At 41.0% G+C, this 144179-nt stretch overlaps 2 protein-coding genes across 4 annotated transcripts; one reads left to right on the top strand and one right to left on the bottom strand.

Moving 5' to 3' along the window:
- Positions 1-33129: 33129 nt before the first annotated feature.
- mospd2 (motile sperm domain containing 2) lies at positions 33130-116936 on the bottom strand. 2 transcript variants are annotated; one of them, XM_080204024.1, is made up of 15 exons: positions 116896-116935; positions 116758-116818; positions 103529-103684; positions 97289-97375; positions 92106-92260; positions 90054-90114; positions 85539-85577; positions 85319-85443; positions 75099-75275; positions 68978-69069; positions 67557-67653; positions 65997-66093; positions 51577-51706; positions 44340-44445; positions 33130-35353 (listed from the first exon to the last, which is right to left on the bottom strand). In XM_080204024.1, exons 1-15 carry the CDS (start codon positions 116899-116901, stop codon positions 35201-35203), a joined length of 1542 nt encoding a protein of 513 aa, XP_080060150.1. In that variant the 5' UTR covers positions 116902-116935; the 3' UTR covers positions 33130-35200. The 2 variants fall into 2 exon arrangements, with proteins under 2 accessions (XP_080060150.1, XP_080060152.1); XM_080204026.1 differs by having other exon boundaries at positions 35221-35353; positions 44336-44445; positions 116896-116936.
- A 71-nt stretch (positions 116937-117007) lies between these two features.
- Positions 117008-141712, top strand: fancb (FA complementation group B). 2 transcript variants are annotated; one of them, XM_080204022.1, is made up of 9 exons: positions 117008-117227; positions 119321-120842; positions 123160-123315; positions 125776-125874; positions 128348-128476; positions 129442-129608; positions 133015-133469; positions 136877-137117; positions 138419-141712. In XM_080204022.1, exons 2-9 carry the CDS (start codon positions 119907-119909, stop codon positions 138855-138857), a joined length of 2622 nt encoding a protein of 873 aa, XP_080060148.1. In that variant the 5' UTR covers positions 117008-117227; positions 119321-119906; the 3' UTR covers positions 138858-141712. The 2 variants fall into 2 exon arrangements, with proteins under 2 accessions (XP_080060148.1, XP_080060149.1); XM_080204023.1 differs by lacking the exon at positions 117008-117227 and adding an exon at positions 117459-117531.
- Positions 141713-144179: the final 2467 nt, after the last annotated feature.

Below are 144179 nucleotides of genomic sequence, written 5' to 3'. Positions count from 1 at the left end.
AGTTACATGGCAATCCAAGACCGAGGAATACTGAAAGGAGAGACTGAAATCCTGGAAGTGAATCTATGGCAAAGGCTCCTAAAAGAAAGCATTGCTTGGAAGATGATTCCAAGGTGTATTCTTTCAAGTGTGAAGATTGAAAACCCTCATGTGGAAGCCAGAGTTCCAGTGAGACCAGTTGGCTCACAGTGTAATCAGCATCTGTGGGGTTGTGGTAGGGGGGGTGGGGGGTGCGTGGGGAGGTGGATTTGGTGACGGATCTGTAGAAGTTGCATAGGGTGCCGTCTGCCTACTGGTTTAAGAGTGTAGTGTCTGACCATAGTTGGCCTGTTGGTTTTCAAGGGCTGTATACTTACTTAGAACATCATTGTGCAAGATATATTATGTAAGGCAAGTAGTAGCTTTATGTGGCCAATGAATGGCCATTTAAGGATCTCGATCGGGGAGAGGTTGGGTGAGTCACCCTATGCCTTGCCCACCAGCCATATTTTTGCAGACAGATTGGGGACATGGAGGAAGGTATCTGGAGAAACTACTGGGGGAAGTTTACAGCCCCCTCCCCACCCCACCAAGGCAGATTTGGAGACCTGATATAATGAGATCCAGGTTTCCGCCAGTTCAATAACGGAGCGGTGCATAATGCTCCTCAAAACGTGGTTCAGATGCCTGGACCACTCTGGCGGAGCCCTCCAGTATAGCCTCCTGATATCATCCCACATTGTGGTGGTGTAATGTTCCCTACACAGCTTGGCAGAGCAGCGAGGAGACCTTTTAGAGGAAGAGGAGGAGGAGGAGGACGTGGAGGCTGAGCAGCTGGACGGCATTGGGGAGGAAGCCGCCTTGCAGGAGGAGGAGGAGGACAACACCAATGAGCAACACCACCCAGGCACTGGAGGCAGCAAGGGTCAGACATGCAAGGGAAGGCCACACTTCGTTCACTAGGGGCCTGTCTTACCACTCCATATCCCTGCATCCCCACCTTGGAGTCCTACAATCTCCTGCAACATTGTAATACCAAAGTGGCTGGCCTGGGTACACTTGTTAACGAGTTTCTGTGGCGTGCAGGAGGGTGATAATGATTCGTTATACACGATCGTTAACATACCCTGTTGCAAACTAGTCTGACTCCTACCTGAGCTCCACATGCATGCTGGCACTTGGGCCCACAACTGGTGGATAAGGGGGCACTAAACCCCCATGCAGAGCCCCAGGGCAGGTGGGGCGGAGGGAGTCTCTCTTGGGTTCTGGGTGTGCTATGGCAGATTCTGTAACTTCCCCTTTTTCACACGAGTTGAACACTTGGAAAAAATCTTGTAAAATTCCACCCAATTTGTTTTGTGGAAACTCATCTCTTTAGCACCATATCGCTTCCATTTGAGCATCTAGTTGCATTTCAAACTTTCCCATTAGTTTCTGTTATTGCTTACTGTTCCCCACACCTCAGCCACCATAGACTTTTCTAAATATTGGTAGTTTTTGAACAAAGAAATTTCTCTAAATATCGGTTGCAAAACTACTTTCTCATCATTTAATTCATGTTCTTTGATGTGATGTCCCAAATAAACCTTCTAATTGAATGAAGTTGTCAAACAGTTGGCAGGAATTGAACAAGTGTTGCCATCAATTATATGAATTCCCCTCAATCTGCTTGCAGTGCTAATTAATGAAAAACAGGTCAGTCTTGTCAACAACGCAAGTTACATTAATGAACAAAACTGGGAAAAGTGATCAGTTATAAATGAAATTGAGTGTAGCATGGATTCTAAAAGCACTACCCTGAGCAGAACATGACAGATTCAAGCTGTTTGCCATTTCCAGGAGGAAAGAGAAACAAAGAACATGCATAAAACTTCTGTAGTGCCTTTCGCATCTTCAAAATGTCCAAAATACATTACAATTAATTAACTATTATGTGGACATTCTAGGCTGGAAATTCAACGATCAGAAACCACACAGTGAAGGTCCTGCATCAAATGGCACAGGTTACGCACTATCAGAGTGGGAGTCAGCGGTAGCATGTGATGTCCGACAGTTGCTCAAAGGACACTCTCGTGCAGAACTGCTGGAGTCTTCCACTCCTTCTCCTGGCCGATCCTCATCCCGCAGGAGCCTGCTTCCAGCAGTCAACTCCCCCTCCCCTTGTGAGTGTTAAGTCCTGGGCCTGCTCTGCTTGCAATTCATCCTCCTGCACTTCCTCCTTCGCTCCAACAGTAACCAAAAGAACACAAGATCAATGGGTTACATTGCAAAAGCCATCTCGCCGACCCGGCGGCAGTGGGGTGGGATGGTCGGAATTTGGGGAAAGGGAGAGACAGGTGGAGAGGTTGAAAAACTCTGCTCGCCCCCATCCCAGCAAGACACACTCCCCATACCCCCCCCCAACAGACCCCCAGACATACACTTGTCATATCCCCCCATAGACCCCAGCAATACACATTCTCCATCACCCCAACAGATCCCAGAATGGCAACACAGCACCCCCTGCCCCATTTCCCCAACAATTCACAAACACGTGCCCAGAACCCATGCTGCTTGACAAGTCCTGAGGCTGCAGCACTGCCACTTTATAGAATTCCTACAGTGCAGAAAGAGTCCTGCACGAACAACATTCCCACCCAGGCCCCAACTCTGTAATCCCACGTATTTACCCAGCTAATCCCTCTAGTCTACACATCCCAGGACACTAAGGAGCAATTTACCATGGCCAATGCACCTAACCTGCACATCTTTGGACTCTGGGAGGAAACCGGAGCACCCGGAGGAAACCCACAGACATGGGAAGAATGTGCAAACACCATACGGACAGTGACCCAAGCCAGGAATCGAATCCAGGTCCCTGGAGCTGTGAGGCTGCAGTGCTAACCACTGTGCCGCCCTGAGTGTTTCAAAGAGTTTTAAACCCACTTCCACCAGTAAAAGTGCTTGTTGCTGCCACCACCAGAGTCAGCATTAAGATCCAAGGTCAATGCTCTGCCCTGAGAGGCCAAAGTCAGACCCTGTGAACAACAGCAGCTTCCCCCCCCACCTCCGCCAACCCCCCCACCCCATTCCCCTGCAGGCTCCCCGATCCAAAACACAACATGGCCATCACAAAACAACCCTCCGAGCAACACGGAACGGTTTGAAAGCAGAGACTTACCTCCTCATTCATCCTCTCTGCTCAAGCACCTAAATGTGACTTATATACTTTGAGGTGTTTTCTTGATTGATCCAGATACAGTGAAGCAGGTGAGCTGGGACAGTTGTGAGTGAAGCTGTTAACTACATTATGATGAATGCAAAAAAAAAGGCGTATGCACGATTTCCATCATTCCATCATAGATAGCTCGTGTCCTTAGCTATCTAGGCCTTAATCTCTGAAATTGCCTCCCTCTCCCTCGTAGCCATTCTGTTAAAACACTCCTTAAAACCCAACTATCAATCACCTGACCTCATAGCTCCTTCCATGACTTGGTGCTAAATTTTGTCCGATTATGCCCCTGTGAACTAGTTCACAATGTTTTATGACATTGACACAATTATATAATTGCGAGTTAATTTTGGTGTTGTTCAGCACAAATGGAATGACCAGTGTTTTTGTCTTTTAGGAGATGTGGAGCCTCCGAAACCACGTGTAAGGTTTCAGTGTTCATAATTTGCACGTGTCTCCAGTTGAAGACACTGAGAAATTCTGGTGTTCTGAATACAGTTTTAATCGATCAGCCTTTTCCAAACAACCAGGTCCCACAAAATTCAAAGACGACAAAGCTGCAAAAAAAGGAATGTAACTGTGAATAGGAATGAGGTGGATGAGCTTTGTGGCCAACTTGTTACGAGTTTAGGCAAAGCATATAGCCCGAAGGCAGCAGGATTGGAAACCCGTGAAATACTTGACAGATTAAATTCAGGATGAAACTCCATTTACTGTGCCCAGACTGTGCAATCTGTACTTCCCACACCAACCTGATGAGTGGCGAGCCAATTTTGTGGGATTTGTTCTCATGAATTGATAACCATTACGAATTGAATTAAGCCAACCAAGTTTACTTTTCTTTAGGCAATTAAACGACTTTACACAGGGATTCTGACTAAATGATTTGATCCAAGTAATGAACATCAAATGCTATGAAGTCACTAAGGATGCATAATTTAGGATTCTATTTGTGGAGGACTCAAGCTACAATCCACAACTAACAAGACAGCTAAAGTTTATGGTCTATGATCTGTTAGATGTGAAATATTATCCCGAAACATTAAGCACTATCTAATCAATTTTGTCCTTAATTAATATTGAATAAAACTTCATGTTATGTTCATAACCATAAAAACATTTATGTTCAAATCCGAGGAAGACCACAACAATCCAAAATCATAGAATCCTACAGTACAGAAGGAGACCATTCAGCCCATCGAGTCTGCACTGACCACCCAGGACCTAACCCACAACCCCATGCACTCACTCTAGCTAGTTCCCCCTAATACTAAGAGACAATTTAACATGACCAATCCACTGCATATCTGTGGGAGAAAACCAGAGGACCCAAAGGAAATCCGGGCAGACAAGGGGGGAACGTGTAAACTCCACACAGACAGTAATCCAAGTCGGGAATTGAACCTGGGTCCCTGGTGCTGTGAGACAGCAGTGCTAACCTCTGTGCCACCATGCCACCCACAATTCAAGAGAGTAAAATACTAACATGCCATTTAGTGCCCTTTTCATTTCTTTAACTCATCTTAAAATTAATTCACACCAGAAAGTATATGTCACCAAGCATCATGTACCTTCTTCTGCTTAAATCTCTGGGGGAAAAAAAATCACTTTGGTCTTGCTCTTGTAGCTATGAGCTCAATATTGTTTCAAGTAAAATTGCAACACTGCCATATCGCTCCATGTAAGCTGTTTATTATCCACCTTCCAGTAGAGCTACTTAAATTGCATAATAGACTGGTGCTTAGCATATCGCTGGTGCAGAACTCCAAGTTTAAGGATGGCTCATGAAGGAGATGAATTCCTTCATCTTACAACTAAACCACTCTGCTACTTCTGTTGCGCTTTGTGAGGATGCATTTATTTACCTCGGTGGATGGTTAATAGCATATTCATCAGAGTAATCTAATTACACAACAACAGAAAGATGAATATGGATCCAAAATTCCACCATACATTTAACTAACAAATTTTCTCAAGCTGTATGTCAATGGAATAACAATTACTTGAGCTTGAATTTAAGTTGGTTAATTGCGCCTCGCATCAATTTGACATCTCATTTACATCAGTCCATCCATTGTTCATAATGATCTTCCAATCTCTCTTGCACATAGCTGGATAGGATTCAAGAAAATGCAATTTTTATTTTGTCGATACTACTATGACCATTGCTGTAGGAAATATACTTTTCTTCAAAGTTCCAAATATGGAACCTGTAATGACTTCAATCAAGCCATTGAGGTTGGCCTATTAGAATATGAACTCCCTGATTAAGGAGTCAATTGATGGGCCAGAGAGTCTTTGCCTTGTATTTAACAAGGAGTTATCAGTTCCTCTGGTCCTCCCAAAGGTAGACTGCTGACTGCTAGTACCTTGTGTACAGCTGTTAAAATTGTAAATAAAGGGATTTTAGTGAAGGGGCTTCTGCTTCCGAAGACTTATTACAGAACCTCCCTCTGCTTTCCCTCTCCGCCATTCTTCTTCCTTGTGATAAAATGAAGATTCATATTATAGCCAAACCTTACATATTCTTTGGCAGGATTGGAAATCTGTGTGCAGAGTTTTCCCATCCCGCCCACGACGGAAATTGTAGGGGTGGGGGGTGGGGTAGCAGACCATGCAAAGGTCAGTTGACCTCAGGTGGGATTTTCCAGTTTTGGGAGCGAGAGCAGCTGGATAATCCAGTCTCATATATCTCCTTACCCCCAGCAATCTTTCCTTCTCACAAAGCTTTGCAACTTTAAAGCCAAGTTGGTCCACACTGTTGTTTATTTCTCTGTTCCTGCTTTTGATTTTGTTATGATGTGGGTATGCCGGCGTTGGACTGGCGTAAACACAGTAAAAAGTCTGACAACACCAGGTTTTAGTCCAACCGATTTATTTGATAATCATTATTATCAAATAAATCGGTTGGACTAAAACCTGGTGTTGTCAGACTTTTTACTTTGATTTTGTTAATCAGAGCATTACAATTTTAAAATTTATTTTTAATAAAATTAGACAACATATTTCATCTTCTATTAATTTTATTACTGATGATGGGGCATAGAATATAAGAGCACGGAGGTTATAATGGAACTGTTTAAAACGCTCGTTAGGCCAGAGCTAGAGTACTGTGTGCAATCCCAGTTGACATATTGTGAGATCTTAAATCTCTGGGGGGAAAAAAAATCACTTTGGTCTTGCTCTTGTGGCTATGAGCTCAATGTTGTTTGATGTAAAATCGCAACAATGCCATATCGCTCCATGTAAGCTGTTTATTATCCACCTTCCAGTAGAGCTACTTAAACTGCATAATAGACTGATGCTTAGCATATCGCTGGTGCAGAACTCCAAGTTTAAGGATGGCTCATGAAGGAGATGAATTCCTTCATCTTACAACTAAACCACTCTGCTACTTCTGTGCACACTGGAGAGTGTGCACAGGAGGTTTACCAGGATGTTACCTGAGATGGAGCGTTTCAGCACTGAAGAGAATTTGGTTGGGCTGGGTTGTTCTCCTGAGACCAGAGGAGGCTGAAGGGGGACATGATAGAGATGTACAAAATTTTGCAGGATGTAGATGAAGTAGATAGGAAGGAACTTTTCCTCTTTGTAGAGGGGTCAATAACCAGCTGCAAGAGATTTAGAGGGGATTTGGGGAAAAATATTTTCACCCAAAGGATGACGGGATCGGGAATTCACTGCCTGAAAGGGTGGTAGATGCAGGAACATTCCACAATTAATAAGCATTTTGATAAGCATTTGGCTGTGGACCAAATGCTGGAAAATGGGATTATGATGGGTGTTTGATGGCCCTGCAGCCATGATGGGCTGAAGGGCCTCTTTTTGTGCTGTGAAACTCTATGAATCTATGATCATAGTTCCTACTGAGTTTCAAACAACTTCAATGTTCTATGTATGCCGGGCAGAAATCCAGTTTCTGCATCCCAGGAAGAGATCAGTCTCACAGCCTACGGGTAAGATTTCAATGGAACTAAAGATTGCCTGGAATCAAAACACACAAAGGAACTCTTGTAATGTGGTGACCAGAACGGGATGAAATACCATATTTGTGGCCTAGCAGCGATTTATAAAGGTTCAGCATAAGTTTCCTTGTTTATCGACTCAATACGAAGACAAATTAAGAGTGTTAGGCTTCAGTGAGAAAGTACATCAGGCAGTGTGTTTAAGGTAATGCCCATTCACTTTCCTTCAGCTTACACTACTGCCCGAGCCCAAGTTCAGCTCTGTTGAAAACAGTGAAGCATCAGAACAGGAGAATGACAGCCACAGTTAAACAAGAAAGAGTTAGAACCTTTTCAAATATTTTCCCCTGAGAAATTGCACAGAGGATGAAAAAAATATGAAGAAACATCAAGGAATTGATGTAATAACACCCACATTCTTATAAAACACTTGATACCATAAGCAGCACCTAATGATATCTACAAGTGAAAAAAACCCAGAGAGTGCTGGAAAACCTTAGCAGGTCTGACAGCATCTATGGACAGAGAATGGAGCCAACATTTCAAGTCAGGGTGACTCTTCTTCAGAGCAGTTTTTGTTTCAGATTCCAGCACCCGCAGTATTTTAGAACAAAGAACAAAAGAACAGTACATCACAAGGACACGCTCTTTGGCCCATCTAGTCTGTGCTGACATAAATGCCTTTCTAATCTAATATTTTCTTGCCTCTATGTGGTTCAGATCCCTCTATTTCCTGCCTATTCAAGTATCTATCCAGATGCCTTGTGAACATTGTTATAGAATCTGCTTCCACCACCTCCTCCAGGTATTCGCCACTCTCTCTGTGAAAAGCTTGTCCCTTACATCTCTTTTAAAAACTTTTCCCCTGTCACTCACAACCTATGGTCTCGAATAATTGACCCTTGGACCGTGAGAAAAAGACTCTCACTATCCACTTTACCCAAGTCTGTCATAACCTTGTAAACCTCTATCAGGCTCCCCCACCCTCATCTTCCGACACTCCAGTGAAAACAATCCAAGTTTATTCAACATTTCTTCATCGTCCATATCCTCTAAAGTAGGCAACATCCTGGGAAATCTTCCGCACCCTTTCCAATGCATCAATATCCTTCCGGTAGTGTGGCGACCAGAATTGTACACAATACTCCAAATGCAGCCTAACTTAAAGTATTATAGAGCTGTAACATATTTTCCAATTCCTATACTCAACACCCTGACTAATGAAGGCCAGCATGCCATACGTCTTCCTGACTAACTTGTCCATCTGAGTTGCCACCTTCAGGGAACTGCATGCCTAAATCCCTCTGTATGCTAATATTTCTATTATTTACTGTATACATTCCTTCTGAAGTAGACCTTTGAGTAGATTTTGCCTTTATCACTCATCAAATATCGAGCTGAATCTTCTGCCAGATTGCCCTCCATTCCTTTTTCCTTACCTTAGCCTAGAGCTGCATGTTTCTCAGCTGGACTCTTGACCTGCACATGTTGGGATATGGAGCATAGCAGCTCCTCAGTGCAGTGTAGGGTTGTCAGGCATGTGAAATGACACCACGCCTCCTTTTTTTTGCAACACTGGTGGCCGAAATGCTCAGTCTACATCTCCCAGCCAATTTGACAGGTGATGAAGTAAGTGTGCAAGGTAAGTGGATAGGATGGGTCACACAGTGGGGGGGAGGGAGGGCATTCAGGGGTCAGATGTTATGGGGAAACAGGGTGGTTAGAGATGCTAGTGGGGTATTCAGGGATTTGGGTGATCAAGGGGGCTTGGGTAGTTGAGCGGTTAGTGATGGGTGTGGGGGATCCGGTATAATATTCTGCCAGAGGCTTCCTAACTCTAAATTATTTTTAAAACTGGAAAAGAAAATGATGACAACTGAGTGAAATGTGTCAAAGAGAAACTGATGAGCAAGATTAGGTTAAAAAAAAGTCAACAAATTAAGTAAGCATGAATATCTTCATCATCTTCACTTCAGCAAACAGGCACCCTTCCATCTCTCTGTTTCCCATTCTATTGATGCAAATAAAATCTTTCTAAACAAAAGAGAGAGAGTGTATTGGCTTTCTGCTAATGATGTAAAGCCCCTGAGATAGGGCTCAAGCCTATATATCTCTCTCATATGTGTTGTGGTCACAAACTATATCGTGCAAATCAAATTGAACCGAAAACTGAAGTCCAACTATTATTAGTTTGGCTGGCTTAAGCTGTTTTTATTATTACCTTGACCAGAAACTGAACTGGACTAGTCATATAAATATAGTGGCTATAAGAATAGGTCAGAAGGTGGGAATCCTGGAAAGAGTAACTCATCTCCTAACTCCCCAAAGTCTGTCCACCATCTACAAGTCAGGACTATATGAAATATTCACCAGTAGCTTGGATGAGCGCAGTTCCAACAACACTCAAGAAGATTGACACCATCTACAACAAAGCAACCTGCTTGATTGCTACTTTATCCATGAACGCTCACTACCTCCACCACTGAGGCACAGTGGCATCAGTGTTTATTATTAAGAAACCAGGCACAAAGCCAATTTTTTGCCTCTCTCACGATCTTATCAGTTTGCCACACTGGTCATCCAATGGGCAAGCCAGTTAGATTACCTCATTATTTGATTTCAGCACATCCTCATGAAGTTTGCCACTATCCTCCTCACCGTTAACAAAATTTCTAATTTTGGCTTCATTGTAAGTTTTGGGGGCTTTACTTAAAATATCTAAGTTCCAAATTCTTCATTCCTAATAATGCAGTCCACACCTGTGCCTGACCTAACAATGTATAAATAACTAGTACTGATACATCAAGTATAACCCTTTGATGCAAGCTATTATATATCCTCAATAAAACTATCACGCAGGTTTCTTATCCCTCTATGCCCAGGGTGCCTTCAGTGCTGCCAGCACAGGTAATTTCTTTCTTCTTCTATTTTTAACCAAGGATGTTACATTGAACGGTGTCTCAGAAGAATCATATCACAGAAGCGACGGAAAAAGTGTGCTAACAAAGACTGATTTTCCAACTTATATCCCAAAGTCTGACTGGCTTTCTTCCTTATTTGGAAATTGTCCAAATTAACCTGTTTCATTGGTTTTGAGGAAAGATCACGTGGTGTCACTTCTCCTCTCAAAAAGTTGTGTGATCTGAAGAAAATGTCCATCATTTATTCCCTGTCCGCTCCCCACAGCCCACAAGCTTCATTCCACTGTGAACAAATGATACATTGTTTTAGATACAGAGTAGCTGTAAAAACAATGTTCCATCCTCTTATCAATAACACAACTCATCATAAACGGTCCACATCAGCATATGATCCAATTTCCACGGATGCCAAGACAATTAAGAACAAATGTAAATAAGAATTTCTCATATCAGGGAAGGAATGTTTTTCTTTTAAAATATAGATGCCCCATCTTATAGCTATGGTTAATTGATTAAGTCATTTAGTGATCCAAAACCAAATAATACATGTTTTTTGAATAAGTTTAAGGGGCAGAACTTGTCAGCCATCCACACTGGTGTTATCTGGTCCCACCAACAGCACAGCCTGCTGCAGGATTCCCAGCAGGAAGGGGTGCATTCAAGGGGAAACCTTGTTGACAACAGAGGGATCAGAAGATCCCACTGCTGACCAATAGTGGGTCATACTGCAAAACATGTGGTGGGCTCTATAGAAAATCCCACCCGAAATGTCATACAAAGTTCACACTGCTGATTTCAAACCTTATGCTTATTTCTTCAAAGTCGACAAAGAAACTATTACTATTTTCATTCTAAGTGCTGAATCTGGGCGAAACGCAGATCCGACTTGGAAATCTGCTTTCAGGTGCCCCCATATGCGCTCAGCCTGAAAAAAAAAAATCACAAGTTCCATTCTCGCTGTGGGCAGGGCTTAGTGCAGCCAGATCGATCGGAGCTCTGAACTGCGCATGTGCAGTTGGAAAAAAATTTGAAAAAGCGTGCCCGTGTCAGATCGCTCCCAGGCCACAGAAAGCGGAGAAAGCAACCCGGGAGATAAAAGCGGGAGTGAAAAGCGGGAGCAATGGTGCACATCACTACCCCCTTATCCACTCCCCCACTACCCACGCACATCACTGTCCCCCTTATCCATTCCCCCACTACCCACGCACATCACTGTCCCCCTTATCCACCCCCCCACTACCCACGCACATCACTGTCCCCCTTATCCACCCACCCCCTCCCACTACCCAGACTGATGGCACCCCAGCCCCCTCCCCCCCACCAATCACCCACAGAGTGGCAGCGGATCCCCCTGCCCACCCCCCACCCCCACTAGAGATCCATTTGTCCCCTCCCCACAACAGTGAGCAATCGCCTCCCCTTCCCTTGCCCCCACCTGAGATACATCTTACCCACCCTTTCCCCCCCACCCCAAGACAACAAAATAGCCTTAGTCACTTTCCCCTTCCCTCCAATCTGGCCTCACTCAACCCCCTCCACCCCTCCTCCAGACAACAAACTGGCCTTGACTCTTCCCACCCCCACCTCCCCAGAGAATGGTCTGGCCTCACTCACCCCCCACCCCTATGCAAGGGAGCATCTGACCTGCCTCCTCCTCCTCCTCAACCAGACAACGCTCTGGCCTCACTCCCCCCCCCTCCCCCCAACCAGAGAATGATCTGACCCACCTCCCTCCTCCCCCACCCCCGCCACCCCTTCAGCAGCTGGAGCGCCCGATCCAGACTTTTATCAGCAGGTCCATTACGGTGCGGTTCTGGATTGGCAAACGCAGTGGTAAAGGGGGAAATGCTGGTAAAGTTGGGTGGGCAGTTCAGTAATTCAATTTAAATGTACGCAAATGCATTTAAATCGCCGTTGCGCCCGTTTTGGGCGCAAATCAGATCGCCGCCATTCCCGGGTTTCGGTAAAGTGGCAATCTGCGCGGTTGTGGGTGCAGATCGCGTTAATGGCCTCACACCCAACTTTACCACGTTTTTACATCCAAAGACAGGCGCGATGCAATGGTAAAATCAGGCCCATAGTGTCATTAAATAGTACAATTAAAACAAATACAATTCCTTGGATCCAGATTTTTTAAGCATCTTTAAAGGCATTTGTGATCATGAAGAATAGTTCCTTATAAGTAACAGCCTCTCTGTTCCCAGCCTGCTTTAACTGTTACTGTCTCATTCACAGAAATTCAAACTGAAGTCTTCAAAAGACGAACAAGGTAAAATCCATAAATGTAATTTCAAACCAATATAGAACACCAAAAATTTACATCTACCTCCTACTCTCCATTATTCTATAATCATGACAGCGGCACAGTGGTTCGTATTGCTGCCTCACAGCACAGCAACCCAGGTTCAATTCCAACCTCTGTGCGGAGTTTGCATGTTCTCCTCCTGTCTGTGTAGGTTTCCTCTGAGTGCTCCGGTTTCCTCTTATACTCCTTGAATGTGCAGTTTAACTGGATTGGCTACGCTAAATTGTCCCTTAGTGTCAGGGGAGCTAGCAGGGTAAATACATGGGGGTTATGGGGGATAGGGCCATGGTGAGATTGTTGCCTACATTCTTACAAACAAGAATATGCTATAGAACATAGAACATTACAGCGCAGAACAGGCCCTTTGGCCCACGATGTTGCGCCGACCAGCTTTTAAAAAAAAAACAACACTAACCCACTAATCTAAACCAATCCCTTTCCATCCATAAACCTATCCACAGATCTCTTAAACGCCCCCAAACTAGGCGCATTTACAACTGCAGCTGGCAGGGCATTCCAGTCCCTCACCACCCTCTGGATAAAGAACCTACCCCTGACATCAGTCCTATAACTACCCCCCCTTAATTTAAAGCCGTGCCCCCTCGTGCTAGCTTTCTCCATCCTAGGAAAAAGGCTATCACTATCCACCCTGTCTAAACCTCTAATCATCTTATATGTTTCAATAAGGTCCCCTCTTAGCCGCCTTCTTTCCAGCGAAAACAACCCCAAATCTCTCAGTCTCTCCTCATAGGATCTCCCCTCCATACCAGGCAACATCCTGGTAAACCTCCTCTGCACCCTCTCCAAAGCCTCTACATCCTTCCTGTAATGTGGGGACCAGAACTGCACACAATACTCCAAGTGCGGCCGCACCAGAGTTGTGTACAGTTGCATCATGACGCTGCGACTCCTAAATTCAATCCCCCTACCAATAAACGCCAAGACACCATATGCCTTCTTAACAACCTTATCTACTTGATTCCCAACTTTCAGGGATCTATGTACACATACACCTAGATCCCTCTGCTCCTAAAGTCCTCCCGTTAGCCCTATACTATAACGCTGATATCCTGGCTATTACTATTGTAAAGTTTATTTAGTAGTCACAAGCAGGCTCAATGGCCTCCTTCTGCACCGTAGGGTTTCTATGCTTGTTCGAGGGGCAATCTCCTTTGTGTTCTTAGCCTGGCACATCACGGCACACCAGGGAACCTAACTCTTCATATGAAGTAATTTTCATGTCCCTTGTAATCCTGTGCTACATTTCATATTGTGAATTGAATTCACTGAAGATAAAATATCTTACTTTATGAAAGAGTCATGTACTTAAATTTGATTCAAATGTTGGTGAATTAATAAGTTGTGTTTACAGCAGCATAAAGTTACAAACAGACCTGAATAGATTACAAATGGTCAACATTTCAACAGATGAGTTTCAAAATGGGAACATGTGAGAGCAACCAAAATGGATCGATCCAAGAGTTTTTTAATTGGTGAAGAGCATGGAACAGTGAAGAGCCACAGAAGTTCAAGGACCCATATGCAACAAGAGACCCAGACAATAAACGAATGATCTTTTGTTACTAAAATCCTGTTTAGACCTCACGTGAGGCATTGTGCTCAGTTCTGAATGCTGCATATTTTGGCCTTGGAAGGAGTACAGTGCCGGAGGCCATTCGGCCCATCAACTCTGCACTGACTACAATCCCACCCAGGCCCTTTCCCCATAACCCCCTTTACCCTAGTTAGTCTCCCTGACACTAAGCAGCAATTTAGCATGGCCAATCCACCTAACAATACACCAAATGTTACTAGGTGTCCAAGGGTTAGATTATAAGGAGAGACGACATAAGCGAGGTTTATTCCCTGGAATACAAATGATTGGATTGAGGCCTTTGGGATTTTGAAAGGAAGTTAGGGAGAGAAAACTTTTCTAACTTTGGCACAGTGATGGCACAGTCCTTAACATTGCTGCCTCACAGCGCAAGAGACCTGGGTTTGACTCCCAGTTTGGGTCACTGTCTGTGTGGAGTTTGCACTTTCTCCCCACGTCTGTGTGAGTTTTCTCTGGGTGCTCCAGTTTCCTCCCATAGGTTAGCAAATGCCTGGGGTTATGGGGAAAGGGTCTGGGTGGGATTGCGTTGGTGCAGACTTGATGGGCTGAATGGCTTCCTACTGCACTGTAGGATTCTATGATTCTACGAGAGGAGTCTGGGACAAGGAATTAGAACCTACTGCGCCACCATGCTGCCCCACTGTTTCAGGCTATGAAATAAGAGATGTACTTCTCAGTATAAATACACTCTGAGAACAAGGTTGGAATGAATTTTGAACTCAGTCTATAAGTGTTCTGTTACAAATTTATTCATAACACTAATAGAGACACACACGAGCTGCAGTTGTGCAACTGCAGCATGGTAGTTAAGTGTAAATGGCTGTTTTTTTCCACGCACCACCAGCCTGTTCAGTGGCTTGCAATAACCAATTAGATGTCACTTTGTTATCAATGTCAAAAATAATGAAAAGGGAGAAGGATTTCCCCACGCAAACATTGCATTAAAGTTGAACTGGAGCATACTCGAATGGGCAGGTTGACTTATATCATTGCATTGTGTGTGTGAATAGACAGTTCAAACATTAAAGACCTCTTGCATCACAAATTCAGCTATGTCTAGGGGCTGTGGTAGGTGACTGTGTAATTCACAAATTTTGGAAGGTCAATAGTTTGGGGAGCCATCTGAAAATAAATCCAGAAATTATATTTGCAATGTCCTTCATCAAATCTTCAGGATTTTGACAACCAATTTTTTGAAAGACAATCACTGTTATTGTGTAGCGGAGTACAACTGCCAATTTATACAGAGCAGACCACTGGACTTAACAAACAGAAAGCAAGGCAGATAAATCAATGCGCTTCTTGAAGGTTTAGGTTAAGAGAGAAATGTTGGACACAGCATCTAGAGAAATCCATGTTCTTTTTCAAGTTTGTAAAGTTTACATTAACTCTGAAATGAAGCCATGTGAAAATCCCCTAGTCGCCACACTCCGGCACCTGTTCAGATACACTGAGAAAGAATTTAGTATGGTCAATGCACATCTTTTCGGACTGTGGGAGGAAACTGGAGCACCCGGAGTAAACACATGCAATCACGGGGGGACATGCAGACTCCGCACAGTGGCCCAAGCTGAGACCCTGGCACTATGAGGCAGCAATGCGAACCACTGTGTCACATAGTGACTTCAAGTGACACCATGGATTATAAAAACCATTTTAGCACAACAACAGTGACATCATTTAGCATTTGATCTGAAAGAAAATGCATCTTGCAATGCTCCAGGCAGACTTAGAAAGAATTTCTTTGCTTGTTTGGAGGAAGAACAGCCACATATTACCACATACAGGGGTATCGCTACAGTGGTGGCCTGGTTGGAGGAACCATTCTTCAATTAAAGTGGTGTCTGTGTTAAAGTGCCTCCTTCTTTATTTATTGGCCATTGTGACCTGCAGCTCTTGAATATAAAAGTAGGGAGGTCTTGCTGCGGCTGTATAGGGCATTGGTGAGGCCGCAGCTGGAGTACTGTGTGCAGTTTTGGGCGCCGTACTTACGCAAGGATATTTTGGCCTTGGAGGGAGTGCAGAGGAGGTTTACTAGGCTGATGCCGGAGTTGAGGGGGTTGAGCTATGAGGAGAGGCTGAATAAACTAGGCTAGTACTCGTTAGAGTTTAGAAGAATGAGGGGAGATCTCATTGAGACGTATAAGATGATGAATGGGATGGATAGGATAGAGGTGGAGAGACTCTTCCTGCTCAGAAAGGACAGTAGGACTAGGGGGCACAGCCTCAAGGTAAAGGGGGGGCGGTTTAGAACGGAGTTGAGGAGGAACTTCTTCACTCAAAGGGTGGTGAATCTCTGGAATTCTCTGCCCGTTGAAGTGGTGGAGGCTGCCTCGCTAAATATTTTTAAGACGCGGGTTGATGGGTTTTTGATAAGCGAGGGGATTAAGGGTTATGGGGAGAGGGCGGGAATGTGGAACTGAGCCACGACAGATCAGCCATGATCTTATTGAATGGCGGGGCAGGCTCGAAGGGCTAGATGGCCTACTCCTGCTCCTATTTCTTATGTTCTTATGTTCAAATGCCAGAAAGCTTCTGATTGACCTTCCAGCTTCGGGTGTCTACCTAACATGCTCAATCGGACAGGGAGCCTGGTCCATGTCAAGTCAAGGAGGCAGCTCTGTGAAAACCCTGATGAGTAACTCTTTCACTCTCGGACAGGGCTCACAACTCACAAACAATTCCTACTTTTGTCTTCCGTGCCCAGAGAGAAAATCCAGCCAGAAGAATTTGAACGTGTTCACAAAGCCAATGCTTGTGTCAACTTTACATTATATCCATATAGTTTTCTGCATTGTTGACTATCCAGTATATTGTTGCAGTCGCTAACAATTATGGTTTCGCCAATAGTGGATGATTTTTTAATCAGGATTGGGGGTGGCGCCTAACATTGTCTATCAGAGTTTAGGAGCTCAGAAACAAGTCAATATCTACAAGGGACATTTACAAGGTTTTAATATTCAGAGTGTGTCAGTATTTGCAAACTTCCGATAGAATATCAGTATTGCCAGGACTCCCATTGAGAATGTTAGTATCTTCAGAGATTTCCAGGAGTTTTTGTAGAGTTGCCCCCCCAACAGAGAAATTTCATCACACCTTTGAACAAGAAAAAAATTGCCACGTACAATAATGAATTTCCTTCACATTCAAATACAATATCCTGTGAAGCAGAATTAGAAGAATCCAAATGTAGAGCTTAAGAACATAAGAACATAAGAAATAGGAGCAGGAGTAGGCCATCTAGCCCTTCGAGCCTGCCCCGCCATTCAATAAGATCATGGCTGATCTGTTGTGTCTCAGTTCCACCTTCCCGCCCTCTCCCCATAACCCTTAATCCCCTTGCCTATCAAAAACCTATCAACCCGCATCTTAAATATATTTAGCGAGGCAGCCTCCACCACTTCAATGGGCAGAGAATTCCAGAGATTCACCACCCTTTGAGTGAAGAAGTTCCTCCTCAGAGCTTGCAGGTTTTTTACACTATCTTTTGAATGAATTGAAAACATTACAATCACTTATTTTTATTTTATTGCATGAATAGGATAGCAACCCTGACAAGCTAACACAATTCTTGTGAGAGATCTCTTAGGTCATTTCAGGAATAGTTATGCATGTTCCCCACCCCTCCCCAGGTTGCCTGTTGCTGCTTCCTAGACCAAGTCTCTCACCTCCATGCCATTCTGAATTAGTCCTCTACGTGACAGTAGTATTTTATTCCTCACTCTGATATTACTGAAGGGGTAATATCAGACCTCTTAGGTTTTCACCGAATGATCAACAGAATAACCCTACCACTACCAAGATCCAGAATGAGAAACACAGTAACTATTGGCTTGTCACATATGATTCAAGAATGTAAATTTACCAAATTCTAATTTACTGTTATGCAACCTTCTAAGTTCTCCTATGATTCTCCTGTGTATCCAGTCGTGTCTCACAGTGAACCTGCAAAGACTGTACAATTAGTGTAATTACCACCCACTACTAAGCAAATGGCCTAACCACAAAACTTCAGCACAACAGCCTGTTCCAACTTTTAAGAGTTGAGAACTACAGGGAAGATCTGAAACTCCACTATTTTCTATGGAAATCACTACCCTACAGAGTATGCAAGACGATTGTACAAGACCTGTAGAACAGATCAACGGAGAAATGACTATTTCTCCATTGTTTTCCATTTGTTTGACAAGGTGATGCACTCTAGGTAGGAATATCCAAGGCATTGAAAGTTTTCTCAGCCCTTGTGTATTATTGCAGAAACGAAGGGATCTCAGTCTCAGTATAAACTGCTTTTGTGTGCCACAGATGCTGCGGTTTTGTTTATCTTGGTCTCGATCAAAAACGTATCTCAACCTAACTGCATTTTATTTGCTTCAACAAACTTCTGTAGCAGGGGTACCCTGAAGAGCACTTGTGGCGTATATTTGGGTTGGTGTTATTGGGCGCTCAATGTCATCTTGAAGCAGGGACGGCATTGAAGCCAAATCTGGGACTTTCTTCCCAAAGAACTGTTGTGGTTTGGGGTTAACAGAAAACTTAAAAAAAAACTGGAATTAACAAACTTGGTTGGCAGGAGGATTAAGCATTGTAGAACCAAGGTAGATAACTAGAGTCAAGGTACAGCTCAGCCATGATCAAATTGAATATTGGAACAGGCTCAGTGGCTTGCTCGTGCCCTTACGTATTATGTTTTAGCTTAAGAACTGTACACATTGCTGTCTAAGATTTAATTGAAACCCCTTTGATTTAAACAAATAAGGCCTCTTTCTGGAGTGCATTCTGTGGAAATGTGAGAAACAAATCTAGAGGAAGCAATGGGAGAAAAAGATGCAGAAAGCCACTAACCCAGTGAGTGAATGGCTACTTTGCAAATTCTGAAACTCCCTGTTGATTATTCTAAGGCAATCTGAATCTGAACACGGACATATGAAGGGAAAAATAATTTCAGCAATCTGTTCGAAATTAAACTTCTCAACAGGCTCTATCAACAAACACAAGGGAAACTGGGGAATTGAACAGAATTAAGTCTAATATAGAGACATAATGAAAGTGTCAAGCATGCAGGATACGGCATGCAATTATGTAGGATTATCAGCTTGTACACAATCTTTGCAACGTTCAAGCTAAAATGACAAGCTGTTTTAAAAAACTTCCGACCCTTTGAAAACTTCCCTATACTCCACCTCATTCTGATCTAGGTATCCAGGGTAAGGATGTTTTGCCAATGATATGGAGAAAAACACAAGCTATCATAACAAGAATTTTTTTTCACCCTATATTTGGCCAAAATAAAGATGTTTTATAAGTCACGATTAATGACATTGTGTTTGCTATTAACATGATATATATCAATCTCCCTTCTTTTACACCATCCCCAGCCATTCCTGAAGGCTCTTAATGAAATGCAGTGTCGTGGTTTCCAGCAGATCTCTGGTGCATATTGAAATTGTGCTATGAGCCTGATCTTCTTTCCATTGATGGTTTATATCTGGAGACCCCCACAAGTCTATCCCTGGCCTCGATCTCATCTTCTTCATTTATAATGATTTGATACAGCTTGATCTGATCTGAGTTTCCAAGCACATGTCCTTTTCATCATCAGGCTATCTAATTCCATCCCTGTAATTTCACGCATCTCCAGCCTTACCTCTGCCTACCTTCTCCTGAAACCCTCCTCGAGTACCTTCTGATTCAAATTTTCTATTGCCCTCAAGGCTGCTCTCCAATATCCCCCTCTCCACAGCCCTCAACGTACCTACACTGTCTGCCCTCTGTCCCATCCATTGATTCTGTCTACAATTCCCACTGCCGAGGAAAAGCAGCCAGCATAATCAAGGTCTTCACACACCCTGGATGTATTCTCTTCCACCTTCTTCTGTCGGCAAAAAGATACAGAAGTCTGAGAATACACACAACTGACTCAAGAACAGCTTCTTCCCTGCTGCCGTCAGACTTTCGAATATTAAGCTGATCTTTCTCTTCACCCTATCTGTAACTGCAACACTACATTCTGCACTCTATCTTTTCCTTCTCCCCTATGTACTCTGTGAATGGTATATTTTGTCTTTATAGCATGCAAGAAAGAATGCTTTTCACTGTAACTCGATAGACGTGGCAATGATGTATCAAACTAAATGTCACAAATCTAATCCTATCATTCACTGACCACCAGGATAGTTGATGACTTAAGTTAACATCTCCATCCTCATGTTCAAATCCCTCCATGGCCTCATTCCTTCCTAAATTTGTAACCTTCCCGAGCCTCACTAACCTTGTTGCTCCACCAATTCTGACCTATTCCATATGAAGGGACACTGAAGTCGCAGATTTCAGGTAGCTAAGCAGTATAAAGGTAATGCTAAGATTGCAGGAGTGGACGTGGAGGGATGTTGATGCCACATTCTGAATTCAGGGATGGGAATGACATACCAGAGGTACAGGGGGCCTGACACAAGTTACAATATTGATCCCAATGATGTCGAGAGGATGTGATCGCCATTTTAACTGGGAGCCCAAGAGAGCCACAATCAAACCCTATTCATATTTAAAGGTGCTTTGTGAGTCAGAAGGAACACTGCTATTCTAACAGGACACCATGGGGACTCCCCCACCTTCTTTCTTGATCGTGGATAATGTTGCTATCTTCCACCCCCTCCGCCCACCACCACCCCCAACCCCCCACCCCCTCAATCCCTAACTTGCCTTGCCACAAGGATCATAGTGGCTGCTTGATTGCACCCCCCCACTACCAGCCCCATACTACATTTCAGCACTCCTCTGCTCCTGGTGATGTTACACACATCAATCTTCGATGGGAGATAGTATGAGAACATATTAATGGAGCCTGAGCATTCAATCTCTTAGGTTTCGTGTTCCGGGCCTCAGTATGATCATTTGTCCTTGCATACCACCTCTCTCCATGCCCTGAGTTAAACTGACTTTCCCATCGAGAATCTAATTAAATTGCCAAACACATTCTGCCTTTACTTCAGTTAAAGTCAATCAGACAATAGGCTCCGAACCCCTGGCTGATGCATCTTCCCATCTTCTCAACGCGGAGGTCGATACCAGCAAACATTGCTGGTTAGGCTAATGTTGACTAACACAGTGCACTGAGACTCTCGGAGTCGGTGGTATTGATTCATTCATTTAACGTCTAATGCTGATCATGCGACACTGCCCCAATTTTCTGATAATTTGAAGCTGGAGATCAAGCTTTCTCTTACAAGCTAAATGCAAGGCAGCAAACCACTATGAGTTGGCAAATCTTCATAGCTAACTTGCTTTCTATAAGAATTTTTTTCTAAGGAACTCATTATACAATGCATTCATAGCAAAGATGCAATCTTTGCAACTCACCAACTCAATTTTGTAATCTAACTGCAATTATGTCAGATCATTCCACACTCAGACTGCTCATCCGAAAGAATATGACAGCAATCAGTGCAAATCCAATTGTAATTTTCAAGTTTAAAATTGGCCTGATTTCAAGTTTCTGATGTTAGAGTAGAACTTACAGTTTATGGGTGGCATGGCAGCACAGTGGTTGGCACTGCTGCTTCACAGCTCCAGGGACCTGGGTTCGATTCCCAGCTTGACTCACTGTCTGTGCAGAGTTTGCACATTCTCCTTGGGTTTGTGTGGGTTTCCTACGCGTACTCCAGTTTCCTCCCACAGTCCAAAGATGTGCCGCTTAGGTTGATTGATCATACTAAAAAATTGCCCCTTAGTGTCCCGAGATGCTTAGGTTAGAGAGATTAGCGGGTAAAATATGTAGGGATATGGGGCGAGGGCCTGAGTGGGATTGTGGTCGGTGCAGACTCGATGGGCCAAATGGCCTCTTTCTGCACTGTAGGGATTCTATGAACGGACTTGGTGGGCGGGATTTTCCAGCCGTTTCTGCCAGCGGGATCCTCCAGTCCTGCTGACAGCGACCCCCGACCACAGGTTTCCTCGCAGCAGAGGGAGCAAACAACAGGAAACCATGTTGACAGTGGCGGGACTGGAAGATCCCACTGTTGGCTAACGGTAGACAGCCTTCGCCACAGCAAAACACTAGTTCATTAACCTCAGGTGGGATTTTACGGTTTTCGGACTAGCGAGGCTATAAAATCCCATCTAATGTTACCATAGAACTGGGTTACATAGAAGGGAGATGGGAAGGACATTTTAATTCAAAGAATGGTAGAAATCTGGAAGTCTCTCTCTGCAAAGGCTGTGATAATGTATTTTAAACATTAGCTTTCTGTTAGATAAACATATCAAGGAATATACAGCTAAGGCAGGTAAATGGAGCTGAACTATAGATCTGTCACAATCTAATTGAAGAGTGAAGCAGGCTCAAGAAGCTGTCTGGTCTACTCCTGATCCTGTATAACTTTGCATCTGTATCTTCCAACAGCCCTTGCCAGCACAATCAGTGGCTTTACTGCTACAGCATGAAAGGTAATACTTTTCTGAATACTGCTTGCAGAAATGGATCTGCGCTGATAGATGGCACAGGCTCGCTTGTTGGAAGAGTCAGCCCTGCCAAATCTTCTGATTATACCTCCCCTCTTAATTTGAATAGGCACCTGCCACATCAAAGAGTTGTCCAGATTGCTTGGCCTGTTGTATATTCGTGTGTGATCACAAAGTCCATCAAAGCAGCAGTTCTGAAAAGGCTGTGGAACAAAACCTTATTTTAACTAATTAGTGACTGCTTTAAATCAGTAGCAAAGCATAGAATTCCTACAGTGCAGAACAAGGCCAATTGGCCCATCAAGCCTGTACCAACAACAATCCCACCCAAAACCCTATATATTTACCCTGCTAATCCCCCTGACACTAATGGTCAATTTTGCATGGCCAATACACCTAACCAGCACGTCTTTTGCATGTGAGGGGAAACTGGAGCACCAGAAGGAAACCCATGCATACACGGGAGAACGTACAAACTCTGCACAGACACTGACCCAAGACGGGTCCCTGGTGCTATGAGACAGCAGTGCTAACCACTGTGCCACCCTAGTATCAGATGTTAAAATCCCAGCCACATTCGGAATGCCTGCTGCCAGCCTAACACAATGCAGACATTGAGAGAAGTTGTTTCTGAAGCAGCAATCAACCAAAAATAAGCAATGTGATTTGTTCAAACTAGTGAGTCAAAGGCTGCTCACGTTGTCAGCTCATCTTATGGATTTGAATAACTAAGTGTTTGAACTTCAGCTATTCAACAATCTTTTCTGAAAACTTTAAAAAAAACCAATCAGCACCCATTGCCTATTGAAAATAAATGTTACTGTCATTGGATTGCATGTTAGTTATTCTCAATAAACGTGTTCAGCAGTTAAATTCTAAAGTGCATCTGTTATTGCGATATATCTTTTGAAGGTATTGCAGAAAAAGACATGCTGTCGAAGCTTTCCATCTTAAACACATCAGAACAGATGTGCAAGAATATTAAATTTCAAAGGCAGCAATAATTTATACCTCATAAGAGATTGCTAATTGGTTGACAAGTGAAATTTGGTTGATTGGGACATCGCCATGGAAAATGCACAAGGGAACAGTTAACTACCAAGCTTTGTTTAAATTCAAACCAGGCATGCCACCTTTGATTGGTCAAGGCATAGCCATGGGGAATAACCCAGGGAATGGCTGTCCCCAAACTTTGGCTTAGTTGAAGAAGCAGCAATGTATAAAAAATGTGATAACCCCATGATCTGCACAGGGAATCACTAATTGACATCCCAGTTGAGCTCATTGAATATGATCTCCCTGGGGACAGGTAATTAGCCAACCAGATGGAGCTTGTATACTGAGTCTTATATAAAGCAAGACTCTGAGAGGGTCCATTTACTTTTTAGTCCCAGTTGAGGCCAATGTTGTCTTCATCACAGACTTGTGATTATTGCTTATTTTCATTTTGTGCAACAAAGCCTGGCACTATGACAGCCTACTCTTGGAGTTTATATAGTGATCTTGCTCAAATACACAAGATGCTGAGGTGGCTTGACAGGGTAGGTGGTAAGATGTTTTCACTAGTGGGAGAATCTCGAAGAAAGGACAGAGCTACAAGATAAAGGGCCAATCATTTGAAACTGAGGTGTATAGAAATTACTTCTTGCAGAGTTGGGAATCTCTCGAATTCTCTGCCCCAAAGGGTGGTGGAGGCTAGATCATTAGAAATATTTGAAGTGAAAGTGGATAAGTGTTTGATAGATAGGAGGTGATGGTGGAATTCTTAGTACGAGGCCCTTCACTTTAGTTTTACTATAGTAAGTAGACTAGATTAATTATAAAGTGTCATACGTACATATACAGAATTGATATAGGTTATGTTTCCTAGGTAATAAGGGAGAAACCTACAGTGGCAATGAGCTAATGACCTCCTATTCCTGTTAACAGGTGGAATGTTATTTGCTAAGATAATAATGTGTAATTTTGTGGTTGGAATCTCCAGTCTGATTAATGAGTCTGGGTGGGATATTTAAATGTTCAGAATAATATAACAATTTTACAATTGCAAGTTTAGCTCAGAGAGGGCATTAGCTACTCATGACTGCATTCCCTCCTGATGCATGCATTAGCAAATAAATTCCTTTTTATTCTTTAACGACATGCTGACTTTGTATCACTTGGGATCAGTCAGTACAAGGTATTCCAGCGGGACACCTCAGAAAATTCCTCTTACAAGAGGGCTGCCATAAGATCATTACTGGTCCATCATGGGCTTAACTTCACTTTCTTACCTGACCCCATAGCCCTTGAATCCCTTTGGGTCAAATGGATTCGATGAATCAATCATAAATATATAACATGGGAATAGATCATTCGGTACAACTAGGCTACGCTGGCATTTATGCTCCACTCGACTCTCCTTCTTCATCTAATTACTTGTATAACCATTTACTTCACTCTCCGGTTTTTTTTAAAAACTTGATTTAGTAGAGTCATGAGTAGGCTTACATTAACACTGCAGTGAAGTTACTGTGAAAATCTTTTAGTCGCCACACTCCAGGCTGTTTGGGTTCAAGTGAGAATTTAGCGTGGCCAATGCACATTCTTTGGAGGAAACCGCAGCACTTGGAGGAAGCCAACGCAGACACCGAGAGAACGTACAGATTCTGCACAGACAGTGACCCAAGCTGGGAATCGAACCCAGTTCCCTGGTGCTGAGAGACAGCAGTGCTAACCACTGTGCCACCATCCATTCCCATCCCTGCGCTGGAGCTTCATTTTCTTACCACTCTCTAGTTAGTGGCTGCTTCTGAATTCCCCCATTTGATTTCCTGGTGATTATCTTTTTTCCAAATAACACATTTGAGTGTTAAAAGGATTCAGCACGGCAGTCCACTCAAATGAGCTGACTTTCTAAGCTCCGTCAGTTGATACTACAGCACAGAACCAGGCCATTAGGTCAATGCTGGTGTTAATGCCACCCATGAGCTTCCTTCCTCTGATATGGTTGGCATTTGGCAGAACATAGCAATAGCTTCAAGTTTGCTGCCTAAAGCTGTGTTTATTTGTCTGCAGAAATAGTAATTATTCATATTATTACAAAATGTAACGCAATGTTTACTAACAACAACTTATAGCACCTTTATCATCATAAAACATTCCAAAGCACTTCACAGGAACATTATTGAACATGACACTGACCCATATGACGAAATATTAGGTCAAAGGGGTAGATTTTAAGGAACATCCAAGTGAAATTAGGAAGGGAAGGGGAGATTATTCTCTCACTTGAGGCCAAGACAACTGTAGGCTTGGGTAGAGCAAATAAACTTGGGAATGTTCAAGTGGCCAGAATTAGAGGAGTGCAGAGAGCTCTGGGGCTGAGGAAATAAGAGAGGTAGGTAGAGGTGAGGCCTTGAAGGGACTTGATTTTTAAAATTTGCATCCTTTTTTTTTAAATCAAGATGTTGCTCAACTGGAAGCCAGTGAAGGTCAGTGAGCATAGGGGTGATAGGGGAATAGGATTTGCCATGGGTTAAAACATGGGCAGAGTTGTGGATTACCTCAAGTTTTAGGTGGGCAGAATACGGAGAGCCAGAATATAATAATTCAGAAGGACTGACTTCCAGTTGCATGGGGAAAATGAAGATACTTGATCTACTTGCGGAAGGGATTATATAGATAATCAGCTTGGGGCTGAGGTAACAGGAGTCCCCTTTACCCATCACTGAGCAAACATTTTCTTTCTCGGGCAATAGAGTTTTATTACCTTCATGCTTCACTTGTGGGAAAGCAAGCGTAAGGAGCTTTTGAGCTTTATTGGCATTTTATAGCAGTCCTTGCGATGAATGGATTTAAACATTTAAAAAATATATCCTTGGTGAAGAAATGCCAGATTTTGATTAAACTTGTGGTTGCGAATCAGCACAATAGAATAGATCTTGTGTTCCTTATCCCCACCACTTCCCTATCCTAAATACTTCAAATGTGAATTAATTTTAATAGATATTAAATCGTGCATGAATTTTTAACTTTAAATTTATGGAAGAGAATTGATATTTTCTGGTGTTATATTTTGACCTTCATAAACATTTTCAGTTTATGTATATCCCTTCAGTTTAATGAAGGTTGTGCTGATCGGGATGAAGAAAGGCATCCAGTTTCAGCATCAGATTGGAGCTCTTTGTTCTGGAAAACTAAAGGGCAAGTGCTGACTTTATATGCGCGTTTAATATCATGAAATGGTATTATAGGATAGACATTGAAAAGATGTCTAAATTTGTGTGTGTGGGGGGAAGGGGTGACCAAAACTTCTGATCACTAAGCAGTCACTAAATAAGAATTTTAAAAGAAACATCTTTACCCAGAGAATTGTAAGATTGCGGCACATTCAATCACAGAGTGAATTGTAGCAAATGGTATAGATGCTTTTAAAAGAAAGCCAGTTAAGCATGCAAGGGAGAAATAGGAAGAAATACTAATAAGGATTTGATGAATTAGGATGTGGATCATAAACCCAGGATAATTATTATTTGTTTTATTAGTGTCACAAGTAGGTTTATATCAACACTGCAATGAAGTTACTGTGAAAATCCTATATTCGCCACACTCTGGCGTCTCTTCGGATACCCTAAGGGAGAATTTAGCATGGCCAATCCACCTAACCGGCACATCTTTCAGACTTGCAAGGAAACTGGAGCCCCTGGAGGAAATGCACCCAGACACAGGGAGAACATGCAGACTCTACATAGCAACCCAAGCCAGGAATTGAACCTGGGTCTCTGGCACTGTGAAGCAGCAGTGGTGACCATTGCTCCATCATGCCACACTAGTTGAGTCAAATGGTTTTTATGCTGTAAATTCTATGTAGTCAAATATACCGACACCACACGTAGCCCAGACAATTTCAGATTTGCTTTACCCTGAGATTTCTTAAATTCATTTAATTTTGGGGCCCTCACATCTAATGGACAATGACAGCAGAGCTGATTCTCCCAGCCAGCTCCACTGACAGAGCAGTGAGGCAGGCTGGGAGACTCAAGCACAGGCCTTGTAATGGGTTTCTCACTGGGCACTATGGCCTCCTCATGTTTCCACGGGAGGCCGTGGAGGGCTCTGCAAGCCAGCGATCGAGGGTTGCAATGCTGGCCAGTGATCAGGAGGCCAGTATTCCACACGTGCCCAGCCCAAGCACCCCGGACCTTGCATCTGGCTCGACTGCTTTGGACCTCAGTGCTAATAGATCTGCGCATGCACAGTGGCTCCACTCAGTGCTATGCTGCAGAACTCTCCAGCAGGAATGCACCCCGCCCCACATTTTTAATGAGATTCATGCTAGGGCACCCTATGATGTACAGAGTGAGGGAGATTCACTTAAAAACAAATAGTGGATTTAGTCCAGTGTTTATATGAATTCAGCATAGAATTTTTTGGGAGAATGCCACCTGACATTGTATCAGCCTGTGCTAGATACAATCAATTCTCGATCTGCAGGAGATATACACGTGTCTAATTTGTTTCGCTATCTGCCCATCATCTCCATCCCCCAACAAAATCTATTTTGTATGTTGCTCTGTATAAAATCAGCTACAACCTGAGACCATCCGGCAATCACCTTCTTTAGATTTGAGCCTATTCATTTCTTTTTGATAGCAAGGCTGAATTTTCCTATTGCCCTTTCCATTTTCACTGCTTCAGAACTGATGCACAAATGTATGGCAGCCAACGCACAGCATTACAAGGATTAGGGTTCCATTAATATCAATGCAAGTCACCATATATTATCTCAATCAGTCTTTGAACACTGCAAATGGCTCAAGAAGTAGGTGCAATCATTCTGCGATTGTGCCAGGAATGAAGCAGAAGTCTGGCAAGGAGTGTTAATGTACTTACCTTGCTCATTATCATCAGTTTATTCAATTTCTTGCAGCAATGAACTGTCACTTGAGGCATGACAGGCGCAATTCAGAGTCACTCGCCTTCAATGGGCTATCACCACAAAGTGAATAGCTCAGCTTTTCCTCCAAACAGGATCGCCTGATCACCCTCAGCCCAGCAATATTGGCAGGCCTTCTGCCCTGTCTCTGAGCTAACCATCTTCTGCAGCTTCCTCCTTAAGTAAACTCGCTACCATTTCTTCCACCAACTCTTCTATCCAGCTCCAGCAGGAGTGCGCCTATCCATGTGTAAATAAAGCAGACCAATATACAAGTGAGCTGATCTCAAGGAAATCAATCGGAGATGGATGGCATATCATCCATTACAGTTCAGTAAATGCAGAGGCTGCCTGGAAAATGAAAGAACGTAGATCCAAACTATAAACATAGCAAATCAATGACCAGGTCAGCTTGATCTCAAAATGTTAAATTTACACAATCAAACATTTATTCAACTCTTATTAATGGAACTGGCTTCAGGAGCCAATTACTTGCACACGTGGAAAAGGCTTTAAAATCTAAATGACTTTAGATTTATAACCTCGGAGCAAAAGCACTATTGAAAATTTAAATTAAAATTAAGTGACTTGCAGAACATTTCAGATTGCTGGCATGAAACTTGATTAGCAGAGAAAGCTTTGGGAAATAGACAGGTGATTTCAACAAATCACTAAAATAGTAATGGATTGCTTCTGCATTCTTAATTTAAAAAAATGCATCGAGTTATCTAATGTGCATGGACAGTTCAATAAAAATCTTTATTCCAAAAGTAAATATGATTTTAATCTTTGCAGGAGGTAGTCAGTTTGCACAGGAAATAATTCAGTCTCGATGAGGACAATTCCTGCTCGATTTCTCATTACATGCAGCATTAGTTGATGGTAGGGATGCTACAATTGGTTTCAGCAATTCTGATTATAGATAATACTCATTGCCCAAAAACTGCTGCAGGTAGTAGATATTGGACACAAATTGGGCCATTCAACAGCATAATTTCCTGAGCTAATTGTCAGATTTAGGAGCTTAAATAAAATTATAGAGGAAAGTTCTACAGTAGCATTTTTTTTTCCCTGCCTGTTTCCCCAACATTTTCCTTGATCTGAAAGAAATTTTGTGGGTGCCAGTAACCCATCAGTATTTGATTTTTTTTAAACCTTGGAATGTAGACATAGGTAGGCAATACCAGCATTTGTTGCCCATCCCTAAATCCCTTGAGATGATGGTTGTGAACTACCTTTTTGAATCATTGCAGACCATATAAATTATTGAACAGTAAAGGAATCAAGGGTTACGGTGAGTGAACGGGTAAGTAGAGCTAAGTCCACAAAAAGATCAGCCATGATCTTATGGAATGGCAGAGCAGGCTCAAGGGTTCAGATGACCTACTCCTGCTCCTAGTTCTTGTTTATGTGGATCAGATGCACTCAGAGACTGCGCTGCTGAGAAGGAAGTTCCACAATTTTGTCAATGAAATAACAATGGCAATCAATTTGAGATTGTATGCAAGTTGGAGGATATTGCAGGATTACTGCAGCGCAACGTTTAGATCATACAACTATGCAGTGGTGGTGGAGGAGGAAATAAATGAGGCAGTGGTTACAATGCTAATCAAGCAGGTCTCATTGGTTGATATTGAGGATCTGGAATCTTGTTGGAGCTACACACATTCAGGAAATTGTTGTACATTCCAGCCCGTGTAGCCTAAGTATTTATGTGGCTAATCCAGTTGTTACGATCAATGCTGACCAATAAATATCAAACAAACGTGATTAAATTTGACCTGTTGAGGACGGTCATTGCACAGCACAGATTTTACTTACCTCTCATCAGCCCAAGCTTGAATATTGTCCAGGTTTACTGCATATGGGCATGGATTGTTTCAACAGCTGAGAAGTTGTGCCTGGGACTAAAACATTTAGTAAGCATCAGCAAATGTCCCCACTTCCGGCTTGATGGAGGAAAGATAAAGGTAAATGAAATTGAAACAGCTCAAGATGGTTGGTCCTAGCATACTGCTATAAATTTGCAGCAGCTTCCAACAATCATTGTTGAGGAACCTCCCAACACCCGTCCCCTCCACCCACCTCTGATTCCCTTGGCATCAATTTTGCCAAGGATTGTTGATGCCACATTCAGAAACACTGCTTTGGTGTCAAGTGGCAGTGGCTTTTCACCTAGCTTCTGGAAGTGAATTATTTTGCCCATTTTTAATTTAAAGCTGTAATGAAGCCTGGAGCTGAATTGTCATGGTGGAACCCAGATTGAGTATCGGTGAACAGGTTGTTACTGAGCAACTAGTGCTTGATACCACTGTTGATGATGATTGAAGATATCATTTTGTACATGAGTGATTGGGTGATAATTGGTCCCAGTTTTATTTTATCCTGCTGTTTGTGGATAGGTCATATCCAAGCAAATTTCTACATTGTTAAAAAAAAACACCAGTGGTGTCGCTGTACTGGGGACATGGCTTGTTCTGGAGCAGGGGTGGGAGAAAAAGACATCCACATGAAGTTCATTATTCATCTGTCATTTCTTCTTGTATTGTAAGGCCAACTTTAGCTGTAAACAAAGGGAACTTCTAGAGCTAGCCTCGAATGTGTTGGACATTTGGTATAACTGTTAGCAAATGTGAGGTTATCCATTTTGGCAGAAATAATAGTAGGAAGGAATATTATTTAAAGGGTGAAAAGTTGCAGCATGCTACAGTGCAGAGGGACCGGGGGTCCTTGTGCACGAATTGCAAAAACTCAGTCTGCAGGTGATCAAGAAGACAAATGGAATGTTGGCCTTTATTGCGAGGGGGATAGAATATAAAAACAGGGAGGTCTTGCTGCAACTGTACAAGGCACTGGTGAGGCTGCAACTGGAGTACTGTGTGCAGTTTTGATCCCCTTATTTGCAAAAGGATATATTGGCCTTGGAGGGAGTACAGTGAAGATTCACCAGGCTAATACCAGAGATGAGGGGATTAGTTTATGAAGAGAGATTAAATAGACTGGGCCTGTGTTCGTTGGAGTTTAGAAGGCTAAGAAGGGATCTTATAGAACATAAGAAATAGGAGCAGGAGTAGGCCATCTCGCCCTTCGAGCCTACCCTGCCATTCAACAAGATCATGGCTTATCTGAAGTGGATCAATTCCACTTTCCCACTTTCTCCCCATAACCCTTAATTCCCTTGTCTGTCAAAAACCTATCTACCCGTGACTTAAATATATTTAGCGAGGTAGCCTCCACCACTTCAACAGGCAGAGAATTCCAGAGATTCACCACCCTTTGAGTGAAGTTCCTCCTCAATTCCGAACTAACTGTCCCCCCGCCCCGCTTATCTTGAGGCTGTGCCCTCTAGTCCTGCTATCCTTCCTAAACGGGAAGAATCTCTCTACCTCTACCCTATCCATCCCCTTCATTATCTTATACGTCTCTATAAGATCCCCCCCTCATCCTTCTAAACTCCAGCGAGTACAGACTCAGTCTATTTAGTCTCTCTTCATAGTCCAACCCCCTCATCTCTGGTATCAGCCTAGTGAACCTCCTCTGCACTCCCTCCAAGGCCAAAATATCCTTGCGCAAGTGTGGCGACCAAAACTGCACACAGTACTCCAGCTGCGTCCTCACCAGTACCCTGTACAGTTGCAGCAAGACCTCCCTGCTTTTATATTGTCCCCCTCGCTATAAAGGCCAACATCCCATTCGCCTTCTTGAGCATCTGCTGCACCTGCAGATGGGGTTTTTGCGACTCATGCACAAGGACCCCAGGTCCCTCTGCACTGTAGCATGCTGCAGCTTTTCACCCTTTAAATAGTAATCCCTCCTATTATTATTTCTGCCAAAGTGGATAACCTCACACTTGCTAACATCATACTCCATCTGCCAGGTCCTCGCCCACTCGCTCAGCCTATCCAGATCCCTCTGTAGACTTCCACACCCTCCGCACAATTTGCTTTTCCACTCATCTTCGTGTCATCAGCAAATTTTGTCACCCTACACTCAGCCCCCTCCTCCAGATCATGTATATAAATGGTAAATAGCTGAAGCCCGCACCGATCCCTGCGGCACTCCACTAGTCACCAACCGCCAATTAGAATAGCACCCATTGATGCCAAGTCTCTGCCTCCTATTAGGCAACCAATCCTCTATCCATGCTAACACCTTACCCCCAACTCCGTGCACCCTAACCTTCTGTAGCAACCTTTTGTGAGGTACCTTATCAAAAGCCTTTTGAAAATCTAGACACACCACATCCACCGGTTCTCCTCTGTCTACCGCAGAGGGGAACCGGTAGAGACTTGCATGATATTGACGGGGCTAGATAGGGTAGAGGTAGAGAGATTCTTTCTGCTTAGAAAGGAAACCAGAACTAGAGGGCACAGCCTCAAAATATTGGGGGGGGGGGGGGGGGGGGGGGGGGGGCACAGTTTAGACAGAGTTGAGGAGAACTCCTTCACTCAAAGGGTGGTGAATCTCTGCCCATTGAAGTGATGGAGGCTACCTCGTTGAATATATTAAGTCACGGGTAGATAGATTTCTGATAGATAAGGGAATTAAGAGTTATGGGGAGAAGGCAGGAAAGTTGAACTGATCCACTTCAGATCAGCCATGATCTTATTGAATGGCAGGGCAGGCTCGAAGGACTAGATAGCCTACTCCTGCTCCTATTTCTTATGTTCTTAACTGATGCAGTTTGTCCAACAACGTTGACTCTACACTTAAAACAGAGAAAAGTTAAACTTTACATGAAGTAGCCTTGTTTGTTCTTGAAACATGATTACTCAATGTTTATTTTAAACCAATATAAAACACAAGCAAATAATCCATTTGCAGTGAGTGTCAAAGGCAATACATCAGCAATTTCATAAAGTGCATTTTAATCTAACTTGCCAGCTTTTTCTATCAATAATCTGTACTCTAATATACCATGAGTTATTACAGTTCTATTGTAAAAGTTTTAAATCTTGTACAGCTTTATAAGCGATTTTTAAAAATTTGTTGGTATTAAACCATGAACCCCAAATAAATAGCTGTTTAATCATGGTGGATTATTTTCAACTCCAATGCTACATGATTATGTTTGTTTTTAAACAAAAAGTCTGGGGAAAAAAAAGGGAATACTGCCACACTGCTGTCACTACAATTGAGTAAGGCTCATGCTTGCTTATTGAAGTGATTAGCTTCACATTTTATACATCGGTTAGCTTCTTATCTCCAATGCATCGTTGCTTGAAATGCACTCTCTTTCAAAAGCTACAATCAGTATATTAACAAAACATTTTCAGCATTGTATTTATAAAGTAAGTAGATGAACCTGGTCCAATGTTTGCAGTGTAGGTTTGACCACATACAAGCATCAGTTTGGAGCACTTGGCACTAAAATGGATCTCAAACAAGTCCTAGTGACAGTCCTACCCTCAGTTTTGTAGCTTTAACATTTTCTATCAAAAAATCTAGCGTCACATTCTAAATTTTACCATTAAATGAAGGGCTGTGGCGCAAACTTCTCAACAGGAGGCGTCTCCACCAGACTGCAAGAGAAGTGACTAGTGGAATTCGGTTTCCTTCGGATCATGAGATACTTTGTTCTCTACAGTGTCACCTTAATCTCTGTGGGCACAGAACTTCATGTCACCAAATGCTCAATCTATGTTTTCATTAAATTGCCTACATCTCTCATTTTTGATGTGAATAGATATTATCAGCATTTTAATTTAATGAGGCAACAGCGACTGGGACTTTTCCCAAAGTCCAGATCAGAAGTCCAATGGGAAAGCAAACTTTCAAGTGCAAATGAGATCGAGTTACCTACTTCAAGGGCAACAACTGCTCTTGTTCACTTGGATCAGTTTGGCCACACCTGGTTCTTCCTATGTGCTTATTCAAGAAGAAAATAAGCTCAAAGTGAACTGTTGCAATCATGTAATTGAGCTCCTTGGCACAGAATCTTGAACGTGGCAAACAGCACTAAACTTAGAACATGATGCAAACTTAGATCATAAAGGAAAATGGAAAGCAAGAGAAAAACGTGATCATTTACAATCATTTATCTAGCATATTATTCCTTCATTATTTTAAACAAATCTAAAATCTATTATTGGTGTACAACCGTATAAGATAAATGCAGCTGGTACATGGTTCAACTGAAACAATCTTAAAGGAAACCTGGGAACCTTCATTTCTTTAACAATTGCATTCACATTAACTAAACACGTCAGGCTGGCAAGCAGTCAATATCAATTGTTTAGCACATCCTTTTTGATTGTAAAAGATGCATTTGATGGTTGTCACTGCATTTAAAAGGATAATGAATGACCAATGTTCTTCCTAGGGCCCAAAATCACTGGATGGTCCAATTTTTTTTTACTTCAACACCTTTCAGATTAAGGAACAATCAGAAACAAAGATTTTTCTTTGTGATCTGTGACAAGTGTTTACAGATACCAAAGTGCATTTTGACATGGAAGCTTTTGTTTATGGAAAAGGCTTCAAAAAGCTATCCAAATATTCCCAGGGAAAACAGTGGATTCACCATTTTGATTCATATCTATTAGTAGCACCAAGATATATTACAGATTGGCTTCAAATTACACACTTATTCCTGATTCATTATTAAGATGGTCAGTGTTAGGCAGGTTTCTTTTCCGGAGGTGAAAATTAGTTTATATACAAACTGTATCAAATTTGTTTTTAAAAAACGGCAGTTATAACAAACAAAAATTGGTCAGTTTGTCAACCTCCAACATGTGAGTTATTGGCAACTTGAAAACAAAACAGAAAAAAAAATAGCAACTTTGGTTTACAAAGGTCTTGTGTGGATCAAGAAGCTTGTTCAGTTACTGCAGGTCCTTGTCTGGGGATTGCTGGTACAAGGACAGACTGACAATGGCCACTAACAACGTAACTAAGCCAGTTAATAACTGCTGGAACCAGACACAACGGTTGATCTGCTCCTCTAGTCGCCTATTAGATGCCATTAATTTGGTTATCTGTTAAAACAAAAATGCAATATTGAAGGCAAAATAATAATAAATCATAATTATGATTTAAATGCAGAAACCACAATGAAATCATACATTGAGGCTATTCATCAACATACAATCTAAAAAAGTCGCAAAACCTCAAATACAATTAACCGATCACAGAACTAATGTGTTGAGATAAAAAACATTTGTAACATCTTGCTTCCATTAGCAAAAGTCCGAACATGTCAACAAGACCACTGCAATAGACCACATTTGATTGTGGTCTGTAGAATGGACTATTGTACACGAGAAACCTTTGAAAATCATAAAACTACGTTGCCATACCCAAACGTAGTTTCTACTGTCCGGAGGATATTGCACCGACTAACCCTATTTTGGTAATTATCGTTGCTTAATTCAGTAGTGTTGCAAAAACTGAAAGTTGATGCTTTCTTGAGGTTGCGATAAAGTACAGCATTGGAGTAGAAAGAAGCTTGCCCCACAGTTGGCGTTGGTGTGTGCCTGAAGGCAACACTAAAAGAAAGGCAAACAAGACCCCTCATTTTCAAGACTATCTAAAACGGTTTGCATTTAAAGGCACCATGTAGATGTAAAGAATAATCTCAATGAATGTTAGAAAAAGGCATAGGGAAAATATACTGAGTTAGAAATGAAATTCAAGATACGTTCTGAGATAATTCTGAAGACTTGGTCAGAGAGGAGTATTGAGCAACACACAAATGGGATAACTTATGATCACTCAGACTTAGAATCTATTTTTCCCTTTTGTGTTTCTACCATGCAAAGAACCTCAGCTTTACTGGCAGAGGGTGGGAAGGGAAAAAGATGCTGGTACTTTTTTGGTATAAAATGAAATAGCTGAAGTAATTCTGAAGACTTGTCAGAGATGAGAACATAATAAGAACATAAGAAACAGGAGCAGGAGTAGGCCATCTAGCCCTTCGAGCCTGCCCCGCCATTCAATAAGATCATGGCTGATCTGTCGTGTCTCAGTTCCACTTTCCCGCCCTCTCCCCATAACCCTTAATCCCCTCGCTTATCAAAAACCCATCAACCCGCGTCTTAAAAATATTTAGCGAGGCAGCCTCCACCACCTCAAGGGGCAGAGAATTCCAGAGATTCACCACCCTTTGAGTGAAGAAGTTCCTCCTCAACTCTGTTCTAAACCACCCCCCCTTTATCTTGAGGCTGTGCCCCCTAGTCCTACTGTTCTTTCTGAGCGGGAAGAGTCTCTCCATCTCTATCCTATCCATCCCATTTATCATCTTATACGTCTCAATGAGCTCTCCCCTCATTCTTCTAAACTCTAACGAGTACAAGCCTAGTTTATTCAGCCTCTCCTCATAGCTCAACCCCCTCAACTCCGGTATCAGCCTAGTAAACCTCCTCTGCACGCCACTCACCATCCTGACTTGGAAATATATCACCGTTCCTTCGCAGTAGCTGGGCCAAAATCTTGGAATTCCCTCCCTAACAGCACTGTGGTCAACCCACAGAACATGGGCTGCAGCGATTCAAGAAGGCAGCTCACCACCGCCTTCTCAAGGGGCAACTAGGGATGGGCAATAAATGCTGGCCAACCAACGACGCCCATGTCCCACAAATGAGTATAAAGAAGTGAAAAGTTTGATTATAACACAACATTCCTTTTCACTTCCACTTATTTTCGACCAAAACTGCACACAGTACTCCAGCTGCGGCCTCACCAACGCCCTATACAGCCGCAGCAAGACCTCCCTACTTTTATATTCAATCCCCCTCGCTATGAAGGCCAGCATCCCATTAGCCTTCCTGGCCACCTGCTGCACCTGCAGGCTGGGTTTTTGCGACTCATGCACAAGGACCCCGAGGTCCCTCTGCACCGTCGCCTGCTGCAGTTTTTCGCCACGTAAGTAATAGTCCTTCCTACCATTATTCCTACCAAAGTGGACCACTTTGCACTTGCCAACATTGAGTATTGAGCAAAGTACATGTATAAATGGGGTAACTTGTGATCATTCAGGCTTAAAAGGGAAAAATATATTTCTACCGTACAGAGAACCTCAGCTTTATTGGCATGGGGAAAAGGAAAAGGATGCGGGTACTTTTTTGGTATAAAATGAGGAAATAGCTGAGCTAAAATACTTCTTTAGCATGTCTAGGCTTCTGAAAACAAATTTACGCTCAACAGAATTGGTACTTAAGTAAATTTAGTATAATACATCTGGTGGTGTTCGTCAGGTATAATAGGCTTGAAAGCAGGATCCAATTCAATCCATCAATTGATATTCAATCCAATACCGATATTTTAATTTACTCACAATAAACAATAGTTTCGCAGCATGGGAGAGCAACTCACTTTAAACGAGTAGAAATAACAAGAACCATCAGGTCAGTGAATTACAGTCAACTGAATTGAATTTTTTTTAAAGAATGTATTATACAAGTACAATAAACAAACATAACAGCACCACATCATTGGAGTTAGCCGATACGGAATTGGGAAGCACACTGCAACAACCATCTTCCAGCCCTTAAAGAAAAGCAGCTCTATGCAAACTGGCATCAAACCTTATCTTCCAAGATTCTTGAATCTGTTGTTATCTTCCAAATACATGCCCATTTTTCCCATAATCCCATGCCTGAATCCCTCAATCAGGTGACAACTTACAGGCATTGAAACAGTTTCCAAAGTCATAAGCTGCATTTTATCAGTGTGCACAGTAAAAAGTCTGACAACACCAGATTTTAGCCCAACCGATTTATTTGATAGTAAACGCACAAGCTTTCGAGGTTTCCCTCTTCGTCAGGTGAATGGAGAGTTCTGGTCTCAGACAGAGCATATAAAGCACAGACAGTTTAGAGATTACTGATTAGAATGCGAATCTTTACACCTAACCTGCTGTTCAAGTCCTAAAGTGGCCGACAATGTGAGTGGAAGGAGCACTGATCACAGGTTAAAGAGATGTGTATTGTCTCCAGACAGCACGGTGAGTGAGGTTTTGCAAACCCAGGCAAGTCACGGGGGTTACAGATAGTGTGACATGAACCCAAGATCCCTGTTGAGACCGTCCTCATGTGTGCGGAACTTGGCTATCAGTCCCTGCTCAGCGACTCTGCGCTGTCGTGTGTCGTGAAGGCCGCCTTGGAGAACGCTTACCCAAAGGTCAGAGGCTGAATGCCCGTGACCACTGAAGTGTTCGCCAACAGGAAGGGAACAGTCTTGCCTGGTGATTGTCGAGCGATGTTCATTCATCCGTTGTCGTAGCGTCTGCATGGTCTCCCCAATGTACCATGCTTCGGGACATCCTTTCTTGCAACGTATCAGGTAGACAATGTTGGCTGAGTTGCAAGAGTATTTACCGTGTACCTGGTGGATGGTATTCTCATGTGTGATGATGGTATCCCTGTCGACGATCCGGCATGTCTTGCAGAGGTTGCTGCGGCAAGGTTGTGTGGTGTTGTGGTCACTGTTCTCCTGAAGACTGGGTAGTTTGCTGCGAACAATGGTCTGTTTGAGGTTCTGTGGTTGTCTGAAGGCAAGAAGTGGGGGCGTGGGGATGGCCCTGGCGAGATGTTCGTCTTCATCAATGATATGTTGAAGACTCCGGAGAAGATGTTGTAGCTTCTCCGCTCCAGGGAAGTACTGGACGACGAAGGGTATGCCCAAACCATCAGGCGGTGCGTTAACACCAGATTCATCAGCCGCACTCACAAGACAGCCCCGAACATCACCCAAACACAACGCAATGCCATCCATGCTCTCAAGACCAACCGCAACATTGTCATCAAACCAGCAGACAGAGGAGGGGCCATCGTCATACTGAACAGGACGGATTACTGTAAAGAAGTGTACCGACAACTAAACAATGAGGAACACTACAGACAGTTACCCACAAATCCAACCAAAGAACACACTCGTCAACTCAACAATCTGATCAAGACCTTTGATCCGGACCTTCAGAGCACCCTCCGTGCTCTCATTCCACGTACTCCCCGCATTGGAGATCTCTACTGCCTCCCAAAGATACACACGGCAAACACACCTGGCCGTCCCATCGTATCGGGCAATGGGACTCTGTGCGAGAACCTCTCCGGCTACGTCGAGGGCATCCTGAAACTCATTGTACAAAGAACCCCCAGCTTTTGTCGTGACACTACGGACTTCCTACAGAAAGTCAGCACACATGGAGCAGTTGAACCAGGGACACTCCTTGTCACAATGGATGTCTCGGCGCTCTACACTAACATCCCCCACAACGATGGCATTGCTGCGACTGCCTCAGTACTCAATGCTGACAACTGCCAGTTTCCAGATGCAATTTTACAACTCATCCGCTTTATCCTGGACCACAATGTCTTCACCTTCAACAACCAGTTTTTCATCCAGACACATGGAACAGCCATGGGGACCAAATTTGCACCTCAATATGCCAACACCTTCATGCACAGGTTGGAACAAGACTTCTTCACTGCACAGAATCTTCAATCGATGCTATACACTAGATACGTCGATGACATTTTCTTCCTTTGGCCTCATGGTGAACAATCACTGAAACAACTATATGATGATATCAACAAATTCCACCCCACCATCAGACTCACCATGGACTATTCCTCAGAATCAGTTGCATTCTTGGACACATGCATCTCTATTAAGGACGGTCACCTCAGCACCTGACTGTACTGCAAGCCCACAGACAATCTCACAATGCTCCACTTTTCCAGCTTCCACCCTAAACATGTTAAAGAAGCCATCCCCTTTGGACAAGCCCTCCGTATACACAGGATTTGCTTAGATGAGGAGGATCGTGACAGACACCTCCAGACGCTGAAAGATACCCTCTTAAGAACAGGATATGGCACTCGACTCATAGATCGACAGTTCCGATGCACCACAGTGAAAAACCGCACCAATCTCCTCAGAAGGCAAACACGGGACACAGTGGACAGAGTGGACAGAGTACCCTTCGTCGTCCAGTACTTCCCTGGAGCGGAGAAGCTACAACATCTTCTCCGGAGTCTTCAACGTATCATTGATGAAGACGAACATCTCGCCACGGCCATCCCCACACCCCCACTTCTTGCCTTCAGACAACCACAGAACCTCAAACAGACCATTGTTCGCAGCAAACTACCCAGTCTTCAGGAGAACAGTGACCGCAACACCACACAACCTTGCCACAGCAACCTCTGCAAGACATGCTGGATCATCGATAGGGATACCATCACACATGAGAATACCATCCACCAGGTACACGGTAAATACTCTTGCAACTCGACCAACATTGTCTACCTGATACGTTGCAAGAAAGGATGTCCCGAAGCATGGTACATTGGGGAGACCATGCAGACGCTACGACAACGGATGAATGAACATCGCTCGACAATCACCAGGCAAGACTGTTCCCTTCCTGTTGGCGAACACTTCAGTGGTCACGGGCATTCAGCCTCTGACCTTCGGGTAAGCATTCTCCAAGGCGGCCTTCACGACACATGACAGCGCAGAGTCGCTGAGCAGAGACTGATAGCCAAGTTCTGCACATGAGGACAGTCTCAACAGGGATCTTGGGTTCATGTCATACTATCTGTAACCCCCGTGACTTGCCTGGGTTTGCAAAACCTCACTCACTGTGCTGTCTGGAGACAATACACATCTCTTTAACCTGTGATCAGTGCTCCTTCCACTCATTGTCAGCCACTTTAGGACTTGAACAGCAGGTTAGGTGTAAAGATTCGCATTCTAATCAGTAATCTCTAAACTGTCTGTGCTTTATATGCTCTGTCTGAGGCCAGAACTCTCCATTCACCTGACGAAGAGGGAAACCTCGAAAGCTTGTGCGTTTACAATCAAATAAATCGGTTGGACTAAAATCTGGTGTTGTCAGACTTTTTACTGTGTTTACCCCAGTCCAACGCCGGCACATCCACATCATGACTTTTATGAGTGTGACCAGGGTAAATTATTCCTCTTCACCCTTCTCAATTCATCCCCAGTCTTTAGCACGGTTGATCACAACAATCTCTTCCAATACCGGCACATTTTACAGCTGGATGGCGCTGCATTTACCTATTCCCAACTATCAATTCATAGCCAGAGAATGACCATCTTCTTCCACAGCATTGGTACAAGTTGGGGCTTTTTCCATTAGAAAGAAAAAATCAAGGAAGTTAGATCATTAAAATTATGAATGGGAATGGAACGGAAAAAGTACTTCCATGTGATTACCAATAAATCTAATAGCGAAATAAGGAAAAGTGTTTGTTCAGAGTGTGGTTACAATTGAGAATCTGCTATCACAGGAAGTGCTGAAACAAATTCCTTTGAGGCTTTCAAAAGGAAACTAGGTGCGTGTGAATGTAAAAGAAAAAGATATACTGAAAGACTGAGGGGTAATGGGAGAGACTGGTGGCGAGCATAAACACCAGCATATGTTAGTTGAGCCAAATGGCCCATTTTTATACTTTATATTTAGTCTAATTTTATATAATTAACTTCACTGAAAATACATTACTGAGCATTCTCATGTTTACTGTTTGTGGGATTTCATTGTGCATCAGAGTTACTTCATCTGTCTGCAATAATGATTAAAATTCAAAATTAACTAGCTGTAAAACACTGATGCCATGAGTACATGAAAGGGATTAAGTGAAATATTTAAACTCATATTTAACAGAGTACCTACTGCTTTCCTTCAACGTACTGTCATCTCCGAATTCACTCCTGTCCAACCAATACTGCCTACATTGCATGCGTGTCACTACTGCTGCTCTGAATTGGTGATAGACATCCTTGTGTTTCCTGGTGCAACAATGCACCCAATTTCACTATGAAGTACTCATAACTCTAATCATGTAAACCGAGCAAGGATCTTGTAGTAGGAGATAATGCCAGAATTTTATTCCTGTATTGGAGTGCTGAAGATATGTCATTTCAAATCTTGTCTCGCACACAGTACACAGCTGGTACCAGCTTTCCCTGGCAGGGTCCCAGATGTTGATCTTCAGATTTTCTACAGCAGCAGCTCCTTATCAGCAGAGCAATAGTGTTGTGCAAATGTAAACATGATGGTAGTTCTCCAGAGAAACAGCAAGAGGTTACATAACAGTCAGTAAAATCTCCTTTAAGATGTGTACATACATCTGTTCTATTTTCCGACTGTTTCACATTTGAAGGACCAGTGCTGCACAGTCTCAGCATTGTTCAAAATATTCATTGTACCAATAGAGCATAAATGTTGTCCAAGGTAACAATATTTACAATGACATTTAAAGCCCATGACGTGTAATCGCCTTGTAGCTTTACTAGAATTAGTTTTGTAATATAAATCTCACTAGCAATATCTTGAAAAATAAAATTGAGTCAATATATTTCATTTATCCCGAGGTGAGGAAGGGTTTATGCGCAAAATATTAATCGTCATTTTTCTTCAGTTGTTGCTCCAAGTCCTACTGTGCACTTTCAACATTTTCTGTTGCAGCACTTATGATTTGCCCAAATGTATATTCAATTAAATGCTTTATAAGAGGACGAGTAGTAAAGACAACCAGAGTCTTTAGCTACATGTGTACACAGCTTGTTCTTCAACCCCACCCCCCCCCGACCCTTACCCACTCCACGGGTGTCTGGGATATTCGAGATAGGATTTTAAAATCCTATATTACATTCACCCACTCTTACACCATGATTAAAATTGAAAAAGGATACAGGATATTACACTCATTAGCCTTGTGCAAATGAGTATGAGTATTGTCATAAATGGAAAGCAGAAAAAAAAACAGATGCCAAATATCTTAAACAAAACTGAAAACGCTAGCAACATTCAGCAACTGTGGACAAAACAGGTAAGTTATGCTTAGGCATAATTCTTCTGGACACATTTGTTAAAGGATTAAACTTAAAATAGGAACTTGCTTGTGCAATTCAGATATCTGCTGAGCCCTTCCAACATTTTCTGCTTTTAACTTAATTCTTATATTACACATGCATTTTAAACGTCAATAATTTGAATATAAACACTTTAATTACAGGAGTACTACAAACGTAGAAAATGTAGAAGGAAAAGATGAAGGTGGATGAGGTGCTCCAGTTTTGAGGGGATGGAAATTATGCTGAACATATCGTCTTGATTTCAACAGAGTAGAGAAACAAGGGGAATAAAGCAGCTTTAATGGTGGAACTGGAGCTCAAATAAACAAAACTAGTTTAAAAAGTACTACCTCCAGAAGTGCAAGATCTGCACTAGAACAGAAGCAAGTATTGACTAAAGTTCAGCTTTACAGAGACTAGAAAAATTTTGGTAACAAAAAGAACATCTCAAGAGGCAGCTGAAGCAAAGACAATCTACTTGTGTTCACAGAACAAACTGACGCCAAGAACGTCTGTGGACAAGATATTGCTTTCTGTGACAAATGATTCCCCAAAAATACTGGTAAAAAATCCAAACAGGTAAAACAGAATTTAACTCATTTGGTTATCATACAAATGTACAGTGTATGTGAATAAAATTAGTCCCCATTTCAAGTACTGCGTGTAGGTCCTGGCATTGGGTTTTAAAATTTAAAATGGACTGTGAAGGGTGATGTTAGGAAATGATCATGGAAATCTGGAACATTCTCCCTCAAAAAGTTGTTGAGACAAGGTCAATTGAAAATTTTTAAAATGGAGAAGATTTTTGTTGACAAAGAAATTGTAGATTTACAGAACAAGGGCGGATAAATTGAGTTAAGATTAGCCATGACCTAACTGAATAGTGGAATAAACATAAGGGGCTAAATGGTTTACTCTTGTTCCTATAGGGCGTAAATGGAAAAGCAAGTGAGAATATCTTAAATCCAGAGATTGAATCTTCACAATTACGGGAGCTGCAGAAGTCAATTGTTATTAAAAAGTAGACAATCAGTGGTGGAAAATGTGACAATCTGTTTGATTAGTCTCCTGTGTGGAGAATGGAGTATAAATCCAACATTTTTTTTGTAGAGGATTAGTTCAAACTGATTGCTTACCTACCTTCGAATGCAAATCTTCTTGGCAGTAACCAACTGCATATCCTTTAAAGGAATTCTCTTTGGCAGCATTAGTAGCCTTATAACTTTCTACAACATGGCACCTTAGTCTGGAAAAGAGAAAATAATTATTCCTTTGGTGTTAGTATCCAAATGGTAAACTCTCAAAATTAAGATCAATTGAGATTCAGATTGTTTCAAGAAATGCACTACTGGAAACTGATGCTCAACAGTATGCTACAATTTACAGAAACCTAAAAATAAAACAAGTGTTAACATTGCTTCTTTCACATTTGGCAAAAGCTAATATTACAAGCTTACAATATTTTCCTTCTCCCAACTCAGCTTTCTAACATTTCAGGATTACAAAAGCAGAATGGGCTACCTGGTTGTTTGGTAGAAATTATACATCTTAATTTGTGGAATTTCAGCTTAAATCCAAACACAGCAGCTGCAGCTGAATATCCATAAGCACACACGCATATATACACAACGAAGGAGTAGGCATGTATGAAAGCGTGGTCATAGATTAAACCAGCAAACTAAAAGTGATCTAACAAATAATCTGGCATGTTAAGATGTGGATGACAAATTGTTTGAATTCAAACATGGCTTATTCTCATCCCTTTAAAAAGGCTTCACTCCTACTTCAAAAAATTAATGATTTTACTTGCTATTTAACTAATTATGCCATGAATACCTCGTGCATGTTGAGAGCAGGCTAATGCTTTGATATTTGATTAGTTGGATGTTCAGTCTACTGCTGCTGCAATCTTAACTAATTATTTTGGCTCAAAAATCTCAGGATTTCCTCATGGTGGAACATCATGTACAACAGACATCTTTATTCTAACAATTTCCTGTTCCACCCATATGTCCCATTTTCTCTTTTTTGTAAATGTCTGCAGTAAAGGGAAGGGAGTACAGCTGTTGTAAGATTTAATCAGGATGCTTAAATGCATTCCCCATAGCCTTTAAATAACAGATTGAATTTAAGGCGACTGGATTATCTTTAAGATGTGAAGTTTTAAACTGCATATTTTTAATTCTCCTTTAATATTTCAAATATATTTGTCGTTTGAAATCAAGAAAATGTAGTGAATAACTTCTGGAAAAATAACATAACGCAGATTAGCTGCTTAAGATACCTGGTTACAGAATGTTAATGCTGAGAGTTTGGATAAACTCAATAGAAACAGTGTGGATCATCTTTACGTTATTTCTTTGGGAGTTTTCCATGTTGGCATAGAAAGTTGAAAGAATGCCTGTGGAAATCCCAGGCCTCTTCCGTTAAGTTAGTCAATATCATGTAATGTAGGCAATTTAGAGGCCAACATAATGCACACATTTTATTAACATTAAAGTAAAATATTGCAAATGTTGGAAGTCTTAATCTAGCAGTTCAGGCAACATCTGTGGAGAGAAACAGCATTCATCAGGATGGTCAACCTGAAACTTTAACTCTGTTTCTCTGCACAGATGCTGCCTGACCTGCTGAGTATTTCTAGCGTTTTCTTTTTATACATTTTATTAATTTTCATCCACAGTATGCAACATGAACACAGTGATGAAAATCTACAGGGACAGAAGTTTCAACTTTTTGAACCATTTATACACACACACACACACACACACACACACACACACACACACGATAAGATTTATGCAAAACCCCAATTGTTCAGAAGTTCGCAAATTGTGTTTGCATTCAGATTAGAACAACATGCATGAAATAGCTTTACAAAACTACAACAGGGAAAGTGTAAAGCCCCAAATAGCTCAATAATGTCCTGATCTTCAAAAACCTTACTCTTCTAAATTCAAAATGGAAATCAAGTGCAACTTCACCAGTGCAAAATTATTTTCAAATATATTAAGCTTCAACAGTCTGGATAGAATAAAAACAACTGAGTTTACTGCAGCTGGCAAATACACAACCTTTTGCACGCTAAGTTGGACATCAACATGTGATACCCTTGAAAGGACATCAGGGACCTGTGGTGAACAGGGAATGTAACTGCATGTCCCCTCAAATAGACTGAACAATTATTTGTGAGCCAAGAGAGTCTAAACCAGGAGGTATAGGTTACAACTTGAATTTCGTGTCAAATGAATCAGTGGGAAAGAAAAATTGGAATGAGGAAGAGAAAAAGGCAGCAACTTTTAACAATAACTATTAAAATCTGAATGATGAGCCTCATTAATTGTAAATGTTAATATTCAGTGCAGAAAGACAACTGATAATTAAGACCAATCGTACCTTTGGTAAGGGTACATAAACTTTCCGCAGCAATTTTAGTTTCTATCTATGATACAAGCGGAGGAATTTCATACCATTCACTATATTTGAATGAGACAACCAGATGATGAGATATCGTTATGTGGAGCTTATAGAGCAGCATTATTCATCCACATCCATTATTCAACACAGGCAGTAACTTCTGGATTTGACTTTAACTACGCATTTGTTTCATGCAACAAATGGCTAGGGTTTGGAGAATGATTCAAAAGTAGTTTTAGACAGAAACTAGCTCAAGGAAAAAAATTGGATAATGTAGATAAACAGGGAGCAGGACTAACTGGATTGCTCCTTTAAAGAGCTGCAGATTCGACTGGCTGAATGACTTCCTTCTGTGCTGTACTATTGTATGACATTTATGAGAACCTGAACTTGCCGACGGAGGAGCACAAGAATAATGGTAAATGGTTTGCCTCACCAATACTTTTACAGTAAATTCAGGTTTATAATTTATCTTAAATTGAGCCCTCTCCAAGTTTAAACTTTGGCCTCATTCCAAGAGATTCAGCATACTCTCATTGCTGTGACATTCCAAGAGTGTTGAATCTCACTATAATTTAAATACAGATTGCCATTTTTAATTACAATCCCCACACTTAAGTGGCTTTTCATCCAAGCATGTTCCTCAAATAATATGCCATTTATTTAAACAGTCACACACACAAACAACAATTTAGTGGAAGTGTCATACTCATTAGAGAGTGTACGTTGATTATAGTGAACGTTCACAAAATAAAATACAGTTTGCTCCTGATAGTTGAATGAGGCTTTTCACATGAAGAATGGAATTATCCAAAAATCTGAATTAGGCAAATTTAAGTAACATAGCCAAAAAAAGTGTTCAAAGCTTGAATGATCAGATCATTAAAAATTAGAGTAGACAAAATTTACTTGATTAACAGAGGAATTATTAACTCCAAACTGCAATGGCAAACATTGCAGTTTGGAGTTAATAGTTAATACAAGTGTTATAGTTAATACAAGTTGATTTTGCCAACAGTTTAAATTTAAAAGAGAACATTTTCACCTGGTAACAAATGTTGCTTTGTTAAGTTCCACTGCCAGACTGTCAGGTTCTGAGTGTAACATGAATTTCTGGCTTTATCGTTATGTAAATACATTGCATTTTGAGGCCTTTTTTAACACTGATGTAACCGGCAACAGACTTATGTAACTCATCGGCCAATCTCCTATACCGGTTCATTTGAGGCTGCACAAGCACTGAGAACCAGGAATAGCTGACAGGTCAATGACAGTCTGAGGCTGCTTTGTGCATCCTACTAAATTAGCAGCAATGCAGCAGTTCCCTTTGAGAAAAAAGTTTCCATCAGTCTGACAATGCATCAAACTGAATGATGACCCATTTCAACCCAGCCAGAAATATCACACCACCGAGCAAGAAATTAAGGGTGCTTTTTGGCCTCTCTGTTATTGCTCTAAGCTACGAGGGGAACATTTTTGACATTGGCAGTCAGAACACAGCAGGATGCTATTACAGAGTGGTAAAGAACAGAGTAACAACAATTCTTAGTTAGGAGTTTACAGCTCAAGACTGTAAATCATTTGCCAGTTTGACAAAGAATCCACAACATTAACAGATTTGGGAAATAGGGAAGTTGTATTATGCTTTCACTGCCTCTTTACTGAGAGCAAAAACAAAACTTACAACTTGAAGCCAGAGATAGCATTTTTGCCAATCCAGATTTGTATTTATGTATTATTGCATTCAGTGTATTTCAATTACAATGGTAGAAACAACAGAGTGCTGATTGGTGCAGAACATTCAGATTCCCAAAACCATTTCCCATTGCTATCAACTGGGAGCTGGAACTCGTTACTGAACATTGGCAAGTACCAAGAGAAGCAACAAAAAACACTTCAGATGATGATGTAAGATGCGATACAGACAAGATTATGGAAGTGATTCTCCCATCTCGCTGTGCTGTATTTTTAATGCAGCAGATCAGGAGACTCTAGCAGTGGCTAATTCATGCTGGATGTCCAGGCCTCAACACATCTCCCAGTGCCGGATTTCTGGCGCTGTCGGCTCCACACCAGAAATCGGTGGAGCTGCATAATACATACAGCACTGTAATATAATTTCAATGCCACTAACGGGCCTGAGACTGAGATTCTAGCCCGCTAACATCTACCACCCCTGCCAGGGGCTGTTCACTCCAGCGGGGTTTACAGTAGCTCTCCCCTTGCAGTGAGGTGGCAGATCTGCCCTACTAGAGTGAAGGGAGTGGGTGGGAGAAATTGAGGCCTCCCAGAGAGTTAGGTCCTCGGGGGGGGGGGGGGGGGGGGGGGGCGTTCCTGCTGCAACTTCGGAGTCAGGGTCAATGAGGGAAGGGAGGGAGGTTAACAATCAGGCTGGCTGAGGCATGGGGTGGGGGGTTGGGTGGTTTGCACAGCCAGTGATGCAGGGGTCACAGGGCTAGCCAGCACTGGGAGGTTGGCAGGCAGGGGCCACTGCGCATGTGACGAGCTTGGCACTGACATCAGCACGAGCATAGTGGCCCACTCAGTGCTACGCTGCTGGCCTCTCCATTGGGAATAGACTCTACCCCCTGATTTTTGGAGTGATTCACACTGGTGCACTCAGCAGTGCACAGTGTAGAAGATTCTTTTTTAAAACTCCCGCTGAAAAACAACTGCATGATTTACTCCAGTTTTCACGAATTCGACACTTCTATGTGTTCATGCATTCAATATTCTGCACAGAAACAAGACTTGCAGTGTTACTTTTCAGATAGGTGTTTCATCACCATTAATGCACTTAGAAAGCAACTGGAAATCATGCATCTTTAATGCAAAATAAATGTATCTTAAATCAAAAGGGGCTCATGCTGTTACTGCCAATTTTGATTAAGTACAGTACTCAAGTAATCTCCTTCAACAGAGAATGTCTATAAGAAGTCAAACCCTAAAGGACTTGGCAAGCCAGCTGGATCTCCTCAGTTCTCACTCAGCTGGAAGCTTATAATCAGGTTGCTCATATGTATATGGTCATAAATGAGCACGACCATACATGGGTAGCTGAATCATGCTTCACTGCTCTTCGAACATTTATTTGGTTTGATGAAATCCTCAAATAACCTCAATGTTGAGCATCTCATTACTTGAAGCAGTCATACTGAAATCATCTTATTAAAAATGGGTTGCTGGCAGGATCTTTGTATCTGCAATTTTAAAAGGATCTACTTATGTTCAAGATCCTCCACAATGCAATACCTCCTAAAAATATCCTCAGAGGTAAAGTAAAGCTATTAATATTGATCTAAACTTTACCTAGTCAAGCATAAACCTTTTCTGAAACTCAAATAAGCAGATACTAGGCCAGAAACTGCTGGAGAGGCACACAGAGCGCGAATTAGATTTTTATCTCACCTTCAGGTTGAATTATTTTTGCACCTCAAATTTTGGAAGATATCAAGTTGTAATGGCATGGTGATGTTAATGGGACATCTGGCACTTCATGAACACAATGTTTCTAACCACCTGAACTAATGAAATTTTGGTGAAAAACAAACTATGGTAGGAAATCAAGTGTCAAATTGGATGCAGAAAAATAATTCATAGTTAAAGTTTAAAAGTTTATTAGTCACAAATAGGCTTACATTAACACTGCAATTAAGTTACTGTGAAAAACTCCCACACTCCGGTACCTGTTTAGGTACACTGAGGGAGAATTCAGCATGACTTAACCAGCACATTTTTCAAATAGGTCAGAGGATGTGGGCACAGCTAAGGTCAGCATTTATTGCCCATCATTAATTGTCCTCAGGAAGGAGGCCTTTTATTAAAAGGGGTAAAAAAAGAGTGTGACGATAGAAAGAATATAAAAAGGAAAAATATTAGAAAAAATTAATACCTCTAGGGACAATTTACCACTTGCAAAAGTATCAGTGTTACCTTTTCCGGTTGAATGACACGGAAGGACTAAGTCTCGTAAGATCCCAGTTACAGACAGGGATTAGTAATCAGTTACAAGATTAATTTGTACCAAATGTGTAAATCTAGCAATTTCATGGCACAAGAGAAGAGAAGCTCACGGCAAACTGGAAATTTTTGTGTGTTTTAGCAAGATTTTCATGGACCAGCTCCAATTGTCCAGAAATTTGTGAATCATACTTCTGTCATAACTGTTCTTTGCTATAAATTGTTCACTTTTTCTTACCCACATTAATAACAACAGATGCTTTTCAGAAATTTCTGGATCATATGGCTGATGGGCAAATATTGCCTAGACCACCAGGAGGAGACTGTTCCATCCAGTCAGGCCAATCCACAGATGTTCAGTTTAACATTCATCTGAAAGACGTAACTTTGAACAGTGCAGCAGTCCTTCAGTACTGCAACAAACGTCAGCTTAAATCACATACTCAAGTCTCTGGAGTACAGCTTGAACCACAATTTGTATGTTATCCTTCAGCCAAGACAGGCAAAATAAATAACGTTGCTTTTTACAGTTACTAAAAAATTGGCTTCTGAGAATGAAGCTACGACCAAGGAATGGGATATTTCCCAATGAAGGGGGTGATTAAAAAAGGTCCAGAGGCCAAATAGATTTGGAAGGCAGGGAACACGGGGAGGAACTGAAGCTCAATGAGGACAAAGTGATAAGACATGTGACAGCACGTGAGATGAAGTCACCGAGTGTTGGGAACAAACAACCATTTTTGAGTGAGTCAGGGATGTTACTGATTTTAACAAACAAGGTGATGAAAATATGGATTATGTCCTGCAGAGATGGAGCTCTGCTGTAAGTATTTAATATGCAAAATGTGCAACTGGCCATGACTAGATTAAACGTGGCTCCAACTGTAACTTATGGTCAGAAATAAATCCAAAATGCACTTCCAGAACCAACCCGAGTGGACAAAAATAATTAAAATGGAAGCTTTTGGGCCAAATTATTTGTAAGTCAATTCCTCACTACCTGTGTTCCATCACTTGGTCTCTAGGAACTTCCTTCCAGAACTGACCCAGATCAGGAGGGCCTCCTCCTGCTGCTTGGTTCATCTCAGCTGCCATCACCAGAAACCTGTCCTGGGGGGAGGCTTCAACACCTTGAAAACACAAAAAACAGTTTTAAATCTTTCATAAATTGAGATTGTCAAAGTAAATCACAACACTGATGAATAGTAAAAAAGCAGCATTACAAAACAAAGTTCTCCAATCTAATCATTACCTAGAAGTTAATGTCAATTGTAATATTTTAAATATTTCAAAAACGACAGATGAAAGAAACTTGGATGACTCAATTATATGTTTGAAGGACAAAAATTAAAGCCTCCAAATGTGACCTTGAATTCTTGACCAAAGCTTGAGCTATTCATTCATATGACAAGTCACTGACATTGTAGCCTACAAATTTAATTAACTTCATTTACAAAATGAACATTTGAGTGAGGGGAAAATACTTCAAATAATTTTTCCTGCTCACCGTATTTATAAATGAAATTCTTATTCATGAGCTCATAGTTAAAAACTGATCAGGTGTTATTACATCTGGTGCTTGACACAAAAACCAAGCAATGCATGTTCCACTTACGTCAATCAGTTTAGACTGCATCAGAAGAGTTTAGAAAGAGTTACAGACTTTACATAAAACACCAAACAAGAGCAGTTTGCATTAAGACAATGTTATCCCACTTTACAAAAAATTCACTATATTTCAGTAATCCTATTAAATGTCAAAGACTGAACCAATTACTAGCAAAAAGTTGAAAGGATAGAACTCAAATGCTGTAATGCTATAAAGGCAGCGGATAGAAAAAAACTTCCAAGGATAAGGATCTGTTGGTTAATGAAAGACAACGCAAGAGGGTATAGATGTTAAAAATAGTGATTTAAAAGCACTTTTAATTTTTGTGTCCAGAACTTAGAGCACTGAGAACTATTCCAAGTCTATGAAGCAACTATTCATGTCTGACTGAGTGAATGAAATAAAAGGATTGACGAAATAAAAAAAGGAAAATTAAACTAGCTGATTTTTTAAAAACTGCACTAAGAAATTCAAGACATGACGGAAAAGTCATCCAAACAGATAGTGCAGCAGCTTCACAACCTCTATAAAATTAGATCAAATGAGCGCAAAAAACTTAATATTCATACTTTATACTATGTAAAGACAAAATATGATCACAGCCAATTGTACGTTTTCATAAAGTTTCCAACTCTCACGTGAATACCTTATGAATCAAACAGAAATTTGAGTGTTCAAATGGGTCTCAAGAGGGTGGGAATTCACCATCATTAATTTTAGGAACACAGTTTCGTGCCTTATCTTATTTTGTATTCTTTTAGTAAACTATGGGTCTAATTTTGAACAAAGTATCAATATTTCTGGTTCACTTCTCAGTCAGCCCAACAGCCCCTTTCCTGCAGCACTTCTCCATACAAGTGCAGGAGATGTAACTCCTTCCTTGCTGGACCTCTAATACTCCTTTCTGGTGAAACAGCAATTTCCTTGTATGTTTTTCAATTTTGTAATACTGTATTTGCTGCTCACAATGTGGTCTTCTCTATAATGGAGAACCAAATGCCAAATCAAGTGACCTCCTACTGGAATGCTTAGAGTCAGTATTTAAAAGCTCGCTCAAGCTGGTCGCAGAGTACGCCACTACAGTAACTGACTTCACTGGCAAGCGTGTAGAAGACTGTGCCAAATTTGCGTGTTTCCCAACTGGAAACCATGGATGAACAGGGATATCCATTGCTTACTGAAATCGAGGTCTGAGGTCTTCAGGTCAAGTGACCCTGACCTATCCAAGAAAGCCAGACATAATAAGGAGATCTTTCAAAGATGCTAAAAGAAACTATCGGACCATTCTAGATCCCAGACTAGCCACCTGTCGATTATGGCTATGTCTACATGACATAACAAGCTACCAGATAAAGGCATGTAAAATCGCCAGCATCAATGCACCCCTCCCTGATGAGTTCAATGCATTCTATGTCTGTTTTGAGCAAGAGGTCGGCAGCAGCACGCCCTCCACCCTGGAACATAAGAAGTAGGAGCAGGAATAGGCCATCTAGCCCTTCGAGCCTGCCCCGCCATTCAATAAGATCATGGCTGATCTGAAGTGGATCAGTTCCACTTTCCCGCTCCCTCCCCATAACCCTCAATTCCCTTGTCTACCAAAATCCTATCTACCCGTGACTTAAACATCTTTAGCGAGGTAGCCTCCACCACTTCAACAGGCAGAGAATTCTAGAGATTCACCACCCTTTGAGAGAAGAAGTTCCTCCTCAACTCCGTTCTAAACTGCCCCCCCTTATCTTGTGGCTGTGTCCTCTAGTCCTGCTATCCTTTCTAAACGGGAAGAATCTCTCTACCTCTACCCTATCCATCCCCTTCATTATCTTATACGTCTCTATAAGATCCCTCCTCATCCTTCTAAACTCCAGCGAGTACAGACTCAGTCTATTTAGTCTCTCTTCATAGTCCAACACCCTCATCTCCGGTATCAGCCTAGTGAACCTCCTCTGCACTCCCTCCAAGGCCAAAATATCCTTGCGCAAGTGCGGCGACCAAAACTGCACACAGTACTCCAGCTGCGGCCTCACCAGTGCCCTGTACCGTTGCAGCAAGACCTCCCTGCTTTTATATTCTATCCCCCTCGCTATAAAGGCCAGCATCCCATTCACCTTCTTGATCACCTACTGCACCTGCAAATGGGGTTTTGCGACTCATGCACAAGGACCCCCAAGTCCCTCTGCACCGTAGCATGCTGCAGCTTTTCGCCCTTTAAATAGTAATCCCGCCTCCTATTATTCCTGCCAAAGTGGATAACCTCACTTGCTATCATTGTACTCCATCTGCCAGGTCCTCGCTCACTTGCTCAGCCTATCTAGATCCCTCTGCAGACTTTCCACACCCTCCGCACAATTTGCTTTTCCACTCATCTGTGTCATCAGCAAATTCCGACACCCTACACTCAGCCCCCTCCTCCAGATCATCTATATAAATGGTAAATAGCTGAGGCCCCAGCACCGATCCCTACGGCACTCCACTAGTCACCAACCGCCAATCAGAATAGCACCCATTGATACCAACTCTCTGCCTCCTATTAGGCAACCAATCCTCTATCCACGCTAACACCTTACCCCCAACTCCCTGCCCCCTAACCTTCTGAAGCAAACTTTTGTGCGGCACCTTATCAAACGCCTTCTGAAAATCAAGAAACGCCACATCCACCGACTCCCCTCTGTCTACCGCGCTAGTCACATCCTCATAGAATTCCAATAAATTTGTCAAACATGACTTCCCCTTAACGAATCCATGCTGCGTCTGCTCTATCAAACAATTCTTCTCTAGGTGCCTCGCTATTTCTTCTTTGATGACGGAGTCCAGCATTTTTCCAACAACAGACGTAAAACTAACCGGCCTATAATTCCCTGCCTTTTGCTTGCTACCTTTTTTAAACAGCGGCGTAACATTAGCCGTTTTCCAATCTTCCGGCACTTCCCTGGAATCCAGCGAAGTTTGGTAAATAATCACTCAGGCATCCACTATCACCTCTGCCATTTCCTTCAGAACCCTCGGATGAACCTGTACCCAAGGTCACCATTGCAGATGTCAGAGCAGCCTTCGTGAAGACCAACCCACAGAAAGTGACTGGTCCGGATGGGGTACCGAGATGAACACCCAGATCCTGCATGGTCCTGCTGGCAGGTGTATTTGCAGACATCTTCAACCTCTCTTTACAACAATGCAACAGCCCTATCCGCTTCAAGACAACTGTCATCCCGGTACCAAAGAAAAACCAAGCAATGTACCTTAATGACTATCGCCTGATGGCTCTGACATTCATCATTATGAAGTGCTTTGAAAGGTTAATCATGGCACCAATCAGTTCCAACTTCCCAGATTGCCAGGGTCCACTATAGTTCGCCTACCATTGCAACAGATCCACGGCACATGCCATTTCCCTGGCCCTGCACTCAACCCTTAAACACCTAGATAACAAAGGCACCGATGTATCGGCTACAGCTCAGCCTTCAACATCATTATTCCTATGAAACTCATCCCCAAACTCCATGCCCAGGAGGCTCAGCTCCTCCATCTGCAACTGGATCCTGAACTTCCTAACCAACAGACTGCAATCAGTAAGAATAGGCAACAAAAACCTCCACCATCATCCTCAACACTGGTGCCCCACAAGGCTTGATCTTCAGCCCCTTACTATACTCCTTACACACCTCTGACTGTACGGCCAAATTCCCCTCTAATTCGATTTTCAAGTTTGCCAAGACACCACTGTTGTGGGTCGGATTTCAAACAATGAGACAGAGTACAGGGAAGAGATAGCGAATCTCGTGAACTGGTGCGACAGCAACAATTTCTCCCTCAATGTCAACAAGATGAAGGAGATAGTCATTGACTTAAGGAAATGTAATAGAGGGCAAGCTCCTGCTTACATCAATGGGGAAGTAGTAGAAGTGGTCGCGAGCTTCACATTTTTACCAGTCCAAATCATCAAAACCTGTTCTGGTCCCAACTTGCCAACACTATAGTTAAGAAATCCCACCAACATGTTACTGAACAGGCACTGGGTTCAGAGTTAATCATATTGATCTAGAAGCCTGGATCAAAAACAGCTAGTGTCAGTCTCCAATGGAAATATGTTGCACCAATGACACGGGGTGCCCTGGTCTCAGCACAGAGCCCACATCAGTCAATGCTTGGCATAGCCTATAAGATGGAAGAATGGAAGTATTTTAATTTACTTTTCAAATGGAAAATGTTCTGTTCAAAATGCAATGTTAACACTAGTGGCAACAATATTCAGGGAAAATATAGCCAATGATGAACCATTTCCTCTAACAAGAGAGTAATTCATACATGAGCAAAAAAGGAGATTCTTGACAGAAATAATCAAATGAGATTGACTATTGAACAAACAAATAGTTACATCCAAAAGAATCTTAAGATTCTTTTTTGCACAGATTATTACAAACCCACAACTTCTACCATCTTGAAATGGACAAAGACAGCAGATGCATGTGAACAACATCAAGTCACCTACCAAGTCACACATCATCACTGCACTAAATGGATTGCAGTTCATAAAAGGGAGTTAATCACGATATGAGGTAATGGGCAATAAATACTTGCCTTATGAGTGACACCCACATCCAATGAACAATATAGAAAAAAGATCCAAAATGTTGATATAAAAATGTTTCAGAGGGTTTACTCTTTGCAATCACACCAGCCTCCTCCACCCCCTTGCCAGTTATGATCTGAGGTGATCAATGAGAATTCAAGTACACAAAAACTTACAAGTTAAATATGTAAGTAAATTGCTCCAGCTTGTAATTAGTTCAATATTGAAGTTCCACTGTTCAAGCATTAGAGAAAAATGAAAGCTCATTACAAAGCATCTCTGTGCATCAAATCATCTATGCAGGTCTCTAATAAAACATATGCATAGATTAAAATATTGTCTCCAATTGCATAGGAGGGAAGGGTTTTGCTCCTGATTATATATCCAAAATTCAACAGTAGCAAAATGATTTCTAACAAAAAAGTTAGTGTAGTGTACTAAATCATCTCATCCTGATATCAATTTTGAAGTTTTAAACAGTACATTAATCCAACACATTTAAACCTTATCTGTATATCCTTAATATAGAAAAATTATATTAGCAAATAAATTTGCACCAAAAACACAGAAGCACAAGTCAATTTTAAAATGATGCATTTTGTCTTATGCTCTTGAACTCTATCATGTACTCTATGGAGTTACGGTAATAAATATTACAAAAAACTGCAGATAAATGAGACACTTCCAGCTTTGTATTTGTGAAACCTGCCGCATGGATAAGTGGATGCGTGAGATGACTAGTCTTAAATTCATCAACAGTTAATTGGTATTCTGTTAGGCACCAGTATTTCTATTAGTGGATCAAAGCACATGTTATTTTACGTGAGGGAAACGTGATAAAGTGGCCAAGCTTTGGAAAAAATGCAAATTCATTTCAATTGATCTCTTCAAAGTCCGGAGTGCTAAAGAAAATTTTCCATGAGCTAAATATCAGTTCGAAAACACTTTACAAGATATGAATGTAAAGTTCAGAAAACTTGATTGGAACAATCCATAGGATCCCCACAGTGCAGAAGGAGGCCATTTGAATCATCTAGTCTGCACCTACTCTCAGACAGTCTAATCTGCCCCCCTCATCCCCATAACATACACTAATCCATCCAACTTGAACATCTTGGGACACTCAGGGGTAATTTAGCATGACCAATCCACTAAACCTGCACATTTTTGGACTGAGGGGAGAAACCAAAACACCCAGAGGTGACAGACACGAAGAGGGTGTGTAAAGTCCACACAGTCATCCAAGGCCGGAATTGACTCCGAGTCCATGGCACTTGGAGGCAAGCGTTAGTTCTTTCCTCCAAGTAATCTTTATAAGCTAGCTACTTATGAAAATATAGACCATATTTGCAAATTGACAACCCTCACGCTGAATTTTCATGACAGTTGAACTCAATGTGGGTGCACTATAGGTGGATAAGAATCTGTTCGAGATTACAGCAGATAAGCAAACAGTTCTAAAACAAAAGGCCGAGCTCAAGATACAGAATTACGAGACCAGATGGCGTTCAAAAAAAAACCAAGCTAGCCGAAACTTCGGCTGCAATTTTTTGCATTTATGCTTGTGGACTGGCATGTAACCAAACTGAACACAACAAGAGAAACGCTGCAGATGCTGGAAATCTGAAAACAAAGCTAGGAAATGTGTAAATGTTCAACCACGTGGGCAGCATCCAAGACAGGACTTTTTCCTTAATAAGGACTATGTTTTGCTCATTCCTATCATGGATAGATATATCTGTGACAGGTAGATTGGTAAGGCAAATATGCTGGTTCTCTCACTACCTGCCACAGGCCATTCTGACAGATATATACTTCAGGACTTGGCAAGCAGCCAGTTCTAATGCCAGTGAGTCACTCTAAGGGATGGGCATTGAAGCCTCCCACCCAACTTTATTCTTACTACTTAGTGCCTTTTCCAATTGGTGTCCAGGGTAGAGGAGGATAGATTCATCAGCTGAAGGAGGATGGTAGGTGGCAATTTTTGCCCACGTTTAACCTGGTGCATGAGGCTTTGTAGGGGCCAGAGACAATGTTAAGCATTCTTAGGGTCACTGCTGCCACTTCTGGTGGATTTGTCAGGCCAGTCGGACAGATGTGCAGGAAACAGTGATGGAGAGTCTGGGACATTGTCTGCAAGATATGCTTTGATGAGTATGATTCTGTAAGGTTATTGCTAGGCTAGTATGTGGGACAACTCTCCCAGTTTTGCCAAAGTTCCCAGCTATTAAAAAGAGGGCATTTCAGGATTGACTGGGCATGGTATTGTTTCTAGTGCCTATGTCAATGCTGGGTAGGTTTTTGTTTTGACATTTCTATAGTGGTTTGGTACAATCGAGTAGTTCACCAGGTCATCTCAGAAGACAGTTAAGAATTAGCTACATTACTGAGAGCCTGGAGTCACATGTAGGCCAGACCAGACAAGGATGGCAGGTTTCCTTATTTAAAAGGCATTAGTGATCTAGTTGAATTTGTATGATAATTCACAATTTCATAGTTATCATTATTGAGACAATATAGAGGCAAGAGAGTAGTTAGAGGGAAAATTGGTCCTCTTAGGGACAAGAGTGGAGAGTTGTGTATTGAGTCGGAGGGAATGGGGGAGCTCCTGAATGAATACTTTGCGTCGGTATTCACGAAGGAGAGGGGTTCGGAATCGTGCGGTCTCTTGGAGGGAGCGGAGGTTCAGTTGCAGGATATAGTTATTACGAGAGAGGAAGTGCTAGGGCTTTTAGGTAGCGTAAGGACGGATAAAGCTCCGGGGCCTGATGGTATTTATCCCAGGCTGCTTAGGGAGGCGAAAGATGAAATTGCTGGGCCTCTGGCGCACATCTTTGTCTCTTCTTTGGACACAGGTGAGGTCCCAGAAGACTGGAGGGTAGCAAATGTGGTCCCGTTGTTCAAAAAAGGTAGTAGGGATAACCCTGGGAATTATAGGCCAGTGAGTTTGACGTCGGTGGTAGGGAAGTTAATGGAAAAAATACTTAGGGGTAGGATGTATGAGCATTTGGAGCGTTGCGATCTGATTAGGGATACGCAACATGGCTTTGTTAGAGGGAGGTCTTGCCTTACGAATCTGGTGGAATTCTTTGAGGAGGTGACAAAAACGGTTGACGATGGGAGAGCCGTTGATGTCATCTACATGGATTTCAGTAAGGCGTTTGACAAAGTCCCTCACGGTAGGCTGGTAGAAAAGGTTAAGGCGCATGGGATACGAGGCCAGGTAGTTAGGTGGATTGAGAACTGGTTGGGAAATAGGAGACAGAGGGTAGTTGTGGAGGGTACCTTGTCGGGCTGGAGGCCAGTGACCAGTGGTGTGCCGCAGGGCTCGGTACTGGGACCTCTCCTCTTTGTAGTCTACATAAATGACTTAGAAGAGGGAGTAGGTGGTGTGATCAGCAAGTTTGCTGATGACACCAAGATGGCAGGGTTGGCGGGTACAGAACTGGATTGTCAGGTGATACAACAGGATATAGATAGGTTGGTGCAGTGGGCAGATAGGTGGCAGATGGCATTTAATCCTGACAAATGCGAGGTGATGCATTTTGGAAGGAATAATGCAGAGAGGAGTTATGTGATAAAAGGTAGGCCGATTAGGAGTATAGATGTACAGAGAGACCTGGGAGTGCAGGTCCACAAATCCATGAAGGTTGTGTCACAAGTGGAGAACGTTGTTAGGAAGGCTTATGGGATGTTAGCCTTTATAGGAAGGGGCTTAGAGTATAAAAGCTGCCGTCTAATGCTTCAGTTATACAGAACGTTGGTTAGACCGCATTTGGAGTACTGCGTCCAGTTCTGGTCACCTTATTACCGGAAGGACGTGGAGTCTCTGGAAAGGGTGCAGAGGAGGTTTACCAGGATGTTGCCTGGCATGGGGGGACTGGGTTACGAGGAGAGACTGAAGAGACTGGGGCTATTCTCCTTGGAAAGAAGGAGATTGAGAGGGGACATGATAGAGGTATATAAGATACTGAAGGGAATAGATAGAGTTAATAGTGAGAGACTGCTCCCTAGACTGGGTACGAACACAAGAGGTCATCAATTAAGGGTGAGGGGGGGGAGGTATAATTTGGAGGTAAGAGGAAGGTTCTTTACACAGAGAGTTGTAGGGGTCTGGAATGCGCTACCGAGTAGGGTGGTGGAGGCAGGCACGTTGGACTCGTTTAAGATGCAGTTAGATAGGCATATGAGTGAAACGGGAATGGAGGGATATGGTAGGGGCTATTAAATAGGGTAAACCTCGGGAGACACCGGAAGGGCAGGCTGTATAACTAATATGTTTTGTCTTTATTCCACAGGTGGAGGTCCACCTCGTGTCAAGCGAGGGGCATGCACACGGCAGGTTGTGCGTGGGCTGCTCTTGGAAGTCCAGGAGTGGCCTAGTACTTCATGTCGGTGTGTGTGCTTGATCCTGGACCGATAGACGGGCACCGCAACAGCTCAGTGACTAGCACTGCTAGCTGTGCAGATACATGGATTTGGGCCTGTGTCTGTGGGAGTTTGCGCATTCTCCCTGTGGTTGCGTGGGTTTCCTCCGGGCGCTCCGGTTTCCTCCCACACCCCAAAGATGTGCTCTTAGGCTAATTGGTTTCCACCAAATTGACACTATTTCTTCCCTGAATCTGACTGAGTAGGGTCCCATTCGTAGACATGCAGGGTAGAATAGGTGTAGGGCGATGCGGCGGCGCGGGCTCGTTGGGCCGAAGGGCCTGTTTCCCGTGCTGGGTTGTTCTTTGTTTCTTTGTTTCTTTGAGACTAGCTTTTACTTCCAGACTTGGTAATTAATTGAACCTAAATTCCATCAATTGCCATAATGAAATTTAAACCCGCATCCCGAATTATTCTGGATCACTAGTCCAAGAACATTACCATTACATAACTAGGATTAATTCTACTCAAGCAGAGAAGATCAAAAGTTGAGCTACAAGTTTTAAAAATGACATAGTCACTCTCTATTCACCCCTTTTCTCTCCCCTCTCTCTGCCCCCAGTAGAGTGTGGCTGTGGTAGAGTCAACTGCATTTTCTTTGGGAAAATTGGATAAATATTTGAAGCAGAGGAAGAGAAAGAGTTATGGCAAAACAGCAAGATTAGATTTGGATTATTCCAGCAAAGAGTCAGCGCAGACGTAATTGGCAAATTATCTCCTTTTGTACTGCAACCTGTAGCTTTCTCTGCACAAGTCTTTTCCTAAAAAGATGCCAACAATACATTGAAAACACATTCAGTTTAATCTACACTGCAGCACAAAATACATTATTAAATTAGTTTCATCATTAAAACACTGAAGGTTTGTTCACAATTGAAATTGTTCCTTTACATTTGAAGTCAAAGGCTGGATTAGTTGTGATTCTATTTTATCTCCTCTCCCTATTAAGATAGAGAATTTTAAATTTAACACATTCTGTGCTTCACAAATAAGAAAAAGGAAAATATGTTTTGAATTCACTGTACCAGCAATTAAGAGCTTGGATATTAAATAAATGAATCTGCTACTTTTCAGGAGGTAATATTGAAAACAGAATTAGTCAATTATGAGCTTGATTTATTTTAGAAGTAGATTTCCGCAACAACTTGTTTCTCTCTTCATTCTTACTCTCAAAACTCCATTTCTTCTTTACTGTCTCTAAATCATCAGCTCTGACAATTCCACACTACAACTTCTGAAAATGGACTTTTCTTCATTTCGTCAAAAATTTCCTAGATTGTCACTGTGGAATTCTTAAACACCTCACTGCTCATAATAAAAGTCATAGGAACAGGAATAGGCTACTCAGCTTCTGGGCAAGGTGCATCATTTATTTTATTCACTGCATTGTAGTTCCCTCTTGCCCTTACCTTTCAACCCAATATATTTTCAGGTAATCTGTACGATTCTACAAAGTTTTCCTGCATTCAACTTCTCTGTGGAATTGGCAGTGATTCATTATTTCATCATTCTCTTTACCTACTCTTGCTCTGAAGCATCCAGAGCAGATACGAGACTTATCTATTTCTCCCTGCCTCATGATGACTGGAGAGCTCAAACATTTTCCTTAACGTGAGCAAATCTCAACTTCCCTGTACATCCTGCAGCCCACTGTTCTGATAACCTGAGAGATTTAAACCTTTAGCCAACTTCATTAGACTAGAAGCATACACGTTTTTATATTAATTCTAACTGATGCACAATAAAGGAATCATGACAGGCAGTCTAACCTATGTTAACTTGTTTCAGGAGGTACAATGAATTCAGTTGTGAATCAAATGATCTTTGATAGGAGAGATTCGAGAAAGCTCACTGCAATAAAGTTGAATAAACAGCTCAATTGTTAGTCCACTTTTATTGCATTTTTCAAATGTGGAAACTCCTTACAAACACTCAATTGCTGTGCTAATTTGTAAAAAAAACAGTGGCAGCTACCCTTAAAGATTGCACGGTGACAGAATCAGCAAACTAGCACGCTCAATAAATGCAAGTGGCTTCCACTTGAAAAATTGTTATTGTACTTGTGATGCATAACAAATAAAATTTCATTGACAAGGGAAGACACTTAATTTGGCTAAACTGTAGTGAACATTTAAGGGTCACATAAATGTTATTATCTTAATCTAGTCAATTGACACAATGTGCACAGACATAATGGTGCAGTTTCAACATAGACTGCTAGAGATATGCACAAGTTCCAATTAGTACCAGTATCTCAAGTTTGTCAGATATTATTCATTATTAATGACAGCCTACTTCATATTACATGAAACTTGGAATTGCTACAAAAGTTTAAATTTTTTAAATACACTTCATAAATCTGCTACATTTTTAGCAATCTTCTCATTCAAACAAGGATTAAGATACATATTATGTAAACCACATCCAATGATAGGATTCATTAAATGTACAAGTACCAAGCCCAAGAGGGTTCATCATCCAAAGTCGTAACAACTAAGATTAGACACATTTATCAAATGCCATAAGAGATTGCATCAATGTCTTACGCATACTACAACTTTTTTATATGCTTTTTTACCTATGTCGATTGCAAATCTGACAGGACACCATGAAAAAGGCATTGAAGTAAACAGAGACATCAGCAGCACAGCATCTTGCAATTATGTTGTGACCGCACCCAGTGTTTAGGGTGGTTATATCTGAGTTAAACCAGACACTAATTTGCTATATAATGCAGTTGAAAATATTACATACATAAATAATATTCATCACCACCTGTAGCTATTGAAATCTGAAACTTTACAGATGTATACGTGCAAGAAATAGAAATCTCAATATATAGACATCCTATAATCTCATCTTAATTGTGTGCCACTTTAGAGGAGCACAGATTTAGAGACAAGATTAATCAAAGTTTAATCAATCATTACCAATTTAACTGACCTATGAACATAGTTGAGGATAAACTTTGATGCTCTTTTCAGCTGAACATCTTGCTAAGATTGACTGATATGATCACATCAAAAATTGCTTTAGTTAATTACTGTCAGCTGACCCAAGGAGCTAACATCTATGCTATAATCAATACTGTTCCTCCAGAGCAGCAGAGGGAGGAACAAGAGTTATGCTTACCTTTAACTTTTGAACAGAGTTTTTAAGGGAATATATTTTACCAAACGTTTGCAGAATGCAACTTTTCTGTTCACTCATGTTTTTCTACCTGCATTAGTCAAAAACAGCCCAAGAACAAATATTTATGCAGCACCTGAAGATGATTTTGTCAAGGAGAAAAACACCCTCAAAGAACAAATTCTGTTTAAAATGTGTCACGACGATTGACCATAACTCAAAACTTTTATTAAGATGTGTGTTTTCAGAAATGGACATATAAACCAAGGATGACAATATAAATTTTGAGACTGCAAAGTAACCATTTGCTAGAATTCTTGTGGATTATACCACGCCCTTAAAGAGACAATGGAATATCACCCCCTTTTCATACAGGGATATTTCAAAGGAAGGGGCAATGTAGAAAATTTGTCATCTCCTGTGGAGATAATGGAAGCCAATTACCATCTCAGCCAAGACGTCTATGAACTTGTAAATTATGTGCCAGACCCATTTGTAGTTTTCCCATTCCAGGGATATATAAAAAAAAAACAGCTGTAGACGTGATCAGGGTGTACTGATGCTGGGGTGTCAGTGTATGAGATCTCTGATTGAAAAAAGCTCAGCAAGCATCCCAAGCTAAAGGAAATAAGACAGCTTTCAAGCTACCCTGTTGTAACAAATGTCTGTTCCTACACGGATGTATTTTTAAAAGTACAAAAAGGAACAAGAGCCAAGAGGCACAAATATATAGACAATGAACAATTAACATTTAGAATCACTTGGCAATTCAGTAAAATGGCCTTCTCAAAGATAAACACGATCTCTGGCCAACTCAAGATGGCCATTTATCCCCTTCATGAATGCATAGAAACTCAATGACAGATTTGCAGGAGGCACCATGCCGGTTGGATTTTATTCAGATTACAACCTCCATACCTCATGGTTGCAGCTCTCAGGCCTCTTCCCTGTGACATGAATGAGTTATGGGGAAGAAGCTCTGGAGTAGGAAATTCATAAATTGTGAGGAGCCCCAGAGCTCCAAAGGTAGGGAATCTACAAATTGTAATCTGGAATAGCAGACAACATCAGTGAATTAGAGGCCACCCCTTAATCCTCATTCCCAATTCCCTGCTCTATTCATCTCCTATGCCCCACCGTCTCAGAGATGGGGAGGTATTTTTAAGCATTGTCCTTAATAGCTGTTTGATAAGCATCCCTGCTCCTGGCCACTACTTACTCCATCGTTCGTAATGACGTCAGAATAAAGCAGTACACTGCATATGCACAGCATAGGCAAATACAGTGCATGCATGGCAAGGACAGCAAACAAAGATAAAATGCTTTCTAAATGAGTTAACTGATTTTACTGTTAGTAAGAGGCCAAAGTCATCAGTATTTCCAACTAACATTGTGGCTGAGAGCAAAGAATTTGACTGTGGATTGGAGCTCCGTTTGAGTCATGTACTAAACATATTTCCAATTACTTGAGCATGATGAGAGTTAAACATCTGAAAAGGTATAAAAGGTGCCCAAGTTTCAGCCAGTTGACTAAAGTGGTCTGCAAAATAGGCTGACCTGATAAAATATCTTAAATTATTTTCAGTTTGTTTTGTTTTGTTTTACAAATACCAAAACACTTGACTGATCACAATTAAATCCATTATTTAGAACTCTATTTAAACAATAAGACTAAGACATGTTATACCTCCATGGAGTGACACCAGAATATCCAGTGAAGTCCCTGGCTCGAAGCTGCCATTGCTTGGCTTCACCCTGTATTTCTCTGGGGCTGTTGTTCTAACCTTGTTCAGAAAAAAAAGACAGACATACCATTACTATGTTATTACCCATTGATCATAGGATTTTTTTTTCCTAAACATGTCATATGGATTTCAGAGAAATAATATCACTTATGGAAGATCCATTTTCAAAAATCATTTTCCAGCACTCTAAAAAGTTGCATAAACATCTCCAAAAAATTTGGAAAAGTGTTCAGAAACTAGAGATTGTTTCTAATTTCTAGAATGATTTATTTACTCAATGTTAAAAGAAAAAGTGCCCAAAATTCTAAATACTCTGCACTTATAGAAATTTTAAGCAGTGTGCAACTGCTCCAAAATAATTCAAATTACACTCCAACTCAATACACTGGAAACTTCCATCTTTGAGGGAAGGAAAACTTTAAATGTATCTGAGGATAATCTTTTGAAGTGCAAACTAATCTTCCCCACTTCAGAGGTTCGAATACTTTATTTAGGCTGATATTTGGGTACAGCACGAGTTGAATGCTACAATGTCAAGTGGTCTCCTGGAGGAAACATTAATCCTGCAAAAAAAGCCAAGGTAGCATTCAAAGAACAGCAAGGTAGTTCTCAGAACACTGGTCAACACATTCCCATTCATCAACATTAAAATAGATTACCTGGACATAATCAAATGGCTTTTGTTAGACATTTCTGCATGCAAACCGGCTTCTGTATTTCGGACATTACAGAAGAGACTGCATTTTTAAAACTAGTTAACTGTCATAAAGCACCACATCCCGTGGTGGAGGAAGATCAAACACAAGACAAATGTTATCTCTAGGACTTGCAGAACTGGATCAATCATGGTATAATTGCTACCAGGTCACAGTCATACACTTATCATTTTGCAATAAATCTCAAGTTTGTATGGCAAGGGCAAAACTATTTTGGAATTTTTACAGGAATTGTTTAAATAACTTCACTTTCACAAAATATAGCCAATATATAAGAAGCAGCAGCAGAAGTTGCCACGTAACCCATGAGGCTACTGCACCATTCTATGACCACTGAATTAACAGCAAAGAGCTGTTATGCAGATTTTCTACCTAAACTCAACTTTCCCACCCTATCACCATTATTCCTCAATTTCCTTAGTGTCCAAAGAAACCAATGGTTCTCAGCTTGGAAATATACTCAATAAGCGTCCACATCTCTCGGGTGGAGAACCTGAATATTCACAATCTTCTGAATAAAGCAGCACCTAATCTTAATCTGGACTCTCCAGCCAGGGGAAAACAGTGAATCATCATCTACCTATCAAAGCCTCTCAGACTTTAAGTTTCAATCAGGTCTCCACTCATTCTTCTAAACGTCAGAGAATATAGGCCCGTTTTACAAAATTCCAGAACTACACTATTAAAAATGTTTTTATTGGTAATCAGATGTAAGCTTCTTAACAGCTTAACACAAAGGAATGATACCAATACCAGGAACACTCATTACTGAGAGAAATAACTCACCTTAAATGCAACAGGGTTTTTTGTCACATTGGTCAGAACTATCAAACATTTTGTTTCTCCACTTTCTTTAGAGCCAAAGTGAATATCTTCAGCAGGGCTTTTTAAAAACAAAGAAAAAGCATAGCTGGTTGAAAAAAATAGATGCTTGATTTGAACGTAAATGATTATACAAGAGTCTGTACTGCAAGAACTCTCTTCATCACAATTTATGTTGTGATTCATTTTCTCTGCATCATGCATGAAGTCTGTGAGCTCAACATATAGATGTACAAAATCTCAAGGCCAAAGCTAAGGTTCAAAAATTACATAGCACTTCAAAACAACCATCAGTGCCATTAATGTACAACTTACTTTTCTCTAATCATTTGCTGAAATAAAAGCAACATTGACTGTGATGTAGGTTACAATGATCTACATGTTCCACAGCACTATTACCAAAACAGTGCAGCATGCATTTCAACCATTCAATTTACTATATAGTAAAAAAGCGACGGAAAGTTCGTCCCTTGCTTCTTAAAAAAAGTATCCACAATATAACGAGCAATAGCTTTGGAGCAACAATCTAATTTTAGACTAGTGGTCTGAAGTTAAGACATCAGAATTATTAAACAATTTTCTCTGTATGTAATTACAACAATTTACAAATACTACAGTACATCTACTTCTAAAGTCAATGTTCCACTTTCCAAAGTCAGATTTCTACAAACTATCTTGATATAGAATTGTACACATCTCCAATGCTAAAAGGTTAAGCCATGAAATTTGATCACTCCAGAAAACAGGTATGAGGATTGTGATATATATTTAAGCTACATCCATGGCCTTTGGGCAACATGTAAAATTCGGACTGCTATTCATGCCAAATGACTGTAACTTGCAGCCAGTTCTAAATGTGCTGTGAAGCAACTGCGAGCTGAGTAAGCAGAGCAAAATGGAGGGGGACTAACAGGAAATTAAGCCTGCTGAACTACTTAAAGTCAGCATGGAAATTTTGGCTGAAGTACTAGAAATCACTGTAAAAGTGAGCTTGACCTGGGAAGGACAGAACATGGAAGAATGCTGGCTCTAAAAGAGTGCAGGAGCTGGAGGGCAGCAGGCACCTTCAGGCTCTGCAGACAAGCGCTGGCGGCAGTGTGAGCATTTAGCCATGGTGGTCATGTCAGGAATCTAGCACCAAGGACTTGGATGCAGTGCAATATAAAGTGCATATAAACCTGACACAAGTAGTCAAGTTGCATTCCACCAATTGTACTAATAACCTTAGTCACCCCTCAATTACCCCCATCACTCAACTACTAACAATGTCTTATAACTAGACTTCATACCCAACATTCATAATTTTGCTCATCTGCACGCACACAATTTTAAACAATACCCTAATACATCAGCTGGAATGCACCATATAAATCTAACCAAAATACCTTATGTGTAGCAATGATCCTTTGAATACTGTTTGCGGTTTCTTCACTGATTTTGTCTTTGAATCTAACCGTTCAGTGTCATCAAAAGAAACCTATATGCAAGGAAAAAATTCACATCTTATTGAAGACAAAGATTGCAAATTTAATCATATTCATCACATCTAATTGCACTCATCTGACAAATAATTTAAGTGTAAATTTAAACAAAGCACAAAAATCAGCAATTGATATACAAAAATATAGCAAGAGAAAACAGAAGGAACCAATTCAACATTTTGTCACAACAATGTAACAAGCTGTTTCCTCAAAGAGCTCAATTTGTGTGTGTGTGAGATCATGCATATGCAGCTCCCATTTAAATTTGAGTAATTCAACTGAAAAAATAACCAAAGTTTTTGTCTTAAACAAGATAAAGGTTCATTTAACAGAACTACTGCTGCAACTTAACCAACTGAATACATAAAAGGTTAAATGCAAATAAGTAAAATTTAAAACAAAATTCAGTTCAGTCCTTTAAGATATAAGAACATAAGAAATAGGAGCAGGAGTCGGCCATCTAGCCCTTCGAGCCTACCCCGCCATTCGATAAGATCATGGCTGATCTGAAGCGGATCAGTTCCACTTTCCCGCTCTCTCCCCATAACCCTTAATTCCCTTGTCTATCAAAAACTTATCTACCCGTGACTTAAATATATTTAGCAAGGTAGCCTCCACCACTTCAACGGGCAGAGAATTCCAGAGATTCACCACCCTTCGAGTGAAGAAGTTCCTCCTCAACTCCGATCTAAACTGCCCTTATCTTGAGGCTGTGCCCTCTAGTCCTGCTATCCTTTCTAAGCGGGAAGAATCTCTCTACCTCTACCCTATCCATCCCCTTCATTATGTTATACATCTCTATAAGATTCCCCCCCCCCGCCATCCCTCTAAACTCCAACACGTACAGACCCAGTCTATTTAGTCTCTCTTCATAGTCCAACCAATATCATTACAGGTGCATAGATTGCAGCTGAAATATTGGTTCCCTGGAACAAAGGGTCGACGTTAAAGCTTGTTGGTCTCAGATATAGAGGATGAGTGAATGAGAGGATAGAGTTTCTTGTTCCTCACTAGTTTGTGGTTATGATACTTGAAGATTGTCTAGATTCTTTTCAGTAGAATAACATTTCTGGATACTTCCTTCTTTGTTCTCCCTTGGCCCAGAACCCCCTCTGATGATGTCTCTCATAGCTCCTCCTGGGGGATCTGCACAAAGTGGCTTTTGCAGCCTGCCCTTATCAAAGCTAAAACAAAATGGCTGCTGTGTTAATTCCAAAAGAGCCATTGTTCTACCAAGCAAATAAGTTAATATTGAGGTGAAGTGCTTTCCTGTCTCCTGTTCTCTCAGAAGCTAAGGAGTCTTCACATCTTCAAAAGATTCAGTGGAAAGCCCTTTGGGGGGTGGGGGGGCGGTGTGTGTGTGTGTGTGTGTGTGTGTGTGTGTGTGTGTGTGGACGGAAGAAGGGAGTCCTGCATTTTAGTGATTCTGTTTAACAGTTTTAGGGATACCATAAGTATTTTCTGCTTCAAAGGAAAACATGCACTCACTGCATCACATGGCATCGCATTTTACAGTCCGACATGGTAGCTAAATATGTAGATATGTTTGAAGGGAGCAGCTAAGAGTGACCACATTGCTGTGAATCTGGCACTTCATATAGTTCAGATCAGCTAAGGATGACAGGTTTCATTTGCAAAAAGAATGTTAGTGAACCAGATGGGTTTTAATGACAATCCAGTAGTTTCATGGTCACCATTATTGAGAAACTTTGTATATTGACTTATTTAATTAACTGAGTTTTGATTGCCCAGCTACCATTTAGGATTTGACTCGTGTCTGCAGATCATTAGTTCAGGCCTTTGAATTACCAGTCCAGTAACAACCATTGTGCCACCATATTCCTACTGTAATGAGATTAAATGGCGCCTTTAAGGTATTGGTCATAAGAATGTGAAAGTGGGCAGAAGAGCACTTAATAAAACAGGATTGAAACAAATCAGCTTTGTTTCAACATATTCCATTATATATAATGGAAGATAATGGAACCAGCCACATTATACAATGGTCCTCTACATATTGGGAGAATCTGGCAGCTTCTGTTCTAGACAAAATAGCTTTCCAAGCTGAAGTGGGGTGGAGGATTCGGAAAACATGAGACACAGTAATTAAATTTGCATCACCCAACAAACTGAAAGGAAAACAAAAAAAATCAAATGGGCCAGACAGTGAAATGATGCAACTTCTAGCAGCTATTTCAATAGCATTTAACGCCTTCCCAGGTGATCCACAGTAATTGATATCATTTTGAAAAGCCAAAAGAATACCTCGGGAAAAAGTGCATAAAAGTGAGTAAAAACAGATACAATAGCCAATAAGCAACATTGCTCCAAATTAGTAGTTTAAAGTATATTAATCTAGAACTGTAAAACACATTATATTACAAAGTCAATACATTAGGACCACTTCAAGAGACCCCCATATGTAGATTTTACAGCATATTACTGCTATAACATTCTTCATCTCCCATGGCAGATGATGAATGTTACAATTCATAGTTATTGGACTATGTTTACACAACAAAATCAAAATAGAAATTGCATTTCTCTTGGAGGTATCCATGGATTGCACCAAAGGCTTCATTTAAAAAAGACGAAATTTCCATGACAGCCAGTAGAGAGATCTGTTTTGTAATGACAAAGATGATAAAATGCAACATAATTACGCAATATATAGGGAGTGGTCACGCCCCAATAATCCTTTCCAATGCACAATTGGGAAGGCTGGAGAAGAACCATCTATGTAAAAGAGCCAAAGTAAAAATATCAACTTGTACTCAAATTCCTTCCCGTGGATAAGTGCCATCAATAGAAACATCCCCAAGTATATTACAAACAGTTTTACTAGTCAAAGGGTATACATGCACACATAATTAGAACATTCTTCATTTTCTATATCTGCATGAGAGAGAATATAAAAATATAGAACTGGAGTTAGTCACTCAGCCTCTCAAGCCTGTTCTATCATTCTATCACAGTTGATCAGTATGTCAACTCTGTTCACCTGACTTTGATCCATACCCTTTAATTCCATCATCTAGCAAAATTCATCAATAACTGTCTTCAAAATTTCAAGTGAATCAGGTCCACATCCTTTTGAGGGAGAAAGTTTCAACATTCCGCTATTATTTGTATGAAAAAATGCTCAAGGCTCCGAATTTCACCATTATCATTGTTCAGGAATCCCCACACCTGAGGAAATAGTTGTTTTATATCTTCTCCATTGAATCTCTTCATTTTGAAACTGCTTAAACTTCTGGAATTAAGGAAATACAAATAAGCTTATGCAACCTAGCCTCCGGTTGTCTCTGGGAATGTGCGCTGTAACTAATCCAGTCAACACATTATTTTCCTCCAAGATGTGGTGTCTAAAACTGAATGCAGTACTTCAGATTTAGTCTTAAGCTTCTGTACAACTGAAGCATAACATCCTCCCTCCAAGATAAGACCACCACTTGCCATTGTATTGCTTTTTGTATCTACGCTTTTATGATGTGCATGTGGTGATCTAAATCCCTTTGCCCCTCCTGATAACACATGTTCTTCATTAAGAAAATAATTTTACAGGTCTTTCTTAAATCTGAAGTTGATGACTTCACGCTGAATTCCATCTGCCATCACTCTCAAAGTTACTCACTACGGCTCCTGTAGCATGCCTAATTCTCAGAAGAATTTTTCCAGATGTTTGTCTAAAAATGATCACAGTAAAAACCCGAGGTCCATAGCCATTAATTTTTGCAATTGTGTATTTTTACATTTTATTTCTACTGGATTGTAAGCCTGTATTGAATATTTAAAGTCACTTTGCAGACCTTGTATAATTGTGCTTTGCAAATAATTAATCAGTAGTGACATTATTCACTGTTTTCCATAGATAGTGTTTTTGGTATTTGGTCTACATTTTTGATTTCCATTTTCAAGCTGGGCTACTAAATTAAAGTTGTGTTTTATTTATCAGAAGTCCTTTTACTTACTCAATCCAACGACCCTTGAACTACAAGCTAGAACAATGAATAGTCTTACAGATGGTTAACTATGGTTTGGAATCAGAAAATTAAGTTTGACTGACGAACATGCAATTTGATCGACAGGAGACACAATCAAAAGATGCATAGACAGCTTGAATATTGCTAAGTCTGCAGTGAGGAGCATCTGATGAGGATGCATATCAGACTCTTGTCTTGAGAGCACCTCAAAGAGTCTGGAAAGGAGCCAGAAATTTAGCTTAACGGGACATTGATTCCATGATTCCCTGCTGCAACTAATGGAATAGTCAATCACACAAGACTACAGGAGGAATGATCAGGAACAAAGTAACTGACTGAAGTGTCTGCTCGTGTAAGGTTATTTGTAGATTTGAAGTATTTGAAGACTTGAAGTACGCTCCAAGGTGAATTTTACCAAATTAGTTGTGAACAGATCAATTTGTGGATGACATTTGTAATACAGTATATATTTGCAATATAGGGGATATTTATTGACTCCTATTTATTGACCACAGCTCAGCCTTCAATATCATTATTCCAACCAAACTGCACGGACTGGGGCTTAGCTCCTCCCTCTGCGACCGGATCCTGAACTTCCTAACCCACATTGGTAAGGATCAGCAACAACACCTTCTCCACGATCCTCCTCAACACCGGTGCCCCACAAGGCTTGCTCTCAGCCCCCTACTATACTCCTTATACTCCTATGACTGTGGGGTCAAATTCCCCTCCAAATCTGATTTTGAAATATGCTGATGATACCACTGTATTGGGTCGGTCTCGAGCAATAACGAGACGGAGTACAGGGAAGATAGAGAATCTGATGAACTGGTGCAACAACAATAATCTCTCCCTCAATTCAACAAAACGAAGGAGATGGTCATTGGTTTTGGGAAGCATAGTAGAAGACATGTCTACATCAATGGGATGAAGTAGAAATGGTCAAGAGCTTGTGTGATACTATCCACATCAACTGTCCTGGTCCCTCCATACCGATGCTATAGTTAAGAAAGCCCATCAATGCCTCTATTTTCTCAGGAGACTAAGGAAATTTGACGTGTTTGTTATAACTCTCACCAACTTTTACAGATGCAATATAGAAAGCATCCTTTCTAGTTGTATCACAGCTTGGAATGGCTCCTGCTCTGTCCAAGTTACAAAGGGTTGTGAACGAAGCCCAGTCCATCACGCAAACTAGCCTCCCGGTCTACACTTCCCACTGTCTCAGAAAAGCAGCCAGCATAATCAAGAACCCCATGTACTCTAAACATACTTTCTTCCAACTTCTTCCTTTTGGAAAAAGATATAAAAGTCTGAGGTCACGTACCAACCGACTCAAAAACAGCTTCTTCCCCATGGCCAGACTTTTAAATGGACCTACCTCATATTAAGTTGATCTTTCTCTACACCCTAACTATGATTGTAACACTACATTCTGCATTCTCCTTCCTTCTCCATGTACGGTACACTTTGTCTATATAGCGCGCAAGGAACAATCTTTTCAATGCATGTGATAATACATCAAATCATATGCAAAGTTGTCTTTTATTAAATTTCTCTTATGTTATCAATTATAATTGTTATATCACTTATTATTCAATAAAAGTGTTATGATATTGCTTGGCATTAAGAGTCATTCCTGTTGCATCCAGAACACAGTTCTGAACTTAAATGAGACTCCATCGAGGATTCCCATGTCCTTACAATGAGCTGCTGCTTTTTTCCCCAGTGGCTAGTGAGGAGTTACACACACTAATGGTTGGATGAGCCTTGATGGCCTTTATCCACCTTTCCTTTTATAGTTGTTATGTTTTTACTGGTAGACACCCTACCTGTCCAGTTGTAAGCTGCAATGTTATAATATGTATTTGAGCCAAAATGTATGTATGGATATGGAATTTTGCAATTAACAAGAACAGGTTAAAGTTTTTTTGGAAAGTGAACAATGAAATGACTGGAATTGCAATCTCAATAATTATTACACGTGCCAAATTATCTGATTTGGCTAGGTTACAATTTTAGTAAATTTTAAAGAGCTCTACCTTTTTTGCTTTCTGCAAGGGTTCTTCATTGTGGTTAGTGTCAACAGTTTCCTTGATATCTCCATCTCCTTTTTCTTTTCCATCCAATTCATCTTCGCCTGGAATTGGACCATTTTCACATATGGGCGTTTGAAAATCATCATCTGGCAATGGCGGGTAGCTATATTTAAAAGGATCCTAAAAGGAGGGATGCTTAGATTAATTTGAAGTTTAAATCAAGAAAAATTCAAAATATACACAAAAAAAATAAGTCTTTCACTGTCAACTAAGTTAATGCAAAATAAATTCTCCTTCATTTCATTTCAAATAGTATAAGCAGTAATAGTTTAAACGCTATAGAATATTTGTGGTTCAGTTTTCAGATAAAATATTTGAATAAAAGCAATAATTTTATGCATCAGCTCAATGCTAAAATTTCAAATATCAAATTCCTCGACGTGTTATCAATCCCTGGCATAGTTAATATTAAAGGTAGAAATATTGGAAAAGGAAACAATTTTTGTTCAGGAAAGCTAGCAACTATTTAGTGAATTAACAGCAGTCTTAGGAAAACTTGAGGAAGGCAACATCTCAAATTACTGGGACATGACCAGGTCAATAAATGCTGCAAATCTAGCTATGGCAGGCTGAGAACATGAGCTGAAAAAAAATTGTGCATAATCTGAAGACAGACCTTGGAAGAGCTGGAAATACATAGCAAAAAGGTGGATGGTTCAGAATCTAGCTCTTATGACAGGATTTAAGTCTAGCCTATATTTCAGGTGCTGGAAGATGCTTGTCATTTTAGAGTTAAACATATACCATGCAGTAGGAAAAGTCTTTATATATTAAATGTTATTGGGACAGAAATTAGAATGTATTTCTTCTGCTCCCTATAAAACAGAATTTTACCTTTGATAGCGTATATCTTTTTTTTAGCTGACAGAGTTAATAACTGTACACTGCAACTAAAGTTCAGAACCTGGAGAACTTTATTAAAGTTCATATTTCTGCAGTAAAGGGGATGGTGGGGAGTAGCAGTGGCAGTGGGGGGGGTGGCGGGAGGGAGAGAGAGAGAGACAGACAGAGAGAGAGAGACAGACAGAGAGAGAGAGACAGACAGACAGACAGAGACAGACAGACAGACAGAGAGAGACAGACAGACAGAGAGAGACAGACAGACAGAGAGAGACAGACAGACAGAGAGAGACAGACAGACAGAGAGAGACAGACAGACAGAGAGAGACAGACAGACAGAGAGAGACAGACAGACAGAGAGAGACAGACAGACAGAGAGAGACAGACAGACAGAGAGAGAGAGACAGACAGAGAGAGAGAGACAGACAGAGAGAGAGAGACAGACAGAGAGAGAGAGACAGACAGAGAGAGACAGACAGAGAGAGACAGACAGAGAGAGACAGACAGAGAGAGACAGACAGAGAGAGACAGACAGAGAGAGACAGACAGAGAGACAGAGACAGACACAGAGACAGAATCATGAATTGTGCTGGGACCAGAGTCGTGGCAACTCGTATAACTAGGGCTGTACATAGGGTTTTAAACTAATTGGGGGGGGGAGAGTGGGGGGGGTGGGGGGAGAGTGGGGGGGGTGGGGGGGGGTGGGGGGGGAGGGTGCAGGGGTATAGGGAACTGCAAAATCAAAAGTAAAAGAGAGGGTACGAGTGCAGGTTGATGTTGAGGACATTCCACTAATTAAAGGAATAGAGGGCATGGGAGATGTTAGTAGCGCTTCTACAAATCGAGTCCAGATAAAGGTTGACATAAAGACACTTTACCTGAATGCACGACGCATTCGAAACAAAGTGAATGAGTTGATGGCATAAATTAGCACAAACGGGTATGATCTAGTGGCCATTACAGAAACGTGGTTGCAGGGTGACCAAGACTGGGAACTGAATATCCAGGGGTATCAGACATTTAGGAAGAATAGACAGGAAGAAAAAAGGTGGTGGGGTAGCTCTGTTAATAAAGGATAATATCAGGGCGGTTGTGAGAGACAATATAGGCTCCAAAGAGCAAAACGTGGAATCGTTGTGGGTGGAGATAAGGAATAGTAAGGGGAGAAAGTCACTGGTGGGTGTGGTCTATAGGCCCCCCAATAATAACTTTGAGGTGGGGCAGGCTATAAACAAGCAAATAATTGATGCGTGCAAAAACAGAACATCGATAATCATGGGGAGTTTTAACCTGCACAATGATTGGCTGACTCAAGTCGGACACGGTAGGCTTGAGGAAGAGTTCTTAGAATGCTGTCGGGACAGCTTCCTTGAACAGTATGTTACAGAACCTACGAGGGAGCGAGTTATCTTAGAGCTGGTACTGTGTAACGAGGCAGGTAGAATTAGGGATCTTCTTGTGAAGGATCCTCTTGGGACGAGTGATCATAGTATGGTTGAATTTCTGATACAGATGAAGGGTGAGAAAGTAGGGTCCCAAACCAGTGTCCTCTGCTTGAACACAGGGGAGTATGATAAGATGAGGGCGGAATTGACTAATATAGATTGGGGGCACAGACTGGTCGGTAGGACAACTGAGGAACAGTGGAGGATTTTTAAGGATATCTTTATCAGTACTCAGCAAAAATATATTCCGATGATAAAGAAAGACCGTAAGAAAAGGGATAACCGGCCGTGGATTTTCAAGGAAATAAAGGAGAGTATTAAATTAAAAACCAATGCATACAGAGCGGCTAAAAATAGTGGGGAATTAGAAGATTGGGAAAGATTTAAAGAAACAAAGAAGGACTTAGAAAGCAATAAAGAAAGGAAAGGTAGAGTCTGAAACTAAACTAGCTCTAAATATAAAAAATGATAGTAAAGTTTTTACAAATATATAGAGGAGGGAATTTAATGATGGGAAACGAGGAAATGACTGAGACTTTAAATAAGTTTTTTGTATCAGTCTTCATGGAGGGGGATACAAATAGCTTACCCAATATTAAAGATAGAGGGTTGGTAGGAGATGAGGTCCTTAATACAATTACTGTTACTGAAGAGGTAGCGCTTGGTAGACTAACAGGACTGAAGGTAGACAAGTCCCCGGGACCGGATGGAATGTATCCCAGGGTTCTGAAAGAAGTGGCAGAAGTAATAGCAGATGCATTAGTAGTTATTTATCAAAATTCGCTGGATTCTGGGGAGGTGCAGGCAGATTGGAAAACAGCCACTGTTACGCTGCTGTTTAAAAAAGGTAACAGACAAAAGGCAGGTAACTACAGGCTGGTTAGCTTAACGTCTGTAGTTGGGAAAATGCTAGAATCCATCATTAAAGAAGAAATAGCAGGACACCTAGAAAAGAATGCTTCAAATCAAGCCGACGCGGAATGGATTCATGAAGGGGAAGTCATGTTTGACGAATTTACTGGATTTTTATTAAGATGTGACGAGTGCAGTAGACAGAGGGGAACCGGTGGATGTGGTGTTTTTAGATTTCCGGAAGGCATTTGATAAGGTGCCTCACAAAAGGTTGCTGTAGAAGGTTAGGGTACACAGAGTTGTGGATAAAGTGTTAGCGTGGATTGAGGATTGGCTACCTAACAGGAAGCAGAGAATTGGAATAAATGGGTGCTTATCTGGTTGGCAGTTGGTGACTAGTGGGGTGCCGCAGGGATCGGTGCTGGGGCCTCAACTGTTTACCATATACATGGACGATTTGGAAGAGGGGGCTGAGTGTAGGGTAACAAAATTTGCTGATGACACGAAGACGAGTAGAAAAGCGAATTGCGTGGAGGACGCGGAAAGTCTGCAGACAAATCTGAATAGGCTGAGTGAGTGGGCGAGGACCTAGCAGATGGAGTATAATGTTAGCAAGTGTGAGGTTATCCACTTTAGAAGAAATAATAGTAGGATGGAATATTATTTAAATGGTGAAAAGTTGCAGCATGCTACTGTGCAGAGGGACCTGGGGGTCCTCGTGCATGAATCGAAAAAACTCAGTCTGCAGGTGCAGGTGATCAAGAAGACAAATGGAACGTTGGCCTTTATTGCGAGGGGGATAGAATATAAAAGCAGGGAGGTCTTGCTGAAACTGTACAAGGCACTGTTTAGGTTGCAACTGGAGTACTGTGTGCAGTTTTGGTCCCCTTATTTGCGAAAGGATATATTGGCCTTGGAGGGAGTTCAGAGAAGGTTCACCAGGCTGATACTGGAGATGAGGGGGTTAGCTTATGAGGAGAGATTAAATAGACTGGGCCTGTACTCATTGGAGTTTAGAAGGCTGAGGGGGGATCTTATAGAGACATATAAGATAATGAAGGGGATAGATTGGGTAGAGGTAGAGAGATTCTTTCTGCTTAGAAAGGAAACCAGAACTAGAGGGTCTCAAAATAAGGGGGGGGGGGGGGGTGCAGTTTAGAACAGAGTTGAGGAGGAACTTCCTCTCTCAGAGGGTGGTCAATCTCTGGAATTCTCTGCCCATTGAAGTGGTGGAGACTACCTCGTTGAATATGTTTAAGTCACGGGTAGATAGATTTCTAATAGATAAGGGAATTAAGGGTTATGGGGAGTGTTATCGGACAAATTTTATGAAATTGGGTACACAATATGGAAGCAAACTAAAGTTGCACTCAGAGCCTCTCCACTAAGGGTCACAAGAGAACAGGCACAGATTAGCAGGCAATGACATGCTTTTAGAATGCAAACGAGGGCTAGCACACAAAGGGAACTGGACAGGATGGCACCTACAGGAACGAAATTAAAAAATACACCAAATCAGCACCTCTGATCTAATCAAGCAACCCTGTATGGAGACACCTTAAGATTAGCATAACTAAGGAAGCATCCCTGGCCCCACAAACCAGTCAAACACCCATTGTTCAAAGCCCGGAGATTCTAGACTATTAATAAACCCATCAGACAGAAACGATTAACACACACTTAAAAAACATCGTTACAACGCTTAGACATTGAAACAGGATGGTCAGATCGAATACTGCAAACAAAACATTAGCATTTGAATTGTACAACGTATCAAGTTCAGGTATAACTGTAGCCCATTGCGGCGAATCTTTAGAGTGCTTTCGGGACAGTTTGGTTTGTATGTCCTGACTGCACCTCCGTCGACGTAAAAAAATAAAGCTGTACCGCTGTTGAATCTGACCCTGAGTCCGTAGTGGTCGTGTTCGCCCACTCATGCTAACAGAGAGCAGGTGGGAAAGTGGAACTGATCCACTTCAGATCAGCCATGATCTTATTGAATGGCGGGGCAGGCTCGAAGGGCTAGATGGCCTCCTCCTATTTCTTATGTGCTTCAAATGCCACCAAAAGTCCTCCAGTGTCTATAACATGAAAAGCCAAATTAAATTAGATCATTCAAATATTTTAGTCATGTGTTCAGCTTCCAAAAATTTGAGTTTTTAAGCTAACTTTACAATTTTAATTAGCCACCTAAAGATTAAAGAATTTATGAAGATTGGCCTAGATAATTACAAAAACGTGAACTGGAGTTCTGACACCAAAGTCAACCTTGTAGCAATCTCAAGTTAGAAAATCCTAAGTTCTAGCTGCACTCCTCAAAGACTTGGCACATGAAGCAGACACTTCTGAATGCAGCAATACCTCAGGAAGTGCGGTCTTTCAAATGTGACATTTATCCAAATCCTCATCCACAGTATTTTTGTTTACATTCCAATGTTGGTTTGCTTGTAGCTGGATTCCAATCATAAGGGCTGCACAAAGACAGATTGCTTTGCCATACCATATTTTGATAGACACAATTGTCTAGTTTGGAGATTGAAGTCCCAACAAGAAATAAAAGGTAGGATTCTAATACTATAGGCATAATGTCAAAGAATAATTGACATGAAATTGAGTCCAATGTGATTGCAACTGTTAGCTAACTAGCAACTTTCAGTTTAATCAGCTTTTTCACAAAGGTTTGATGCAACTTGTGCATAGCTAATTATGCAGCTATGGGGTGGACATGGCTTGCATCAAATCTCAAAAGTTCTGCTATGCCACTAACCTGGCACTCTAAATAGGCATTAACACTAGAGCAAGTACAACACGTGCAAACAACATGGACCTGCTGGACTGCTATTTCAGAACCAGGTGCCTTTGCCCAGCAAAACAAAAATCTGCTGTGTTGATGCTCCATCAGAATAACAACTGGGAAGGGATTCAAGGTTTGCTTCTGCAGAAGGCAACTTACGAACACCAGTTAAAATACCTGGCTGTAATCTTCAACAGAACACTCACCTAATGTCATGGAAACAGCCAAAAAAGCTTTGCACTGTAACTGTGGCCCATGTCGACTCTGCTGAAAGATACTGCTTTGCCTGATGTTCCACACATGCATTGTCAGCTTGAAGCTGAATGCTGCCATGAGAATGGCTTTAAGAATACTTAAGTCCCTCCCACATCTCCCCCATACCAAAGCACCATCATGCTGAGAGAGGTGGAAAATGTTATGAAAAGCACTAATATTCCCATTTGCAAAAGACCTAAAAATCCCACTAAGAAAGCAGTTAAAAATCATACCAGCCATTCTGTAAGACAGCAGATAATATTCACACTGCTGTAATCAACCCACTACCCAGATGGATGGAATTTTGGAATGCAAGTAGCTTAAAGAATGAACATCCCATCACAGGTACCTACGTGGCTTCAACTTCCCTCCAGAACAATGGATATTCCACAACCTTATCCACACAGGACATAGATGATGCAGGCACATACCCCGTAAGTGGATGAGAGACAGCCTGATTGCAGCCATGAATCTCACACTACAGAACACTACACCAACTTGCCCACTAAAACTGTTTAACTTTACTGACTTCAGTAAACCCAATATCTCAACAAATGGGTAGCCAATCTAGTCTTCCCATTAAGAGCCTTCCCAAAGTATTAAGCAGCAACAACGCAGCATTAAAAAAATCAAAATGGATCAACCATTTTGCTGAACATAGACATAAAGCTTAAAAAGTTTTTAGTGTCACAAGCATGCCAACTGTGAAAATCCCGTAGGCATCACACTCTAATGTCGGTTCAGGTACACCAAGGGAGAATTTAGCATGGCCAATGCATCTAACAGGCAGGTCTTTTGGGCTGTGGGAAGAAACCCATGCAGACATGGGGAGAACATGCAGAATCTGCAGAGACCCAAGCTGGGAATTGAACCCAGGTCCCTGGTGCTCTGAGGCAGCAGTGCCAACTGTGCCATCCCATAGATTGACTAGTAGACTCATAACATTGGTTTTCTTCTACAGCTCATATGTCTAACATTATTTCTTGTCGTAGAATAGTCCTACTCAAATCTTTAATGGTTTAAGTGAGAGAAACAGAATGCTGGAAAAGCTCAGCAGATTTGACAGCACCTATGGAAAGAGGGACAAAGTTCTCATTTCAAGTCTGTATGCAAGTGTATTATGTGAAAAAAGTTGTTAAAGAAAAAATGCATCAATGGAAATAAATGAGCTTCCTTCAGTTTGCACTAAAACAGCTCATTATACTATCTCTAGTTTATATCACTTAAACATCTTCATGCTTTTAGAATGGACTGTGACTAAGTCCAAAAAAACACAATCTGTTTTGTTGACAGGCAAGAAATAGGGTGCATAAGAGGAGAAACAACCCAGTCTTTGTAAACTACAGCTAGCCTAGGCTATTGTAATGTAATTAGGCCCAAAAATTGAAAACATCTAAATGCCAAAATGCAAACTGGCCCCAAAAGTTTCAGATGAAGGATACCTGACCTATACAACTACATCTTCAGCATAAATTAGGACTCCTCTCATTTTACATTGAACTTACAGCTCAGAAAAGGCTATTTGATCAAACTGGTCCATTCAGACCATGCTTGTGCCCCATGAGCCTCCTTCCACCCTTCTTTATCTAACCTTATTAATAGAACTTTCTGTTCATTTCTCCCTCATGTACTTACTTGCTTCCTTTAAATATATTTTTGCTATTTTCCTCAATGATTTCTTCTGGTGCTAAATTCCATGTTTTAATCATAAATTAAGAACAGCAACTATTTAAATTAACAGCTAGAACAGCAGTGGTTACTGATATTTTGACTGATCATATCCAAAGTCTCCATATCAAAAACAATAAAGTAGAACTTTACCGACTTTAGTAAAAGTCACACCAGGGCATGCAAGGTAGAATTCTTATTATAACTAGAGTACAATTGGATTATGGCAAATAGATGCTACTGGGGAAATCTCTAAACAGTAGGTGGAATCAAGTCATTGCAAGTTTACCCAAAACATCCATGAGCATCTTTCATCCAAGAACAAACAGAATAAAACTGGCAGCCAGCACAGAAAACTTAGTGAGCAGCAGTATAAACTCCACAAAATTGAGGGAAAAAAATAGCCTCCGGTGCTCATCCTTTGAAATCATCTACATAAAAGGCAAAACCGGATGTGATTACTGGGTAGAATCTAATTCATGACAACAAGCAAAAAAAATTACTATGCAAGCTTCCATCAAATGGCATTTTGAATCATCTCCTAACTAGGAGAATCACACCTATAGCAACTGCCAAATTGATGTTTGATGAATCATATTTTAAAATTAGCAATCTCATTTGGCCCTTTCTCATTTTTTACTACCACATTTAATCACATTTGTGGTTCAAAAGATTTCATTGACAGCTTCATACAGATAAATGATGAAATTTATATTGCAAAGGGCTCAAAAGCAACTTCAAAGAAAATCTTAAATTTAACCTTCCTTAATATTCACAATGCAGAAGTGGGCAACAATGACGTGACTGTACTTCCAATAAATATCACTCATCTACAACAATCCACAAAACAACACCGATCATATTCACAAATTTACAATGTGAACTGTTACAATTATGAGGTTTCAAAGAGTTTGGACAATACCTTTAATTTTAAGGTAAAATGTAAAGGGTGATGTGACCTTTTCTGAAGCTTGCCTGACAACTAGCGCAAATAGTTAGATTGCTAAGGAATAAACTGGGCCCAGATTGTTTCATTGGGAATTTACAAGGTGTTTACATTTAGAAACACTGGCAGCAGCCAGTGTGCCAACCAACAATGGACAGACAAAAAGTAGGGTCAGTTTAGCTCAGCTGGACAGCTGGTTCATGATGCCGTGCGATGCCAACAGTGCGTTTTTAATTCCCGTACCAGCTGAGGTTATTCATTAAGGTCCTGCTTTTCAACCTTGCCCCTCACCGGAGGTGTGGTGATCCTCAGGTTAAACCACCACTAGTCAGCTCTCCCCCTCAAAGGCGAGAGCAGCATATGATCATCTGGGGCCCTACCCTTACACTGCGAGTCTCCAAAGTCCCCAAAAAAAGTTAAGAATGTCAGGTTGTAAACAAATATGCTTTTGTGTTTAAATTTAGTTCCAAGACGAAAGTGTTAGCATCTCAAGGGCAGCTGGCCAACATTTCCACCTAGATAGAAGGCCCATGCGATTCACACTGACTGTGAAACAGCAAGATTTCTAAGATACCCCTGAAAACACACTGATGCAGTTAGTTTTCCAGGGAGTGCGAGAGTGATTGAACTTCCAGCACTAAGACACAATATCCATATATGGAATAAGGGGTTTAAGCTACTGCTTTGAATATAAAAAATCCTTCCAACTAAATGCAATTACCTTAAAGATGGTACCTGATTCTTTGGCATTGTTTCAGACAGTGAAAAAGACAGCTAGCAAACATAGAACTAACAATATTCTACACTTAGGTGTGCTCAGTGACTTGCACTGAAAAGCTTTTTTGAAAACAGCAAATTGGAAAATGCCTTCAGATGTAAAAGGTGCAAACTTTAAAAATGTGCTTCAGGTAACTATCAAGAACAAGTGAGTGTACAGAAAAAACTAAACACCAAGATCATATTTCCTGCCCTTATTAATAAAATTAGGATGCATTATATTGCGTTAATCTCAGGGGTATTAGCATTTTTGGCTTTTTCGTTGGTCACATAATTGTCTCATTCCACAAAGCATTCGGAAAAAACAATTCATTGCTTTCAATTCAACGGAATAACAATGAGACAATAAAAATGCTTTGCAGCACCACAAATGAAATCTTTTGCTTGTTGCAGGGGCCGTTATGCATTTGAAAGCTGATTATTCTTCTATAAAATATGACTATTCAGGTTTAAATTTTATATTTCTGATCATGTTCAGGTGGTTTATGTCACCTGCCCTTTCAAATTATTATTTCAAAATATATATATATATATTTTTAAAATCTCCACCGAGTCAAAATTTGCTTCTATAAAAGAAACAACTTACAATTCCTCCCATGTGTGTTGGCAAATACTCAGTATTTATATACTCCTGCACGTCAGCTTTGGTGGTAAATTTCAGCATGTTGACAGCATCTGGTCCCAGCCATGATTTGACCATCTTCCAGGCAGCTACAGAATAAAAAATTCCAAAAGATCACAAGTTTCTATTTGTCCATTTATCTAAAACTATTAATTATTCTTCTCAAAACATTACCATTCCTTACCATTCATTATCCATGGCATTTCATAGATGACCATTTTTGCTGCAACATAAAAAAAGACAAATACAGTATTTTTGTTTTTAAATACAAGAAATTGCACAATAATTCTTCCATAGGTTCAATCATGTATCCTTGAACAATCTGATCAATAAGCTAAATACAAGCCATAGCTAATTAGTCTATCAACATCAGTTTTATTTGAAAGATAGCTCCTAGCTTGTCAAAATATTACAGTCAAAAGCAAATTCATTAGGAACATTTCACAAATCAATCAAATCAAAGTCTACAATTGGTCATGGGTAACAAAAGACAGCACAGGAGTTAGATCTGCACTCTCAAATGATACCATATGTTGTGCCTTCAAGTTTTGACAGATACCGCATTCTGACTGTTTATTAAGTCAGACTCTCATCTTGCCATGGAAAGACAAAGCTGTTATTAAGCTGGTATCTGAAGGGCTTCAACAGCATGCTTTTCAAGGAGCACAATTTCAGTACAATTCAACACAAAACAGTCTGCCAGTTTGATTTATTTGGAGAGAGGGGGGAAAATGGAAGCTGGCATAATAGGTACATTATATTTCTATCTTGATTTTCCCCACAGGGCCTTTCCCTCAGAAGAATGCACAGTACTGGAGGGCATTGCAGTCCAATCATCTCAATTAAAAATTTGATTATTCATGCTGAATATGCTGCAAAAACCGTGGTGAAAGAAGCAACAGTTAAGACATTGCAAGAGCTAAACTGATAAAGGGCAGATACTTTACTCCCTTACTTAGGTGGAAGTTACACAGAAATTGACTATTATCTTCCAATCCTACACAGATATAAGGATGGTGCCAGAGATTTGCTTGAAGAGTGTAAGGATTGACTTTTTTGTTGCTGGGTCTCAGTTTAACCCTGATGATGGGAAAGGTTTTAGAAATGGCAATGCAGGAAAATATTAACAGCCAGTTGGGCAAACGTGGATTAATTAAGGAACAGGTTTGTTAAAGATAAATTGCTCTTGGAGTTCCGGGAGTGGCCTAGTACTTCGTGTCGGTGTGTGCGCTTGATCCTGGACTGGTAGACGGGCGCCGCAACAGCTCGGTGACTAGCACTGCTAGCTGTGCAGACACATGGATTTGGGCCTGTGTCTGTGGGAGTTTGCGCATTCTCCCTGTGGTTGCGTGGGTTTCCTCCGGGTGCTCCGGTTTCCTCCCACACCCCAAAGATGTGCTCTTAGGCCGATTGGTTTTACCAAATTGACACTATTCTCCCCTGAATCTGGCTAAGTTAGGGGTTCCATTCGTAGACAAGCAGGGTAGAATAGGTGTAGGGTGATGCGGCGGCGCGGGCTCGTTGGGCCAAAGGGCCTGTTTCCCGCGCTGGGTTGTTCTTTGTATAAATTGTGCTTAACCAATTTAAATGAATTTTGAATGAAATACAGAGGGCTCAGGAGGGTACGTGGTGTTCACGGGCCTCCAAAAGGCGTTTGATGAAGTGCCACATAACAGGATTGTCAGCAAAACCGAAGCCTATGTAATAAAAGATAGTAAGTAACAACACGGATATGTAGTTACCTGTGTGACAGAAAACATTAATTAGTTATTTGCTGTTTTTCAGAACGGAGGGAAATAGTGAAGTTTCCCCAGGAGTCAGTATCAGGAGGGCTGATTCTCTTGACCAATATTAATGGCCTAGACTTGAGTCCGCAGGACATAATTTCAAAATCTGCAGATGTGCACAAATACATAAATGGTTTTGGAGGTGAGAAACTTCAGTTAGGTGGGTAGATTAGAGAAGTTGGGGCTGTTATCCTTGGAGAAGGTTGAGAGATTTGATTGAGCTGTTCAACATCTTGAGAAGTGTGGACAAAGTAGCTAGGGAGCATCTGTTCTCACTGGCAAAGAGTAAATAACCAAAGAACAGCAATTTAAGGTGATTGCCAAAAAAACCAGAGGCAACATGAAGAAAAACCTCTTACAAAGTGAGCAGCTAGATCAAATGCTTGAATGTATGGTAGAGGCAGATTCAATTGTGCCTTTCAAAAGGAATTGGAGAATAATCTGAAAAATAAATTGCAGGGCCACAGGTAAAACAGGGCCTAGAACTAAGCTGCTTCTTCAGAGAGTTAATGGAGACATGACTGGCCAAATAGCTCTGTGATGTAACCATTCTATGATTTAATGTGTCAGCTTGAATTAACTAATATTTTGCATTTCAACTAGTTGAAATTTCAGGGCTTGGAAATGAACAAGAAATAAACTTTCAAAGGTTGGCCTCTTGTGTGCAATTTAAAATTTGCTGAACTTCTCCGCAATTCACTTTCTCCATCAGTAGGTAATTGCAGAAAAAAAAACTTTTGAACATGTAAATTTCAGTTTTGTTTTCAAAAATGTGGCACATCTTCCCAATGTTGTACCATATGCACCATTTCAATAGTTTGTAAAATAAATAAATTCCACATCTATTCTGACAAACCCTACATCGCAGGCCAAATACATATCGTAACCCTAAAGAAAAGATGACAAGTATTTTTAAGTTGCCAAATCAGATGACATCACATACGCATTGCTATGTTTTATAAATAAGAGTGTACAGAGTGCAAATACAAAGCAATGCTAAACATATATAAATCATTGGTGGAAAATTATTTCCAAAGATCAGCATTTCAATAACTAGACAGCATGGATTTAAATCAACACAAGACCAAAAGACACAAGACGACTTTCACTCATCTGATTTTAATTTGAAAAGGTTTTTAGAATATGGAGTTCCCCACGTGAAACAGCATGGTGGTTGAATAGATAACAACATTTATAAAGGAACATGGATAAATATTTGAAAAAGAGAACAAAAAAAGGAAGTGGACCATGTGGATAGTTTTTCAGATGACCAAACACTGGTGAAATTGGCAAACAGCTTCCTCTGGGCTGTAAAACTCAAAGAAGAATGCAATTTTCAAAGTTTGTGAAGGTCACTAATTCCTTTATAACACCTCAAGATCACCTTTAGCCTTCTGTTCACCCGGTATACACAGACTGTTCTGTTGTAATCTTTTCATTTTATCTCATTTACTACTGCCAAGCTTTTTTGTGCTGCTGTTAACTTCTGCTACTGATTCTGTTGAGCTTTGCTACTTCTCAATAGTCCATAACATTTTAGTGTAAACATGATGCTGGATGAGATTAATTTAATTGGAAAAATTAGGTCTTCTCATGCACCAAGAGAAGATTTTCACAGGAGGAGTACTCATAACTGTATTACTGTAACCTGACAGGAGCATTGTACCAAAAGTAGCTGAATGTATGACAAAAGACTAATGACAAATTAAGATAGCAAAGCTGAAAAATTAATGGAGGCATCATAAACCAAATATAATTAGTTATAATTTCAGAATTCCACTACTCTATTTTCAGTAATATGTGCTGTTTCATATTTTCCCATATAAAGAATTACACTTCAATGTTAAGTTTTGTTGAATAATATCACTCACCTTCTTCATGTTCCTACCTTGGGAACCTGCTACAAGGCCATAGTAGACTGAAGGGCTCTAATGAATTCACAAACAATGAATAAAAGCTTGACTAGCTCACCACTGATCTGTGCAGAGATCAAGGATAACAGCGTCCTTCCCCCCTTCAATTGCTTATCTCTACTTCACTGCTCTATAATTATGTTTTCACTTGTTGGCCTTCTACAGTACTGGAAGCCCTCAAATACTTTGCCTAAGTAATCATTCTTCATGTTTAAGCTTATATATCAGCCGGAATGTTACAGATGTCAGGCCAGCAGGATTTTCCCATCTCACTGCAGTGAACGGAGACTTGGCTGGGCACCAAATTCTCTAACTTCGCTGCAGCAGGAGCGTGAATGGCCGGTGTTTTTAGATCTTCAGAACGACAGTGTGTATAAGTAAGTAAGCCTGTTATTTTCCACCATAGTAAAAAGTCTGACAACACCAGGTTTTAGTCCAACCTATTTATTTGATAATATTCTCACTAGCTTTCGAGGGGACAGCCTCTTACCATTAACAGACCTCCACTTTGCATTGGGCACTGACTAGAAGCAAGAACTGACTAAGCAAGCAAAGACAAGAGATTTCTCACCCTAGCCCTAAACCACAGATTAGAGCTGCCCAAGTTAGTTAAGAACTCAGAATATAATGCTGGAGTATTTTAACCGGCATGCCTCAGTTCTACATTGACTAGAATCTTTACTCACTGGGTCATCAGTGGAGCTCACTGTACATTTCAATCATAAACACATGCAAAATTGCAGGTTTTAAAAATGATTGAATGTAATGAGCAGAGCTGGAGCCAAAGGGAAGCAAGGATCTATTTGCTTTGGCAATTTTAACATGGTAAGTAAATTGGGCATCACATAAACAGTGGTAAAAACATAATAAACAAGGATAAAAGTTTGATATTCAATGATTTAAATCCATAAACAGGAGTAAATTAATGACTGATGAACCCATCTCCAAATATAAAAAAGATCTTGTCTGATCAAAAGACCAGTGGTAAACTGTACTTACAAAGATACTTAGGATAATAGATCTTAAAGCAGTTGATAATGAAACGTACAAAGTCCAGATCCTATTTAAAAAGATAAAAACCACATTTTGAATTTCTTAGAAAATGACAAATATCTTGACATTGAGCAAACTCTCAAATATTTCTGCAATTCTATTTGTAAGATACCAGTTTCAGTGCCTTACCACCAAAAAACCCATTATTTCGCCACTACTCAGTCTCTTGACAAGCTACTATAATTTTGAATTAGTGGCCTCTGTCAAGATGGTTTTAAATCGGTCTTTCAGTTACTGCTGAAAAAAAGTATAGATCCATGGAAACAAGATGACAACAAAAATCAAATCAGTTGTTACTCACTCTAGGAAGCACAATAATTAACATGCAAAACAAATACCAACATCAAGTAATTAAATACAGTTTGAGGAAATTATTTATAAAATCGAATGAAACTAGTCTGGACAGAATTATTCTGGAATGCATTGGGGACTCTTCAATAATCTGCAAATACTTAAAAGTGGTGTTTAGGGGTAGGAAAGGAAAATGGCTACTTTATAATGCCAGTCAAAATTGTTTTCACTATACAGACGAATACAGCCATGTCTAGTTCAGTAAAGTCATAAGCATTAGTTTTCACCATATTGGCCTTAAAAACAACTCTAACTTGTTAGTGAAGTGCTAATGGTTTTAGATATTTTTAAGTGAAGGAATAATTTTAACTTTTTGCAAAGAAAGGACAAAGAATTTAGAAACACTTGCGATTTCGCCAAATGAGATATTTTAAGGAAACACAGACTTAAAAGCACAGGTGCACAATTAAGTTCACAAAAATCACTACTCCCATTCTTCCAAATGTGATGAAACTGTTTTATACTCCTACAGATTTTAGAATTCAACACTTAATATAAAATGTTAATAAATTTAAGGAGATCTAACATTAATTTCTCTGAACTAAAAACATATTTGCCTGTTTAAAGATAAACTATTAATCTAATGCCAAATGCTTAAGTGCAATAAAGTTGCATTGGTAGTAACAAAACTGTTGCAGTGCCTTCCATTGATTTGGAACTGCCAAGAGATAGAATTGATCCCTCTGAAAGATATTTGTACTTCATGCATCAAGTGAAGAACTTTGGTCATTAAGATTCAGTTTAATGTCTCACCCATCATGGTTTTTTTTTAAATGACTATGCCACATTCTCTGTGTACCTGAGCTAGTGAATTCTGGAATTCAATCTCTGGAGAAGGACCTAAACCACAATCTACTGACTCAGAAGCAAGTGTGCTGTCATTGAGCCAAGGCTAAAGCTGCATGGTGGCACAGAGGTCAGCACTGCTATTTCACAGAGCTGTAGCTCGGGTTCGATTCCCAGCTTGGGTCACTGTCTGTGTGGCGACTGCACATTCTCCCCAAGGCTGCTTGAGCTTCCTCTGAGTGCTCTGGTTTCCTCCCACAGTCTGAAAGGCATGCTGGTGAGGTACACTGCCTTGCTAAATTCTCCCTCAGTGTACTCATACAGGCACCGGAGTATGGCGACTACGGGATTTTCACAATAACTTCATTGCAGTGTTCATGTAAGCTTACTTGTAACAATAATAAGTAAACTTTTTAATGAATTAATTGATAGTACTCTTACAGAATATTAACTCCTTTTTAAACCAGTTAAAAGGGTGACAAGACAACCAGACCAATGCCAGCTGTGCCCCAAATAGTGACAGTACCCTTTCTTGTATGCAAGAAAGGCACCTTCACTTGTCAGCTGCATCAGGATTTCATCACGTGTAAGCCAAGTTCAGTAATACTTCAAGATACAAAACTCAATTAATTTATTCTTAACAACTGTGAAACAAATTTGGAATCAGTAAGGGGTGCCAATTGTTTTCTAAACTTGACATTTCACTTCAAAGCTTGAATTCATAATTATATGTTCAATTAATAGGTATTTAAATGACATTGACACAGCTCAGGAGGCATTACCCACTAGAAATAAAATCTCCAAACTATGTCGTAAACAATATTTTATGCATGCAAGAAAGGGATGTCAAGATATTCTTACTATATTGCTTAATCCAGTCTCAGTCAGATCAAACACAACTGTCAGAGGTTTGCCTTGCTCTCTTTTGGCATAACGTTCTAACCAGAAGGCTACATACTTCTTTTTGTCCAATGATGTCTTTGCATCCTTGACGTGTAGCTTTACTCGAAACCAAACTAGAAGATAGAAGAGAAAAAAAAATCAAATCTTTATCAATTCTCAATTGATTATGGCTGCACAATCAAGTGTACCCTATCGTACCACTGAACTTTATAGGCAATATTGAAAGGGGTCCCACATACAGCTCATTTAAAATGCAAATGAAACTTCTTTTCCTTTGCCACGTATTTTCTGCATTTGCACTAAACCATTCAGACCATCATCCAGAATAACTGCCTGAAGGACATCAGGGAAGTGGCTATCAGTAAGAAGTTTTTGGAACAAGATGCATTTCTACTGAGCCACTTTGATTTAAAAGTAGTTCAGTATTCTTGCACAACGAAGCTAACTCCTGCATGCTGCATTGTTTGCCTAAACAAAGGCACCAACTTTTCAGTAGAGTTAACAGTGAGGCCATTAGTGCTCCCATGTCAAATACAGAGTTAAATGGGGAAATTAGGAAGTAACTGTGATTTGTTCTGCTCCACCACAAATTTCACTGTAATCTCACCAAGATGAAGACAGAGGCTGTGAAGTTGTGTGCACACTAAGTACACTAGGAAAAAATAGGCTGCTTTATATTTCAATCTGAGTGAATTTTTAATACTATTCTGCTGCTGAATCCTTCAGGTTTGCATTATTGTTGAGAATTTTGAAAAAGGTACTTTTCCTTTTATCTCATCTCTCAATACCATCTTGTTTTATTTTCTCTAGTTGCTTCTTGAACATGATATTACACCAATTAAAAATCAACTAATTTCCTTGTTCAGAGTCTACTTGGCTCATTTGCAAATTCTTAAATTTGATTGGTTGCCTGCACACAATTGCCACAGATCCTTCATAGAAGGCAATATGTTGAAATAGATTTCTAATTACCGTAAATTGCCGTGTAAAAGCCCAGGAAAGCTCGGACGTTTGTTGTTTATTATGTTTACAAATGTAATTTCTTTGCCGCTGACCATAAAACCAAAGACGCCATATTTTCTTTTGCAAAATTGCCTTCAAACCAAAATATTACATGTTGTTTGTCATGAACGATTACTGAGCAACGTAATTGCTGAAATTAATGGATGACTTTGGGTGCATTTACATTGCAAATTTTATTAACATTGTCAGTTCCACAGCATTGACTTATTTGCCAGCAAGATGTGCAAAGTTTCATAATCACTTGTCGACACCATTCACATCCTTGTCTGCAGATTGAAAAAGTCTGACTGAGAGACAAGCTAGCAGTTAATTATTTTGACCCTCATTAAATCAGAACAAATTAAGCACATGCTGAAGCAGATTGTTCAAAAGCACCATAGGACATGACCTACAGCCTAGGTTCATTAACCTTTAAACAACGTGAGTCATCATAAAACTCCAAGCAAACCAAATGTCAAATCACATGAACAAAGCAGAATTGGATTTGCAGCAACTGTCCCCCAAAATTACATTACCATTGCAAAAATCATTTTTTACGTATTCTAAGCACACACATTCATAGGCAAAATATTTTACATCAAGGGTTTCACTGTTTTGAAGGGGACAGCAATACAGGTTATTGCTCTTAATACCATACTACCACCTCTTGAATTAGACTCTTTCAACAATAATATAACTCTTTGTACAGAAGTTTGTTTGCCAACATCCAAATACTAGTTAAATAATGCTGAGTGACAACAGGAGCAGCTCTCCAACATAAAAGGATGCAAAAAAAAGCTACCTGGCAGTGAAGTAGCCTGGCTTCAGACAAACAATGCATTCGGTGAAACAGGATTTGCATTTATATAGTGACTTTCATAACCACAGGGTGTTGTTACTTTTGAAGCAAATGCTGTTGTAATGTAGGAAACGTGACAAGCAATTTGTGCACAGCAAGATTCCACAAACAAGAGTGTGATACGCTGATTGACGGTCATATACTGGCCAGGCCTCAGGTACAACTCCCCTGTTCTTCGAATTAGTGGAATGCAATCTTTAATGTAAACTTGTCCACTTTGGCAGGAGGAACAGTAAAACAGTATGCTACTTAAATGTTATTGCAGAACTCCGTGGTACAGAGGAAACTGGGTGCCCTTGCACATGAATCACAAAATAAAAGTACAACAAGCGATTAGGAAGACAAATAGGATGGTGACCTTTATTGCAAGGGGAATGGAATATTAAATAAGTTTTACTGCAGCTGCGCAATCATTGACGAGACTGGGAGGACTGTACAGTTTTAATTTCCTTATTTGAAAAAGTATACGACTGTTCTGTGAAGCATTTCACAGAAGCTTCACTCTGCTCATTCCTGAGATGCAGGGTTTCTCTTATAAAGAAAGATTGAACAGGTAAGGCAAAAACCCATTGGGATTGCGAGGAATGAGAGGCCATTCTATTGAAACATAAGATCCTGAGAGGTCTTAATAATGTGGATAGTGGGAGGATATTTCCATTTATGGGAGAAATGAACAAGGAGATATAGTTTAAAAACCAAGTTCAAAACAGAGACAAGTAGCATTTCGTTCTCTCAGACAGTTATTAGTCGATGGAATTCTCTTTTCCAGAAAGAGGAGCTGAATCATTGAATTTATTCCAGACTGAGTCATATAGATTTGTGATAGATAAAGGAGTGAAGGTATTGAGGCAGACAGGAAAGTGGAAATGCGACCACAATCAGATCAGCAATGATCTTATTGAATGGCGGAGCAGGCCCACCCAGATCCTATGTTCCTCCACCTACCCAGGAGACAGACAGGGTGTAGGGGTTTACTGTTCCATCTGCATGACATCATTATGGAAAAAAAATACAGGATTCCCTCAGTACTGCACAGTCTAGGTTTCTGTGCTCAAATTCTGCAAAAACACACAATTTCTTATTCAAGTGGCGAGAGTGCTACTGACTAAGCCACAACTAATACACAAGCCGAAAGGATGTCCAAGGATGATGAGACTACCTACAAGAGATCACTTCACATCTCCTGTACAGTAAGCTCAAGAATCAAAGTGGCAACTCTTCAATAACGTTATCGGCTTTATGTCCTACATCTGAAAACCACTGACACAAAAGTAACATAATTGGTGTGGGACACCATTTTCCAGTCAGAACAACGTATTATATGTGCTAAATGCAAATGCTGGGATAATATAAACCCTAACAGATTTACTTCATATGTTGGTCCGACCATCTCTTCAAGGATTATTTGGAACTGGCAATTTTCACGCTCACTTGGTGTATAAAAAGCCCAATGAAATTTCAACTATATTAATGTTTCATTACATCTTTCAAGTCCATTGCTAGAATTATGAAACTGTCAAAACAAGAAAAGTAAGAGATACTGACAGCAGATATTTTATGCAAAATCTCTGACAATAGGTGACAATGTCACAGTGTCACAGAAGAGGAACTAAGGAATAATTCAGAAGAATATTCTCCCCCTGATGGTCACACATCCTCAGAGCACTGAAGGTCAAATGCCATGTTATATTAACATCTGTTTTCAATGTACACTTGGAAATAAATTCATCTCAAAGGGTTGCATACGTTAGACTCTACAAAGTGGTGCGTACGTGATGAACAGCTTTAGAACAGTTGTACTTATTCTTTAAGCTGAAAGGAAACTATCAATAGCACACAGCACTACACATACAATTTGTAGTTCAGAAGTTAGAGCCATTTCAGTTTAAAAGATTCAGGGTAGTGGGGTTTTATGGCATATTGCTACATCAGAGTTCGGGCAAAGACGGAGTGCATTCAGTGCTATAAATCTCTCTTGTTTTGGCTTATGGATACAATCAGTCTGACATTCTTTGATTTGATTTATTATTTTCACATGTATTATCATCGTGAAAAGTATTGTTCTTACACACTATCCAGACAAAACATACCATTCATAGAGAAGGAAACAAGAGAATGCAGAATGTTGTGTTGCAGTCATAGCTAGAGTGTAGAGAAAGATTAACTTAATGCAAGGTGAGTCCATTCAAAAGTCTGACAGCAGCAGGGAAGAAGCTGTTCTTGGGTCAGTTGGTATGTGACCTCTGACTTTTACCTTTTTCCCAAAGGGAGAAGGTGGAAGAGAGAATGTCCAGGGTGTGTGGGGTCCTTAATTATGCTGGCTGCTTTGCCGAGGCAGCTGGAAGTGTAGGCAGAGTCAATGGATGGGAGGCTGGTTTGCATGGTGGATTGGGCGACATTCATAACCTTTTGTAAATGCTTGCACTCTTTGGCAGAGCAGGAGCCATACCAAGCTGTGAAATAACCAGAAAGTGTGCTTTCTATGGTGCATCTGTAAAAGTTGGAGAAAATCATAGCTGACATGCCAAATTTCCTTAGTCTTCTGAGAAAATAGCAGTGTTGGTGAGCTTTCTTAACCACAGTGTCAGCATTGGAGGGACCAGGACAGGTTGTTGGTGATCTGGACATCTAAAAACATGAAGCTCTCAACTCTCGCTCTTCGTCCCCATTGAAGTAGGCAGGAACATGGTCTCCTTTATGCTTCCTGAAGTCGATGACAATGCTTCCCTTTCATTAAAATCATTTCTGCTTTTGCTCCAATATATTAAAAGCTCAATACTGTATCAAAGTCAGGAAAAACTAAATCAGTTCAGAATTATTCAAATCAGGCATAAATAGATTAATGGTCTCTCTTTGCTCCAGAAACAAAGGAATACTCTCAAAGCAGTTTCACCTATCCTTAGGGTGCGGTAAGAAGACTCATGCAATGGAAAGCAAAAAGTCAGTCAATTGCACATCAATCCTCTTTTGTCAAAATCTGAAATGTCTGTATTGCACATACAATTAATTGGCACTATGTAAATTTCCCATAAGTGTAACAAAATGTAAAAGTGCCCTAATTCAACTTAAAATCAGGAAAAAAACCCAGATGATAGCTGAATGTCAGAATATTGCTTACTCAAATTGAGGCATCTTTTCATAGATGGTCAGACATAATACTATAGGACCAAGAATACGAAAGTCTGGTCCACCATTTTGCCCATGGCCAATCTGCATCTTAACTCCATTTGCCTGCATAGTCTGCAAGTTATGCCCTGCAAATAAAGGAGCTTTAACTTACACATTTTGTTGCCTTCTTTATCGTAGCCGTGAAGATAAACAGCTCCAGTTTCAAAAGTCCATCGAGGAAGGTTAGACTCACTTAAATCTGTTAAGTAAAACAATGTTAATGATTAATGTCTGTTTTTACATAACTTTGCAGACAACGTCTTAGCAAATCTTTCAAAATATGGCCACATCTTTAGATTGAAGGCCAATGGAACTACACGATTCACAAATTCTGAGCAACTTCACAGCTCTAAGCTGGGTTAGTCAGTCTTATCGGCATAATAATTGAGACATGACAGTTTGTCTTAGCTTCTATTGTAAATAAGAACATAAGAAATAGGAGCAGGAGTAGGCCATCTAGCCCTTCGAGCCTGCCCCGCCATTCAATAAGATCATGGCTGATCTGTTGTGGCTCAGTTCCACTTTCCCGCCCTCTCCCCATAACCCTTAATCCCCTCTCTTATCAAGAACCCATCAACCCGCTTCTTAAAAATATTTAGCGAGGCAGCCTCCACCACTTCAACGGGCAGAGAATTCCAGAGATTCACCACCCTTTGAGTGAAGAAGTTCCTCCTCAACTCCGTTCTAAACCGCCTCCCCTTTATCTTGAGGCTGTGCCCCCTAGTCCTACTGTCTTTTTTGAGCGGGAAGAGTCTCTCCACCTCTATCCTATCCAATGTAGAGATGGAAAACAAATAGGCCTAAATTCCCAGTCCTGCCCATTCACGTGGCCTTTGCTGAAAAGTGCATGAATGCAAGGACCACTTCTGCAGAGCTTCGGCTAAAACAAGTTGCTTAAAAGAATCAAACACTTCCATCTGACCTCGGACCTTTGAAGAACTTCTTTTGCCTGATCAACAGCTTGTAATAGGAATATTGGTTTCATGATGAATGCACACTTATCTGAAACAAGAGAAACCCTCACTAGGTTGTCCAAGTTAATTACTGCTGACGGCAACTGGGAATTTTTGTAATTGGCTAAGAACCACAGCTCTTTGGGCTGTGCTAGGAGCTTCAATGAGCCAATCATCCAACTACAGATACAGAGATGCAATATACTTAGACAAACTTGTAGAAAACACAGGCTGTTGGTATCCGTCGAAGCGGCCTTCAGAATCGTGCACTAATAGAGCATAGCAGTCCCGAGTGATTCAAATAAACAAAACTTATTTGGAATTTGAAAGATATTACTTTTTTTGCATATTACACATTTGACAAGTAAAATAATTAAACAAGTTTTAATATATAGCTCGCCATACACACTTTGAGATTACCACAGTTTTCACAGAGTAAAACCAGCAAAGTACCAATAGAAGCACATTATATTTATCAATGTTTCTGCTCAGGCTATAAGCATATAAACGAAATGGAAGGTAACAGTTCCACAAAAAATATTCTAGGGAATAATTAAGGATGTCAAGGAAATTTCAAAAATGAATCCTGATCTTTTATCAATTAATCTTAATTTAAAAGTACATTTTTAATTGATGCAATTACTGCATCCATATTTTTTTAAAATTCTACACCTATTTTTAAAACTCAGAACAGGACAATTTAAATGTATGCTGCATCACAAAAGGCCATTAATGAATGAAGAAATAACTCAGAAAAGGGCTACATTTTAATGCAGAAGTTAAAAACAGAGCTCCACTAAATCATAGCACTACCTCAGTCTCAACATATGATCTACATTTCTAAGTGGAAAGGTGATCAGCAAGTTTTTCTAAATTAATTTAAATATTTAGAATGTGTTTCAATAACAGAGAAATATATGCACTACACAAGTTCTTGGAGGCATCACATCTCCCGAAGGTCCACATCTGTGTTAAGTGTTTAGAGTTGCAGCGCTTGAGGGCCCAGGTCAGGCAACTAGAGGTGCGCTTAGAGGATGCGTTTCTGGTCAGGGAAAATGAGGAGTTAATGGCTAGGAACCATGAGCAAGAGGAGGTCCCAGGGGCTGAGGAGCAGGATGGTTGGACAACTGTTAAGAGGAAAAAGAAGAATAGTCCTGGTCCTCACACCTCCCCAGTGGCCCAAGATTCATCGACAGGGGCACAAAAGGATAGACGGGGGGCCAGACTGATTTAGAGGGACAGAAGGGGGCTGGCAATGTGATAGTGGTAGGGGAATGGGAAGGTCAAAGGAATTGACAGGAGGTTCTGTGGGCAGAGGCGTGACTCCAGGACGGTGGTCTGCCTCCCTGGAGCAGGGGTACAGGATGTAACGGAAAGGATAGAGGGAATTTTGAAAGGGGAGGGGACCCAGGCAGAAGTAATAATACACGTAGGTGAGAGGGATGTAGGAAGACAGAGTAGGGCAGATGTACGCAGGCAATTTAGGGAGTTGGGGTCCAAACTGAAGAGCAGGACCTCCAGGGTGGCATTCTCTGGGCTGCTGCCTAGTACCAGCAGGGCTAGGAATAACGAGATCATGCAGCTGAATGCATGGTTGAGGGATTGGTGCAAGGTAGGGCTTTACTTTTGTAGACCACTGGGAGGTATTTGAGAGAGAAGGGCAACTGTATAGGAGGGATGGGGAAAATTTGAATGGGAAAGGGACAAATGTCTTAGCAGGGAGGTTAGCTGGAGTGTTTAGGCAGGGTTTAAACTAATAGGGAGGGGGGGTGGGGATGAGACTGATAGCTCATGAGACACTGGGGTCGGGAGTGAGTTGGGTGATAGGGTAGGTTTGGGTGAAAGGAAAATTATCAGGGGGAAGGAGGTTCTGAGTGGCCCTGGTGCGTTGGACTGCGTCTGTTTCAATGCGAGGAGTGTGACGGGTAAGACAGATGAGCTTAGGGCCTTGATGTTTGTGAGGAAGTTAGATGTGGTGGCAGTAACGGAGACGTGGTTACGTGAAGGGCAGGATTGGCAGCTGAATGTTCCTAGGTATAAGTGTTTTAGGTGTGACAGAGGAGGGTTGAAGAGAGGTGGTGGGGTGGCGTTGTTAGTAAAGGAGCACATCACAGCAGTGCAGAGGGAGGACAATATGGAGGAGTTAGGGATTGAGTCGCTGTGGGTGGAGTTGAGGAATAAAAAGGGAGAGATTACGATGCTAGGGGTATACTATAGGCCACCCAACAGCCCGAGGGCAGTGGAAGAAGGTATTTGCAGAGGCATTTTAGATAGGTGCAAAAAAAATAAGGTGGTTGTAGTGGGTGACTTTAATCTTCCTGGAGTGGATTGGAAGGTGCCTAGAGCTGGGGGTACGGAGGGAGAGGAGTTTGTAAAATGTGTGCTGGTAGGGTCCCTGGAGCAGTACGTAACTAGCCCGACTAGGGACGGGGCTATACTGGATTTAGTGTTGGGTAATGAGCCGGGGCAGGTGGTTGAGGTTGAGGTAGGCGAACACGTGGCTAACAGTGACCACAAGTCTATCTACTTTAGCATAAAAATGGAAAGGGATGAGTGCCGTTCGAAGGGGAGGGTTCTGAACTGGGGGAAGGCGAGCTATAGTCAGATTAGGTGGGAGCTGAGGGACACTGATTGGGAGGGGTTGTTAGCTGGCAAGTCCACGGTTGGTAAGTGGGAAGCTTTTAAGGGCAAACTGAAAATGTTGCAGGAAAGGCATGTGCCGGTAAAGAGGAAGGATGGGAAAGGCAAGATTAGAGAGCCGTGGATTACAGGGGGTGTCGAAGACTTGGTCAGGAAGAAGAGGGAGGCATATGTTAGGTCGAAACAACTAGGAACGGAGAGTGCGCTAGAGGAATAAAGAGAGAGTAGGAGGGAGCTAAAAAGGGGAGTTAGAAGGGCGAAAAGAGGGCATGAAATGGCTTTGGCTGATAGGATTAAGGAAAATCCAAAAGCATTTTACTCTTATATTAGGAGCAAGAGAGTGGTTAGAGGGAAAATTGGTCCTCTTAGGGACAAAGGAGGGGGGCTGTGTATCGAGTCGGAGGGAATGGGGGAGATCCTGAATGAATACTTTGCGTCGGTATTCACGAAGGAGGGGGGTTTGGTGTCTGGTGTCGTGTAATGTCTTGGAGGGAGCTGTAGATCAGTGGAAGGAAATATCCATTACGAGGGAGGAAGTGCTAAGGTTTCTAGGTGGCATAAAAACGGATAAAGCTCCGGGGCCTGATGGTATTTATCCCAGGCTGCTTAGGGAGGTGAAAGATGAAATTGCTGGGCATCTGACGCAAATCTTTGTCTCTTCCTTGGACACAGGTGAGGTCCCAGAGGACTGGAGGGTAGCAAATGTGGTACCGCTGTTTAAAAAGGGTAGTAGGGATAACCCTGGTAACTATAGACCAGTGAGTTTGACATTGGTGGTAGGAAAATTATTGGAAAAAATTCTTAGGGATAGGATGTATGAGCATTTGGAGCGTTGCGATCTGATTAGGGATACGCAACATGGCTTTGTTCGGGGGAGGTCTTGCCTTACGAATCTGGTAGAATTCTTCGAGGAGGTGACAAAAACGGTTGACGATGGGCGAGCCGTTGGTGTCATCTATATGGATTTCAGTAAGGCGTTTGACAAAGTCCCTCACGGTAGGCTGGTAGAAAAGGTTAAGGCACATGGGATACACGGACAGGTAGCTAGGTGGATTGAAAACTGGCTGGGCAATAGGAGACAGAGAGTAGTTGTCGAGGGGGTCCTTTTCTGGCTGGAGGCCAGTCACCAGTGGTGTGCCGCAGGGGTCAGTACTGGGACCTCTCCTCTTTGTAGTATATATAAACGAATTGGAAGAGGGCGTACGTGGTGCGATCAGCAAGTTTGCGGATGACACCAAGATGGCAGGATTGGCAGATGCCAAGGAGGACTGTCAGGTGACACAACAGGATATAGATAGGTTGGTATATTGGGCAGATAGATGGCAGATAGAATTTAATCCTGGCAAATGCGAGGTGATGCATTTTGGAAGGAATAATGCAGGGAGGAGTTACGTGATAAAAGGTAGACCGATTAAGAGTATAGAAATACAGAGGGACCTGGGAGTGCAGGTGCACAAGTCTCTGAAGGTGTCAACACAAGTAGAGAAGGTTGTGAAGAAAGCTTATGGAATGCTAGCCTTTATAGGAAGGGGTATAGAGTATAAGAGCTGCCGTCTAATGCTTCAGTTGTACAGAACGTTGGTTAGACCGCATTTGGAGTACTGCGTCCAGTTCTGGTCACCTTACTACCGGAAGGACGTGGAGACCCTGGAGAGGGTGCAGAGGTGGTTTACCAGGATGTTGCCTGGCATGGAAGGACTGAGTTACGAGGAAAGGTTGGAGAAACTGGGGCTCTTCTCCTTAGAAAGACGGAGATTAAGGGGGGATATGATAGAGGTGTATAAAATACTGAAGGGAATAGATAGAGTCAACAGTGGTAGGCTTTTCCCTAGATTGGGGACAATTACGAGAGGTCACGATCTAAGGGTGAGGGGGGAGAAGTATAATTTGGATACGAGAGGGTTTTTCACGCAGACTATAATTTGGATACGAGACGGTTTTTCACGCAGAGGGTTGTGGGGGTATGGAACGCGCTACCGAGTAGGGTGGTGGAGGCAGGCACGTTGGACTTGTTTAAGGTTTACTTAGATAGACACATGAGCGAAACAAGGATGGAGGGTTATAGTAGATGGTATTAAATAGGGTCAGAGCCTCGGGACGACACCGGAAATGTAGTATTACATGTTAACGTTTTGTCTTTTTATTCCAATGGTGTCGGTCCACCTTGTTGTCAAACGAGGGGCATGCACATGGTGGGTCGTGCGTGGGCTGCTCTTGGAGGTTCCGGGAGTGGCCTAGTACTTTGTGTCGTTGTGTGCGTAATCCTGGACCAGCAGACGGGCGCCACAACAGCTCAGTGACTATCACTGCTAGCTGTGCAGATACATGGATTTGGGCCTGTGTCTGTGGGAGTTTGCGGATTCTCCCTGTGGTTGCGTGGGTTTCCTCCCACACCCCAAAGATGTGCTCTTAGGCTGATTGGTGTACTAAATTGACACTATTCTCCCCTGAATCTGGCTACATTAGGGGTTCCACTCACATACACACAGGGCAGGGTAGGTGTAGGAAGATGCAGCGGCGCGGGCTCATTGGGCCGAAGGGCCTGTTTCCCGTGCTGGGTTGTTGTTGTTCTTCTTCTTCTTCTTACAAACAATGTGCAAACCATACATGTTCCAGGTCAATATTTTCCTGCATTTATTTTCTACATAATGGTCTTGCTCAATTTTATGAATGAGCATTATGCAGCTTCCCTCCCCGCGCGAAAATAATTTAAAGGTAATTGCCAGCCTATATATATTTTCATATTGCTGGCAACTTACCATGAACAGAAAATTCTTTTCTCCATTGAAAACTGTCATCGATCATTTTCAATGTGTCATCCACGTTGTGATGTCTCCATTGCAGATAGCTCTCAACCCACCCATCATCCTGCTGTAGTCTTTCAACATCTCGAGAATCATATTTCTCAGCTTTGTCTACAGGAAAAGACATTGCTGTTAGAAGAGTGAAGAACATTTCCCTACAAATGAAACTGATTTCCATTCATTTACTATCTGTATTTCTAACCCAGTGCGCTAAGACCATTCCCACTTCTCAGACACAAGATCAAATAGTTCACACTCATCTAGGCCAAATTTTAACCTGGCCTCGGTCAGAAAATTTCCTTCAATCTTTTTCTTCCCCAATTTAGTAATTAATTTCACTGGCTAATGATATCAGATGCAGATGATTTTATCCATGTAAAAGCAGATTTAAAACTAGAGACAGTCACAATGCAATTCTTCAAATACCATCAACCAAAACCTATTAGGATTAAACAGTGCTGACAGGGGACAAGGCAAAAATTATCAGTTATGAGTAGGAACTTACCAGGGTAGCACCTTCCAAACCCACATCTCCTACCATCTAGGGCAAGGACAGCAGAAACTTGGTAACACCATCACCTAAAAGTTCTAAGTCACTCACCATCCTGCCTTGGAAACATGTCGCCGTTCCTTCACTGTCAGGGGGCCAAAATCCCTCCCTGAAGTCCCTATGGTGTACCAACATCTTAGAGACTGCAGTAATTCATGAAAGTAGCTCATCACCATCTTCGAGGGCAATTAAGGATGGGTATTAAATGCTGGCCTAACCAGTGATGTCCATATCCCGTACATGAATTTTAAAAATATTGCAAAAACTGAACAGATCAGCATTACTTAATATGTGAATTAATCAGCGTCAGTGAACACATACCACAGCAAACAAAAAGGAACATATCATTAAGCTATGATTTTTCGATATGTTTTTTGAAATCACATTAATTCGGTGGTGGGATACACAGATCTCAAACCATTTTTGACACACGTGCAACCTAAATATCATTGGCTACGTATTACTTTAAATGGAAAGTTGCATATAATGTTAATTCACAATTTAAAGACTTTTATTTCATCTCAGTATGGATGGCAGTCATTTCAAATTGTTGGAATTAAGTGAAGTTTCCAAAAACAAAAGGTTTTCTAGGCTGCAAATTGCAAGAACACGAGACTACCTGATCTGCAGTCTTGGTCAAGTGTGGAGAAAAGCACCCACTATGCCAGTTGACATGGCAGACAAAAGTACAACTCTGCTTCAGGCTGAGACTGACATTTGCAGCATCCCATCAGCCATTCAAATAATCCTCCTCAGAATGCAGATTCTAATGATAACAAACTCAATTCAAAGGGTTTTAAAGTTTTTTTTAAAAGGAAGGACAATATCCTAACCTGAGCAGTAAACCCAGAGTACAGTAAATTCTTATGGATACACTATTTGCTAAAGGTGAAAACCTGTCAGCACAAGGCTTAAATATGCCTTGGAACTCTCAAGAGGTGGAGAGAAATCATGAAACCTGAAGAAATTAATAAGTTAATTATTCTCCTGTAATGTCTCATTCGCAACACTGGGTGGTACTCCAACAAACCTCCCAACTTTTCCAAACAGTAGCACAAACCATGTTTCCCAGTATAGTCTGCTCTTCTTAATTGAGGAACTTTAATTGTCTAATCATTTGATTTGTCCATCATTAAATTTCAATTTTGCAGTGTTACTCAAATTACTTCATTCAAATTATTAGATAATTCAATTTGAAGTGTAAAAAAAATGGATTACCTGGAGTACACGGTAATGACTGGATAGTTCAGTTTCAAAAGAAGAAATGCCAAGTGAAAATGAAAAACATTATCAAGTTTGAACAACAAGCAAATAATTCTGAAACTTGCAGCAAACTAGGGCATTGACCAGCAACTTTGTGGTTCACCAAGATCCAAAACTATTTAACCCTTGATCTTCTTCTCAACATTCGCCTTATATGAAGGGTCAACATAAATGCAAACTGCTATTACAGTTGAGAAAAAAAATATTGTTCACACTAAAACACAAACTAAACTAACAAAAGTTTGAAATGAAAGAGTTGATCAATTCAATTAAAAAAACAAACCAATTGTGGTCAACACCAAGTGGTCTCTAAGGTTTCAAAAGGTCAGAAGTGGGGATATTTGTTGGCGATTGCAGGATTCAGTACCATTTGCAACTCCTCAGACACTGAAACAATTTGTACTCGCAAGCAGCAAGACCTGGACAACGTTCAGTATGGTGCAGTTAAGTAGCAAGTAACATTGGTATCAAACATTCACAATCTCCAACACGAGTGAATACAACTATTACCATCACATTCAATGGGGCATTTCAATGGCTGAATCTCCATCAACATCCTGGGGATAATCATTGACCAAAAGCCTACTGGACCAGTTACATAAATATTGAGACCACAAAAGCAGGGAAGAGACTGGGAATTTTATGGTGAGTTACTGGCTGTCCAAACCTGTTCACTACCGACAAGGCACAAATCTGGAGGATGATGGAATACTCTCCACTTCCACTGATCTGTGCAACTCCAACAACACAAGAAACACAACACTATCTAGGATAAACTTGCTTGATGGCACCCCAGCCAAAGTCTGAAGAAAATAATTTGTTCCACCACCAGTACACAGTGGCAGCAATGTGGACAATCACAAGATACATTGTAGCAACTCACCAAATTTCCTTTGGCAGCACTTCCCAAGTCAGTTACTTCTACATCTAGAAGGAAAGGCTAGCAGATGCATAGGGATAGGCATGAACCTCGGGTCAGTAGTTTTAGCTGGGGGAAGGGTAATTATGAGGCCATTAGGAGAGAATTAGGAAGCATTGATTGGACTAGGAGATTACAGGGACTAGGAACGTCTGAAATGTGGAGTTTTTTCAAGGAGCAGCTACTGTGGGTCTGTGATAGGTATGTCCCTGTCAGGCAAGGAGGAATTGGTAGGGCTAGGGAACCGTGGTGCACAAAAAAAGTTGATTTGTTGGTTAGGAAGAAGAAGGAGGCCTATGTTCGGATGAGGCTTGAGGGCTCGGGTAGTGCAGTAGAAAGCTTTAGATTGGCTTGGAGGGAGTTGAAGAGGGAGTTAAGAAGGGCTAGAAGAGGGCATGAGATGACTTTGGCTGATAGGATTAAGGAGAATCCTAAGGCGTTCTATAGGTATGTCAAGAACAGAAGGTTGGTTAGGGCAAGATTAGGGCCAGTTACAGACAGTAGGGGGAAGTTGTGTGTGGAACCGGAAGAGATTGGAGAGGCATTGAACCATTATTTCTCTTCGGTGTTCACGCAGGACGATATGAATGTAGCTGAGGAGGTCACTGGGGTGAAGGGGTGTAAAATAGAAAGTATTGTAGTTGATACAGAGGATGTTTTGGATATTCTAGATGGGTTGAAAATAGATAAGTCCCCTGGTCCGGACGGGATTTACCCTAGGATTCTATGGGAGGCAAGAGAGGTGATTGCAGAGCCACTGGCTCTGATCTTCAGGTCGTCGTTGGTCTCTGGTATAGTACCGGAAGATTGGAGGACAGCGAATGTTGTCCCATTGTTTAAGAAGGGGAGCAGAGACTCCCCTGGGAATTACAGACCAGTGAGTCTTACTTCTGTAGTGGGCAAGGTTTTAGAAAGAATTATTAGGGATAGGATTTATAGTTATTTGGAGAGTAATGAATTGATTAGAGATAGTCAGCATGGTTTTGTAGCGGGAAGGTCATGCCTTACTAACCTTATTGAGTTCTTTGAGAAGGTGACCAAAGAGGTGGATAGGGGTAAGGCAGTAGATGTCGTATATATGGATTTTAGTAAGGCGTTTGATAAGGTTCACCATGGTATGCTTCTGCAGAAAATGCAGATGTATGGGATTGGTGGTAATTTAGGTACTTGGATCAGGAATTGGTTAGCAGATAGGAGACAGAGGGTGGTGGTTGATGGTAATTATTCATCATGGAGTGCGGTTACGAGTGGTGTGCCTCAGGGATCTGTTTTGGGGCCACTGCTGTTTGTAATCTTTATTAATGATCTGGATGAGGGTATAGTTGGGTGGATTAGTAAGTTTGCTGATGACACCAAAGTCAGAGGTGTGGTAGATTGTGAGGAAGGGTGTCGAAGTTTGCAGGGTGACTTGGACAGGTTGCAGAGCTGGGCCGCGAGGTGGCGGATGGAGTTTAATGCGGAGAAGTGTGAGGTAATCCATTTCGGTAGGAATAACAGATGTGTTGAGTATAGGGCTAACGGGAGGACTTTGAATAGAGTGGAGGAGCAGAGGGATCTAGGTGTATGTGTACATAGATCCCTGAAAGTTGGGAATCAAGTAGATAAGGTTGTTAAGAAGGCGTACGGTGTCTTGGCGTTTATTGGTAGGGGGATTGAATTTAGGAGTCGCAGCGTCATGTTGCAACTGTACACAACTCTGGTGCGGCCGCACTTGGAGTACTGTGTGCAGTTCTGGTCCCCACATTACAGGAAGGATGTGGAGGCTTTGGAGAGGGTGCAGAGGAGGTTTACCAGGATGTTGCCTGGTATGCAGGGGAGGTCCTATGAGGAGAGACTGAGGGATTTGGGGTTGTTTTCACTGGAAAGAAGGCGGCTAAGAGGGGATCTTATAGAAACATATAAGATGATTAGAGGTTTAGATAGGGTGGATGGTGATAGCCTGTTTCCTCGGATGGAGAAATCTAGCACGAGGGGGCATGGCTTTAAATTAAGGGGGGGTAGTTATAGGACGGATGTCAGGGGCAGGTTCTTTACACAGAGGGTGGTGAGGGACTGGAATGCCCTGCCTGCTGCAGTTGTAAATGCACCTAGTTTGGGGGCGTTTAAGAGATTGGTGGATAAGTTTATGGACGAAAAGGGATTGGTTTAGATTAGTGGGTCAATGTTTTTTTTTAAAAATAAGACTGGTCGGCGCAACATTGTGGGCCGAAGGGCCTGTTCCGCGCTGTAATGTTCTATGTTCTATGTTCTATCACCACCACCTGCAAGTTCACCTCCAAGCCACGCACGATACGGGCTTGGAATACATCCCTTTTCTTTCACTATCACAGAATCAAGAAACATAGGAAATAGGAGCAGGAGAAGACCATTCGGCCTGAGTCTGCTCTACCATTCATTCTGCCTTAATTACTATCTGGTGGCTCTGACTGACATCTATCATTATGAAGTGCTTCGAAAAGCTTAGTCATGGAACAAATCAATTCCTGTCTCCCAGACTGCCCGGAACCACTACAGTTCACCTATCGCTGCAATAGGTCCACAGCAGATGCCATCTCCCTGGTCCTATACTCAATGCTGGAACACCTAGGTAACAAATACACCTACGTCAGGCTCCTATTCATAGACTACAGCTCAGCCTTCAACACTATTATTCCTCCGAGACATCTCCAAACTTCGTGGCCTGGGGCTCAGCCCCTTCCTCTGCAACTAGATCCTAGACTTCCTAACCTATAGACCGCAGTAAGGATAGGCAACAACACCTCCCCCGCAATCAATACAGGTGGTCCGCAAGGCTGTATCCTCAGCCCTTTACTATACTCCTTATACACCTATGACTGTGGCCAAATTTCCCTCTAACTCGATTTTCAAATTTACTGATGACATCACCGCAGTGGGTTGGATCTCAAATAATGCTGAGACACAGTACAGGAAAGAGATAGCACATCTGGTGAACTTATGCAATGACAATAGTCATCAAGGGAGAGATATCTCTTTCATTTTGTTGACATTTACTTCAGGAAGCATAGTGGAGAGCATGCCCGTCTACATCAATGGGACAAAGTAGAAATGGTCAAGGGCTTCAAGTTTTTAGGTGTCCAGATCACCAACAACCTGTTCTACAGTTAAAGCCCACCAATGCCTCTACTTTCTCAGGAGACTAAGGAAATTTGGCATGTCCTTAGCAACTTTTACCAATGCACCATAGAAAGCATTCTTTCTGGTTCTAGCACAGGTTAGTACGGCTCCTGCTGTGTCCAAGACTTCAATGAGCTACAAAGGGTCGTGAACAAAGTCCAGTCCATCATTCAAACCAATGTCTCATCCACTGACACTGTCTTCACTTCCCGCTACCTCAAAAGCGGCCGGCATAATTAAGGGCCCCACACGCCCCGGACATACTCTCTTCCACTTTCTTCCTTCAGGAGAACGACACAAAAATACGTGATACTCGAGTACACGTACCAACCGATTCAAAAACAGCTCCTTCCCTGCTGCCAGATTTTTGAATGGGCTTACCTCACATTAAATTGATCTTTCTCTACACCCTAGCTATGACTGTAGCACTTCATTCTGCACTCTTGCCTTTCCTTCCCTATATACGGTATGCTTTATCTGTATAGCACGCAAGAAACAGTACTTTTCACTGTGTACTAATATATGACAATAATAAATCAAATTTTGATCATGGCTGATCATCCAACTCAAGAGCCTGATCCCACCTCCCCCGGTCCCCATATCCTTTGATCCCCTTTGCCTCAAGTGCTATATCTAGCTGCCTATTGAAAACATTCAATGTTTTGTCCTCAACCACATCTTGTGGTAGCAAATTTCACACTCTGATCACTCTCTGCGTGAAGAAATTTCTCACCTCTGTCCTAAATCATCTACCTTGTACCCTCAGCTTGTGATCTCTGATTCTGGAGACATCCTTCCAGCATCTATCTTGTCTAGTCCTATTAGAACTTTATAGATTTCAAGGAGATCCCTCCTCATTTTTCTTAACTGCAATGAATACAATCCTAATTGACTCAATCTCCTCATCTATCAGTCCTGTCACCCTAGGAATCAGTCCGCTAAACCTTCTCTGCATTCCCTCTAGAGCAAAAGCATCTTTCCATAGATAAGGAGACCAAAACTGCACACAATATTTCAGGTATGGCCTCATCAAGGCCCTATATAATTGCTTCAAGACATCCGTGCTCCAGTACTCAAACCCTCTCACAATGAAAGCCTTCTTTACCCCCTATTGTGCCTGCATGCTTACCTTCAGTGACTGGTGTAACAGGAAACCCAGGTTTTGTTGCATATTCCCCTCTTTCAATTTATATCCACTCAGAAAATAATCTGCCTTCACCTTTTAGCTACCAAAGCGGATAAACTCAAATTATCCACATTAAACTGCATTGCACCCTCCCTAACAGCACTGTGGTGTGCTTGCATCTTGTCTATCAGAGAAGCTGAAGAATGTGGTTCATCACCACCTTTTCAAGGGCAATTAAGGACCATTAAGAAATGCTGGTCTGCTCACAACTCTCCATTGATTTTTTTTGGATAATATTTGTTTATTACAAGCCTTCAAAAAGGGACTAGTGGCAAGGGTGAATTTTATAATATACTTTAAATTGGAAATATCTTTACTTAATAGAACAAACCATCCTTGCAATAATTCAACTGGAAAGGTAGTTAAAATCCTTCTTAACATTGGGGCTTGCTGGTTTCAGCATTTCTGTAAACTCTGGCAAATTTCCAACAAAAAGGTGCTGCACAACTCCCTCCCAACTTGAGCTTTCAATGTAAATACCAAACAGCTTGCCATGAGAGTCAAAGGGAGCCAAGAAAACATAACTGCCAGCAGACAGCAGCAACAGTGTTCCTGCCCACGTTTTCACAAGCAATCAGCTTGTACAGACCTTCCTCAGGTACCAGCAGTAGCAAACATGTCACAAGCATTAACTTAAAAACACCACATGCAGTTGTTTTATAGCGTATTTGCATTGCAACATTGCCTACTGAGGGTAAACTGCAAAATAAAGGGAGTTGGGCTTGCTTCTGGAAGCAACAATGGTTTCGATCTTGGTCTTAGGAGGAAAAAGTATCACTGGTAAAATAAATGTTCATTGCTGATTAGAATGAAGTTACAAATAAAACCACAAGTTCATACAAAGATGCCATATGGCCCTTTGTCTGTGGCTCTTATTTGCCAAACCAACACAAAACTAATCCATTGCCCCGTTCTCCCTGCTTCAAATACATACAAGAACATAAGAAATAGGAGCAGGAGTCGGCCATCTAGCCCTTTGAGCCTGCCCCGCCATTCAATAAGATCATGGCTGATCTGTCGTGGCTCAGTTCCACTTTCCCGCCCTCTCCCCATAACCCTTAATCCCCTCTCTTATCAAAAACCCATCAACCCGCGTCTTAAAAATATTTAGCGAGGCAGCCTCCACCACTTCAACGGGCAGAGAATTCCAGAGATTCCCTTTGAGTGAAGAAGTTCCTCCTCAACTCCGTTCTAAACCGCACCCCCCTTTATCTTGAGGCTGTGCCCCCTAGTCCTACTGTCCTTTCTGAGCGGGAAGAGTCTCTCCACCTCGATCCTATCCATCCCATTCATCATCTTATATGTCTCAATGAGATCTCCCCTCATTCTACTAAACTTTAACGAGTACAAGCCTAGTTTATTCAGCCTCTCCTCATAGCTCAACCCCCTCAACTCCGTTCCCCTCATATCCAGTTGCCCCTTAAGATAGTCGAGGCAAGAAACCACTGTCTACTTTCCTAAAACATTTTCTGGACCAACAAACCCTCTGTGTAATGCTGACCAACCTCTATCCCCAGTTATTATTAAAGACCAGCTAGAGGGCCCAGTTCCACACACACAGCCTCTGCCACTAACTTAATTTTCTCTTTCCCCTGAAAACTACAAGAAAAGTAAACAAGGAAAGAAAAAAGTTGGTGACAATTATCAAGTATTCTATCTGTATCCCAGGGCTTCAGTTTATTTAAAAATGAAATCCAGGAATCCTCAGGGTCCCATGAACACCAAAGGGGATGTCACATTATAGGAAAAAGAAACATGCTAGAAAATAATTTAAATTTTAACATCACTTCTAACTGATTGAAATTACAAAAATAATTTATTGTAGTCCCAAGTGATCTGAGTTATTAGCACCACAGGATAAGCACAATAAAGTCAGACTTCAATATAATTCAGTTCTTTTAAGCATTAGGATGGGAAGCATCAAAGTGAAACAGGCTGCAATTCATAAAGCACTTGAGCTTCACTTTTATGGCCTATGACATTATCTGAATTCCCGTTGTGAATTTCTGTCGTATTCACTCCCTCTGACTTCATTCCACAACCTTCAATCAAGATAACTCCACAACCAACGATGACTATTACATATTGATATTTTGTTTCAAATTACTACATTTGGAAGTGCACTCTGCTATGTTGCAGTGATCATACTGCATTAAAAACTAGATTATAGTCCAAAATATTCTACACTCCTGCTTTGCTTTATGGTTATCTAAATTTATTCTTTACCAATGCTGGTTAATTGACTGACTTTAAAAAAAATCCGTACCAAGAGAAATCATTTTGCAGCTAGTACATGGCTTACAGGACTAAATTATGAAGACAGGTTGCATTAACTTGGCTTACGGGCACATTTAGAATGAAATAGGTAATTCTCGTTGGTAAATCTCAAGAATTGCATTTTTCTGGCTCACAGTGGAGTTCTGAGAAAAAAATCAGATTACTATCTCAAACATCTCTTGGCACTGCTAGAGATGGTGCACTGCCCCATAAATAGTCCCAGCGCTAGACCTACAAAGCTAAGAAATTATCTAGCATAAAAAGCAAAAGCCATGACAAAAGTGTGCATTTATACGTGTGTCACAAAATATGCAGGACTCTTTTACACTTCCCCGCATTCAGGTTCGTAAATAAGGGAATATCTATGTTAAACATCCCGCAAAGCATCCATGACCAGACACTTCCTAACAATGGCTTCAAGTTGCTTTGCTTGATATTTACTGGTCAGGATAGTGATTTTTCACAAAGGTATCAAAGCTACATACATTAATATACTTCCAACAATTCCAACTGATTACAATTATAAATGTACTATATTGTTTCTGCACAAAAGCTGATAAATTGAGTATATTTAAAATATAGTTGGCTATTCACCCCATTAACTGAAAATTTCCTTTGTTTGATAGGGGGCTGACCGACTTCCCAATAACTGGGCACCAATTATTCAGCAATGTTAAAATCCTTAGAAATATTCAAAATTTGCTTGATCAAGGCCAGATGAAAATTGATTTTTCACAGTTACTGACCATATATTGCATCAGTTATCATCAAACTCATTGAATCCAATCAGTAAAATGTGGCTTCATATACTATCAATGAGCTATATTATCGAGTTGGTTGATGGCAGAGTCAGGAGGTTCTGGGTTCAAGACTCACTCCAGAGACTTGAAAACAAAAAAAAAAATAGGGTAACTGGTACAGTACTGAGGGGAATTGCAAATCAAAATCTCATCTGCCCTCTCAAGTGGGTGTAAAAGATCCCATGGCACTATATTGAAGAACAGCAAGAGAATTTTCCCTGGGGTCCTAACCAACATTTATTCTTCAAATCAACATTGCAAAACAAAACAGATTATGTAGTCATTGATGTTTGTGAGTTTGCTGCGTACAACTAGTTGTCGTGTGTCATATTTTAGAACAGCAACTACACTTCATCAGTTGTAAAGCATTTTGGGATGCCGAGGTTGTGAAAGAACATAAGAAATAGGAGCAGGAGTAGGCCATCCAGCCCTTCGAGCCTGCCCCGCCATTCAATAAGATCATGGCTGATCTGTCGCTGCTCAGTTCCACTTTCCCGCCCTCTCCCCATAACCCTTAATCCCCTCTCCTATCAAAAACCCATCAACCCGCGTCTTAAAAATATTTAGCGAGGCAGCCTCCACCACTTCAACGGGCAGAGAATTCCAGAGATTCACCACCCTGAGTGAAGAAGTTCCTCCTCAACTCCGTTCTAAACCGCCTCCCCTTTATCTTGAGGCTGTGCCCCCTAGTCCTACTGTCTTTTTTGAGCGGGAAGAGTCTTTCCACCTCTATCCTATCCATCCCATTCATCATCTTATACGTCTCAATGAGATCTCCTCTCATTCTTCTAAACTCTAACGAGTACAAAGTCTAAAGGTGTCACATAAATGCAAGTTTTTCTTACATCTAACAATATGAAGCTTCCACTTTTTGACTGATAATTTATCCTGATTAAAACAAAACAACAATATAGTTTCCTGTGAGTTAAACTTGAGCCATGCAAAAGTTTGCCCTCAAATGTATTTGAAAAAGCAGGTAAAAAGCAAGTAGCATTTACTAGGCCTGACTTCTTGTGTGTACCCACTCCCATTTTCATGTTCACAACTAGGGGAAAAAATCTATAATAAACATGCCATTAAGCATCCAGGACCAGAGCCTTATTAACAGCTGAGAGTTGTTCTGCTTATTTATAGTCCACAGAAAAACAACTTCAAAACCTCATTTATTAGCATTTTATAAAAATACAACTGTCAAATGTAGTTTTTCTGCTAAATTCTCCCTAGAAAAAAAATTAAAAAGCAATGTGTGAAAAAGACCATCTCTTCGCCATAATTTCAACAGCCTCTGAATTGAACAAAGAAATGTGTATTTACATCCATTTTAAAACCTCAGTCTCTCCCAAGGCACCTCTACTGTTAATTAAGTACTTTTGAATTACCATGGTTATAGTAGGTGCAACCAATTACCACACAGCAACTACCCCACAAACAATATTAAAGGTAAATTATCAGATTATCTGCTTAGCTCTTCTTCAAACAGTGCCGTGGGATCTTTCCTGTTTACCTTAACTGACAAATGGGGCCTCAGCTTAATCATCTCATTCAAAGGGCAGTACCCTTGCCACTGAATCACCCCTTTGTGACAGCACCGTAATGTTAGCCTAGATTTTGCACAAAACTTGAACTCCAACCTTCTGACCCAGCCCAAAACTATACCTAGTTTCTCTGCCATAAATCAACCCATCAACTGCTGAATTCAAAGACCATACTATTCCACATTCCAACAGCACCAGCAACCATTTAATAATCTGCCCAGGTGGCCATTTATCATGTGTGGCAGTTAAAGCTTTTGACAGGCCTGACTAGATACTTCCTCAGACTCAACATCATTAATCACTCAAAAGTAGGCATCAACCACCTACAAGCTGGAGTGTGCTATTATTGTCCAATATCTAGTTAAACGAAAAGTATAACCGAGGAAGTGCAGTGTGAGATTAAAAGCCACTACACAACGTTGCAGAATCAGAGGGAGATTGCAAGTTGAAAGTCTGGAATTTGTATGTATCAGAACAAAGCCCTGACCAATTTATGAACAGACTTCCAAATCAATATTTTGGGGAACAAAGAGCAAGCAGAAGTTGATGGAATATGTGAGGTGGGTTTGATTTCGATCGGAATTCAAACAACAAGTTCTGAAGCAGGGCACAGGTCAGAATGAGAGAAGGAAAGTGAAGAAGTGGAACCTGGAAGTGTGGATGAAGCCTTCAGCAGCAGGCAAGGGAAGCAGGTGCTCTTGACATAATGGATATGAAATTTGAAACTTCATCTGTGGTTAAAACAGGACAGAAATCATTCACTGCCACATTGTGCAATAGCAAGCAGCTGGGAGCTGGATGGAATGTAAAGTTAGGATGTGGAATATGTAACAAGTCTATGTATCATACAAGTCCATAAACAAATAATGGTAGAAGCCCTTATATATACCCGGTTTGGGATAACCACAAGGCAGATCCCTGGCTCAATGTCAACTGATGTTTCACTCTGAGCCTGCTTTTCTTTCCAGCTCCCCACCTGCTTTCTCTTGCTCAACGTGGCAGTGAATGATATTTGTCCTGTTATAACCTCAAGATGAAGTTTATCAAGAACACCTATTTCACCTTTCGATCTTTATCTGCTTCCCTTGCTTGCTGCTGAAGGCTTCATCCACACTTCCAGGTTCCACTTCTTCACTTCCCTTCTCTGTCATTCTGATCTGTGTTCAGCACAAACAATAGCTTCAGAGTCCGGGGGAGGGACCGCGGGATGGAACGGCCAGGGAGACCGGAGGGGGGGAAGGGGGAGACCGGAGGGGGGGGAAGGGGGAGACCGGAGGGGGGGGAAGGGGGAGACCGGAGGGGGGGGAAGGGGGAGACCGGAGGGGGGGGAAGGGGGAGAGACCGGAGGGGGGGGAAGGGGGAGACCGGAGGGGGGGGAAGGGGGAGACCGGAGGGGGAGTTTGGTGTTGGTGTTGGAGCTGGAGGGTGGGGTAGGGTCAGACCAAACTCCCTCCCCGTCTCTGGATGATCCACTCGGACCGGAGCCTCCCTCCCAACATGAGCGCAGCAGCTACTGTACCTTGTTGTAAATATTCGCTGTTAAAACGCTGCCTCGTCTCGTCTATTAACTTCGCTCTTTCCTACAAAAGATAAGAGGAGAGTGGTTATTGTCTGAGCTGCTGAGTCTCCGTCTCCCCCAGAGCTGCCAGCCTCTTACCTCCATCACACACTCAGCGGCAGCAGCAGCCACAGCCAGCCGGTCATGTGACCCTGCTGACCTCTCACCCCCGGCTGACCTCTCACCTCCTCTCGGCAGGTCATCTTCATTCGCACAAAATTTAAAAATACGCCGCCGATCTTTCCGAGGCGTTTTTTTCCTTCTTCCCCCGTTTAGAGCTAATTATCAAGTTTTTTTTTAATATTTGATTTGCCATCGTTACCTGGCCCTCGGCCTTCGTTGGGCGGCGCGTGCGGAGCGCTCGGTTTGAATGCTCAAGGCGCGCGGGGACAGCCGTTTCCATAGAAACACGGACCCGGTTAATGGGAACGGTGAGGGAGAGATGTCTGTTTAATGGGAAATGCGGCTTCGCTTAATAGGGGAGGAAGGAATGACAGTTAATGGAGACAGCGAGGGAGAGGGGCCCGGTTAAGGGGGATAGTGAAGGAGAGGGGCCTCAATTAAAGGGACAGGGAGGAAGAGGAACCCCTCTAGTTATGCTGCAACTATACCGGACGTTGGTGAGATCACATTTGGAATATTGTGTGTGGTTCTGGTCACCTCACTTTCAGAAGGATGTGGAAGCATTGGAGAAAATGCAAAGGAGATTTACCAGGACGCTGCCTGGTTTGGAGGGTAGGACTTATGAGGAAAGGTTGATGGAGCTGGGGCTTTTCTCTTTAGAGCGGAGGAGAATGAGAGGCGACTTAATAGAGGTTTATAAGATGATGAGGGGGGATAGATAGAGTGGATGTGCAGAGACTATTTCCTCGGGTGGATGTAGCTGTTACTAGAGGGCATAACTATAAGATTCATGGTGGGAGATATAGGAGGGATGTCTGAGGTACATTCTTTACTCAGAGTGGTTGGGATGTGGAATGCACTGCCCGCTGTGGTAGTGGAGTTGGACACTTTATGAACTTTCAAGCAGTTATTGGATAGGCACATGAAGCACTCCAGAATTATAGGGAGGGGATAGCTTGATCTTGGATTTGGCCATAGCTCGGCACAACATCAAGGCCTGTACTGTTTTGTGTTCTAACCTGGTTAATGGGAATGCTGAGGAAGAGAGGTCCATTTAATAGAGTCAGTGAGGAGGAGTCCAGTTAATAGGGATGATGAGGGAGGAGTGGAGTGAACATAAGAACATAAGAAATAGGAGCAGGAGTAGGCCATCTAGCCCTTCGAGCCTGCCCCGCCATTCAATAAGATCATGGCTGATCTGTCGTGGCTCAGTTCCACATTCCCGCCCTCTCCCCATAACCCTTAATCCTCTCTCTTATCAAAAACCCATCAACCCGCGTCTTAAAAATATTTAGCGAGGTAGCCTTCACTACTTCAACGGGCAGAGAATTCCAGAGATTCACCACCCTTTCAGTGAAGAAGTTCCTCCTCAACTCTGTTCTAAACCGCCCCCCCTTTATCTTGAGGCTGTGCCCCCTAGTCCTACTATCCTTTCTGAGCGGGAAGAGTCTCTCCACCTCTATCCTATCCATCCCATTCATCATCTTATACGTCTCAATGAGATCTCCCCTCATTCTTCTAAACTCTAACGAGTACAAGCCTAGTTTATTCAGCCTCTCCTCATAGCTCAATCCCCTCCACTCCGGCATCAGCCTAGTAAACCTCCTCTGCACTCCCTCCAAGGCCAAAATATCCTTGCGTAAGTACGGCGCCCAAAACTGCACACAGTACTCCAGCTGCGGCCTCACCAATGCCCTATACAGCCGCAGCAAGACTTCCCTACTCTTATATTCAATCCCCCTCGCTATGAAGGCCAGCATCCCATTTGCCTTCCTGACCACCTGCTGCACCTGCAAGCTGGGTTTTTGCGACTCATGCACAAGGACCCCAAGGTTCCTCTGCACCGTCGCCTGCTGCAGTTTTTCGCCACGTAAGTAATAATCCTTCCTACCATTATTCCTACCAAAGTGGACCACCTCGCACTTGCCAACATTAAATTCCATTTGCCATTTCCTGGCCCATTCGCCCAGCCTATCTAGATCCTTCTGTAGACTCTCCACACCCTCCGCACAATTTGCCGTTCCACCAATCTTGGTGTCATCAGCAAATTTCGACACCCTACACTTGGTTCCCTCCTCCAGATCATCTATATAAATGGTAAATAGCTGAGGCCCCAGCACCGACCCCTGGGGCACTCCACTAGTCCCGGTTAATAGAGGGCGTTGGGGAGGATCCAGGGTAATGAAGGTGCTAAGGGAGGGTCTCTGGTTATGGAGATGGTTAGTGAATTTCTTGGTTAATGGGAGGGAAGGCTGTAGTTAATGGAAGTTTAAAGAAAGGTTTCAGATGTGGGAAATGTGGGTGGGTGTTTTGATTAACCAAGATGGTGTTATATGTATTGCTGCCAAGTATACACATTGTGTGGTATGTATAACAGTATGTGCTTTAATTGTATCTCCAGACAACGAGAGTGTTACGTATGTGCTAAATTTTTCAATTTGGAAATATCACCGACTGAAATGAGGATCCCACGTCATGCACGTTATTTTGCATCATGGTGAAAATGAAGCCCACATGCATTGGAGGCATTATACTGCTGTGCCTGCTGCAGGAGATTCACACATTCATGATATAGCATCATGTCTGCTGAAGGAAATCCCCACGTAATGGATATTGTGTACTCTCATGTCTGTCGAAATGAGGTCCCACAAATGGAACCAATGTGTTATTTTAACTGCTGAGAGAGACCCCCACCTATTGATGTTGCATTATCCAGTCTGCTGAAGTGGGTTCCCAACGTAGTGGATGTGAAGACTGAACAAACATAAATTGGAGACAATGTGTTATTTCTGCTGGAGAAGTATTTTTGGAAATGATTTGGTCATGTGAGACCTTAGTACATAGAAATATACATCAACAACTTGAAAAAATATTCACAATTAATTTATTCTGCATAATCTCCATTTAAGTGTGTTGTTTGGATCACTTAATTTGAAGCAATTCTCTGAATAACAATCAGGTCTGGTTTAAGCAGTCATCTGTTTGTAATGGAGCTGGAATCCAATAAAAAGATTGTGAATGTCACAACTTTGAAAGGAGAGGTGATTGCTTTTATTGTATCCAAGGAAAAATACCCTGGTGGGAAAAATGATGCAGTACTGCAGTTCAAAAGGATGACATTTGATTCAGAGACTGGGAAATTCATTCAAACATTTTCAGGAAGATTCAACCTGAAACAAAAAAGTTCCTTCTTGCAAATCATTGCCTGTTGTTGTACAATTGATTCAAGAACAGGGCAAAATTCCCCTTGTATCTTACTTAAACATAAAAAGGCTCATTCTAAATTTGGATTTAATTTACTTATGCTGCATAGCTCAAATGAAATTGAGCACTGTTTGGACTTTGAACTGGAATATGAAATAAAAGATAATGTGACCCTGTTGCCTGGGCCCTGTGTTTTCTGGAGTTATGGTGACCAAGTGTATTATGTATCTTTTGAAACTCATGGAATTTTGAACATTCCCATTTCATTTACTGCAATTAAATGGATTGGAGAGATTTCTTATGAGGACATCATTATACTGGGTGTAAGAAAAACTGTTGGACTTGTAAAACATGACGAAACCTCTGTTTGGCAAGCTGATAAACTGATCTGGGGTAGTGAATTTGTCACTTATTCCTTCCAAAAGAAGGAAAACTTGTGCAGCCATCATTTCATCCCACATGCTTACAGCTCTGTAGTTACAAATGTATTTATTTGCCCCATTGAAGACCTCAATCATCAACCAAAGACCACAGTTGTAGCAAGCACTTGTAAGAAGCAGCTAGTTTTGTTCGAAAACTGTGTCCCCAAGAATGTCTGCCAGCTTCCTTTTGAAGAGACCTCTGATATAAAAATGGTTACAACTGACAGAGAGAATTGCCTCTTCCTTGTGTCTTCTAAGGATGGACATGTTTGTGCTGTCTCAAAGGAAAGTTGGCAGGTACAAATACAGTAACCATATTTCTTTTCAGTCTCTAATACAGGGGACAGGATTTTAGACCTCGCTCGTGTGAAGCTTGAAAAATCCTGCCTGAGGCCAACAGAGAATTCTGTGAGCCTCACCTGCCCCGATTCCAGGGAGGGCAAGGTAGTAAAATTCCAGCAATGGTCTAGCAGCCCTCTAAGGGTCCTCTTGAATTCCACAGTTTATAGAATGGAATGTATTTAAATCCTCATTTTTCCAAAAGGAGATGTTATTTAGATTTAAAAGTGCAGTTGTTATTGCCATCACAGTGCCATTTGCCTCCTACGAATTCTACTGTTTGAAAGCTGATGTTAATAGTCAGATATTGCAGCATTCAGATTATATCCCACTGATAATTCACATTACTTTTGCATTTACAATTTTCAGAATTAATGCAAATATCAAAATGATTTTTTTGTGCTTCAAACATTTGTATTTTCAATAGCTTGAATGAAGCAATTTTGAATTAATTCAGGACCATTTACACAATAATGTTGCAGTAACTTAGAAAAGAATATTCAAACAATCTTTGCCTGAATTTTATCAGAAGAGATTTTGGTAATGTAAATAAATATTCCAGCTCTGACAAAGAGTCGTCCAGACTCAAAACGTTGGCTCTATTCTCTCCACAGCTGCTGTCAGACCTGCTGAGATTTTCCAGCATTTTCTGTTTTTGTTTTAGTTTCCAGCATCCACAGTATTTTGCCTTCAAATAAATTTGTTACTTTCCATCTAGTATTAAATTCCTTTTGTAGATCATTGTGTTCACAAAAAGTTTAAAGCTTGTTGTTATTCAAGTCAGTAGTAGTAATTTGAGAACTTATGATATTAATTTTCTTCTGTTCCTTATTATTTTGTCTGATTTTAATCTCATTGGACCTGATCAGAAAAATGTTGTTTTTAATCTGAAATCTTTTTATAAATACACAAGTAAAGAAAAGAGAGAGAAAATGTCCACTAAATTAGAAATCCCCCGTTACAAATCCTATCTGGAATTATTTTCTCCTATAATAATACAATACTAAATTCTAGCCATGCCTGTAAGAAGTTACCCATGGGTTATTTTGAAATAATTGTTACTGGAAACTGCAAGTTTGAGGATAACGATTCTGCATATTTTTAGATTTTTCTCTCAGCTTAGGAGTTTTAGTTCCGTTATCCAATGACACTGTAACCTTCATTATGAATTTTCAAAATTTGTAATTAATTAAAACAGCTAAAGAAGAAAAATTAAGTGACAGCAAAAGTGTTTTTAATACTTTGCCTGAATTTGTGAATTGCTTCTTTCAAAGTGAAGTGCAGATTACAATTGACATCAAAACAATCCTATTCATACCCTTTTTGTATAAGATTTTAGTAATGACATTCTTTTTATATACGAATCCAATGATTAGGTAAAATCAAAATACTGTGGATGCTGATGATTGAAAAGTAAAACAAAATGTGCTGAAAAAGCTCAGCAGGTCTGGCTGGATCTATGGAGAGGGAAACAGAGTTAACATTTTGAGTCCAATATGGCTCTTCTTCAGAACTCTTGATTCAGTTCAATGATGGTGAAATATGTGTTTCCTTTCATTTTGCTTTTCATTTTCAGCACAACTTGAAAATCAGTTAGTGCTGTATACATGTCACAGGTCTAAAAATTGACCTTTACTAGAAACTCTAATTTAATTTCTAGTCTTAGTGGTTGTTTGCTATTCCTCTTTAGCAGAGAAGATTATGCTTTTTATTTTGGGGAAAGGGGGTAAGGAGACTAGCCAGCAATCATAATATTGATGGTTGATTTGATGACACGAATTACCAAAACCTTCCCCCGAGAAAGAAAGTATGAGCTCAACAGGATGGGGACAGAGTGGCCAAAACAAATGACACATTTACAAAAATAACTTAAAATAATCATGAAAGGATGTAATAGCCTAGCCAAACAAGTACATCACTTGTCAAATTACTGTCAAGAATACAGCAGTTACAATTAACTTGGAAAACATGTTAATATGTTTCTGAAATGGCAATACTACTGCCAGGATTCTTTTTAACACTTGAATGCTGTGAGTTCAACTGATTTAACAGTTTGCAATAAATTCTGCGAGCCATCAAATCTCAAGGATAATGAGAGATGGACAACAAATGTTGGCCTAGCCAGAGATGCCCACATCTGAGAAAGAATAAAACAAGTGTAAGAATGGACAAATAATTTGTGTATTCTTGGAAGGTTTATACATGCAACCTTGTTGCTAATTACATGCAATTTATCATGGACTAAAGTAAAATAATGGCCTTTGTTTTACCCTAGATTGCTGTTGTTTGGCAGGCGATATGGTCAGTACAATTGGATGACTTCTTAGGCATGGGCACAGAGCAAATCTTGTTGCTCTCTATGGCAACTCCCACTGTTGAAGACTGCTTCAAAGATTTTGTACTAACTGATCTTGGTGAATTCAGTTATACAGTAAGTTCCTGCTTTTATTTAATTTTTGCATTATATTTATTTCTGCTGTTTAAGTTTTTTGCTCTCTCCCCTACATCGTTCACAATTAAAAGCTCTGAGATCACGTGCTAGGCTAATGTCAGTACCACTGGAGGTGAAAATCTGACTTCCGTCTGTGGGGTCTTATTTTACTGTGAAAGTATTAGTGAAGCTAACAGTGTTCACTATTACTTAACACAAGTCAGTGAAGTGGACAGTAAGTTCTGGCGAGAATAAATGTGCAGTGAAACCTGAAAATCCAGAGTTGTTGTCCAAGATGCACTGCATTATTCACACACCACTTGCAGAAAGATAAGGGCCAGTATAATTTTGAGATCCTAAATGTAGCGTATGCTTGAAGCTAAAACTGCATTTGACAAAGTGCCACGTAGTAAGCTTGTCAGCAAAGTTGAGGCCTATGGAATAAAAGGGACGTTGGTTGCCAAGGGAAGAAGTTAGCTGAATGACAGGAAATGGAGAGTAGTGGTAAATGGTTGTTTTTCAGACTGGAGGAGTATACATGGGTACTAGAACCACTGCTTTTCTTGATATATTTAGAATCATAGAACCCTACAGTGTAGAAAGAGCTCCTTTGGCCCATCAAGTCTGCACCGAACACAATCCCACCCAGGACCTACCCCCATAACCCAGTGAGAGTAGGCTTTAGGCTTTGGTGTACAGGACACTATTTTAAAGCTTGTAGTTGAGAAAATTTGGAAACATTGCGAACTGAGGGCAGTGATAAATTTCAAGACGTTATAAATAGGCTGATGGAATGGACGGACACGGCAAATTAAATTTAACGCAGTGAAGTGATGTATTCTGGTGAGAAGAAAGAGGCAATGTAAACTAAAGGATACAATTCTATGGGAATGCAGGAACGGAGGGACCTGTGGGTTTGTGCACAAACCATTGAAGATGGTAGGACAGGTTGAGAAAGAGAGTAAAATGGTGTTAAGAACCCTGTTGATGTTATGTGCGTGGGCATCCCAAAACCCAGAAGTGTAACTTGCAGCACTGATTTTTTAATAGTGTATATTTTGGACTTGGTATACTGTGAGAAATACAAACCAAGGAGGAATAGTCCAATAATTTTGTGATCAATTAATAAAGAATATTTTTTAACTTAAAAAAACACACAAAACTACTATAAAACACTACAACAGTACATTTAACTACAGTGATGGCTACACACTACCTCATGAAGTTACCCCTTTGTTTCCAACTACCGATGTGATATAAACTCTGAGACGTTCCTTTTCCCAAGCAACATGAAATATTATATAACTCTTTGAGCTAACGCCAACAGATAGTTCCATGCCCAGATTACTTGTCCCTGTTTGGGAAAACCGTTTTCAGTTTCAACAATGGCATAATCTTCTCATTTTGAGTTTGGGATTTTAACCAGCTGTCCTTTAAACTTGATTTCTTGGGGCAATTGTTTTCTGCAGTTGGGTATGGCTGTGATGCTTGCTGCTGCCACAATGTCCCTTTCTCCAGAGAAGACTTTTAGTTCAGATGCCCACATGACAAAATTATGATAAGTGCCATGCTTTCAGGGAAATGCTGACTGCCAACACAACAACCTCCAGAAACAGGGCAAAAATTAAATATTAGAAAGCAACCTATGCGGAGATGTAAAAGATGGGCACCTCTCTTCACAATGGAATTAAAAATAGATGCAAATTCCTTTTCATTGTAGAAGTTTACGGCTGGGATTCTCCCAAAAAAATTATGTTAAATTTGCATAAAAACTGGAGTAAATTCTGCTGATTTTTGTTTAGAAGGGTTTTCAAAATGAATCCCCCATGCTCTGTGCATTGCAGAATGCCTCAGCGTGAATCACGCTGAAAACCAGGAAGTGGGGTCTTGTTCCCACTGGAGAGGCCAGCAGCATATTGCTGAACAGGCCACTGCGCCTGTGCCAATTTGTCAGCGCTGCGATCGGCACATGCGCAGGAGCCCTGCATTGCCAGTCTCTCAATCGCTGGCAGCCTGCAACCCTGCATTGCTGCTCCTCCGACCTCCCAACCTGCAATTGCTAGCGTCCCAGACCTCTCCAGGGCCAGCACTGACCCCAGCCCACCTCGAATTGGGTGCCCTGCTGATGGGATGTAAGACGTCCCGGGCCCGCTAATGGGATGTAAAATCAAATTTACATATTTTAGTAAGCTCCACGCTGATTTCTGGCGTGGAGCTGACGACACTGAAATTCCAGCAGCCAGAGCTGCACAGAAACCGTGGCGCCCAGCAGGGAGCTCGCTAAACGGCGCCCACTTAAGACTTGGCCCTTTGCACTGCTAGAGCAGCGCAGCGGACTGGGCAAATCACCCCCTACTGCCTCCACAGGAATTGACAGTGAATTTTATTGCTGAACTTTTGTTTAAACATTTCCACTCTTATTATTTTTAAAAATGATTAAAAATGATTTTTATGATCAAGGTTAAATCTGGGTATGCTGAAGATAAAGGAGTGCAGACTAATGACACAGCACATGTAAATTTTCACCACACAGTCCAAGCCTTGGAGGCAAGATTACAGGTTAGTATTCTATGCAGAAAATATCTATCTGATTTTTTTTTCAATTATCCATATATTGTTTGCATTATTTATATAACCACAACATAACAGGAATAAGTACAAAAACAGATAAATGCTTGAAAATCTCAGCAAGTCTGACAGCATCTGTGGAGAGGAAATAGAGTCAACATTTCAAATCTGGATGACCCTTTGAGGGGCGACTCATCCAGATAGGTCATCCAGACTCGAAACATTGGTTTTATTTTCTCTCCGCAGATGCTGCCAAACTTGCTGAGATTTTACAGCATTTTCTGTTTTTGTTTTAGATTCCAGCATCTGCAGTATTTTGCTTTTATAACAGGAATAGGTGTTGGCCATACAGCCCCTCAGTAGCCTACTCCACCACCATTTAATAAGATCTTGGATGAATTTCTGCATCAACTCCACTTTGTTACCCAACCCCCATATTACTTGACCCTCTTAATACCCAAAAATCTATAGATCTCGGAACATACTTATCAATTGAGCGTCCGTAGTTCTTTGGAGTGGAGAATTCCAAACATTCACAATTTATTTTTGTTTGTTTTGGTCATAATGGTTGTTCCCGTAATTCTGTAGTTGTGACACATCATTTCATACATTCCAGCCTTTGTTGTTTACCTTGTTGAATCCTCTAAGAATTTTCAATGTTCCAATGCGATCACCACTCATTTCTAACCTCCAGAGAATAGACCCATTCCACTCATAAAAAGCAGAAAATGCTGGAAATACCTAGCAGGCCTGCAGCACTTATAGAGTTCATGTTTCAAGTCGAATATGGTTCCTTTTCGTGGAAGTGTAAGTTTAATAAATGTAATCCATTACTAAACTTAACAAATTTGAAAAAGAAGTGGAAAAGATTATAAAGAAGAAATGTATGGAACCATTCTAGATGATATCTGTCCCTTATTTTAAATAATGTACTCTGGTAATCAGAACTCGTAATGTCATTTGATTTAAGTTGAAGTATGTTCTGTAATGTCATACATTTGACAAAAATATTTGGTAAAAGTCTTAAAAACATGATGACTGGACTGATCTAAGTTTCACTTTCATTATTTCCCAGCTCACTGCTATTGTAATATCCAGTCACTGACCCTCTTGCTTCACAGTATTGAAGAAAATTACATTGCATGTGGATTGCTGGGAAAATTACAGATTTCCTCTTTGGGGAGTATCTGTTTTTTTCAGTAATTTAGTCAATTTCTTAAATGGCTGTACCTTTTTAGAGTTATTGGGATATTTCATATATTTATAAGTAAGCACTACAATTCACTACCTGCCTCCACTTTATACACCATGCCTTGTAAAGTTAGGAAAGATCATTGCAGTTCCAATGCCTATTAATGCAATATTGGCAGTAAACCAATATAAAAATGGAAATTATCTACTAATATTTGTTCTGTCCAAATGGGTAATTCAAACAGCTAAACAAATGTGACCAAATATTAATTTTGGTAAATTTTAATTTTTGGAGCATTCCTATTGGGGTTACTTGAAGAGATCTAATAAAAATCCATTCATGGTTCAACAGAGAAACAAAAAAGATTACAGTTATTTGGGAATGAGAAATTATTCACATGCAGTCAATTGAAATTAAACTATGTATCTTCTGACTCCAGTTTAAAAATCTACAAATTAAATCTTTCGATCTTCAGTGGTGAGAATTTTCTGTGGAGAGGAATCTCCATGGAGGTGGGTTTTTAAACTAGTTAGAGGTATGCTGTGCTTTGATTTTATATCCAATTGAAAACTAAACTACAGTAAAGAGGTTTCTGATTTAATCGCTGGAATCTGAATGAATAACCTGCCTGTAATTCTTGTAACGCCTGAATCTGCTATACATCATATGCAATGCGGTGCTTAAATTTGCTCCACAGAAACTTATGACATAAATCAATCAGCTTCTGTGGTGAAAGCTTTTTATTATAGAATCATGGAATGTTTACAACATGGAAGGAGGCCATTCAGCCCATTGCATTCAAACAGCTCTCTGCAATAGCTTCAGCATTATAGATGGGATGCTTTTTTGGGGGGGGCTCTATACTGTATTAGTTAGGGATACATGATGTTACATGTTTTATCAAGTCTTTAAAGAGAATTTCCTGCATATATGTTGTATAATGATATATATAATTTGTACATTATTAGATGTATATTTTATTCAGAATTGTTTTCAAATGCTTTAGGTCTGCATTTTATTCGCACAAAACCAATACTTGTTACTAGTTTTTCTATGTGATTGTTAATATGGCACTTTTAAGCCAAGTTTATTATTTAGGCTGAAAGGTCAGTTGGACACTATATAAAGTTTAATTGAAAAATGAGCTCTTATGTAAATTTCAAAGTACCAGTTTTAGCTTTGTAACGTGGATGTTGAAATGCTTTTTGTACATACAGCTGTTGCAACCTGTTACCCTTCTAATTTTGTATGCAACTTTTTCATCCCTTTCAGTCAGGCTTGGCTTCACTTGAAGAACTGCAACAACTATTAAGAGCCAAAGAGAGAGTTTTGCTTCAATCTTCAAAGGCTTTAACAAACCTTATTGAAGGAAAGCAATCCACCTTACCTGATGCTGAAGAGGTATGATATTTTTATATACTAACAGCATGACCCACAACTTCCGAAGTCTGGTGTTGGGGTCAAATCCAGGGGATATCCCAAAAGATATGCTGTTGAAACCCTGGACGATCCATACAAGGACTGCGCAGCAATTGCCTGGAAAACTCAAACTTCTGATTGGCACCCTGGATTGGGCGTCATCCAATACTCCCAATGTAAATCAAGATCTGGGATGATTGTGACCAGAGTAGTTACACAGGAAAATGAAAACCATTTCTAACTCCTGAGCAACTATAATAATGAGCATGCGCCCCCACCCCATAGAACCCCCTTAATTATCTGTCAACCTAAAACCCCAATTATCCACGGGACTCCTCTGACAACCCCCCACCCCAGTTACACCCAGGTCCCCTGCTAATACTGAGATCTGACAGCCCCTACCCCCATACTTACAGACTTGCCTTCTCGCTGGCTTCTGAAAGTGGCTGGGCCCTTTAAACCTAGCTGCCTTATGGATGGTAAAGAGGATGTGGTTTTCTTTTGTCCAACTCTTGACTGAAGGCCTTGAGAACCCACTACACTGAATTTTTCTCATCTGAAAGCTGGAAAAGGAAATACAGCTCCCAACTAAGGTAGGAGAAAAGGAGTGGAATGGCATTGTGATTGCTACAGATATTCTGATCCAGTAATAGATATTAACAAATCTTTGAATAAACCACATGAGAATTTTGTGCTAACAACTTGTATAACGTCTTTATACATAAACATTTGTTTATATATACAATCACACTAATCAGTACTAAAGCTGAATTTAGAATTCCCTTTAATTCAATTTGATCTCTGAACAAGTTAGTATATTAAAACTTTGTGCAGATTTTTAAATTGCTAGTTAATCATTTCCAGCTTTGAAATATGCAAAAACTGTTTACCTCATGCAATAAGAATTAAATCTGATTATTACTAATAAAAACATTGTATTTTCATAGGAAGGTTTGGTTTCTCTTTGGCATGAGGAGGAGTCTGACCTGAAGCTGCTTGTTGAAGAGGCTTGTTCTACCAATCAAGTGTTAAACCATCCAGTAGAGAGAATCTGGCAACGCATTGTGGATGGCAGCTGGGTAGTGGGAGTGCAGTTGTCTGAATCTGTCAGTTTGTAAGTAAATTGGACAAAAAAACAAAGGCACATTTGCTCCTGTGTTGGTTAATGGAAAGGAGTTTCCAGGGAAGAAACAAAAACAAGCAATATTAATAATCAAGAGAAAAACACTGAAGTATAAACATTAACTTGTTTATAAATACAAATTGTCGTGTGGTATAGATTTTCTGATTTTAGTCATTTTTGTAAAATAATTTGTTTTACATTTTGGGAAATGCATTGTAAACTCCTGACTTTTATTATAAAATTGGCATCAAAATAGATTACACTCATACCAATTCTAACGTTTTTCTTAAGATAAGGTTTTCAGACCAATGATGTGGCTACTCTTCATAGGTTGTTGTTCATCCATCGTCATCGATGAGGACCTTGACACCATGAGTCATTTTGAGGCTGGTTGCGGTGTGTCTGAAGATGACTGATCAGGCAAATTCGGGCACGGAATGTCCTGGCACATATTGGACAGACTTATGTAGACACTGTAGTTGTTTGAAGTTGTAGTTGTAGAATTGTTTGATAGAGCAGACGCAGCATGGTTTCGTTAAGGGGAAGTCGTGTCTGACAAATTTATTGGAGTTCTATGAGGATGTGACTAGGGCGGTGGATAGAGGAGAGCTGGTGGATGTGGTGTTTCTTGATATTCAGAAGGCGTTTGATAAGGTGCCACACAAGAGATTATTACAGAAGGTCAGGGGGCATGGAGTTGGGGGTAGGGTGTTAGCGTGGATAGGGGATTGGCTGTCAAATAGGAGGCAGAGAGTGGGGATCAATGGGTGCTATTCGGATTGGCGGTTGGTGACTAGTGGAGTGGCCCAGGGGTCGGTGCTGGGGCCTCAGCTATTTACCATTTATATAGATGATCTGGAGGAGGGAACCGAGTGTATGGTGTCGAAATTTGCTGATGACACCAAGACTGGAACGGCAAATTGCGCGGAGGGTGTGGAGAGTCTGCAGAAGGATCTAGATAGGCTGGGCAAATGGGCCAGGAACTGGCAAATGGAATTTAATGTTGGCAAGTGTGAAGTTGTCCACTTTGGTAGGAAGGACTATTACTTACATGGCGAAAAACTGCAGCATGCGACGGTGCAGAGGGACCTTGGGGTCTTTGTGCGTGAGTCGCAAAAACCCAGCCTGCAGGTGCAGCAGGTGGTCAGGAAGGCGAATGGGATGCTGGCCTTCATAGCAAGGGGGATTGAATATAAAAGTAGGGAGGTCTTGCTGCAACTGTACAGGGCACTGGTGAGGCCACAGCTGGAGTACTGTGCAGTTTTGGTCGCCGCACTTACGCAAGGATATTTTGGCCTTGGATGGAGTGCAGAGGAGGTTTACTAGGCTGATACCGGAGTTGAGGGAGTTGAACTATGAGGAGAGGCTGAATAAACTAGGCTTGTACTCGTTAAGAGTTTAGAAGAATGAGGGGAGATCTCATTGAGACATATAAGATGATGATTGGGATGGATAGGATAGAGGTGGAGAGGCTCTTCCTGCTCAGAAAGGACAGTAGGACTAGAGGGCACAGCCTCAAGATAAAGTGGGGGGGGTGCGGTTTAGAACGGAGTTGAGGAGGAACTTCTTCACTCAAAGGGTGATGAATCTCTGGAATTCTCTGCCTGTTGAAGCGGTGGAGGCTGCCTCGCTAAATATATTTAAGATACGGGTTGATAGGTTTTTGGTAGGCAAGGGGATTAAAGGGTTATGGGGAGAGGGCGGGAATGTGGAACTGAGCCACGACAGATCGGCCATGATCTTATTGAATGGCGGGCCAGGCTCGAAGGGCTAGATGGCCTACTCCTGCTCCTATTTCTTATGTTCTTATGTTGCGGTGGTGGCTGTGGACTTGCGCAGCTCACGCTTAAGTTGTGCTTCAGCAATACACCTTGCTTCGTGAGTTTGACAGCCTTTGTGGATGAGGCAGCGCCAGGTAGGGCAGTTTTGTGCCAGTGTTTCCCAGGTGGTCGTGTCAATGACAAGCGACTTCAGGGAGGCTTTGAGTGTGTCTTTGAAATGTTTCTTCTGCCCTCCATGCGAGCGTTTTCCAGCAGAGAGTTCCCCAAAAAGGAGCTGCTTGGGCATGTGCTCGTCTGACGTACGGATAACATGACCTGCCCACCGGGTCTACGCTCTCATCAGCTGTGTGTGGACTGATGGTAGACTTGCTGTAGAGAGAGCTTGTCTGGTACTAGTGTCTGGTACTTTGTCTTGCCATCGGATGCTTAATATTCTGCAAAGACAAGTCATGTGGAAATGATTGAGCTGTCTTGCATGCCTTCGATACACAGTCCACGTTTCACAGGCATACAGGAGGGTAGTGAGTACCACGGTGCTGTAGACCTTCAGTTTTGTTGCTGGGCTGATTCCTTGACGTTCCCATACAGTGGGCACAGTCTACCAAAAGCAGAACTTGCCTTTGCTATTAACTTCTGCATCAATAGTCGCTGCTTGGGAGAGGGTGCTGCCAAGATAAGTGAACTGGTCCACTGCCTGTAGTTTCTGCCCTTTGATTGTGATTATGGGTTCTGTGTACGGTGCATGAGGAGCAGGCTGGTGCATGACTTTGGTCTTTTTAATGTTGATGGTGACTCCAAAGTTGTCACAAGCCGTGGAAAATTTGTCCATACCGACTTGCATCTCTGCCTCCTGAGCCAGCATACAGGGCGCAGTCATCGGCAAAGAGGAAGTCTCTCAGAACAGTGTCCTTCACTTTGGTAATAGCTTGAAGTCTCCTCAAGTTGAAAAGCTTCCCATCCACTCTGTACTTGAGGCTGATTCCAGCAACACTGTCATGGAAGGCATCATTCAGCATGGCAGTAAACATCATGCTGAACAGTGTGGGTGCGAGCACACAAACCTGTTTGACACCATTGGTGACTGGGAATGCGTCAGAGGACTCTCTGCCATCCAGTACTCTGGCCATCATGGAACTGGCGTACCATCTGAATGTATTCTTCATAGGTATTGCTAGCATAGCAACAAAATTACTAAAGAATCTTGGGTGAATCTTTAGGAATTCATTTAAAACATGCTATTGATTACAAATACTGGCGTACCATCTGAATGAATTCTTCATAGGTATTGCTAGCATAGCAACAAAATTACTAAAGAATCTTGGGTGAATCTTTAGGAATTCATTTAAAACATGCTATTGATTACAAATACAATGATTAAACAAAATTCGAACTTTAGAAATGTGTGTTATGTATCATTTCTGCTTAAACAGGTAACTTCCTAATTTTTAGCAGTATGAATGTAATGAAATTAGATATCTGAGCCAATTATAAGGGACTGTAGTGAGAACTAAAATGAAAGCTAAAATCTTTAGACTCATTTAATGAAATCTACTACCTTCCCTTTTTATTGTTAATAATGACATGTCATTATGAAAGTTTTCTATTGTTCTTTACAGAAATTGTGGTCGTGTGAGTTTGTCACTGGTGATGGATCATGACCTCTTTGATAGTGCTCCAGTGATTCAATCTCAAAGTAAAGTATTAAAGCTAGACAAATCTCAAGTATTGCCATCATTTCCCAAATATCTAATAGAACCTCCATTAAAGAAACCAAGACTGGAGATGCAAGACATACACAATTTGAGCAGCTGCCATAAGGAAGACCTGTGTTTTAAGATTTACAACGATCATACGCCAACCATCACAGTTGTCACAAACCTGTCGCCACTACTGGTGTACAATACTATACACTGCTCTGTATTATTACATGCTACAATGGGTCCTATTCAGAAAACTGAATCAATAAAAAGAGAGATGATCATAACATGTGGGAGAGTGTCTTTAAACCTGGAGGATATTTGGAACAAAGAGTATTCAATCAACTTGTTGAAGAATCCTTTACTAAGTACAGGTAACTATAATGGCCTTTAAATTAAAATGAATTTTTATGTGAAAATTAGCAAGGTTTTAATAATTATATAGTCTCCCAAATGCTTGACCTTAAAATAAAAACTGCTTATATGTGGAAAAATATAATATGTACTATGAATCTTAGTAAAATTGCAGTAGCTAATCATACAGAGATTTTGCATATATAACATGCCTGAATGGTTTTTAATTTTCCCATTGAACTTGAAAAAGACATCACAGACTTCAAAAGCAGAATGATACAATGCTAGAAATCTTTTAAAAATAGCAATGTTGGCAGCATCAGTAGAATGAGAAAAGTAACTTTCCAGTCAATGAACACTTTTCATCAGAACTGGAACAAGTTAGAAATGTAACAGACTCCCAAGCAATTGAATTTGTACCTTTTTCTTAATAAAAGTAAGTAGCAGGGGGGAGTGGAGTTCAGCAGAGTTGGATGGGGGACTGGCACAGGGAGAGATGGGGACCCTGGTGGGGGAGCGGGGATGCAGGACATCTCCCAGGGAGAAAGGGCATTGAACGATGGTGCCCCAAATGCTTTGTAGCCAGCTACACTAGTGAGCTTAGGCTCCATCCCTCTCCTGACAAGATTCACATCGGGGCTTTTTTTTGCACTAAGTGCCATAAGATTCTATTTTCTTACTCATTCAGCACTTAAAATATTTTTCATTAGATTGCACCCCATGTCTTTGAAGCCAGCAGTGCGTTAACTTGTAAAATATTTGAACAACGTCTCATCATCCTAGAATAGTTCTTTGGTGCCATGTTTATGCCAAATTGAAATATTTTGCAATGTATTAACAATTGCAGCATTGCTATGGTAATCTCTCTCTCTCCCAGTCAAATCCAGAAGAGACTACAATTCTCTGAATTTATTTGACCTTACACTCAACAATTATTTTTATAACACTTTTTATATTGTGTTGGCATTGAATTTACACCTTTTTTCCAATAAAAATAATTGAATTTGGAATGTTTTATAAGTTATGGGTTCAAAATCATACGTATCTTCTACAGCTGAAATCTTCCTGCCTTCTGATTTCCACTTCAAACTTTCACCCTGCCCCTAAAATTAGAAAGGTGGGAAATATGATTGGCTAGAAATGTAATAATTGTAATGGCTATGATCCAATAACTTTTAAAAGTAAACATTGGATATGAAGCCATTTCTTTCTCTGACATATGTTAATTTCGTTCATGATTTTAGTTCGTGTGGCTGCAAATGGAATTCTACAGATGAAATTAGATAAATGTTTTTAGCCCTATGATATTTCTGGAGTTTATTTAAAGATTATTCTTTCCCTCACTGTGTAAGTCTTTTCATCTGCTGAATGTCACTCCTCAGTCTACATCCAAGGCAACTGACGTGACTGTTCCTGATACCCTACTAAGAGTACCTTGTAGACATTTTCCCCACTAGATTTGTGCATTTTTCATAAAACAAATAAATTGCACGTTGCATGTAAATTGCTTTTGTCGTTCTAAAACAATGTGACATCAGCTTGCAGTAAGCATGGCCAAAGAAAATCCACTGGTACGTAAAAAAGTATAGGGCTTTATTTATTGATTGCTCAGGGTGTATATAATGTGCTTCAGTTTCACAGTCTGCAAAATGTTGTTTGCCCTTTTCCAGATTGGAACCTCTAAGCAGCACCAGTTGATTTTGGTTTCCATAGTTTTTTTTTCAACAGTAATCAAAATATCTCTTCATTTGCCAAAGTATCTTGTTGTGGTCAACAGCCTGTTTAAATCTTAAAGGAAGTCCACTTATTTGAAATATCTGCAAATATTAGCATCCATCCTGGTCTTGGCAACCTCTCCAGTTGTTCACACGCCAAATTCCTTTATCAATGGGGTCTGTTAAAGGACAGTGATAAAACTTCTTCCAAAGACCCTTGCATCCCAAAATTATAGAAAAAAGATCTACCAATTCTCAAGAGCCTTTATGTTTCCCATCAGATGCTTTAGAGTAGCAGAGGAGTGCCAGGAGCTAATTAGCATCTTTTGTAGCTTCCTCTGACCATTATTGTTTCTAATTTTTAACAATTCTTTATCATCTGCCCGGATGATTCTTGCTAAAATGAGAAAGTGAAGACAATAGTTTGAAATCCTGAAACAAAAAATAACACACAGTAAGTTACTCAGCCTCAGTCAAAGTTTTGGGCTGCTGCTGTTCCTTAACGTTTGGTTTTCAGAAAGAAAACATGCTCCATTCTTCTATCCAGAAAACCAATACCTTTCTTGCTCCTGTGGCTTATGCATGATTTTAGTCAAACTTCTGAAATAGGAACATTTAAATGCTCTGCATAGAAAAAGTCTTGGCACTTTATATGCGCAATTCACCTGTTCATTGGTGACGACAAATGAAACAGCCAATGCTGGCAATCTTAATCAGAAGCAGAAAAAAAGATTATAGTAAATAGCTTGAATTGAAAAAGCTAGCATGATAGTCTGAATGGCCTCCTTCTGTACTGTTATTTATATGAGCGGAAGAGAACAAATTAGATTAGCAATGATGAATGAGATTCTTCATTAGAACACACTAATTTGTTATGATCAGCATGTCCTCTTCTATTGCCTGATATAGAGTTATTGAAATATGATTATTTTCATAGAACATTGCAGCACAATACAGGCCCTTTGGCCCTCGATGTTGTGCCGAGCTATGTCCGAACCCAAGATCAAGCTATCCCCACTCTCTCTGTCATTTTCCTTGAATGAAACCAGGAATCCTTCTCAGGCTATATGGTAACATGGGTCAATCCTGAATCACCCAGAATACATTTTCTGTTCATGCAGCTTCAGGTGTTGTACAAAAAATACAATTTGCATTTTACCTTGAATACCTTTATGACTACTTTTCCACTGATTTCAGGTTCAAAAAAAAAGAAAATGCTCTAGTGGAATAAAAAAAATGAAAGTTGTAGTAAATGAGAAATCTTCAGTCAAGTCCAACTTTAGACCTTTAAGTATTCCTTTGCTTTAGCCAGGATTTTGATTTTATAACTATCTATCTTTTAAATTGATGTTATTACTTCCATTAGCTTGCTCATAAAAATTTAGTCTCCCACTTTAGTGGATTTTTTAATGTTACTATAAGTTTTAAAATTAGCTGTGATCCCAGCAGTATTGTTTTATAATGCTTGAATAGGTTTGCACCAAATGTTCTGTACACACTACTCTGAAACAGATTAACCTGACAGATTAAAAATTCTGCTATTTGGATGAATATTTTTGGTCAAGTTTTCTTACAATTTACGTGTTTTGGAATATCTCTACCAGGTAAAACTGTCATGGTTTAAAAACAACTGGAACATTTTCATAAAATGCCTTCCATTTTCCTGACTTCGTCCTACAGATTACCATTAAAGTATTTTTTTATTTCCATAGATAATGCAGTACAAGATTTTTATACCATTGTGGCTCTCTCTGGAAGGTCATCCTTCAAAATATTTTCCCCTGATTATACTTTGGCCCAGGTGAAAGATTGGCTGTTGGGTCCAATGCAATGTGAGCCTTTGAAGATCTGCCCAGTGTATCTGCTGTGCTCCAAAAAGGGACCTCTGCAAGGCATTCTTCTCAGCTGGCATTCACAAAATCCTTTTAAAGGGACTTTAACAGTTCTTTGCAAGTAAGCATATCTTAGAATACTACTTGAAAAAGACAGAAAACAAATTAATTACATGTTCTCCTCAAAACACAAAATTGTCTTTGTCAGATGTTGACAGAGCCATTTGTCAGATCCCTCCTCATTGGAAGGATCAGAATGATATATAGATCTTCAATTGATCATCTGTAAGTAATTTTGGAGGAATGAAGTTGTATCAGATCCTCAGTGCAGATCTCATTGCATGTCAACATCATGAATTCTTCAGGTTCTTTCAGTTGTGAGAGACTTGCTGTGAGAAAAGGAAAACATAGGAGGGATTTTCTTAAAATCCATGGAGTAGTACATTTCATGCAAAACATAATCATCGAACAACTTTTTCAATTTTGTTGTAGTTATTGTATATCAGTTAATGTAACAGGTTCATTTTTACACCAACTACCTCTGTACTCTCTTTGGCTTGCCCTTAGTCTGAGTGGGGAAACTGTAGATTAATCCTATTCCAAGATTTGAACATATTGTCAAAGCTGACATTTCAATACTGACCTGAGTCCTTCCCCATTATCATTGATACTATTTATCAGGTAGAACTTCAGTATAAGATGATGAATGGGATGGATAGGATAGAGGTGGAAAGACTCTTTCTGCTCAAAAAAGACAATAGGACTAGGGGGCACAGCCTCAAGATAAAAGGGAGTTGAGGAGGAACTTCTTCACTCAAAGGGTGGTGAATCTCTGGAATTCTCTGCCCGTTGAAGTGGTGGAGGCTGCCTCGCTAAATATTTTTAAGACGCGGGTTGATGGGTTTTTGATAGGAGAGGGGATTAAGGGTTATGGGGAGAGGGCGGGAAAGTGGAACTGAGCCGCGACAGATCAGCCATGATCTTATTGAATGGCGGGGCAGGCTCGAAGGGCTGGATGGCCTACTCCTGCTCCTATTTCTTATGTTCTTATGTTCTTAACAGCCTATTTGCCTATTCAAGTAAATGTGAGGAAATAAAAATCCCATGATCTTTGAAAAGGAGCAGGAGACCTCTTGAGGTCCTCGGCAATATTGATTCATCAATCAGCATCACCAAAACATCTCTCACTTGCTGCTTGTGGGACATAATTACAAATTGGATGGTGTGTTTACCTACAAAACAACTGACAACACTTGAATAGAAAATGAATAGACAAAGCATTGGCTGAGCCATGCTTTGGGACCTCCTCAAGTCATGAAAAAAGTTAGAAAACTGAAAACTTCCTTCCTTATTTGAACACTAATGTTAGTATGTGTCCCATCTCAATCCACTGAGTTTTCTTTGATTTTTTTTTCTTCACAGAAATCAGTCATCTTTGCTGATGTTCCTTCATGGCCTCATCACAATACTTCCACAGGATTGTGTGATAAGACACATGAGTACTGGAACTGAAGACCAAATTATGGACATTTTGGGATGTGTTCTTGAGCAAGAGGCTCTTGCCTTCAGAAACGTCATCACTTCTGCTATCTCAGAAACTGAGAGTGAGTTGACAATGAGAGCCAAAACAGAGAAAAAACAGAATAGTTTGCCTTCTACTCCCATATTAGCTAGTGAGGAAAAGATACAGGAGTACAGAAAGAAGTTTCAAATTGAACAAGAGCAAAGTACTTTGGGGATGCACCTGTCAATTACAGGTTTCCACTATAGAGAAATTACAAAGAAATTGACTGAAATGCAGCTAAATACTGATAACTCTGCATGGAGGCTCAGCAGATTCCACGATTCAGTTTGTATTTAATAATTAAGATCTAATTTCCATGAATACTTCAGAGAAGCTGATTTGATTAGACACAAAGAGCCTCTTTCTTTGAATTTTCCTTTTCTTTACATCCCTTGGCATGTCAATATTAAAACACTTTGGCGCCAAAGTAATTTTTATGTGGGCATAATATGTTGCAGATTATTGTACAAGACAAACTTCTCTGATTTGTTTCTTGTGATAAGAAAATTTGAAAGTTCAATGATTAATCAAGGAAAAAAGTTGTAGTTTTTAGAATTGTATTCCAAAAAATTAATACATTTTGGACTCCTATAAATATAATTTGCATCAGTTATAAATTCTGTATGGAGCCATAATATCACTGTTGGTGTTTGTGTGTCCTTCTTTGTGCATTAGGTAAATGACAGCAAATGAATGGCAGTGCCATGCACTGTTGGAATTTTGATGTCATCAGAACCATGAGTCAGGAACAAACTTGCTGCTTTAATCTTAAGAGAACACAACTGAATATGGTTGGCATCAAGATGCCCCATAATTATTAGGGTGTTCCTTTGCTGTCCTTGAACTCCACCCACCCCAAAAGTCACTCCTTCGACTTCGAGTGCTCTCACTCACTTGCTTAATTGCTTGGTCACGGTCAGATTTAAACAATGGTGTGCATCATCCTTCAGACTCAGTGCACTACCTGCATTGCCCCATCATCCACCAATTTCCCCCATCACCCATGACCCAGCCAATATCACCATTCTTTTCCCCTCTCACCAGTGAACCTCCCTGCTGTAACCCTGGACCCTTACATCCACTTTCACATGCCTTGCCTTCCCTCTACTCAGAGCTGTCACTAGCGTCCCTATGCCCACCCTGACCATGCTTCCTCCTGTTATCTGAATCAACTGTCTAGTCCCCTTTGTGAGGTGCAATAATGGCAACTGATTAGATTGTCTCAATCTTAGTAATCCTAACAACAAAGAAGCACATGAGCTCCTTGCGCTCATTTTTGGAGGTAAGGGTGAAGGGGGTAGGGGTTTAAGAATATGGTTTGCAGTAGAGAAAAGAAGCTGGGAGTTATTTTTAAATCACAGAATGAACATGGAATATGTGAGCAGTTTTGACCTACAAAAACAGGATTAAGTGGTAAGTGTTTTAAGGCGTACAGCCAAATCTAACAGTTGCATCGTGGTGGCTATCAGACACCCACTGTTCAAGTTTGCAAAATCTTCCTGAGGATGTAAAAGAGAAAAGAAACAATGAAAAATGAAAGTGTGAGAAATAATAGATTAGATGACAGGCCAAAAATGGTACAGCTTAATAGAATGTAAAATAAAGAAACTAGGAAACAGTTGGATGTAAATATGATAGAGTATGTAGCTTTAAAAAACAAGGGTAAAAATTTTAGTGCAAAAACAGTCAAAAGAGAGGAACAAAGATTACAAGGGACGAAAATAATTTGAACTGGAGACAAGGAGAAAGCCACCATTTTTACTTTTGTCCATGAGCGTCATAAGTTATCACATTTATATTAATTGTGAATAGATGAGTTTCTTCAGCCTTAACACATCTGTATTGTTAAACAGGCACTATTGTGATAGCATGTTAAGAAATGAGAAAGAAATTCATTGAAGTTTCTGAATGGCATTTAATTAATAGATTTCATCGTCTCTTTATTAACCAAAAGGAACATACTTTATGCTCTTATGCAACACAAGGATTCTCGCCATAAACTATATACATGAATTGACATTGAATCATAAATCATATCATTAATGAACAAGATTTTAACTCATTCAAAACCTATCCATGGGCAGTTAAAATTGGGCCCATTCAATCAACATGTTTTTAAATTCACCTCATTTTAAATTTTCTCCCCTGGAATTGTAGTGTATTGTTCATCAGGTATCAGTTGTCCTCAGACAACTAGTTCTGTTTGCCATATTTTATGTGCTTAGCAATAAATGTCAACTGTGTAATTGACTATGAGAATAATATTATAATCTATTTCTGTCATTACGTAACATTCTCGGAGGAACCTGATTGTAGGCCTCCTATATCTTCACCAGCTGCAATCAGGTATCTCAACATGGATCAATGATAAACCAAATTACTACGGCTATGTATTACACAAGCTTTATGACTGAACTGTCCATGGGCTAAACAAATAAATTAACATTTTTGTATTCTAATATTCATTTAAAAAACGATGGAAAGGTAATATTTTTTAAAAAAAGGAATTCTCTTGAAAGTCAATGAAAAAATCATTTGATGAATATTTTTTGTTTGATTTCTAAACAATGAAATCAAGTGATTCACATTTCCCCTTGCATTTTGGATTTGTCACTAATAGGTAATTAGAACATCCTATCCATCCAAACTCCTTATTAGCTTGCACGTATGAGTGTCACGATCACTCATATTTGACCCCTACAACTTCACCATCTCAACTGTCCGTACAGAAATAAATCACTATTTGATGAAAGGGTGTAATGTATTCAGCAGTTAATTGAAGTCTGGTCCAAACTCCTCTTAAGGCACCCAACTAGCTATTCATTATATCCACGCTGACTCACCATCTGTGCTGAAACCCTGTGTTTTCTCTTCACTAATTGGGTTTTTGATGCTTGATATAATTTGTGTAACAATTCCTTTTCCAACTGTTTGTAATGGCACAGCCCAAGCCTGGAATAAACCTCAGGTTATTTTAATACAATAAGAAAGGAAAATTAAACACTGTTACTTAAAGAAGTTTGAATCTTATCTTGTTATACAGAAGGTATTTTACTATCTGGGCAGCTTATAAATACGACAGTGCTTGCATAGTATCTAAAATGAACAATCTTTTATGTACAAGGTATGGTGATATTGAAAATAAATTTTATCTGGAGCACACTTGTTGTAAGTTAACAGTCTAAGAATTTTGTAAACAAGCAACTTAACAATGATGACTTATATTTATATATCGTCTTTAGCATGGAAAAATGTCCTAAAACTCTGCATGGAGGCATAATCGAACATAAATGGACATTGAATCAAAGAAGGAGTTCTTTGGAGAAGTGATCTAAAAGATGTGTTTTACAGGAGAATGAGAAGTCCAGAGTAGAGGCATTTCTAGGGAGAATTCCAGAGCATAAGGCCTAGACAGCTGTAGACAAAGGGAGTCGCAAAAACCCAGTCTGCGGTGCATCAGGTGATCAAGAAGGCGAATGGAATGTTGGCTTTTATAGCGAGGGGCGTAGAATATAAAAGTAGGGAGGTCTTGCTGCAACTGTACAGGGTATGGTGAGGCCGCAGCTGGAGTACTGTGTGCAGCTTTGGTCGCCGCACTTGAGGAAGGATATATTGGCCTTGGAGGGAGTGCAGAGGAGGTTCACTAGGCTGATACCGGAGATGAAGGGGTTGGACTATGAAGACAGGCTAAATAGACTGGGTCTGTACTCGTTGGAGTTTAGAAGGATGAGGGGGGATCTTATAGAGACGTATAAGATAATGAAGGGGATGGATGGATAGAGGTAGAGAGATTCTTCCTGCTTAGAAAGGATAGCAGGACTAGAGGGCACAGCCTCAAGATAAGGGGGGGGGCGCAGTTTAGATCGGAGTTGAGGAGGAACTTCTTCACTCAAAGGGTGGTGAATCTCTGGAATTCTCTGCCCGTTGAAGTGGTGGAGGCTACATCGCTAAATATATTTAAGTCACGGGTAGATAGGTTTTTGATAGACAAGGGAATTAAGGGTTATGGGGAGAAAGCGGGAAAGTGGAACTGATCCACTTCACATCAGCCATGATCTTATTGAATGGCGGGGCTGGCTCGAAGGGCTAGATGGCCTACTCCTGCTCCTATTTCTTATGTTCTTATGAGAGAGAGATGCACTTAGAACTCAGAATCAGTGGAACAGATGGATGTTGAAAAGTTACAGAGTTGAAGAGATTAGAGGTATGGAGGACCAAAGCCATGAAAGGATTTATACCAAGAATTTTCTGAAGGAGTTGGACGGCACAGTGAAGGAATTTGACGGTACAGTGGTTAGCACTGCAGCCTCACAGTGCCGGGGACCCAGGTTCAGCTCTGATTTTGGGTGACTGTCTATCTGACGTTTGCACATTTCTCCCCGTCTCTTCATGGGTTTCCTTCTGGTGCTTCGGTTTCCTCCCACACTCCAAAGATGTGTGGGTTAGGTTGACTGGCCATGCTAAATTGGCCCTTAGTATCAGGGGGATTGCTGGGTTGCATACATTGCACCACAGGGATGGAATCTGGGTGAGATTGTTGACAGTGCAGCCTCGATGGACCAAATGTGCTCCTTTTGGATTCTATGATTAGGGACTGACATTTGTCACCAAGATGTGAAGATGCCGGCATTGGACTGGGGCAAGCACAGTAAGAAATCTCAACACCAGGTTAAAGACTAACAGGTTTATTTGGCAGCAGTAGCTTTTGGAGCCTCAAGCTCCTTCTTCAGGTGAGTAAGGACTTGGGTTCACAAACAGGGCATATAAAGACACAAACTCAATGTACAAGATAATGGTTGGAATGTGAGTCTTTACAGATAAGTCTTAAAGGTACAGATAATGTGAGTGGAGAAAGGGTTAAGCACGGGTTAAAGAGGTGTGTATTGTCTCCAGCTGAGACAGTGAGATTTTGCAAGCCCAGGCAAGTTGTGGGGTTTACAGATAGTGTGACATGAATCCAAGATCCTGGTTGAGGCCGTCCTCATGTGTGCGGAACTTGGCTATCAGCTTCTGCTCAGCAATTCTGCGTTGTGTATCGTGAAGGCTGCCTTGGAGAATGTTTACTGGAGGATCAGAGACTGAATGCCCGTGACTGCTGAAGTGGTTTGCTGACTGGAAAGGAACACTCCTGCCTGGTGATTGAGCAGTGTTCATTCATGACAATGAATGAATGAATGAACACTGCTCAACAATCACCAAGAAGGAGTGTTCTCTTTCCGTTGGGAACACCTAAGCAGTCACGGGCATTCAGTCTCTGATCTTCTGGTAAGCGTTCTCCAAGGTGGCCTTCACGACACCCAACAATGCAGAATTGCTGAGCAGAACCTGATAGCCGAGTTCCGCACACGTGAGGACGGCCTCAACCGGGATCTTGGTCGCCAGTGCCAGACTGACAGATGAGCAGTTTACAAAATAGGGTGAATTTGAGGAAGAATATTTCTGGGTCGCAAATGATAATCTCCTACTGATTCTGAAGATGGTGCAAACAAAGACGATCAATAATTTCAAAAGGAATTTGGATGAGCACTTGAGGGAAATAAACGTCCAGGACTATAGGCATTGAGTGAGGGAATACAACTGATTTGGATTGCGTGTAATAGGTTGAATGACCTCTGTGTG

The sequence above is a fragment of the Carcharhinus amblyrhynchos genome, chromosome 15 (assembly GCF_965287045.1).
Source record: "Carcharhinus amblyrhynchos chromosome 15, sCarAmb.v2.hapA, whole genome shotgun sequence".
Lineage (NCBI taxonomy): Eukaryota > Metazoa > Chordata > Chondrichthyes > Carcharhiniformes > Carcharhinidae > Carcharhinus > Carcharhinus amblyrhynchos.
Note: the sequence above shows the minus strand (reverse complement) of the source record. Positions and strands in the feature narration are given on the sequence as shown.

Coding starts and splice junctions, on each gene's coding strand:
- mospd2 (XM_080204024.1), bottom strand. Junction 90,115..92,105: donor AGACTGGATTAAGCAATATA/GTAAGAATATCT, acceptor CTTTTTAAATAG/GATCTGGACTTTGTACGTTT. Junction 51,707..65,996: donor TCTGGTGTCACTCCATGGAG/GTATAACATGTC, acceptor TGTGTTTTCAAG/GTGTTGAAGCCTCCCCCCAG.
- fancb (XM_080204022.1), top strand. CDS start 119,907: ATGGAGCTGGAATCCAATAAAAAGATTGTGAATGTCACAACTTTGAAA. Junction 125,875..128,347: donor CCTTGGAGGCAAGATTACAG/GTTAGTATTCTA, acceptor CATCCCTTTCAG/TCAGGCTTGGCTTCACTTGA. Junction 133,470..136,876: donor GAATCCTTTACTAAGTACAG/GTAACTATAATG, acceptor TTATTTCCATAG/ATAATGCAGTACAAGATTTT.